This window comes from Coffea arabica, chromosome 5e, assembly GCF_036785885.1.
Source record: "Coffea arabica cultivar ET-39 chromosome 5e, Coffea Arabica ET-39 HiFi, whole genome shotgun sequence".
Lineage (NCBI taxonomy): Eukaryota > Viridiplantae > Streptophyta > Magnoliopsida > Gentianales > Rubiaceae > Coffea > Coffea arabica.
Window position 1 is genome coordinate 18,759,031 of NC_092318.1, and position 144,179 is coordinate 18,903,209.

Sequence of the window (144,179 nt, forward strand, 5' to 3'; positions counted from 1 at the left end):
GGTGCAAACATCATAAATCAACCTACCTAACTCCAAATTCAGAAATTCCAAAGCCATCCGAAAGATAAGAAACAGGGCTACATTTCATCAGAAGACCTCAATAACCAATTCGGAAGCATTCCCAACCAAAATAACCAATTACAGACGCAATTCTCACATTCGGGTAAAATCAGGGCAGCAAGGGTAATTCCGTCTTTTCACAAGATACGCTGCTCGGATTGACCTGAAAATTAGAAAATTTCTGGATTCTCACAGTCATTCTTTCGGGGTGTCACAAACTCCCCTCCTTAAAAGAACGTCGTCCTCGACATTCCATCTTATACCAATCAAGTCGAGACATCCCGCAAGAATCACTAATATTTCAGACCAAACCCACTGTCCGGCGTCCTAAACTTCAAGTCTAGGATACACTACAAGAATCTGAAGCCTAAGCTCTGATACCAACTGTGACGGCCCCACTTCCCCTTAAGGCGAACCAAAGGGTTCGGCGGGCCGCCTGCCCAGCTCTCGCCGGGACTCAGCCGTTCACTACAGTCCTCAAATGAATTACAATATAAATCTCAAATATTACAACAAGTTCTTCAATAATTACATGTCATAAGCGAAGCGGAAACTAAATTTTCAACTATACATCAAATGATTCCAAATTCAAACTGTACAAGATATATGCCATCCAGCCACATGAATATCTACTACTCGCCCTTCCTTCGCCTTGAGCCCTGTGGAGGGGAATAAAATCGTTTTGGGGTGAGCTAGAAGCTCAGCGAGTAACCAGTAAAAGCAGTCATCAAATATATTTCACAATAATGCATTTCAATGATGTCATGATTCCAAGATCAAATGTACATTTATTGCTCTCGTGAGCCAGTGAAATCATTGCACTTGAACACCCAACGCTCAAATAGATCATTTAACATTAACAGTGAGAGGGAGCCCCTTTTTGAGCTCCAGATAACATCAACATGAACCATAAACAGGGTGGAGACGTTGGTGTCCAGCACAAGACTTTCCCAGAACTCATTGAAGCCAAAATCATATCATGAATTCACATGCAAGCACGCATGAGATGCCGTCGAGTAAATAATGCAAGAAACATTTCAATAATAACTTTGGAAACAGTTTAGGGTCACTCACCTCCATGCTTCAGAAACCATCCATCAAATATCATCGCCTTACTCAAATCCAAGCCTTAGATCACAAACGCAAAGCAATCAAGCCCTTTAAAAGTTCGGACAACACTTCCCCTAAATTTGCTTACTTTTGCAGCCGTCATGGCTTCATTATATTTCTCATTCAAACCCAAATGGTACACACACAACAACAAGTTCATTCAATAGCCATTCAGCAAGCTCCCAGAAGTACAAATACAAGTCAAGCTAGGGAAAAGTCCGGAAATGAAAGTTAAGCTCAAACCCAGAAAAACAGTTTTTGACATCATTTTGCGGTAATGGCACCAAAGGCACTACGATTATCGGATGAAGGTCCAAGACCCACCGTTTCGAAGCTAAGAGATCAGGCTACAATGCTGAAGAAGCCAACTCTGTCCAGTATCGAGTGTAACCAGGTAAAAAATGCAAGATACTACACCAGAACCGTAAAAACAGGTTCGCCAATCGCATTCTGGTACAAACATCATAAATCAACCTACCTAAGTCCAAATTCAGAAATTCCAAAGCTATCCGAAAGATAAGAAACAGGGCTACATTTCATCAGAAGACCTCAACAACCAATTCGGAAGCATTCCCAACCAAAATAACCAATTACAGACGCAATTCTCACATTCGGGTAAAACCAGGGCAGCAAGGGTAATTCCGTCTTTTCACAAGATACGCTGCTCGGATTGACCTGAAAATTAGAAAATTTCCGGGTTCTCACACTCATTCTTTCGGGGCGTCACAAACTCCCCTCCTTAAAAGAACGTCGTCCTCGACATTCCATCTTATACCAATCAAGTCGAGACATCCCGCAAGAATCACTAATATTTCAGACCAAACCCACTGTCCGGCATCCTAAACTTCAAGTCTTGGATACACTACAAGAATCTGAAGCCTAAGCTCTGATACCAACTGTGACGGCCCCACTTCCCCCTAAGGCGAACCAAAGGGTTCGGCGGGCCGCCTGCCCAGCTCTCGCCGGGACTCAGCCGTTCACTACAGTCCTCAAATGAATTACAATATAAATCTCAAATATTACAACAAGTTCTTCAATAATTACATGTCATAAGCGAAGCGGAAACTAAATTTTCAACTATACATCAAATGATTCCAAATTCAAACTGTACAAGATATATGCCATCCAGCCACATGAATATCTACTACTCGCCCTTCCTTCGCCTTGAGCCCTGTGGAGAGGAATAAAATCGTTTTGGGGTGAGTTAGAAGCTCAGCGAGTAACCAGTAAAAGCAGTCATCAAATATATTTCACAATAATGCATTTCAATGATGTCATGATTCCAAGATCAAATGTACATTTATTGCTCTCGTGAGCCAGTGAAATCATTGCACTTGAACATCCAACGCCCAAATAGATCATTTAACATTAACAGTGAGAGGGAGCCCCTTTTTGAGCTCCAGATAACATCAACATGAACCATAAACAGGGTGGAGACGTTGGTGTCCATCACAAGACTTTCGCAGAACTCATTGAAGCCAAAATCATATCATGAATTCACATGCAAGCACGCATGAGATGCGGTCGAGTAAATAATGCAAGAAACATTTCAATAAAAACTTTGGAAACAGTTTAGGGTCACTCACCTCCATGGTTCAGAAACCATCCATCAAATATCATCGCCTTACTCAAATCCAAGCCTTAGATCACAAACGCAAAGCAATCAAACCGTTTAAAAGTTCGGACAACACTTCCCCTAAATTTGCTTACTTTTGCAGCCGTCATGGCTTCATTATATTTCTCATTCAAACCCAAAGGTACACACACAACAACAAGTTCATTCAATAGCCATTCAGCAAGCTCCCAGAAGTACAAATACAAGTCAAGCTAGGGAAAAGTCCGGAAATGAAAGTTAAGCTCAAACCCAGAAAAATAGATTTTGACATCATTTTACGGTAATGGCACCAAAGGCACTACGATTATGGGATGAAGGTCCAAGACCCACCGTTTCGAAGCTAAGAGATCAGGCTACAATGCTGAAGAAGCCAACTCTGTCCAGTATCGAGTGTAACCAGGTCAAAAATGCAAGATACTACACCAGAACCGCAAAAATAGGTTCGCCAATCGCATTCTGGTGCAAACATCATAAATCAACCTACCTAAGTCCAAATTCAGAAATTCCAAAGCCATCCGAAAGATAAGAAACAGGGCTACATTTCATCAGAAGACCTCAACAACCAATTCGGAAGCATTCCCAACCAAAATAACCAATTACAGACGCAATTCTCATATTCGGGTAAAACCAGGGCAGCAAGGGTAATTCCGTCTTTTCACAAGATACGCTGCTCGGATTGACCTGAAAATTAGAAAATTTCTGGGTTCTCACACTCATTCTTTCGGGGCGTCACAAACTCCCCTCCTTAAAAGAACGTCGTCCTCGACATTCCATCTTATACCAATCAAGTCGAGACATCCCGCAAGAATCACTAATATTTCAGACCAAACCCACTGTCCGGCATCCTAAACTTCAAGCCTAGGATACACTACAAGAATCTGAAGCCTAAGTTCTGATACCAACTGTGACGGCCCTACCTCCCCCTAAGGCGAACCAAAGGGTTCGGCGGGCCGCCTGCCCAGCTCTCGCCGGGACTCAGCCGTTCACTACAGTCCTCAAATGAATTACAATATAAATCTCAAATATTACAACAAGTTCTTCAATAATTACATGTCATAAGCGAATCGGAAACTAAATTTTCAACTATACATCAAATGATTCCAAATCCAAACTGTACAAGATATATGCCATCCAGCCACATGAATATGTGCCCTTCCTTCGCCTTGAGCCCTGTGGAGGGGAATAAAATCATTTTGGGGGGAGCTAGAAGCTGAGCGAGTAACCAGTAAAAGCAGTCATCAAATATATTTCACAATAATGCATTTCAATGATGTCATGATTCCAAGATCAAATGTACATTTATTGCTCTCGTGAGCCAGTGAAATCATTGCACTTGAACACCCAACGCTCAAATAGATCATTTAACATTAACAGTGAGAGGGAGCCCCTTTTTGAGCTCCAGATAACATCAACATGAACCATAAACAGGGTGGAGACGTTGGTGTCCATCACAAGACTTTCGCAGAACTCATTGAAGCCAAAATCATATCATGAATTCACATGCAAGCACGCATGAGATGCCGTCGAGTAAATAATGCAAGAAACATTTCAATAAAAACTTTGGAAACAGTTTAGGGTCACTCACCTCCATGGTTCAGAAACCATCCATCAAATATCATCGCCTTACTCAAATCCAAGCCTTAGATCACAAACGCAAAGCAATCAAGCCGTTTAAAAGTTCGGACAACACTTCCCCTAAATTTGCTTACTTTTGCAGCCGTCATGGCTTCATTATATTTCTCATTCAAACCCAAAGGTACACACACAACAACAAGTTCATTCAATAGCCATTCAGCAAGCTCCCAGAAGTACAAATACAAGTCAAGCTAGGGAAAAGTCCGGAAATGAAAGTTAAGCTCAAACCCAGAAAAATAGTTTTTGACATCATTTTACGGTAATGGCACCAAAGGCACTACGATTATCGGATGAAGGTCCAAGACCCACCGTTTCGAAGCTAAGAGATCAGGCTACAATGCTGAAGAAGCCAACTCTGTCCAGTATCGAGTGTAACCAGGTCAAAAATGCAAGATACTACACCAGAACCGCAAAAACAGGTTCACCAATCGCATTCTGGTGCAAACATCATAAATGAACCTACCTAAGTCCAAATTCAGAAATTCCAAAGCCATCCGAAAGATAAGAAACAGGGCTACATTTCATCAGAAGACCTCAACAACGAATTCGGAAGCATTCCCAACCAAAATAACCAATTACAGACGCAATTCTCACATTCGGGTAAAACCAGGGCAGCAAGGGTAATTCCGTCTTTTCACAAGATACGCTGCTCGGATTGACCTGAAAATTAGAAAATTTCTGGATTCTCACAGTCATTCTTTCGGGGTGTCACAAACTCCCCTCCTTAAAAGAACGTCGTCCTCGACATTCCATCTTATACCAATCAAGTCGAGACATCCCGCAAGAATCACTAATATTTCAGACCAAACCCACTGTCCGGCGTCCTAAACTTCAAGTCTAGGATACACTACAAGAATCTGAAGCCTAAGCTCTGATACCAACTGTGACGGCCCCACTTCCCCCTAAGGCGAACCAAAGGGTTCGGCGGGCCGCCTGCCCAACTCTCGCCGGGACTCAGCCGTTCACTACAGTCCTCAAATGAATTACAATATAAATCTCAAATATTACAACAAGTTCTTCAATAATTACATGTCATAAGCGAAGCGGAAACTAAATTTTCAACTATACATCAAATGATTCCAAATTCAAACTGTACAAGATATATGCCATCCAGCCACATGAATATCTACTACTCGCCCTTCCTTCGCCTTGAGCCCTGTGGAGAGGAATAAAATCGTTTTGGGGTGAGTTAGAAGCTCAGCGAGTAACCAGTAAAAGCAGTCATCAAATATATTTCACAATAATGCATTTCAATGATGTCATGATTCCAAGATCAAATGTACATTTATTGCTCTCGTGAGCCAGTGAAATCATTGCACTTGAACATCCAACGCCCAAATAGATCATTTAACATTAACAGTGAGAGGGAGCCCCTTTTTGAGCTCCAGATAACATGAACATGAACCATAAACAGGGTGGAGACGTTGGTGTCCAGCACAAGACTTTCTCAGAACTCATTGAAGCCAAAATCATATCATGAATTCACATGCAAGCACGCATGAGATGCCGTCGAGTAAATAATGCAAGAAACATTTCAATAAAAACTTTGGAAACAGTTTAGGGTCACTCACCTCCATGGTTCAGAAACCATCCATCAAATATCATCGCCTTACTCAAATCCAAGCCTTAGATCACAAACGCAAAGCAATCAAGCCCTTTAAAAGTTCGGACAACACTTCCCCTAAATTTACTTACTTTTGCAGCCGTCATGGCTTCATTATATTTCTCATTCAAACCCAAAGGTACACACACAACAAAAAGTTCATTCAATAGCCATTCAGCAAGCTCCCAGAAGTACAAATACAAGTCAAGCTAGGGAAAAGTCCGGAAATGAAAGTTAAGCTCAAACCCAGAAAAACAGTTTTTGACATCATTTTGCGGTAATGGCACCAAAGGCACTACGATTATCGGATGAAGGTCCAAGACCCACCGTTTTGAAGCTAAGAGATCAAGCTACAATGCTGAAGAAGCCAACTCTGTCCAGTATCGAGTGTAACCAGGTCAAAAATGCAAGATACTACACCAGAACCGCAAAAATAGGTTCCCCAATCGCATTCTGGTGCAAACATCATAAATGAACCTACCTAAGTCCAAATTCAGAAATTCCAAAGCTATCCGAAAGATAAGAAACAGGGCTACATTTCATCAGAAGACCTCAACAACCAATTCAGAAGCATTCCCAACCAAAATAACCAATTACAGACGCAATTCTCACATTCGGGTAAAACCAGGGCAGCAAGGGTAATTCCGTCTTTTCACAAGATACGCTGCTCGGATTGACCTGAAAATTAGAAAATTTCCGGGTTCTCACACTCATTCTTTCGGGGCGTCACAAACTCCCCTCCTTAAAAGAACGTCGTCTTCGACATTCCATCTTATACCAATCAAGTCGAGACATCCCGCAAGAATCACTAATATTTCAGACCAAACCCACTGTCCGGCATCCTAAACTTCAAGTCTAGGATACACTACAAGAATCTGAAGCCTAAGCTCTGATACCAACTGTGACGGCCCCACTTCCCCCTAAGGCGAACCAAAGGGTTCGGCGGGCCGCCTGCCCAGCTCTCGCCGGGACTCAGCCGTTCACTACAGTCCTCAAATGAATTACAATATAAATCTCAAATATTACAACAAGTTCTTCAATAATTACATGTCATAAGCGAAGCGGAAACTAAATTTTCAACTATACATCAAATGATTCCAAATTCAAACTGTACAAGATATATGCCATCCAGCCACATGAATATCTACTACTCGCCCTTCCTTCGCCTTGAGCCCTGTGGAGAGGAATAAAATCGTTTTGGGGTGAGTTAGAAGCTCAGCGAGTAACCAGTAAAAGCAGTCATCAAATATATTTCACAATAATGCATTTCAATGATGTCATGATTCCAAGATCAAATGTACATTTATTGCTCTCGTGAGCCAGTGAAATCATTGCACTTGAACATCCAACGCTCAAATAGATCATTTAACATTAACAGTGAGAGGGAGCCCCTTTTTGAGCTCCAGATAACATGAACATGAACCATAAACAGGGTGGAGACGTTGGTGTCCAGCACAAGACTTTCCCAGAACTCATTGAAGCCAAAATCATATCATGAATTCACATGCAAGCACGCATGAGATGCCGTCGAGTAAATAATGCAAGAAACATTTCAATAAAAACTTTGGAAACAGTTTAGGGTCACTCACCTCCATGGTTCAAAAACCATCCATCAAATATCATCGCCTTACTCAAATCCAAGCCTTAGATCACAAACGCAAAGCAATCAAGCCCTTTAAAAGTTCGGACAATACTTCCCCTAAATTGGCTTACTTTTGCAGCCGTCATGGCTTCATTATATTTCTCATTCAAACCCAAAGGTACACACACAACAAAAAGTTCATTCAATAGCCATTCAGCAAGCTCCCAGAAGTACAAATACAAGTCAAGCTAGGGAAAAGTCCGGAAATGAAAGTTAAGCTCAAACCCAGAAAAATAGTTTTTGACATCATTTTGCGGTAATGGCACCAAAGGCACTACGATTATCGGATGAAGGTCCAAGACCCACCGTTTCGAAGCTAAGAGATCAAGCTACAATGCAGAAGAAGGAAACTCTGTCCAGTATCGAGTGTAACCAGGTCAAAAATGCAAGATACTACACCAGAACCGCAAAAACAGGTTCGCCAATCGCATTCTGGTGCAAACATCATAAATCAACCTACCTAACTCCAAATTCAGAAATTCCAAAGCCATCCGAAAGATAAGAAACAGGGCTACATTTCATCAGAAGACCTCAATAACCAATTCGGAAGCATTCCCAACCAAAATAACCAATTACAGACGCAATTCTCACATTCGGGTAAAATCAGGGCAGCAAGGGTAATTCCGTCTTTTCACAAGATACGCTGCTCGGATTGACCTGAAAATTAGAAAATTTCTGGATTCTCACAGTCATTCTTTCGGGGTGTCACAAACTCCCCTCCTTAAAAGAACGTCGTCCTCGACATTCCATCTTATACCAATCAAGTCGAGACATCTCGCAAGAATCACTAATATTTCAGACCAAACCCACTGTCCGGCATCCTAAACTTCAAGCCTAGGATACACTACAAGAATCTGAAGCCTAAGCTCTGATACCAACTGTGACGGCCCCACCTCCCCCTAAGGCGAACCAAAGGGTTCGGCGGGCCGCCTGCCCATCTCTCGCCGGGACTCAGCCGTTCACTACAGTCCTCAAATGAATTACAATATAAATCTCAAATATTACAACAAGTTCTTCAATAATTACATGTCATAAGCGAAGCGGAAACTAAATTTTCAACTATACATCAAATGATTCCAAATCCAAACTGTACAAGATATATGCCATCCAGCCACATGAATATGTACTACTCGCCCTTCCTTCGCCTTGAGCCCTGTGGAGGGGAATAAAATCGTTTTGGGGGGAGCTAGAAGCTCAGCGAGTAACCAGTAAAAGCAGTCATCAAATATATTTCACAATAATGCATTTCAATGATGTCATGATTCCAAGATCAAATGTACATTTATTGCTCTCGTGAGCCAGTGAAATCATTGCACTTGAACACCCAACGCTCAAATAGATCATTTAACATTAACAGTGAGAGGGAGCCCCTTTTTGAGCTCCAGATAACATCAACATGAACCATAAACAGGGTGGAGACGTTGGTGTCCAGCACAAGACTTTCCCAGAACTCATTGAAGCCAAAATCATATCATGAATTCACATGCAAGCACGCATGAGATGCCGTCGAGTAAATAATGCAAGAAACATTTCAATAATAACTTTGGAAACAGTTTAGGGTCACTCACCTCCATGCTTCAGAAACCATCCATCAAATATCATCGCCTTACTCAAATCCAAGCCTTAGATCACAAACGCAAATCAATCAACCCCTTTAAAAGTTCGGACAACACTTCCCCTAAATTTGCTTACTTTTGCAGCCGTCATGGCTTCATTATATTTCTCATTCAAACCCAAATGGTACACACACAACAACAAGTTCATTCAATAGCCATTCAGCAAGCTCCCAGAAGTACAAATACAAGTCAAGCTAGGGAAAAGTCCGGAAATGAAAGTTAAGCTCAAACCCAGAAAAACAGTTTTTGACATCATTTTGCGGTAATGGCACCAAAGGCACTACGATTATCGGATGAAGGTCCAAGACCCACCGTTTCGAAGCTAAGAGATCAGGCTACAATACAGAAGAAGGCAACTCTGTCCAGTATCGAGTGTAACCAGGTCAAAAATGCAAGATACTACACCAGAACCGGAAAAACAGGTTCGCCAATCGCATTCTGGTGCAAACATCATAAATCAACCTATCTAACTCCAAATTCAGAAATTCCAAAGCCATCCGAAAGATAAGAAACAGGGCTACATTTCATCAGAAGACCTCAACAACCAATTCGGAAGCATTCCCAACCAAAATAACCAATTACAGACGCAATTCTCACATTCGGGTAAAACCAGGGCAGCAAGGGTAATTCCGTCTTTTCACAAGATACGCTGCTCGGATTGACCTGAAAATTAGAAAATTTCCGGGTTCTCACACTCATTCTTTCGGGGCGTCACGAACTCCCCTCCTTAAAAGAACGTCGTCCTCGACATTCCATCTTATACCAATCAAGTCGAGACATCCCGCAAGAATCACTAATATTTCAGACCAAACCCACTGTCCGGCATCCTAAACTTCAAGCCTAGGATACACTACAAGAATCTGAAGCCTAAGTTCTGATACCAACTGTGACGGCCCTACCTCCCCCTAAGGCGAACCAAAGGGTTCGGCGGGCCGCCTGCCCAGCTCTCGCCGGGACTCAGCCGTTCACTACAGTCCTCAAATGAATTACAATATAAATCTCAAATATTACAACAAGTTCTTCAATAATTACATGTCATAAGCGAATCGGAAACTAAATTTTCAACTATACATCAAATGATTCCAAATCCAAACTGTACAAGATATATGCCATCCAGCCACATGAATATGTACTACTCGCCCTTCCTTCGCCTTGAGCCCTGTGGAGGGGAATAAAATCATTTTGGGGGGAGCTGGAAGCTGAGCGAGTAACCAGTAAAAGCAGTCATCAAATATATTTCACAATAATGCATTTCAATGATGTCATGATTCCAAGATCAAATGTACATTTATTGCTCTCGTGAGCCAGTGAAATCATTGCACTTGAACACCCAACGCTCAAATAGATCATTTAACATTAACAGTGAGAGGGAGCCCCTTTTTGAGCTCCAGATAACATCAACATGAACCATAAACAGGGTGGAGACGTTGGTGTCCATCACAAGACTTTCGCAGAACTCATTGAAGCCAAAATCATATCATGAATTCACATGCAAGCACGCATGAGATGCCGTCGAGTAAATAATGCAAGAAACATTTCAATAAAAACTTTGGAAACAGTTTAGGGTCACTCACCTCCATGGTTCAGAAACCATCCATCAAATATCATCGCCTTACTCAAATCCAAGCCTTAGATCACAAACGCAAAGCAATCAAGCCGTTTAAAAGTTCGGACAACACTTCCCCTAAATTTGCTTACTTTTGCAGCCGTCATGGCTTCATTATATTTCTCATTCAAACCCAAAGGTACACACACAACAACAAGTTCATTCAATAGCCATTCAGCAAGCTCCCAGAAGTACAAATACAAGTCAAGCTAGGGAAAAGTCCGGAAATGAAAGTTAAGCTCAAACCCAGAAAAATAGATTTTGACATCATTTTACGGTAATGGCACCAAAGGCACTACGATTATCGGATGAAGGTCCAAGACCCACCGTTTCGAAGCTAAGAGATCAGGCTACAATGCTGAAGAAGCCAAATCTGTCCAGTATCGAGTGTAACCAGGTCAAAAATGCAAGATACTACACCAGAACCGCAAAAATAGGTTTGCCAATCGCATTCTGGTGCAAACATCATAAATCAACCTACCTAAGTCCAAATTCAGAAATTCCAAAGCCATCCGAAAGATAAGAAACAGGGCTACATTTCATCAGAAAACCTCAACAACCAATTCGGAAGCATTCCCAACCAAAATAACCAATTACAGACGCAATTCTCACATTCGGGTAAAACCAGGGCAGCAAGGGTAATTCCGTCTTTTCACAAGATACGCTGCTCGGATTGACCTGAAAATTAGAAAATTTCTGGGTTCTCACACTCATTCTTTCGGGGCGTCACAAACTCCCCTCCTTAAAAGAACGTCGTCCTCGACATTCCATCTTATACCAATCAAGTCGAGACATCCCGCAAGAATCACTAATATTTCAGACCAAACCCACTGTCCGGCATCCTAAACTTCAAGCCTAGGATACACTACAAGAATCTGAAGCCTAAGCTCTGATACCAACTGTGACGGCCCCACCTCCCCCTAAGGCGAACCAAAGGGTTCGGCGGGCCGCCTGCCCATCTCTCGCCGGGACTCAGCCGTTCACTACAGTCCTCAAATGAATTACAATATAAATCTCAAATATTACAACAAGTTCTTCAATAATTACATGTCATAAGCGAATCGGAAACTAAATTTTCAACTATACATCAAATGATTCCAAATCCAAACTGTACAAGATATATGCCATCCAGCCACATGAATATGTACTACTCGCCCTTCCTTCGCCTTGAGCCCTGTGGAGGGGAATAAAATCATTTTGGGGGGAGCTGGAAGCTGAGCGAGTAACCAGTAAAAGCAGTCATCAAATATATTTCACAATAATGCATTTCAATGATGTCATGATTCCAAGATCAAATGTACATTTATTGCTCTCGTGAGCCAGTGAAATCATTGCACTTGAACATCCAACGCCCAAATAGATCATTTAACATTAACAGTGAGAGGGAGCCCCTTTTTGAGCTCCAGATAACATGAACATGAACCATAAACAGGGTGGAGACGTTGGTGTCCAGCACAAGACTTTCTCAGAACTCATTGAAGCCAAAATCATATCATGAATTCACATGCAAGCACGCATGAGATGCCGTCGAGTAAATAATGCAAGAAACATTTCAATAAAAACTTTGGAAACAGTTTAGGGTCACTCACCTCCATGGTTCAGAAACCATCCATCAAATATCATCGCCTTACTCAAATCCAAGCCTTAGATCACAAACGCAAAGCAATCAAGCCCTTTAAAAGTTCGGACAACACTTCCCCTAAATTTACTTACTTTTGCAGCCGTCATGGCTTCATTATATTTCTCATTCAAACCCAAAGGTACACACACAACAAAAAGTTCATTCAATAGCCATTCAGCAAGCTCCCAGAAGTACAAATACAAGTCAAGCTAGGGAAAAGTCCGGAAATGAAAGTTAAGCTCAAACCCAGAAAAACAGTTTTTGACATCATTTTGCGGTAATGGCACCAAAGGCACTACGATTATCGGATGAAGGTCCAAGACCCACCGTTTTGAAGCTAAGAGATCAAGCTACAATGCTGAAGAAGCCAACTCTGTCCAGTATCGAGTGTAACCAGGTCAAAAATGCAAGATACTACACCAGAACCGCAAAAATAGGTTCCCCAATCGCATTCTGGTGCAAACATCATAAATGAACCTACCTAAGTCCAAATTCAGAAATTCCAAAGCTATCCGAAAGATAAGAAACAGGGCTACATTTCATCAGAAGACCTCAACAACCAATTCAGAAGCATTCCCAACCAAAATAACCAATTACAGACGCAATTCTCACATTCGGGTAAAACCAGGGCAGCAAGGGTAATTCCGTCTTTTCACAAGATACGCTGCTCGGATTGACCTGAAAATTAGAAAATTTCCGGGTTCTCACACTCATTCTTTCGGGGCGTCACAAACTCCCCTCCTTAAAAGAACGTCGTCTTCGACATTCCATCTTATACCAATCAAGTCGAGACATCCCGCAAGAATCACTAATATTTCAGACCAAACCCACTGTCCGGCATCCTAAACTTCAAGTCTAGGATACACTACAAGAATCTGAAGCCTAAGCTCTGATACCAACTGTGACGGCCCCACTTCCCCCTAAGGCGAACCAAAGGGTTCGGCGGGCCGCCTGCCCAGCTCTCGCCGGGACTCAGCCGTTCACTACAGTCCTCAAATGAATTACAATATAAATCTCAAATATTACAACAAGTTCTTCAATAATTACATGTCATAAGCGAAGCGGAAACTAAATTTTCAACTATACATCAAATGATTCCAAATTCAAACTGTACAAGATATATGCCATCCAGCCACATGAATATCTACTACTCGCCCTTCCTTCGCCTTGAGCCCTGTGGAGAGGAATAAAATCGTTTTGGGGTGAGTTAGAAGCTCAGCGAGTAACCAGTAAAAGCAGTCATCAAATATATTTCACAATAATGCATTTCAATGATGTCATGATTCCAAGATCAAATGTACATTTATTGCTCTCGTGAGCCAGTGAAATCATTGCACTTGAACATCCAACGCTCAAATAGATCATTTAACATTAACAGTGAGAGGGAGCCCCTTTTTGAGCTCCAGATAACATGAACATGAACCATAAACAGGGTGGAGACGTTGGTGTCCAGCACAAGACTTTCCCAGAACTCATTGAAGCCAAAATCATATCATGAATTCACATGCAAGCACGCATGAGATGCCGTCGAGTAAATAATGCAAGAAACATTTCAATAAAAACTTTGGAAACAGTTTAGGGTCACTCACCTCCATGGTTCAAAAACCATCCATCAAATATCATCGCCTTACTCAAATCCAAGCCTTAGATCACAAACGCAAAGCAATCAAGCCCTTTAAAAGTTCGGACAATACTTCCCCTAAATTGGCTTACTTTTGCAGCCGTCATGGCTTCATTATATTTCTCATTCAAACCCAAAGGTACACACACAACAAAAAGTTCATTCAATAGCCATTCAGCAAGCTCCCAGAAGTACAAATACAAGTCAAGCTAGGGAAAAGTCCGGAAATGAAAGTTAAGCTCAAACCCAGAAAAATAGTTTTTGACATCATTTTGCGGTAATGGCACCAAAGGCACTACGATTATCGGATGAAGGTCCAAGACCCACCGTTTCGAAGCTAAGAGATCAAGCTACAATGCAGAAGAAGGAAACTCTGTCCAGTATCGAGTGTAACCAGGTCAAAAATGCAAGATACTACACCAGAACCGCAAAAACAGGTTCGCCAATCGCATTCTGGTGCAAACATCATAAATCAACCTACCTAACTCCAAATTCAGAAATTCCAAAGCCATCCGAAAGATAAGAAACAGGGCTACATTTCATCAGAAGACCTCAATAACCAATTCGGAAGCATTCCCAACCAAAATAACCAATTACAGACGCAATTCTCACATTCGGGTAAAATCAGGGCAGCAAGGGTAATTCCGTCTTTTCACAAGATACGCTGCTCGGATTGACCTGAAAATTAGAAAATTTCTGGATTCTCACAGTCATTCTTTCGGGGTGTCACAAACTCCCCTCCTTAAAAGAACGTCGTCCTCGACATTCCATCTTATACCAATCAAGTCGAGACATCTCGCAAGAATCACTAATATTTCAGACCAAACCCACTGTCCGGCATCCTAAACTTCAAGCCTAGGATACACTACAAGAATCTGAAGCCTAAGCTCTGATACCAACTGTGACGGCCCCACCTCCCCCTAAGGCGAACCAAAGGGTTCGGCGGGCCGCCTGCCCATCTCTCGCCGGGACTCAGCCGTTCACTACAGTCCTCAAATGAATTACAATATAAATCTCAAATATTACAACAAGTTCTTCAATAATTACATGTCATAAGCGAAGCGGAAACTAAATTTTCAACTATACATCAAATGATTCCAAATCCAAACTGTACAAGATATATGCCATCCAGCCACATGAATATGTACTACTCGCCCTTCCTTCGCCTTGAGCCCTGTGGAGGGGAATAAAATCGTTTTGGGGGGAGCTAGAAGCTCAGCGAGTAACCAGTAAAAGCAGTCATCAAATATATTTCACAATAATGCATTTCAATGATGTCATGATTCCAAGATCAAATGTACATTTATTGCTCTCGTGAGCCAGTGAAATCATTGCACTTGAACACCCAACGCTCAAATAGATCATTTAACATTAACAGTGAGAGGGAGCCCCTTTTTGAGCTCCAGATAACATCAACATGAACCATAAACAGGGTGGAGACGTTGGTGTCCAGCACAAGACTTTCCCAGAACTCATTGAAGCCAAAATCATATCATGAATTCACATGCAAGCACGCATGAGATGCCGTCGAGTAAATAATGCAAGAAACATTTCAATAATAACTTTGGAAACAGTTTAGGGTCACTCACCTCCATGCTTCAGAAACCATCCATCAAATATCATCGCCTTACTCAAATCCAAGCCTTAGATCACAAACGCAAAGCAATCAACCCCTTTAAAAGTTCGGACAACACTTCCCCTAAATTTGCTTACTTTTGCAGCCGTCATGGCTTCATTATATTTCTCATTCAAACCCAAATGGTACACACACAACAACAAGTTCATTCAATAGCCATTCAGCAAGCTCCCAGAAGTACAAATACAAGTCAAGCTAGGGAAAAGTCCGGAAATGAAAGTTAAGCTCAAACCCAGAAAAACAGTTTTTGACATCATTTTGCGGTAATGGCACCAAAGGCACTACGATTATCGGATGAAGGTCCAAGACCCACCGTTTCGAAGCTAAGAGATCAGGCTACAATACAGAAGAAGGCAACTCTGTCCAGTATCGAGTGTAACCAGGTCAAAAATGCAAGATACTACACCAGAACCGGAAAAACAGGTTCGCCAATCGCATTCTGGTGCAAACATCATAAATCAACCTATCTAACTCCAAATTCAGAAATTCCAAAGCCATCCGAAAGATAAGAAACAGGGCTACATTTCATCAGAAGACCTCAACAACCAATTCGGAAGCATTCCCAACCAAAATAACCAATTACAGACGCAATTCTCACATTCGGGTAAAACCAGGGCAGCAAGGGTAATTCCGTCTTTTCACAAGATACGCTGCTCGGATTGACCTGAAAATTAGAAAATTTCCGGGTTCTCACACTCATTCTTTCGGGGCGTCACGAACTCCCCTCCTTAAAAGAACGTCGTCCTCGACATTCCATCTTATACCAATCAAGTCGAGACATCCCGCAAGAATCACTAATATTTCAGACCAAACCCACTGTCCGGCATCCTAAACTTCAAGCCTAGGATACACTACAAGAATCTGAAGCCTAAGTTCTGATACCAACTGTGACGGCCCTACCTCCCCCTAAGGCGAACCAAAGGGTTCGGCGGGCCGCCTGCCCAGCTCTCGCCGGGACTCAGCCGTTCACTACAGTCCTCAAATGAATTACAATATAAATCTCAAATATTACAACAAGTTCTTCAATAATTACATGTCATAAGCGAATCGGAAACTAAATTTTCAACTATACATCAAATGATTCCAAATCCAAACTGTACAAGATATATGCCATCCAGCCACATGAATATGTACTACTCGCCCTTCCTTCGCCTTGAGCCCTGTGGAGGGGAATAAAATCATTTTGGGGGGAGCTGGAAGCTGAGCGAGTAACCAGTAAAAGCAGTCATCAAATATATTTCACAATAATGCATTTCAATGATGTCATGATTCCAAGATCAAATGTACATTTATTGCTCTCGTGAGCCAGTGAAATCATTGCACTTGAACACCCAACGCTCAAATAGATCATTTAACATTAACAGTGAGAGGGAGCCCCTTTTTGAGCTCCAGATAACATCAACATGAACCATAAACAGGGTGGAGACGTTGGTGTCCATCACAAGACTTTCGCAGAACTCATTGAAGCCAAAATCATATCATGAATTCACATGCAAGCACGCATGAGATGCCGTCGAGTAAATAATGCAAGAAACATTTCAATAAAAACTTTGGAAACAGTTTAGGGTCACTCACCTCCATGGTTCAGAAACCATCCATCAAATATCATCGCCTTACTCAAATCCAAGCCTTAGATCACAAACGCAAAGCAATCAAGCCGTTTAAAAGTTCGGACAACACTTCCCCTAAATTTGCTTACTTTTGCAGCCGTCATGGCTTCATTATATTTCTCATTCAAACCCAAAGGTACACACACAACAACAAGTTCATTCAATAGCCATTAAGCAAGCTCCCAGAAGTACAAATACAAGTCAAGCTAGGGAAAAGTCCGGAAATGAAAGTTAAGCTCAAACCCAGAAAAATAGATTTTGACATCATTTTACGGTAATGGCACCAAAGGCACTACGATTATCGGATGAAGGTCCAAGACCCACCGTTTCGAAGCTAAGAGATCAGGCTACAATGCTGAAGAAGCCAACTCTGTCCAGTATCGAGTGTAACCAGGTCAAAAATGCAAGATACTACACCAGAACCGCAAAAATAGGTTTGCCAATCGCATTCTGGTGCAAACATCATAAATCAACCTACCTAAGTCCAAATTCAGAAATTCCAAAGCCATCCGAAAGATAAGAAACAGGGCTACATTTCATCAGAAAACCTCAACAACCAATTCGGAAGCATTCCCAACCAAAATAACCAATTACAGACGCAATTCTCACATTCGGGTAAAACCAGGGCAGCAAGGGTAATTCCGTCTTTTCACAAGATACGCTGCTCGGATTGACCTGAAAATTAGAAAATTTCTGGGTTCTCACACTCATTCTTTCGGGGCGTCACAAACTCCCCTCCTTAAAAGAACGTCGTCCTCGACATTCCATCTTATACCAATCAAGTCGAGACATCCCGCAAGAATCACTAATATTTCAGACCAAACCCACTGTCCGGCATCCTAAACTTCAAGCCTAGGATACACTACAAGAATCTGAAGCCTAAGCTCTGATACCAACTGTGACGGCCCCACCTCCCCCTAAGGCGAACCAAAGGGTTCGGCGGGCCGCCTGCCCATCTCTCGCCGGGACTCAGCCGTTCACTACAGTCCTCAAATGAATTACAATATAAATCTCAAATATTACAACAAGTTCTTCAATAATTACATGTCATAAGCGAAGCGGAAACTAAATTTTCAACTATACATCAAATGATTCCAAATCCAAACTGTACAAGATATATGCCATCCAGCCACATGAATATGTACTACTCGCCCTTCCTTCGCCTTGAGCCCTGTGGAGGGGAATAAAATCGTTTTGGGGGGAGCTAGAAGCTCAGCGAGTAACCAGTAAAAGCAGTCATCAAATATATTTCACAATAATGCATTTCAATGATGTCATGATTCCAAGATCAAATGTACATTTATTGCTCTCGTGAGCCAGTGAAATCATTGCACTTGAACACCCAACGCTCAAATAGATCATTTAACATTAACAGTGAGAGGGAGCCCCTTTTTGAGCTCCAGATAACATCAACATGAACCATAAACAGGGTGGAGACGTTGGTGTCCATCACAAGACTTTCGCAGAACTCATTGAAGCCAAAATCATATCATGAATTCACATGCAAGCACGCATGAGATGCGGTCGAGTAAATAATGCAAGAAACATTTCAATAAAAACTTTGGAAACAGTTTAGGGTCACTCACCTCCATGGTTCAGAAACCATCCATCAAATATCATCGCCTTACTCAAATCCAAGCCTTAGATCACAAACGCAAAGCAATCAAGCCGTTTAAAAGTTCGGACAACACTTCCCCTAAATTTGCTTACTTTTGCAGCCGTCATGGCTTCATTATATTTCTCATTCAAACCCAAAGGTACACACACAACAACAAGTTCATTCAATAGCCATTCAGCAAGCTCCCAGAAGTACAAATACAAGTCAAGCTAGGGAAAAGTCCGGAAATGAAAGTTAAGCTCAAACCCAGAAAAATAGTTTTTGACATCATTTTACGGTAATGGCACCAAAGGCACTACGATTATCGGATGAAGGTCCAAGACCCACCGTTTCGAAGCTAAGAGATCAGGCTACAATGCTGAAGAAGCCAACTCTGTCCAGTATCGAGTGTAACCAGGTCAAAAATGCAAGATACTACACCAGAACCGCAAAAATAGGTTCGCCAATCGCATTCTGGTGCAAACATCATAAATCAACCTACCTAAGTCCAAATTCAGAAATTCCAAAGCCATCCGAAAGATAAGAAACAGGGCTACATTTCATCAGAAGACCTCAACAACCAATTCGGAAGCATTCCCAACCAAAATAACCAATTACAGACGCAATTCTCACATTCGGGTAAAACCAGGGCAGCAAGGGTAATTCCGTCTTTTCACAAGATACGCTGCTCGGATTGACCTGAAAATTAGAAAATTTCTGGGTTCTCACACTCATTCTTTCGGGGCGTCACAAACTCCTCTCCTTAAAAGAACGTCGTCCTCGACATTCCATCTTATACCAATCAAGTCGAGACATCCCGCAAGAATCACTAATATTTCAGACCAAACCCACTGTCCGGCATCCTAAACTTCAAGCCTAGGATACACTACAAGAATCTGAAGCCTAAGTTCTGATACCAACTGTGACGGCCCTACCTCCCCCTAAGGCGAACCAAAGGGTTCGGCGGGCCGCCTGCCCAACTCTCGCCGGGACTCAGCCGTTCACTACAGTCCTCAAATGAATTACAATATAAATCTCAAATATTACAACAAGTTCTTCAATAATTACATGTCATAAGCGAATCGGAAACTAAATTTTCAACTATACATCAAATGATTCCAAATCCAAACTGTACAAGATATATGCCATCCAGCCACATGAATATGTACTACTCGCCCTTCCTTCGCCTTGAGCCCTGTGGAGGGGAATAAAATCATTTTGGGGGGAGCTAGAAGCTGAGCGAGTAACCAGTAAAAGCAGTCATCAAATATATTTCACAATAATGCATTTCAATGATGTCATGATTCCAAGATCAAATGTACATTTATTGCTCTCGTGAGCCAGTGAAATCATTGCACTTGAACACCCAACGCTCAAATAGATCATTTAACATTAACAGTGGGAGGGAGCCCCTTTTTGAGCTCCAGATAACATCAACATGAACCATAAACAGGGTGGAGACGTTGGTGTCCATCACAAGACTTTCGCAGAACTCATTGAAGCCAAAATCATATCATGAATTCACATGCAAGCACGCATGAGATGCCGTCGAGTAAATAATGCAAGAAACATTTCAATAAAAACTTTGGAAACAGTTTAGGGTCACTCACCTCCATGGTTCAGAAACCATCCATCAAATATCATCGCCTTACTCAAATCCAAGCCTTAGATCACAAACGCAAAGCAATCAAGCCGTTTAAAAGTTCGGACAACACTTCCCCTAAATTTGCTTACTTTTGCAGCCGTCATGGCTTCATTATATTTCTCATTCAAACCCAAAGGTACACACACAACAACAAGTTCATTCAATAGCCATTCAGCAAGCTCCCAGAAGTACAAATACAAGTCAAGCTAGGGAAAAGTCCGGAAATGAAAGTTAAGCTCAAACCCAGAAAAATAGATTTTGACATCATTTTACGGTAATGGCACCAAAGGCACTACGATTATCGGATGAAGGTCCAAGACCCACCGTTTCGAAGCTAAGAGATCAGGCTACAATGCTGAAGAAGCCAACTCTGTCCAGTATCGAGTGTAACCAGGTCAAAAATGCAAGATACTACACCAGAACCGCAAAAATAGGTTTGCCAATCGCATTCTGGTGCAAACATCATAAATCAACCTACCTAAGTCCAAATTCAGAAATTCCAAAGCCATCCGAAAGATAAGAAACAGGGCTACATTTCATCAGAAAACCTCAACAACCAATTCGGAAGCATTCCCAACCAAAATAACCAATTACAGACGCAATTCTCACATTCGGGTAAAACCAGGGCAGCAAGGGTAATTCCGTCTTTTCACAAGATACGCTGCTCGGATTGACCTGAAAATTAGAAAATTTCTGGGTTCTCACACTCATTCTTTCGGGGCGTCACAAACTCCCCTCCTTAAAAGAACGTCGTCCTCGACATTCCATCTTATACCAATCAAGTCGAGACATCCCGCAAGAATCACTAATATTTCAGACCAAACCCACTGTCCGGCATCCTAAACTTCAAGCCTAGGATACACTACAAGAATCTGAAGCCTAAGCTCTGATACCAACTGTGACGGCCCCACCTCCCCCTAAGGCGAACCAAAGGGTTCGGCGGGCCGCCTGCCCATCTCTCGCCGGGACTCAGCCGTTCACTACAGTCCTCAAATGAATTACAATATAAATCTCAAATATTACAACAAGTTCTTCAATAATTACATGTCATAAGCGAAGCGGAAACTAAATTTTCAACTATACATCAAATGATTCCAAATCCAAACTGTACAAGATATATGCCATCCAGCCACATGAATATGTACTACTCGCCCTTCCTTCGCCTTGAGCCCTGTGGAGGGGAATAAAATCGTTTTGGGGGGAGCTAGAAGCTCAGCGAGTAACCAGTAAAAGCAGTCATCAAATATATTTCACAATAATGCATTTCAATGATGTCATGATTCCAAGATCAAATGTACATTTATTGCTCTCGTGAGCCAGTGAAATCATTGCACTTGAACACCCAACGCTCAAATAGATCATTTAACATTAACAGTGAGAGGGAGCCCCTTTTTGAGCTCCAGATAACATCAACATGAACCATAAACAGGGTGGAGACGTTGGTGTCCATCACAAGACTTTCGCAGAACTCATTGAAGCCAAAATCATATCATGAATTCACATGCAAGCACGCATGAGATGCGGTCGAGTAAATAATGCAAGAAACATTTCAATAAAAACTTTGGAAACAGTTTAGGGTCACTCACCTCCATGGTTCAGAAACCATCCATCAAATATCATCGCCTTACTCAAATCCAAGCCTTAGATCACAAACGCAAAGCAATCAAGCCGTTTAAAAGTTCGGACAACACTTCCCCTAAATTTGCTTACTTTTGCAGCCGTCATGGCTTCATTATATTTCTCATTCAAACCCAAAGGTACACACACAACAACAAGTTCATTCAATAGCCATTCAGCAAGCTCCCAGAAGTACAAATACAAGTCAAGCTAGGGAAAAGTCCGGAAATGAAAGTTAAGCTCAAACCCAGAAAAATAGTTTTTGACATCATTTTACGGTAATGGCACCAAAGGCACTACGATTATCGGATGAAGGTCCAAGACCCACCGTTTCGAAGCTAAGAGATCAGGCTACAATGCTGAAGAAGCCAACTCTGTCCAGTATCGAGTGTAACCAGGTCAAAAATGCAAGATACTACACCAGAACCGCAAAAATAGGTTCGCCAATCGCATTCTGGTGCAAACATCATAAATCAACCTACCTAAGTCCAAATTCAGAAATTCCAAAGCCATCCGAAAGATAAGAAACAGGGCTACATTTCATCAGAAGACCTCAACAACCAATTCGGAAGCATTCCCAACCAAAATAACCAATTACAGACGCAATTCTCACATTCGGGTAAAACCAGGGCAGCAAGGGTAATTCCGTCTTTTCACAAGATACGCTGCTCGGATTGACCTGAAAATTAGAAAATTTCTGGGTTCTCACACTCATTCTTTCGGGGCGTCACAAACTCCCCTCCTTAAAAGAACGTCGTCCTCGACATTCCATCTTATACCAATCAAGTCGAGACATCCCGCAAGAATCACTAATATTTCAGACCAAACCCACTGTCCGGCATCCTAAACTTCAAGCCTAGGATACACTACAAGAATCTGAAGCCTAAGCTCTGATACCAACTGTGACGGCCCCACCTCCCCCTAAGGCGAACCAAAGGGTTCGGCGGGCCGCCTGCCCATCTCTCGCCGGGACTCAGCCGTTCACTACAGTCCTCAAATGAATTACAATATAAATCTCAAATATTACAACAAGTTCTTCAATAATTACATGTCATAAGCGAAGCGGAAACTAAATTTTCAACTATACATCAAATGATTCCAAATCCAAACTGTACAAGATATATGCCATCCAGCCACATGAATATGTACTACTCGCCCTTCCTTCGCCTTGAGCCCTGTGGAGGGGAATAAAATCGTTTTGGGGGGAGCTAGAAGCTCAGCGAGTAACCAGTAAAAGCAGTCATCAAATATATTTCACAATAATGCATTTCAATGATGTCATGATTCCAAGATCAAATGTACATTTATTGCTCTCGTGAGCCAGTGAAATCATTGCACTTGAACACCCAACGCTCAAATAGATCATTTAACATTAACAGTGAGAGGGAGCCCCTTTTTGAGCTCCAGATAACATCAACATGAACCATAAACAGGGTGGAGACGTTGGTGTCCATCACAAGACTTTCGCAGAACTCATTGAAGCCAAAATCATATCATGAATTCACATGCAAGCACGCATGAGATGCCGTCGAGTAAATAATGCAAGAAACATTTCAATAAAAACTTTGGAAACAGTTTAGGGTCACTCACCTCCATGGTTCAGAAACCATCCATCAAATATCATCGCCTTACTCAAATCCAAGCCTTAGATCACAAACGCAAAGCAATCAAGCCGTTTAAAAGTTCGGACAACACTTCCCCTAAATTTGCTTACTTTTGCAGCCGTCATGGCTTCATTATATTTCACATTCAAACCCAAAGGTACACACACAACAACAAGTTCATTCAATAGCCATTCAGCAAGCTCCCAGAAGTACAAATACAAGTCAAGCTAGGGAAAAGTCCGGAAATGAAAGTTAAGCTCAAACCCAGAAAAATAGTTTTTGACATCATTTTACGGTAATGGCACCAAAGGCACTACGATTATCGGATGAAGGTCCAAGACCCACCGTTTCGAAGCTAAGAGATCAGGCTACAATGCTGAAGAAGCCAACTCTGTCCAGTATCGAGTGTAACCAGGTCAAAAATGCAAGATACTACACCAGAACCGCAAAAATAGGTTCGCCAATCGCATTCTGGTGCAAACATCATAAATCAACCTACCTAAGTCCAAATTCAGAAATTCCAAAGCCATCCGAAAGATAAGAAACAGGGCTACATTTCATCAGAAGACCTCAACAACCAATTCGGAAGCATTCCCAACCAAAATAACCAATTACAGACGCAATTCTCACATTCGGGTAAAACCAGGGCAGCAAGGGTAATTCCGTCTTTTCACAAGATACGCTGCTCGGATTGACCTGAAAATTAGAAAATTTCTGGGTTCTCACACTCATTCTTTCGGGGCGTCACAAACTCCCCTCCTTAAAAGAACGTCGTCCTCGACATTCCATCTTATACCAATCAAGTCGAGACATCCCGCAAGAATCACTAATATTTCAGACCAAACCCACTGTCCGGCATCCTAAACTTCAAGCCTAGGATACACTACAAGAATCTGAAGCCTAAGTTCTGATACCAACTGTGACGGCCCTACCTCCCCCAAAGGCGAACCAAAGGGTTCGGCGGGCCGCCTGCCCAGCTCTCGCCGGGACTCAGCCGTTCACTACAGTCCTCAAATGAATTACAATATAAATCTCAAATATTACAACAAGTTCTTCAATAATTACATGTCATAAGCGAATCGGAAACTAAATTTTCAACTATACATCAAATGATTCCAAATCCAAACTGTACAAGATATATGCCATCCAGCCACATGAATATGTACTACTCGCCCTTCCTTCGCCTTGAGCCCTGTGGAGGGGAATAAAATCATTTTGGGGGGATCTAGAAGCTGAGCGAGTAACCAGTAAAAGCAGTCATCAAATATATTTTACAATAATGCATTTCAATGATGTCATGATTCCAAGATCAAATGTACATTTATTGCTCTCGTGAGCCAGTGAAATCATTGCACTTGAACACCCAACGCTCAAATAGATCATTTAACATTAACAGTGAGAGGGAGCCCCTTTTTGAGCTCCAGATAACATCAACATGAACCATAAACAGGGTGGAGACGTTGGTGTCCATCACAAGACTTTCGCAGAACTCATTGAAGCCAAAATCATATCATGAATTCACATGCAAGCACGCATGAGATGCGGTCGAGTAAATAATGCAAGAAACATTTCAATAAAAACTTTGGAAACAGTTTAGGGTCACTCACCTCCATGGTTCAGAAACCATCCATCAAATATCATCGCCTTACTCAAATCCAAGCCTTAGATCACAAACGCAAAGCAATCAAGCCGTTTAAAAGTTCGGACAACACTTCCCCTAAATTTGCTTACTTTTGCAGCCGTCATGGCTTCATTATATTTCTCATTCAAACCCAAAGGTACACACACAACAACAAGTTCATTCAATAGCCATTCAGGAAGCTCCCAGAAGTACAAATACAAGTCAAGCTAGGGAAAAGTCCGGAAATGAAAGTTAAGCTCAAACCCAGAAAAATAGTTTTTGACATCATTTTACGGTAATGGCACCAAAGGCACTACGATTATCGGATGAAGGTCCAAGACCCACCGTTTCGAAGCTAAGAGATCAGGCTACAATGCTGAAGAAGCCAACTCTGTCCAGTATCGAGTGTAACCAGGTCAAAAATGCAAGATACTACACCAGAACCGCAAAAATAGGTTCGCCAATCGCATTCTGGTGCAAACATCATAAATCAACCTACCTAAGTCCAAATTCAGAAATTCCAAAGCCATCCGAAAGATAAGAAACAGGGCTACATTTCATCAGAAGACCTCAACAACCAATTCGGAAGCATTCCCAACCAAAATAACCAATTACAGACGCAATTCTCACATTCGGGTAAAACCAGGGCAGCAAGGGTAATTCCGTCTTTTCACAAGATACGCTGCTCGGATTGACCTGAAAATTAGAAAATTTCTGGGTTCTCACACTCATTCTTTCGGGGCGTCACAAACTCCCCTCCTTAAAAGAACGTCGTCCTCGACATTCCATCTTATACCAATCAAGTCGAGACATCCCGCAAGAATCACTAATATTTCAGACCAAACCCACTGTCCGGCATCCTAAACTTCAAGCCTAGGATACACTACAAGAATCTGAAGCCTAAGCTCTGATACCAACTGTGACGGCCCCACCTCCCCCTAAGGCGAACCAAAGGGTTCGGCGGGCCGCCTGCCCATCTCTCGCCGGGACTCAGCCGTTCACTACAGTCCTCAAATGAATTACAATATAAATCTCAAATATTACAACAAGTTCTTCAATAATTACATGTCATAAGCGAAGCGGAAACTAAATTTTCAACTATACATCAAATGATTCCAAATCCAAACTGTACAAGATATATGCCATCCAGCCACATGAATATGTACTACTCGCCCTTCCTTCGCCTTGAGCCCTGTGGAGGGGAATAAAATCGTTTTGGGGGGAGCTAGAAGCTCAGCGAGTAACCAGTAAAAGCAGTCATCAAATATATTTCACAATAATGCATTTCAATGATGTCATGATTCCAAGATCAAATGTACATTTATTGCTCTCGTGAGCCAGTGAAATCATTGCACTTGAACACCCAACGCTCAAATAGATCATTTAACATTAACAGTGAGAGGGAGCCCCTTTTTGAGCTCCAGATAACATCAACATGAACCATAAACAGGGTGGAGACGTTGGTGTCCATCACAAGACTTTCGCAGAACTCATTGAAGCCAAAATCATATCATGAATTCACATGCAAGCACGCATGAGATGCCGTCGAGTAAATAATGCAAGAAACATTTCAATAAAAACTTTGGAAACAGTTTAGGGTCACTCACCTCCATGGTTCAGAAACCATCCATCAAATATCATCGCCTTACTCAAATCCAAGCCTTAGATCACAAACGCAAAGCAATCAAGCCGTTTAAAAGTTCGGACAACACTTCCCCTAAATTTGCTTACTTTTGCAGCCGTCATGGCTTCATTATATTTCTCATTCAAACCCAAAGGTACACACACAACAACAAGTTCATTCAATAGCCATTCAGCAAGCTCCCAGAAGTACAAATACAAGTCAAGCTAGGGAAAAGTCCGGAAATGAAAGTTAAGCTCAAACCCAGAAAAATAGTTTTTGACATCATTTTACGGTAATGGCACCAAAGGCACTACGATTATCGGATGAAGGTCCAAGACCCACCGTTTCGAAGCTAAGAGATCAGGCTACAATGCTGAAGAAGCCAACTCTGTCCAGTATCGAGTGTAACCAGGTCAAAAATGCAAGATACTACACCAGAACCGCAAAAATAGGTTCGCCAATCGCATTCTGGTGCAAACATCATAAATCAACCTACCTAAGTCCAAATTCAGAAATTCCAAAGCCATCCGAAAGATAAGAAACAGGGCTACATTTCATCAGAAGACCTCAACAACCAATTCGGAAGCATTCCCAACCAAAATAACCAATTACAGACGCAATTCTCACATTCGGGTAAAACCAGGGCAGCAAGGGTAATTCCGTCTTTTCACAAGATACGCTGCTCGGATTGACCTGAAAATTAGAAAATTTCTGGGTTCTCACACTCATTCTTTCGGGGCGTCACAAACTCCCCTCCTTAAAAGAACGTCGTCCTCGACATTCCATCTTATACCAATCAAGTCGAGACATCCCGCAAGAATCACTAATATTTCAGACCAAACCCACTGTCCGGCATCCTAAACTTCAAGCCTAGGATACACTACAAGAATCTGAAGCCTAAGTTCTGATACCAACTGTGACGGCCCTACCTCCCCCTAAGGCGAACCAAAGGGTTCGGCGGGCCGCCTGCCCAGCTCTCGCCGGGACTCAGCCGTTCACTACAGTCCTCAAATGAATTACAATATAAATCTCAAATATTACAACAAGTTCTTCAATAATTACATGTCATAAGCGAATCGGAAACTAAATTTTCAACTATACATCAAATGATTCCAAATCCAAACTGTACAAGATATATGCCATCCAGCCACATGAATATGTACTACTCGCCCTTCCTTCGCCTTGAGCCCTGTGGAGGGGAATAAAATCATTTTGGGGGGAGCTAGAAGCTGAGCGAGTAACCAGTAAAAGCAGTCATCAAATATATTTCACAATAATGCATTTCAATGATGTCATGATTCCAAGATCAAATGTACATTTATTGCTCTCGTGAGCCAGTGAAATCATTGCACTTGAACACCCAACGCTCAAATAGATCATTTAACATTAACAGTGAGAGGGAGCCCCTTTTTGAGCTCCAGATAACATCAACATGAACCATAAACAGGGTGGAGACGTTGGTGTCCATCACAAGACTTTCGCAGAACTCATTGAAGCCAAAATCATATCATGAATTCACATGCAAGCACGCATGAGATGCGGTCGAGTAAATAATGCAAGAAACATTTCAATAAAAACTTTGGAAACAGTTTAGGGTCACTCACCTCCATGGTTCAGAAACCATCCATCAAATATCATCGCCTTACTCAAATCCAAGCCTTAGATCACAAACGCAAAGCAATCAAGCCGTTTAAAAGTTCGGACAACACTTCCCCTAAATTTGCTTACTTTTGCAGCCGTCATGGCTTCATTATATTTCTCATTCAAACCCAAAGGTACACACACAACAACAAGTTCATTCAATAGCCATTCAGCAAGCTCCCAGAAGTACAAATACAAGTCAAGCTAGGGAAAAGTCCGGAAATGAAAGTTAAGCTCAAACCCAGAAAAATAGTTTTTGACATCATTTTACGGTAATGGCACCAAAGGCACTACGATTATCGGATGAAGGTCCAAGACCCACCGTTTCGAAGCTAAGAGATCAGGCTACAATGCTGAAGAAGCCAACTCTGTCCAGTATCGAGTGTAACCAGGTCAAAAATGCAAGATACTACACCAGAACCGCAAAAATAGGTTCGCCAATCGCATTCTGGTGCAAACATCATAAATCAACCTACCTAAGTCCAAATTCAGAAATTCCAAAGCCATCCGAAAGATAAGAAACAGGGCTACATTTCATCAGAAGACCTCAACAACCAATTCGGAAGCATTCCCAACCAAAATAACCAATTACAGACGCAATTCTCACATTCGGGTAAAACCAGGGCAGCAAGGGTAATTCCGTCTTTTCACAAGATACGCTGCTCGGATTGACCTGAAAATTAGAAAATTTCTGGGTTCTCACACTCATTCTTTCGGGGCGTCACAAACTCCCCTCCTTAAAAGAACGTCGTCCTCGACATTCCATCTTATACCAATCAAGTCGAGACATCCCGCAAGAATCACTAATATTTCAGACCAAACCCACTGTCCGGCATCCTAAACTTCAAGCCTAGGATACACTACAAGAATCTGAAGCCTAAGCTCTGATACCAACTGTGACGGCCCCACCTCCCCCTAAGGCGAACCAAAGGGTTCGGCGGGCCGCCTGCCCATCTCTCGCCGGGACTCAGCCGTTCACTACAGTCCTCAAATGAATTACAATATAAATCTCAAATATTACAACAAGTTCTTCAATAATTACATGTCATAAGCGAAGCGGAAACTAAATTTTCAACTATACATCAAATGATTCCAAATCCAAACTGTACAAGATATATGCCATCCAGCCACATGAATATGTACTACTCGCCCTTCCTTCGCCTTGAGCCCTGTGGAGGGGAATAAAATCGTTTTGGGGGGAGCTAGAAGCTCAGCGAGTAACCAGTAAAAGCAGTCATCAAATATATTTCACAATAATGCATTTCAATGATGTCATGATTCCAAGATCAAATGTACATTTATTGCTCTCGTGAGCCAGTGAAATCATTGCACTTGAACACCCAACGCTCAAATAGATCATTTAACATTAACAGTGAGAGGGAGCCCCTTTTTGAGCTCCAGATAACATCAACATGAACCATAAACAGGGTGGAGACGTTGGTGTCCATCACAAGACTTTCGCAGAACTCATTGAAGCCAAAATCATATCATGAATTCACATGCAAGCACGCATGAGATGCGGTCGAGTAAATAATGCAAGAAACATTTCAATAAAAACTTTGGAAACAGTTTAGGGTCACTCACCTCCATGGTTCAGAAACCATCCATCAAATATCATCGCCTTACTCAAATCCAAGCCTTAGATCACAAACGCAAAGCAATCAAGCCGTTTAAAAGTTCGGACAACACTTCCCCTAAATTTGCTTACTTTTGCAGCCGTCATGGCTTCATTATATTTCTCATTCAAACCCAAAGGTACACACACAACAACAAGTTCATTCAATAGCCATTCAGCAAGCTCCCAGAAGTACAAATACAAGTCAAGCTAGGGAAAAGTCCGGAAATGAAAGTTAAGCTCAAACCCAGAAAAATAGTTTTTGACATCATTTTACGGTAATGGCACCAAAGGCACTACGATTATCGGATGAAGGTCCAAGACCCACCGTTTCGAAGCTAAGAGATCAGGCTACAATGCTGAAGAAGCCAACTCTGTCCAGTATCGAGTGTAACCAGGTCAAAAATGCAAGATACTACACCAGAACCGCAAAAATAGGTTCGCCAATCGCATTCTGGTGCAAACATCATAAATCAACCTACCTAAGTCCAAATTCAGAAATTCCAAAGCCATCCGAAAGATAAGAAACAGGGCTACATTTCATCAGAAGACCTCAACAACCAATTCGGAAGCATTCCCAACCAAAATAACCAATTACAGACGCAATTCTCACATTCGGGTAAAACCAGGGCAGCAAGGGTAATTCCGTCTTTTCACAAGATACGCTGCTCGGATTGACCTGAAAATTAGAAAATTTCTGGGTTCTCACACTCATTCTTTCGGGGCGTCACAAACTCCCCTCCTTAAAAGAACGTCGTCCTCGACATTCCATCTTATACCAATCAAGTCGAGACATCCCGCAAGAATCACTAATATTTCAGACCAAACCCACTGTCCGGCATCCTAAACTTCAAGCCTAGGATACACTACAAGAATCTGAAGCCTAAGTTCTGATACCAACTGTGACGGCCCTACCTCCCCCTAAGGCGAACCAAAGGGTTCGGCGGGCCGCCTGCCCAGCTCTCGCCGGGACTCAGCCGTTCACTACAGTCCTCAAATGAATTACAATATAAATCTCAAATATTACAACAAGTTCTTCAATAATTACATGTCATAAGCGAATCGGAAACTAAATTTTCAACTATACATCAAATGATTCCAAATCCAAACTGTACAAGATATATGCCATCCAGCCACATGAATATGTACTACTCGCCCTTCCTTCGCCTTGAGCCCTGTGGAGGGGAATAAAATCATTTTGGGGGGAGCTAGAAGCTGAGCGAGTAACCAGTAAAAGCAGTCATCAAATATATTTCACAATAATGCATTTCAATGATGTCATGATTCCAAGATCAAATGTACATTTATTGCTCTCGTGAGCCAGTGAAATCATTGCACTTGAACACCCAACGCTCAAATAGATCATTTAACATTAACAGTGAGAGGGAGCCCCTTTTTGAGCTCCAGATAACATCAACATGAACCATAAACAGGGTGGAGACGTTGGTGTCCATCACAAGACTTTCGCAGAACTCATTGAAGCCAAAATCATATCATGAATTCACATGCAAGCACGCATGAGATGCCGTCGAGTAAATAATGCAAGAAACATTTCAATAAAAACTTTGGAAACAGTTTAGGGTCACTCACCTCCATGGTTCAGAAACCATCCATCAAATATCATCGCCTTACTCAAATCCAAGCCTTAGATCACAAACGCAAAGCAATCAAGCCGTTTAAAAGTTCGGACAACACTTCCCCTAAATTTGCTTACTTTTGCAGCCGTCATGGCTTCATTATATTTCTCATTCAAACCCAAAGGTACACACACAACAACAAGTTCATTCAATAGCCATTCAGCAAGCTCCCAGAAGTACAAATACAAGTCAAGCTAGGGAAAAGTCCGGAAATGAAAGTTAAGCTCAAACCCAGAAAAATAGTTTTTGACATCATTTTACGGTAATGGCACCAAAGGCACTACGATTATCGGATGAAGGTCCAAGACCCACCGTTTCGAAGCTAAGAGATCAGGCTACAATGCTGAAGAAGCCAACTCTGTCCAGTATCGAGTGTAACCAGGTCAAAAATGCAAGATACTACACCAGAACCGCAAAAATAGGTTCGCCAATCGCATTCTGGTGCAAACATCATAAATCAACCTACCTAAGTCCAAATTCAGAAATTCCAAAGCCATCCGAAAGATAAGAAACAGGGCTACATTTCATCAGAAGACCTCAACAACCAATTCGGAAGCATTCCCAACCAAAATAACCAATTACAGACGCAATTCTCACATTCGGGTAAAACCAGGGCAGCAAGGGTAATTCCGTCTTTTCACAAGATACGCTGCTCGGATTGACCTGAAAATTAGAAAATTTCTGGGTTCTCACACTCATTCTTTCGGGGCGTCACAAACTCCCCTCCTTAAAAGAACGTCGTCCTCGACATTCCATCTTATACCAATCAAGTCGAGACATCCCGCAAGAATCACTAATATTTCAGACCAAACCCACTGTCCGGCATCCTAAACTTCAAGCCTAGGATACACTACAAGAATCTGAAGCCTAAGTTCTGATACCAACTGTGACGGCCCTACCTCCCCCAAAGGCGAACCAAAGGGTTCGGCGGGCCGCCTGCCCAGCTCTCGCCGGGACTCAGCCGTTCACTACAGTCCTCAAATGAATTACAATATAAATCTCAAATATTACAACAAGTTCTTCAATAATTACATGTCATAAGCGAATCGGAAACTAAATTTTCAACTATACATCAAATGATTCCAAATCCAAACTGTACAAGATATATGCCATCCAGCCACATGAATATGTACTACTCGCCCTTCCTTCGCCTTGAGCCCTGTGGAGGGGAATAAAATCATTTTGGGGGGATCTAGAAGCTGAGCGAGTAACCAGTAAAAGCAGTCATCAAATATATTTTACAATAATGCATTTCAATGATGTCATGATTCCAAGATCAAATGTACATTTATTGCTCTCGTGAGCCAGTGAAATCATTGCACTTGAACACCCAACGCTCAAATAGATCATTTAACATTAACAGTGAGAGGGAGCCCCTTTTTGAGCTCCAGATAACATCAACATGAACCATAAACAGGGTGGAGACGTTGGTGTCCATCACAAGACTTTCGCAGAACTCATTGAAGCCAAAATCATATCATGAATTCACATGCAAGCACGCATGAGATGCGGTCGAGTAAATAATGCAAGAAACATTTCAATAAAAACTTTGGAAACAGTTTAGGGTCACTCACCTCCATGGTTCAGAAACCATCCATCAAATATCATCGCCTTACTCAAATCCAAGCCTTAGATCACAAACGCAAAGCAATCAAGCCGTTTAAAAGTTCGGACAACACTTCCCCTAAATTTGCTTACTTTTGCAGCCGTCATGGCTTCATTATATTTCTCATTCAAACCCAAAGGTACACACACAACAACAAGTTCATTCAATAGCCATTCAGGAAGCTCCCAGAAGTACAAATACAAGTCAAGCTAGGGAAAAGTCCGGAAATGAAAGTTAAGCTCAAACCCAGAAAAATAGTTTTTGACATCATTTTACGGTAATGGCACCAAAGGCACTACGATTATCGGATGAAGGTCCAAGACCCACCGTTTCGAAGCTAAGAGATCAGGCTACAATGCTGAAGAAGCCAACTCTGTCCAGTATCGAGTGTAACCAGGTCAAAAATGCAAGATACTACACCAGAACCGCAAAAATAGGTTCGCCAATCGCATTCTGGTGCAAACATCATAAATCAACCTACCTAAGTCCAAATTCAGAAATTCCAAAGCCATCCGAAAGATAAGAAACAGGGCTACATTTCATCAGAAGACCTCAACAACCAATTCGGAAGCATTCCCAACCAAAATAACCAATTACAGACGCAATTCTCACATTCGGGTAAAACCAGGGCAGCAAGGGTAATTCCGTCTTTTCACAAGATACGCTGCTCGGATTGACCTGAAAATTAGAAAATTTCTGGGTTCTCACACTCATTCTTTCGGGGCGTCACAAACTCCCCTCCTTAAAAGAACGTCGTCCTCGACATTCCATCTTATACCAATCAAGTCGAGACATCCCGCAAGAATCACTAATATTTCAGACCAAACTCACTGTCCGGCATCCTAAACTTCAAGCCTAGGATACACTACAAGAATCTGAAGCCTAAGTTCTGATACCAACTGTGACGGCCCTACCTCCCCCTAAGGCGAACCAAAGGGTTCGGCGGGCCGCCTGCCCAGCTCTCGCCGGGACTCAGCCGTTCACTACAGTCCTCAAATGAATTACAATATAAATCTCAAATATTACAACAAGTTCTTCAATAATTACATGTCATAAGCGAATCGGAAACTAAATTTTCAACTATACATCAAATGATTCCAAATCCAAACTGTACAAGATATATGCCATCCAGCCACATGAATATGTACTACTCGCCCTTCCTTCGCCTTGAGCCCTGTGGAGGGGAATAAAATCATTTTGGGGGGATCTAGAAGCTGAGCGAGTAACCAGTAAAAGCAGTCATCAAATATATTTCACAATAATGCATTTCAATGATGTCATGATTCCAAGATCAAATGTACATTTATTGCTCTCGTGAGCCAGTGAAATCATTGCACTTGAACACCCAACGCTCAAATAGATCATTTAACATTAACAGTGAGAGGGAGCCCCTTTTTGAGCTCCAGATAACATCAACATGAACCATAAACAGGGTGGAGACGTTGGTGTCCATCACAAGACTTTCCCAGAACTCATTGAAGCCAAAATCATATCATGAATTCATAAGCAAGCACGCATGAGATGCCGTCGAGTAAATAATGCAAGAAACATTTCAATAAAAACTTTGGAAACAGTTTAGGGTCACTCACCTCCATGGTTCAGAAACCATCCATCAAATATCATCGCCTTACTCAAATCCAAGCCTTAGATCACAAACGCAAAGCAATCAAGCCGTTTAAAAGTTCGGACAACACTTCCCCTAAATTTGCTTACTTTTGCAGCCGTCATGGCTTCATTATATTTCACATTCAAACCCAAAGGTACACACACAACAACAAGTTCATTCAATAGCCATTCAGCAAGCTCCCAGAAGTACAAATACAAGTCAAGCTAGGGAAAAGTCCGGAAATGAAAGTTAAGCTCAAACCCAGAAAAATAGTTTTTGACATCATTTTACGGTAATGGCACCAAAGGCACTACGATTATCGGATGAAGGTCCAAGACCCACCGTTTCGAAGCTAAGAGATCAGGCTACAATGCTGAAGAAGCCAACTCTGTCCAGTATCGAGTGTAACCAGGTAAAAAATGCAAGATACTACACCAGAACCGCAAAAATAGGTTCGCCAATCGCATTCTGGTGCAAACATCATAAATCAACCTACCTAAGTCCAAATTCAGAAATTCCAAAGCCATCCGAAAGATAAGAAACAGGGCTACATTTCATCAGAAGACCTCAACAACCAATTCGGAAGCATTCCCAACCAAAATAACCAATTACAGACGCAATTCTCACATTCGGGTAAAACCAGGGCAGCAAGGGTAATTCCGTCTTTTCACAAGATACGCTGCTCGGATTGACCTGAAAATTAGAAAATTTCTGGGTTCTCACACTCATTCTTTCGGGGCGTCACAAACTCCCCTCCTTAAAAGAACGTCGTCCTCGACATTCCATCTTATACCAATCAAGTCGAGACATCCCGCAAGAATCACTAATATTTCAGACCAAACCCACTGTCCGGCATCCTAAACTTCAAGCCTAGGATACACTACAAGAATCTGAAGCCTAAGTTCTGATACCAACTGTGACGGCCCTACCTCCCCCTAAGGCGAACCAAAGGGTTCGGCGGGCCGCCTGCCCAGCTCTCGCCGGGACTCAGCCGTTCACTACAGTCCTCAAATGAATTACAATATAAATCTCAAATATTACAACAAGTTCTTCAATAATTACATGTCATAAGCGAATCGGAAACTAAATTTTCAACTATACATCAAATGATTCCAAATCCAAACTGTACAAGATATATGCCATCCAGCCACATGAATATGTACTACTCGCCCTTCCTTCGCCTTGAGCCCTGTGGAGGGGAATAAAATCATTTTCGGGGGAGCTAGAAGCTGAGCGAGTAACCAGTAAAAGCAGTCATCAAATATATTTCACAATAATGCATTTCAATGATGTCATGATTCCAAGATCAAATGTACATTTATTGCTCTCGTGAGCCAGTGAAATCATTGCACTTGAACACCCAACGCTCAAATAGATCATTTAACATTAACAGTGAGAGGGAGCCCCTTTTTGAGCTCCAGATAACATCAACATGAACCATAAACAGGGTGGAGACGTTGGTGTCCATCACAAGACTTTCGCAGAACTCATTGAAGCCAAAATCATATCATGAATTCACATGCAAGCACGCATGAGATGCCGTCGAGTAAATAATGCAAGAAACATTTCAATAAAAACTTTGGAAACAGTTTAGGGTCACTCACCTCCATGGTTCAGAAACCATACATCAAATATCATCGCCTTACTCAAATCCAAGCCTTAGATCACAAACGCAAAGCAATCAAGCCGTTTAAAAGTTCGGACAACACTTCCCCTAAATTTGCTTACTTTTGCAGCCGTCATGGCTTCATTATATTTCTCATTGAAACCCAAAGGTACACACACAACAACAAGTTCATTCAATAGCCATTCAGCAAGCTCCCAGAAGTACAAATACAAGTCAAGCTAGGGAAAAGTCCGGAAATGAAAGTTAAGCTCAAACCCAGAAAAATAGTTTTTGACATCATTTTACGGTAATGGCACCAAAGGCACTACGATTATCGGATGAAGGTCCAAGACCCACCGTTTCGAAGCTAAGAGATCAGGCTACAATGCTGAAGAAGCCAACTCTGTCCAGTATCGAGTGTAACCAGGTCAAAAATGCAAGATATTACACCAGAACCGCAAAAATAGGTTCGCCAATCGCATTCTGGTGCAAACATCATAAATCAACCTACCTAAGTCCAAATTCAGAAATTCCAAAGCCATCCGAAAGATAAGAAACAGGGCTACATTTCATCAGAAGACCTCAACAACCAATTCGGAAGCATTCCCAACCAAAATAACCAATTACAGACGCAATTCTCACATTCGGGTAAAACCAGGGCAGCAAGGGTAATTCCGTCTTTTCACAAGATACGCTGCTCGGATTGACCTGAAAATTAGAAAATTTCTGGGTTCTCACATTCATTCTTTCGGGGCGTCACAAACTCCCCTCCTTAAAAGAACGTCGTCCTCGACATTCCATCTTATACCAATCAAGTCGAGACATCCCGCAAGAATCACTAATATTTCAGACCAAACCCACTGTCCGGCATCCTAAACTTCAAGCCTAGGATACACTACAAGAATCTGAATCCTAAGTTCTGATACCAACTGTGACGGCCCTACCTCCCCCAAAGGCGAACCAAAGGGTTCGGCGGGCCGCCTGCCCAGCTCTCGCCGGGACTCAACCGTTCACTACAGTCCTCAAATGAATTACAATATAAATCTCAAATATTACAACAAGTTCTTCAATAATTACATGTCATAAGCGAATCGGAAACTAAATTTTCAACTATACATCAAATGATTCCAAATCCAAACTGTACAAGATATATGCCATCCAGCCACATGAATATGTACTACTCGCCCTTCCTTCGCCTTGAGCCCTGTGGAGGGGAATAAAATCATTTTGGGGGGAGCTAGAAGCTGAGCGAGTAACCAGTAAAAGCAGTCATCAAATATATTTCACAATAATGCATTTCAATGATGTCATGATTCCAAGATCAAATGTACATTTATTGCTCTCGTGAGCCAGTGAAATCATTGCACTTGAACACCCAACGCTCAAATAGATCATTTAACATTAACAGTGAGAGGGAGCCCCTTTTTGAGCTCCAGATAACATCAACATGAACCATAAACAGGGTGGGGACGTTGGTGTCCATCACAAGACTTTCGCAGAACTCATTGAAGCCAAAATCATATCATGAATTCACATGCAAGCACGCATGAGATGCCGTCGAGTAAATAATGCAAGAAACATTTCAATAAAAACTTTGGAAACAGTTTAGGGTCACTCACCTCCATGGTTCAGAAACCATCCATCAAATATCATCGCCTTACTCAAATCCAAGCCTTAGATCACAAACGCAAAGCAATCAAGCCGTTTAAAAGTTCGGACAACACTTCCCCTAAATTTGCTTACTTTTGCAGCCGTCATGGCTTCATTATATTTCTCATTCAAACCCAAAGGTACACACACAGCAACAAGTTCATTCAATAGCCATTCAGCAAGCTCCCAGAAGTACAAATACAAGTCAAGCTAGGGAAAAGTCCGGAAATGAAAGTTAAGCTCAAACCCAGAAAAATAGTTTTTGACATCATTTTACGGTAATGGTACCAAAGGCACTACGATTATCGGATGAAGGTCCAAGACCCACCGTTTCGAAGCTAAGAGATCAGGCTACAATGCTGAAGAAGCCAACTCTGTCCAGTATCGAGTGTAACCAGGTCAAAAATGCAAGATACTACACCAGAACCGCAAAAATAGGTTCGCCAATCGCATTCTGGTGCAAACATCATAAATCAACCTACCTAAGTCCAAATTCAGAAATTCCAAAGCCATCCGAAAGATAAGAAACAGGGCTACATTTCATCAGAAGACCTCAACAACCAATTCGGAAGCATTCCCAACCAAAATAACCAATTACAGACGCAATTCTCACATTCGGGTAAAACCAGGGCAGCAAGGGTAATTCCGTCTTTTCACAAGATACGCTGCTCGGATTGACCTGAAAATTAGAAAATTTCTGGGTTCTCACACTCATTCTTTCGGGGCGTCACAAACTCCTCTCCTTAAAAGAACGTCGTCCTCGACATTCCATCTTATACCAATCAAGTCGAGACATCCCGCAAGAATCACTAATATTTCAGACCAAACCCACTGTCCGGCATCCTAAACTTCAAGCCTAGGATACACTACAAGAATCTGAAGCCTAAGTTCTGATACCAACTGTGACGGCCCTACCTCCCCCTAAGGCGAACCAAAGGGTTCGGCGGGCCGCCTGCCCAACTCTCGCCGGGACTCAGCCGTTCACTACAGTCCTCAAATGAATTACAATATAAATCTCAAATATTACAACAAGTTCTTCAATAATTACATGTCATAAGCGAATCGGAAACTAAATTTTCAACTATACATCAAATGATTCCAAATCCAAACTGTACAAGATATATGCCATCCAGCCACATGAATATGTACTACTCGCCCTTCCTTCGCCTTGAGCCCTGTGGAGGGGAATAAAATCATTTTGGGGGGAGCTAGAAGCTGAGCGAGTAACCAGTAAAAGCAGTCATCAAATATATTTCACAATAATGCATTTCAATGATGTCATGATTCCAAGATCAAATGTACATTTATTGCTCTCGTGAGCCAGTGAAATCATTGCACTTGAACACCCAACGCTCAAATAGATCATTTAACATTAACAGTGGGAGGGAGCCCCTTTTTGAGCTCCAGATAACATCAACATGAACCATAAACAGGGTGGAGACGTTGGTGTCCATCACAAGACTTTCGCAGAACTCATTGAAGCCAAAATCATATCATGAATTCACATGCAAGCACGCATGAGATGCCGTCGAGTAAATAATGCAAGAAACATTTCAATAAAAACTTTGGAAACAGTTTAGGGTCACTCACCTCCATGGTTCAGAAACCATACATCAAATATCATCGCCTTACTCAAATCCAAGCCTTAGATCACAAACGCAAAGCAATCAAGCCGTTTAAAAGTTCGGACAACACTTCCCCTAAATTTGCTTACTTTTGCAGCCGTCATGGCTTCATTATATTTCTCATTCAAACCCAAAGGTACACACACAACAACAAGTTCATTCAATAGCCATTCAGGAAGCTCCCAGAAGTACAAATACAAGTCAAGCTAGGGAAAAGTCCGGAAATGAAAGTTAAGCTCAAACCCAGAAAAATAGTTTTTGACATCATTTTACGGTAATGGCACCAAAGGCACTACGATTATCGGATGAAGGTCCAAGACCCACCGTTTCGAAGCTAAGAGATCAGGCTACAATGCTGAAGAAGCCAACTCTGTCCAGTATCGAGTGTAACCAGGTCAAAAATGCAAGATACTACACCAGAACCGCAAAAATAGGTTCGCCAATCGCATTCTGGTGCAAACATCATAAATCAACCTACCTAAGTCCAAATTCAGAAATTCCAAAGCCATCCGAAAGATAAGAAACAGGGCTACATTTCATCAGAAGACCTCAACAACCAATTCGGAAGCATTCCCAACCAAAATAACCAATTACAGACGCAATTCTCACATTCGGGTAAAACCAGGGCAGCAAGGGTAATTCCGTCTTTTCACAAGATACGCTGCTCGGATTGACCTGAAAATTAGAAAATTTCTGGGTTCTCACACTCATTCTTTCGGGGCGTCACAAACTCCCCTCCTTAAAAGAACGTCGTCCTCGACATTCCATCTTATACCAATCAAGTCGAGACATCCCGCAAGAATCACTAATATTTCAGACCAAACCCACTGTCCGGCATCCTAAACTTCAAGCCTAGGATACACTACAAGAATCTGAAGCCTAAGTTCTGATACCAACTGTGACGGCCCTACCTCCCCCTAAGGCGAACCAAAGGGTTCGGCGGGCCGCCTGCCCAGCTCTCGCCGGGACTCAGCCGTTCACTACAGTCCTCAAATGAATTACAATATAAATCTCAAATATTACAACAAGTTCTTCAATAATTACATGTCATAAGCGAATCGGAAACTAAATTTTCAACTATACATCAAATGATTCCAAATCCAAACTGTACAAGATATATGCCATCCAGCCACATGAATATGTACTACTCGCCCTTCCTTCGCCTTGAGCCCTGTGGAGGGGAATAAAATCATTTTGGGGGGAGCTAGAAGCTGAGCGAGTAACCAGTAAAAGCAGTCATCAAATATATTTCACAATAATGCATTTCAATGATGTCATGATTCCAAGATCAAATGTACATTTATTGCTCTCGTGAGCCAGTGAAATCATTGCACTTGAACACCCAACGCTCAAATAGATCATTTAACATTAACAGTGAGAGGGAGCCCCTTTTTGAGCTCCAGATAACATCAACATGAACCATAAACAGGGTGGAGACGTTGGTGTCCATCACAAGACTTTCCCAGAACTCATTGAAGCCAAAATCATATCATGAATTCACATGCAAGCACACATGAGATGCCGTCGAGTAAATAATGCAAGAAACATTTCAATAAAAACTTTGGAAACAGTTTAGGGTCACTCACCTCCATGGTTCAGAAACCATCCATCAAATATCATCGCCTTACTCAAATCCAAGCCTTAGATCACAAACGCAAAGCAATCAAGCCGTTTAAAAGTTCGGACAACACTTCCCCTAAATTTGCTTACTTTTGCAGCCGTCATGGCTTCATTATATTTCTCATTCAAACCCAAAGGTACACACACAACAACAAGTTCATTCAATAGCCATTCAGGAAGCTCCCAGAAGTACAAATACAAGTCAAGCTAGGGAAAAGTCCGGAAATGAAAGTTAAGCTCAAACCCAGAAAAATAGTTTTTGACATCATTTTACGGTAATGGCACCAAAGGCACTACGATTATCGGATGAAGGTCCAAGACCCACCGTTTCGAAGCTAAGAGATCAGGCTACAATGCTGAAGAAGCCAACTCTGTCCAGTATCGAGTGTAACCAGGTCAAAAATGCAAGATACTACACCAGAACCGCAAAAATAGGTTCGCCAATCGCATTCTGGTGCAAACATCATAAATCAACCTACCTAAGTCCAAATTCAGAAATTCCAAAGCCATCCGAAAGATAAGAAACAGGGCTACATTTCATCAGAAGACCTCAACAACCAATTCGGAAGCATTCCCAACCAAAATAACCAATTACAGACGCAATTCTCACATTCGGGTAAAACCAGGGCAGCAAGGGTAATTCCGTCTTTTCACAAGATACGCTGCTCGGATTGACCTGAAAATTAGAAAATTTCTGGGTTCTCACACTCATTCTTTCGGGGCGTCACAAACTCCCCTCCTTAAAAGAACGTCGTCCTCGACATTCCATCTTATACCAATCAAGTCGAGACATCCCGCAAGAATCACTAATATTTCAGACCAAACCCACTGTCCGGCATCCTAAACTTCAAGCCTAGGATACACTACAAGAATCTGAAGCCTAAGTTCTGATACCAACTGTGACGGCCCTACCTCCCCCTAAGGCGAACCAAAGGGTTCGGCGGGCCGCCTGCCCAGCTCTCGCCGGGACTCAGCCGTTCACTACAGTCCTCAAATGAATTACAATATAAATCTCAAATATTACAACAAGTTCTTCAATAATTACATGTCATAAGCGAATCGGAAACTAAATTTTCAACTATACATCAAATGATTCCAAATCCAAACTGTACAAGATATATGCCATCCAGCCACATGAATATGTACTACTCGCCCTTCCTTCGCCTTGAGCCCTGTGGAGGGGAATAAAATCATTTTGGGGGGAGCTAGAAGCTGAGCGAGTAACCAGTAAAAGCAGTCATCAAATATATTTCACAATAATGCATTTCAATGATGTCATGATTCCAAGATCAAATGTACATTTATTGCTCTCGTGAGCCAGTGAAATCATTGCACTTGAACACCCAACGCTCAAATAGATCATTTAACATTAACAGTGAGAGGGAGCCCCTTTTTGAGCTCCAGATAACATCAACATGAACCATAAACAGGGTGGAGACGTTGGTGTCCATCACAAGACTTTCGCAGAACTCATTGAAGCCAAAATCATATCATGAATTCACATGCAAGCACGCATGAGATGCCGTCGAGTAAATAATGCAAGAAACATTTCAATAAAAACTTTGGAAACAGTTTAGGGTCACTCACCTCCATGGTTCAGAAACCATCCATCAAATATCATCGCCTTACTCAAATCCAAGCCTTAGATCACAAACGCAAAGCAATCAAGCCGTTTAAAAGTTCGGACAACACTTCCCCTAAATTTGCTTACTTTTGCAGCCGTCATGGCTTCATTATATTTCTCATTCAAACCCAAAGGTACACACACAACAACAAGTTCATTCAATAGCCATTCAGCAAGCTCCCAGAAGTACAAATACAAGTCAAGCTAGGGAAAAGTCCGGAAATGAAAGTTAAGCTCAAACCCAGAAAAATAGTTTTTGACATCATTTTACGGTAATGGCACCAAAGGCACTACGATTATCGGATGAAGGTCCAAGACCCACCGTTTCGAAGCTAAGAGATCAGGGGTGCAAACATCATAAATCAACCTACCTAAGTCCAAATTCAGAAATTCCAAAGCCATCCGAAAGATAAGAAACAGGGCTACATTTCATCAGAAGACCTCAACAACCAATTCGGAAGCATTCCCAACCAAAATAACCAATTACAGACGCAATTCTCACATTCGGGTAAAACCAGGGCAGCAAGGGTAATTCCGTCTTTTCACAAGATACGCTGCTCGGATTGACCTGAAAATTAGAAAATTTCTGGGTTCTCACACTCATTCTTTCGGGGCGTCACAAACTCCCCTCCTTAAAAGAACGTCGTCCTCGACATTCCATCTTATACCAATCAAGTCGAGACATCCCGCAAGAATCACTAATATTTCAGACCAAACCCACTGTCCGGCATCCTAAACTTCAAGCCTAGGATACACTACAAGAATCTGAAGCCTAAGTTCTGATACCAACTGTGACGGCCCTACCTCCCCCTAAGGCGAACCAAAGGGTTCGGCGGGCCGCCTGCCCAGCTCTCGCCGGGACTCAGCCGTTCACTACAGTCCTCAAATGAATTACAATATAAATCTCAAATATTACAACAAGTTCTTCAATAATTACATGTCATAAGCGAATCGGAAACTAAATTTTCAACTATACATCAAATGATTCCAAATCCAAACTGTACAAGATATATGCCATCCAGCCACATGAATATGTACTACTCGCCCTTCCTTCGCCTTGAGCCCTGTGGAGGGGAATAAAATCATTTTGGGGGGAGCTAGAAGCTGAGCGAGTAACCAGTAAAAGCAGTCATCAAATATATTTCACAATAATGCATTTCAATGATGTCATGATTCCAAGATCAAATGTACATTTATTGCTCTCGTGAGCCAGTGAAATCATTGCACTTGAACACCCAACGCTCAAATAGATCATTTAACATTAACAGTGAGAGGGAGCCCCTTTTTGAGCTCCAGATAACATCAACATGAACCATAAACAGGGTGGAGACGTTGGTGTCCATCACAAGACTTTCGCAGAACTCATTGAAGCCAAAATCATATCATGAATTCACATGCAAGCACGCATGAGATGCCGTCGAGTAAATAATGCAAGAAACATTTCAATAAAAACTTTGGAAACAGTTTAGGGTCACTCACCTCCATGGTTCAGAAACCATACATCAAATATCATCGCCTTACTCAAATCCAAGCCTTAGATCACAAACGCAAAGCAATCAAGCCGTTTAAAAGTTCGGACAACACTTCCCCTAAATTTGCTTACTTTTGCAGCCGTCATGGCTTCATTATATTTCTCATTCAAACCCAAAGGTACACACACAACAACAAGTTCATTCAATAGCCATTCAGGAAGCTCCCAGAAGTACAAATACAAGTCAAGCTAGGGAAAAGTCCGGAAATGAAAGTTAAGCTCAAACCCAGAAAAATAGTTTTTGACATCATTTTACGGTAATGGCACCAAAGGCACTACGATTATCGGATGAAGGTCCAAGACCCACCGTTTCGAAGCTAAGAGATCAGGCTACAATGCTGAAGAAGCCAACTCTGTCCAGTATCGAGTGTAACCAGGTCAAAAATGCAAGATACTACACCAGAACCGCAAAAATAGGTTCGCCAATCGCATTCTGGTGCAAACATCATAAATCAACCTACCTAAGTCCAAATTCAGAAATTCCAAAGCCATCCGAAAGATAAGAAACAGGGCTACATTTCATCAGAAGACCTCAACAACCAATTCGGAAGCATTCCCAACCAAAATAACCAATTACAGACGCAATTCTCACATTCGGGTAAAACCAGGGCAGCAAGGGTAATTCCGTCTTTTCACAAGATACGCTGCTCGGATTGACCTGAAAATTAGAAAATTTCTGGGTTCTCACACTCATTCTTTCGGGGCGTCACAAACTCCCCTCCTTAAAAGAACGTCGTCCTCGACATTCCATCTTATACCAATCAAGTCGAGACATCCCGCAAGAATCACTAATATTTCAGACCAAACCCACTGTCCGGCATCCTAAACTTCAAGCCTAGGATACACTACAAGAATCTGAAGCCTAAGTTCTGATACCAACTGTGACGGCCCTACCTCCCCCTAAGGCGAACCAAAGGGTTCGGCGGGCCGCCTGCCCAGCTCTCGCCGGGACTCAGCCGTTCACTACAGTCCTCAAATGAATTACAATATAAATCTCAAATATTACAACAAGTTCTTCAATAATTACATGTCATAAGCGAATCGGAAACTAAATTTTCAACTATACATCAAATGATTCCAAATCCAAACTGTACAAGATATATGCCATCCAGCCACATGAATATGTACTACTCGCCCTTCCTTCGCCTTGAGCCCTGTGGAGGGGAATAAAATCATTTTGGGGGGAGCTAGAAGCTGAGCGAGTAACCAGTAAAAGCAGTCATCAAATATATTTCACAATAATGCATTTCAATGATGTCATGATTCCAAGATCAAATGTACATTTATTGCTCTCGTGAGCCAGTGAAATCATTGCACTTGAACACCCAACGCTCAAATAGATCATTTAACATTAACAGTGAGAGGGAGCCCCTTTTTGAGCTCCAGATAACATCAACATGAACCATAAACAGGGTGGAGACGTTGGTGTCCATCACAAGACTTTCGCAGAACTCATTGAAGCCAAAATCATATCATGAATTCACATGCAAGCACGCATGAGATGCCGTCGAGTAAATAATGCAAGAAACATTTCAATAAAAACTTTGGAAACAGTTTAGGGTCACTCACCTCCATGGTTCAGAAACCATACATCAAATATCATCGCCTTACTCAAATCCAAGCCTTAGATCACAAACGCAAAGCAATCAAGCCGTTTAAAAGTTCGGACAACACTTCCCCTAAATTTGCTTACTTTTGCAGCCGTCATGGCTTCATTATATTTCTCATTCAAACCCAAAGGTACACACACAACAACAAGTTCATTCAATAGCCATTCAGGAAGCTCCCAGAAGTACAAATACAAGTCAAGCTAGGGAAAAGTCCGGAAATGAAAGTTAAGCTCAAACCCAGAAAAATAGTTTTTGACATCATTTTACGGTAATGGCACCAAAGGCACTACGATTATCGGATGAAGGTCCAAGACCCACCGTTTCGAAGCTAAGAGATCAGGCTACAATGCTGAAGAAGCCAACTCTGTCCAGTATCGAGTGTAACCAGGTCAAAAATGCAAGATACTACACCAGAACCGCAAAAATAGGTTCGCCAATCGCATTCTGGTGCAAACATCATAAATCAACCTACCTAAGTCCAAATTCAGAAATTCCAAAGCCATCCGAAAGATAAGAAACAGGGCTACATTTCATCAGAAGACCTCAACAACCAATTCGGAAGCATTCCCAACCAAAATAACCAATTACAGACGCAATTCTCACATTCGGGTAAAACCAGGGCAGCAAGGGTAATTCCGTCTTTTCACAAGATACGCTGCTCGGATTGACCTGAAAATTAGAAAATTTCTGGGTTCTCACACTCATTCTTTCGGGGCGTCACAAACTCCCCTCCTTAAAAGAACGTCGTCCTCGACATTCCATCTTATACCAATCAAGTCGAGACATCCCGCAAGAATCACTAATATTTCAGACCAAACCCACTGTCCGGCATCCTAAACTTCAAGCCTAGGATACACTACAAGAATCTGAAGCCTAAGTTCTGATACCAACTGTGACGGCCCTACCTCCCCCTAAGGCGAACCAAAGGGTTCGGCGGGCCGCCTGCCCAGCTCTCGCCGGGACTCAGCCGTTCACTACAGTCCTCAAATGAATTACAATATAAATCTCAAATATTACAACAAGTTCTTCAATAATTACATGTCATAAGCGAATCGGAAACTAAATTTTCAACTATACATCAAATGATTCCAAATCCAAACTGTACAAGATATATGCCATCCAGCCACATGAATATGTACTACTCGCCCTTCCTTCGCCTTGAGCCCTGTGGAGGGGAATAAAATCATTTTGGGGGGAGCTAGAAGCTGAGCGAGTAACCAGTAAAAGCAGTCATCAAATATATTTCACAATAATGCATTTCAATGATGTCATGATTCCAAGATCAAATGTACATTTATTGCTCTCGTGAGCCAGTGAAATCATTGCACTTGAACACCCAACGCTCAAATAGATCATTTAACATTAACAGTGAGAGGGAGCCCCTTTTTGAGCTCCAGATAACATCAACATGAACCATAAACAGGGTGGAGACGTTGGTGTCCATCACAAGACTTTCGCAGAACTCATTGAAGCCAAAATCATATCATGAATTCACATGCAAGCACGCATGAGATGCCGTCGAGTAAATAATGCAAGAAACATTTCAATAAAAACTTTGGAAACAGTTTAGGGTCACTCACCTCCATGGTTCAGAAACCATACATCAAATATCATCGCCTTACTCAAATCCAAGCCTTAGATCACAAACGCAAAGCAATCAAGCCGTTTAAAAGTTCGGACAACACTTCCCCTAAATTTGCTTACTTTTGCAGCCGTCATGGCTTCATTATATTTCTCATTCAAACCCAAAGGTACACACACAACAACAAGTTCATTCAATAGCCATTCAGGAAGCTCCCAGAAGTACAAATACAAGTCAAGCTAGGGAAAAGTCCGGAAATGAAAGTTAAGCTCAAACCCAGAAAAATAGTTTTTGACATCATTTTACGGTAATGGCACCAAAGGCACTACGATTATCGGATGAAGGTCCAAGACCCACCGTTTCGAAGCTAAGAGATCAGGCTACAATGCTGAAGAAGCCAACTCTGTCCAGTATCGAGTGTAACCAGGTCAAAAATGCAAGATACTACACCAGAACCGCAAAAATAGGTTCGCCAATCGCATTCTGGTGCAAACATCATAAATCAACCTACCTAAGTCCAAATTCAGAAATTCCAAAGCCATCCGAAAGATAAGAAACAGGGCTACATTTCATCAGAAGACCTCAACAACCAATTCGGAAGCATTCCCAACCAAAATAACCAATTACAGACGCAATTCTCACATTCGGGTAAAACCAGGGCAGCAAGGGTAATTCCGTCTTTTCACAAGATACGCTGCTCGGATTGACCTGAAAATTAGAAAATTTCTGGGTTCTCACACTCATTCTTTCGGGGCGTCACAAACTCCCCTCCTTAAAAGAACGTCGTCCTCGACATTCCATCTTATACCAATCAAGTCGAGACATCCCGCAAGAATCACTAATATTTCAGACCAAACCCACTGTCCGGCATCCTAAACTTCAAGCCTAGGATACACTACAAGAATCTGAAGCCTAAGTTCTGATACCAACTGTGACGGCCCTACCTCCCCCTAAGGCGAACCAAAGGGTTCGGCGGGCCGCCTGCCCAGCTCTCGCCGGGACTCAGCCGTTCACTACAGTCCTCAAATGAATTACAATATAAATCTCAAATATTACAACAAGTTCTTCAATAATTACATGTCATAAGCGAATCGGAAACTAAATTTTCAACTATACATCAAATGATTCCAAATCCAAACTGTACAAGATATATGCCATCCAGCCACATGAATATGTACTACTCGCCCTTCCTTCGCCTTGAGCCCTGTGGAGGGGAATAAAATCATTTTGGGGGGAGCTAGAAGCTGAGCGAGTAACCAGTAAAAGCAGTCATCAAATATATTTCACAATAATGCATTTCAATGATGTCATGATTCCAAGATCAAATGTACATTTATTGCTCTCGTGAGCCAGTGAAATCATTGCACTTGAACACCCAACGCTCAAATAGATCATTTAACATTAACAGTGAGAGGGAGCCCCTTTTTGAGCTCCAGATAACATCAACATGAACCATAAACAGGGTGGAGACGTTGGTGTCCATCACAAGACTTTCGCAGAACTCATTGAAGCCAAAATCATATCATGAATTCACATGCAAGCACGCATGAGATGCCGTCGAGTAAATAATGCAAGAAACATTTCAATAAAAACTTTGGAAACAGTTTAGGGTCACTCACCTCCATGGTTCAGAAACCATCCATCAAATATCATCGCCTTACTCAAATCCAAGCCTTAGATCACAAACGCAAAGCAATCAAGCCGTTTAAAAGTTCGGACAACACTTCCCCTAAATTTGCTTACTTTTGCAGCCGTCATGGCTTCATTATATTTCTCATTCAAACCCAAAGGTACACACACAACAACAAGTTCATTCAATAGCCATTCAGGAAGCTCCCAGAAGTACAAATACAAGTCAAGCTAGGGAAAAGTCCGGAAATGAAAGTTAAGCTCAAACCCAGAAAAATAGTTTTTGACATCATTTTACGGTAATGGCACCAAAGGCACTACGATTATCGGATGAAGGTCCAAGACCCACCGTTTCGAAGCTAAGAGATCAGGCTACAATGCTGAAGAAGCCAACTCTGTCCAGTATCGAGTGTAACCAGGTCAAAAATGCAAGATACTACACCAGAACCGCAAAAATAGGTTCGCCAATCGCATTCTGGTGCAAACATCATAAATCAACCTACCTAAGTCCAAATTCAGAAATTCCAAAGCCATCCGAAAGATAAGAAACAGGGCTACATTTCATCAGAAGACCTCAACAACCAATTCGGAAGCATTCCCAACCAAAATAACCAATTACAGACGCAATTCTCACATTCGGGTAAAACCAGGGCAGCAAGGGTAATTCCGTCTTTTCACAAGATACGCTGCTCGGATTGACCTGAAAATTAGAAAATTTCTGGGTTCTCACACTCATTCTTTCGGGGCGTCACAAACTCCCCTCCTTAAAAGAACGTCGTCCTCGACATTCCATCTTATACCAATCAAGTCGAGACATCCCGCAAGAATCACTAATATTTCAGACCAAACCCACTGTCCGGCATCCTAAACTTCAAGCCTAGGATACACTACAAGAATCTGAAGCCTAAGTTCTGATACCAACTGTGACGGCCCTACCTCCCCCTAAGGCGAACCAAAGGGTTCGGCGGGCCGCCTGCCCAGCTCTCGCCGGGACTCAGCCGTTCACTACAGTCCTCAAATGAATTACAATATAAATCTCAAATATTACAACAAGTTCTTCAATAATTACATGTCATAAGCGAATCGGAAACTAAATTTTCAACTATACATCAAATGATTCCAAATCCAAACTGTACAAGATATATGCCATCCAGCCACATGAATATGTACTACTCGCCCTTCCTTCGCCTTGAGCCCTGTGGAGGGGAATAAAATCATTTTGGGGGGAGCTAGAAGCTGAGCGAGTAACCAGTAAAAGCAGTCATCAAATATATTTCACAATAATGCATTTCAATGATGTCATGATTCCAAGATCAAATGTACATTTATTGCTCTCGTGAGCCAGTGAAATCATTGCACTTGAACACCCAACGCTCAAATAGATCATTTAACATTAACAGTGAGAGGGAGCCCCTTTTTGAGCTCCAGATAACATCAACATGAACCATAAACAGGGTGGAGACGTTGGTGTCCATCACAAGACTTTCGCAGAACTCATTGAAGCCAAAATCATATCATGAATTCACATGCAAGCACGCATGAGATGCCGTCGAGTAAATAATGCAAGAAACATTTCAATAAAAACTTTGGAAACAGTTTAGGGTCACTCACCTCCATGGTTCAGAAACCATACATCAAATATCATCGCCTTACTCAAATCCAAGCCTTAGATCACAAACGCAAAGCAATCAAGCCGTTTAAAAGTTCGGACAACACTTCCCCTAAATTTGCTTACTTTTGCAGCCGTCATGGCTTCATTATATTTCTCATTCAAACCCAAAGGTACACACACAACAACAAGTTCATTCAATAGCCATTCAGGAAGCTCCCAGAAGTACAAATACAAGTCAAGCTAGGGAAAAGTCCGGAAATGAAAGTTAAGCTCAAACCCAGAAAAATAGTTTTTGACATCATTTTACGGTAATGGCACCAAAGGCACTACGATTATCGGATGAAGGTCCAAGACCCACCGTTTCGAAGCTAAGAGATCAGGCTACAATGCTGAAGAAGCCAACTCTGTCCAGTATCGAGTGTAACCAGGTCAAAAATGCAAGATACTACACCAGAACCGCAAAAATAGGTTCGCCAATCGCATTCTGGTGCAAACATCATAAATCAACCTACCTAAGTCCAAATTCAGAAATTCCAAAGCCATCCGAAAGATAAGAAACAGGGCTACATTTCATCAGAAGACCTCAACAACCAATTCGGAAGCATTCCCAACCAAAATAACCAATTACAGACGCAATTCTCACATTCGGGTAAAACCAGGGCAGCAAGGGTAATTCCGTCTTTTCACAAGATACGCTGCTCGGATTGACCTGAAAATTAGAAAATTTCTGGGTTCTCACACTCATTCTTTCGGGGCGTCACAAACTCCCCTCCTTAAAAGAACGTCGTCCTCGACATTCCATCTTATACCAATCAAGTCGAGACATCCCGCAAGAATCACTAATATTTCAGACCAAACCCACTGTCCGGCATCCTAAACTTCAAGCCTAGGATACACTACAAGAATCTGAAGCCTAAGTTCTGATACCAACTGTGACGGCCCTACCTCCCCCTAAGGCGAACCAAAGGGTTCGGCGGGCCGCCTGCCCAGCTCTCGCCGGGACTCAGCCGTTCACTACAGTCCTCAAATGAATTACAATATAAATCTCAAATATTACAACAAGTTCTTCAATAATTACATGTCATAAGCGAATCGGAAACTAAATTTTCAACTATACATCAAATGATTCCAAATCCAAACTGTACAAGATATATGCCATCCAGCCACATGAATATGTACTACTCGCCCTTCCTTCGCCTTGAGCCCTGTGGAGGGGAATAAAATCATTTTGGGGGGAGCTAGAAGCTGAGCGAGTAACCAGTAAAAGCAGTCATCAAATATATTTCACAATAATGCATTTCAATGATGTCATGATTCCAAGATCAAATGTACATTTATTGCTCTCGTGAGCCAGTGAAATCATTGCACTTGAACACCCAACGCTCAAATAGATCATTTAACATTAACAGTGAGAGGGAGCCCCTTTTTGAGCTCCAGATAACATCAACATGAACCATAAACAGGGTGGAGACGTTGGTGTCCATCACAAGACTTTCGCAGAACTCATTGAAGCCAAAATCATATCATGAATTCACATGCAAGCACGCATGAGATGCCGTCGAGTAAATAATGCAAGAAACATTTCAATAAAAACTTTGGAAACAGTTTAGGGTCACTCACCTCCATGGTTCAGAAACCATCCATCAAATATCATCGCCTTACTCAAATCCAAGCCTTAGATCACAAACGCAAAGCAATCAAGCCGTTTAAAAGTTCGGACAACACTTCCCCTAAATTTGCTTACTTTTGCAGCCGTCATGGCTTCATTATATTTCTCATTCAAACCCAAAGGTACACACACAACAACAAGTTCATTCAATAGCCATTCAGGAAGCTCCCAGAAGTACAAATACAAGTCAAGCTAGGGAAAAGTCCGGAAATGAAAGTTAAGCTCAAACCCAGAAAAATAGTTTTTGACATCATTTTACGGTAATGGCACCAAAGGCACTACGATTATCGGATGAAGGTCCAAGACCCACCGTTTCGAAGCTAAGAGATCAGGCTACAATGCTGAAGAAGCCAACTCTGTCCAGTATCGAGTGTAACCAGGTCAAAAATGCAAGATACTACACCAGAACCGCAAAAATAGGTTCGCCAATCGCATTCTGGTGCAAACATCATAAATCAACCTACCTAAGTCCAAATTCAGAAATTCCAAAGCCATCCGAAAGATAAGAAACAGGGCTACATTTCATCAGAAGACCTCAACAACCAATTCGGAAGCATTCCCAACCAAAATAACCAATTACAGACGCAATTCTCACATTCGGGTAAAACCAGGGCAGCAAGGGTAATTCCGTCTTTTCACAAGATACGCTGCTCGGATTGACCTGAAAATTAGAAAATTTCTGGGTTCTCACACTCATTCTTTCGGGGCGTCACAAACTCCCCTCCTTAAAAGAACGTCGTCCTCGACATTCCATCTTATACCAATCAAGTCGAGACATCCCGCAAGAATCACTAATATTTCAGACCAAACCCACTGTCCGGCATCCTAAACTTCAAGCCTAGGATACACTACAAGAATCTGAAGCCTAAGTTCTGATACCAACTGTGACGGCCCTACCTCCCCCTAAGGCGAACCAAAGGGTTCGGCGGGCCGCCTGCCCAGCTCTCGCCGGGACTCAGCCGTTCACTACAGTCCTCAAATGAATTACAATATAAATCTCAAATATTACAACAAGTTCTTCAATAATTACATGTCATAAGCGAATCGGAAACTAAATTTTCAACTATACATCAAATGATTCCAAATCCAAACTGTACAAGATATATGCCATCCAGCCACATGAATATGTACTACTCGCCCTTCCTTCGCCTTGAGCCCTGTGGAGGGGAATAAAATCATTTTGGGGGGAGCTAGAAGCTGAGCGAGTAACCAGTAAAAGCAGTCATCAAATATATTTCACAATAATGCATTTCAATGATGTCATGATTCCAAGATCAAATGTACATTTATTGCTCTCGTGAGCCAGTGAAATCATTGCACTTGAACACCCAACGCTCAAATAGATCATTTAACATTAACAGTGAGAGGGAGCCCCTTTTTGAGCTCCAGATAACATCAACATGAACCATAAACAGGGTGGAGACGTTGGTGTCCATCACAAGACTTTCGCAGAACTCATTGAAGCCAAAATCATATCATGAATTCACATGCAAGCACGCATGAGATGCCGTCGAGTAAATAATGCAAGAAACATTTCAATAAAAACTTTGGAAACAGTTTAGGGTCACTCACCTCCATGGTTCAGAAACCATCCATCAAATATCATCGCCTTACTCAAATCCAAGCCTTAGATCACAAACGCAAAGCAATCAAGCCGTTTAAAAGTTCGGACAACACTTCCCCTAAATTTGCTTACTTTTGCAGCCGTCATGGCTTCATTATATTTCTCATTCAAACCCAAAGGTACACACACAACAACAAGTTCATTCAATAGCCATTCAGCAAGCTCCCAGAAGTACAAATACAAGTCAAGCTAGGGAAAAGTCCGGAAATGAAAGTTAAGCTCAAACCCAGAAAAATAGTTTTTGACATCATTTTACGGTAATGGCACCAAAGGCACTACGATTATCGGATGAAGGTCCAAGACCCACCGTTTCGAAGCTAAGAGATCAGGCTACAATGCTGAAGAAGCCAACTCTGTCCAGTATCGAGTGTAACCAGGTCAAAAATGCAAGATACTACACCAGAACCGCAAAAATAGGTTCGCCAATCGCATTCTGGTGCAAACATCATAAATCAACCTACCTAAGTCCAAATTCAGAAATTCCAAAGCCATCCGAAAGATAAGAAACAGGGCTACATTTCATCAGAAGACCTCAACAACCAATTCGGAAGCATTCCCAACCAAAATAACCAATTACAGACGCAATTCTCACATTCGGGTAAAACCAGGGCAGCAAGGGTAATTCCGTCTTTTCACAAGATACGCTGCTCGGATTGACCTGAAAATTAGAAAATTTCTGGGTTCTCACACTCATTCTTTCGGGGCGTCACAAACTCCCCTCCTTAAAAGAACGTCGTCCTCGACATTCCATCTTATACCAATCAAGTCGAGACATCCCGCAAGAATCACTAATATTTCAGACCAAACCCACTGTCCGGCATCCTAAACTTCAAGCCTAGGATACACTACAAGAATCTGAAGCCTAAGTTCTGATACCAACTGTGACGGCCCTACCTCCCCCTAAGGCGAACCAAAGGGTTCGGCGGGCCGCCTGCCCAGCTCTCGCCGGGACTCAGCCGTTCACTACAGTCCTCAAATGAATTACAATATAAATCTCAAATATTACAACAAGTTCTTCAATAATTACATGTCATAAGCGAATCGGAAACTAAATTTTCAACTATACATCAAATGATTCCAAATCCAAACTGTACAAGATATATGCCATCCAGCCACATGAATATGTACTACTCGCCCTTCCTTCGCCTTGAGCCCTGTGGAGGGGAATAAAATCATTTTGGGGGGAGCTAGAAGCTGAGCGAGTAACCAGTAAAAGCAGTCATCAAATATATTTCACAATAATGCATTTCAATGATGTCATGATTCCAAGATCAAATGTACATTTATTGCTCTCGTGAGCCAGTGAAATCATTGCACTTGAACACCCAACGCTCAAATAGATCATTTAACATTAACAGTGAGAGGGAGCCCCTTTTTGAGCTCCAGATAACATCAACATGAACCATAAACAGGGTGGAGACGTTGGTGTCCATCACAAGACTTTCGCAGAACTCATTGAAGCCAAAATCATATCATGAATTCACATGCAAGCACGCATGAGATGCCGTCGAGTAAATAATGCAAGAAACATTTCAATAAAAACTTTGGAAACAGTTTAGGGTCACTCACCTCCATGGTTCAGAAACCATCCATCAAATATCATCGCCTTACTCAAATCCAAGCCTTAGATCACAAACGCAAAGCAATCAAGCCGTTTAAAAGTTCGGACAACACTTCCCCTAAATTTGCTTACTTTTGCAGCCGTCATGGCTTCATTATATTTCTCATTCAAACCCAAAGGTACACACACAACAACAAGTTCATTCAATAGCCATTCAGCAAGCTCCCAGAAGTACAAATACAAGTCAAGCTAGGGAAAAGTCCGGAAATGAAAGTTAAGCTCAAACCCAGAAAAATAGTTTTTGACATCATTTTACGGTAATGGCACCAAAGGCACTACGATTATCGGATGAAGGTCCAAGACCCACCGTTTCGAAGCTAAGAGATCAGGCTACAATGCTGAAGAAGCCAACTCTGTCCAGTATCGAGTGTAACCAGGTCAAAAATGCAAGATACTACACCAGAACCGCAAAAATAGGTTCGCCAATCGCATTCTGGTGCAAACATCATAAATCAACCTACCTAAGTCCAAATTCAGAAATTCCAAAGCCATCCGAAAGATAAGAAACAGGGCTACATTTCATCAGAAGACCTCAACAACCAATTCGGAAGCATTCCCAACCAAAATAACCAATTACAGACGCAATTCTCACATTCGGGTAAAACCAGGGCAGCAAGGGTAATTCCGTCTTTTCACAAGATACGCTGCTCGGATTGACCTGAAAATTAGAAAATTTCTGGGTTCTCACACTCATTCTTTCGGGGCGTCACAAACTCCCCTCCTTAAAAGAACGTCGTCCTCGACATTCCATCTTATACCAATCAAGTCGAGACATCCCGCAAGAATCACTAATATTTCAGACCAAACCCACTGTCCGGCATCCTAAACTTCAAGCCTAGGATACACTACAAGAATCTGAAGCCTAAGTTCTGATACCAACTGTGACGGCCCTACCTCCCCCTAAGGCGAACCAAAGGGTTCGGCGGGCCGCCTGCCCAGCTCTCGCCGGGACTCAGCCGTTCACTACAGTCCTCAAATGAATTACAATATAAATCTCAAATATTACAACAAGTTCTTCAATAATTACATGTCATAAGCGAATCGGAAACTAAATTTTCAACTATACATCAAATGATTCCAAATCCAAACTGTACAAGATATATGCCATCCAGCCACATGAATATGTACTACTCGCCCTTCCTTCGCCTTGAGCCCTGTGGAGGGGAATAAAATCATTTTGGGGGGAGCTAGAAGCTGAGCGAGTAACCAGTAAAAGCAGTCATCAAATATATTTCACAATAATGCATTTCAATGATGTCATGATTCCAAGATCAAATGTACATTTATTGCTCTCGTGAGCCAGTGAAATCATTGCACTTGAACACCCAACGCTCAAATAGATCATTTAACATTAACAGTGAGAGGGAGCCCCTTTTTGAGCTCCAGATAACATCAACATGAACCATAAACAGGGTGGAGACGTTGGTGTCCATCACAAGACTTTCGCAGAACTCATTGAAGCCAAAATCATATCATGAATTCACATGCAAGCACGCATGAGATGCCGTCGAGTAAATAATGCAAGAAACATTTCAATAAAAACTTTGGAAACAGTTTAGGGTCACTCACCTCCATGGTTCAGAAACCATCCATCAAATATCATCGCCTTACTCAAATCCAAGCCTTAGATCACAAACGCAAAGCAATCAAGCCGTTTAAAAGTTCGGACAACACTTCCCCTAAATTTGCTTACTTTTGCAGCCGTCATGGCTTCATTATATTTCTCATTCAAACCCAAAGGTACACACACAACAACAAGTTCATTCAATAGCCATTCAGCAAGCTCCCAGAAGTACAAATACAAGTCAAGCTAGGGAAAAGTCCGGAAATGAAAGTTAAGCTCAAACCCAGAAAAATAGTTTTTGACATCATTTTACGGTAATGGCACCAAAGGCACTACGATTATCGGATGAAGGTCCAAGACCCACCGTTTCGAAGCTAAGAGATCAGGCTACAATGCTGAAGAAGCCAACTCTGTCCAGTATCGAGTGTAACCAGGTCAAAAATGCAAGATACTACACCAGAACCGCAAAAATAGGTTCGCCAATCGCATTCTGGTGCAAACATCATAAATCAACCTACCTAAGTCCAAATTCAGAAATTCCAAAGCCATCCGAAAGATAAGAAACAGGGCTACATTTCATCAGAAGACCTCAACAACCAATTCGGAAGCATTCCCAACCAAAATAACCAATTACAGACGCAATTCTCACATTCGGGTAAAACCAGGGCAGCAAGGGTAATTCCGTCTTTTCACAAGATACGCTGCTCGGATTGACCTGAAAATTAGAAAATTTCTGGGTTCTCACACTCATTCTTTCGGGGCGTCACAAACTCCCCTCCTTAAAAGAACGTCGTCCTCGACATTCCATCTTATACCAATCAAGTCGAGACATCCCGCAAGAATCACTAATATTTCAGACCAAACCCACTGTCCGGCATCCTAAACTTCAAGCCTAGGATACACTACAAGAATCTGAAGCCTAAGTTCTGATACCAACTGTGACGGCCCTACCTCCCCCTAAGGCGAACCAAAGGGTTCGGCGGGCCGCCTGCCCAGCTCTCGCCGGGACTCAGCCGTTCACTACAGTCCTCAAATGAATTACAATATAAATCTCAAATATTACAACAAGTTCTTCAATAATTACATGTCATAAGCGAATCGGAAACTAAATTTTCAACTATACATCAAATGATTCCAAATCCAAACTGTACAAGATATATGCCATCCAGCCACATGAATATGTACTACTCGCCCTTCCTTCGCCTTGAGCCCTGTGGAGGGGAATAAAATCATTTTGGGGGGAGCTAGAAGCTGAGCGAGTAACCAGTAAAAGCAGTCATCAAATATATTTCACAATAATGCATTTCAATGATGTCATGATTCCAAGATCAAATGTACATTTATTGCTCTCGTGAGCCAGTGAAATCATTGCACTTGAACACCCAACGCTCAAATAGATCATTTAACATTAACAGTGAGAGGGAGCCCCTTTTTGAGCTCCAGATAACATCAACATGAACCATAAACAGGGTGGAGACGTTGGTGTCCATCACAAGACTTTCGCAGAACTCATTGAAGCCAAAATCATATCATGAATTCACATGCAAGCACGCATGAGATGCCGTCGAGTAAATAATGCAAGAAACATTTCAATAAAAACTTTGGAAACAGTTTAGGGTCACTCACCTCCATGGTTCAGAAACCATCCATCAAATATCATCGCCTTACTCAAATCCAAGCCTTAGATCACAAACGCAAAGCAATCAAGCCGTTTAAAAGTTCGGACAACACTTCCCCTAAATTTGCTTACTTTTGCAGCCGTCATGGCTTCATTATATTTCTCATTCAAACCCAAAGGTACACACACAACAACAAGTTCATTCAATAGCCATTCAGCAAGCTCCCAGAAGTACAAATACAAGTCAAGCTAGGGAAAAGTCCGGAAATGAAAGTTAAGCTCAAACCCAGAAAAATAGTTTTTGACATCATTTTACGGTAATGGCACCAAAGGCACTACGATTATCGGATGAAGGTCCAAGACCCACCGTTTCGAAGCTAAGAGATCAGGCTACAATGCTGAAGAAGCCAACTCTGTCCAGTATCGAGTGTAACCAGGTCAAAAATGCAAGATACTACACCAGAACCGCAAAAATAGGTTCGCCAATCGCATTCTGGTGCAAACATCATAAATCAACCTACCTAAGTCCAAATTCAGAAATTCCAAAGCCATCCGAAAGATAAGAAACAGGGCTACATTTCATCAGAAGACCTCAACAACCAATTCGGAAGCATTCCCAACCAAAATAACCAATTACAGACGCAATTCTCACATTCGGGTAAAACCAGGGCAGCAAGGGTAATTCCGTCTTTTCACAAGATACGCTGCTCGGATTGACCTGAAAATTAGAAAATTTCTGGGTTCTCACACTCATTCTTTCGGGGCGTCACAAACTCCCCTCCTTAAAAGAACGTCGTCCTCGACATTCCATCTTATACCAATCAAGTCGAGACATCCCGCAAGAATCACTAATATTTCAGACCAAACCCACTGTCCGGCATCCTAAACTTCAAGCCTAGGATACACTACAAGAATCTGAAGCCTAAGTTCTGATACCAACTGTGACGGCCCTACCTCCCCCTAAGGCGAACCAAAGGGTTCGGCGGGCCGCCTGCCCAGCTCTCGCCGGGACTCAGCCGTTCACTACAGTCCTCAAATGAATTACAATATAAATCTCAAATATTACAACAAGTTCTTCAATAATTACATGTCATAAGCGAATCGGAAACTAAATTTTCAACTATACATCAAATGATTCCAAATCCAAACTGTACAAGATATATGCCATCCAGCCACATGAATATGTACTACTCGCCCTTCCTTCGCCTTGAGCCCTGTGGAGGGGAATAAAATCATTTTGGGGGGAGCTAGAAGCTGAGCGAGTAACCAGTAAAAGCAGTCATCAAATATATTTCACAATAATGCATTTCAATGATGTCATGATTCCAAGATCAAATGTACATTTATTGCTCTCGTGAGCCAGTGAAATCATTGCACTTGAACACCCAACGCTCAAATAGATCATTTAACATTAACAGTGAGAGGGAGCCCCTTTTTGAGCTCCAGATAACATCAACATGAACCATAAACAGGGTGGAGACGTTGGTGTCCATCACAAGACTTTCGCAGAACTCATTGAAGCCAAAATCATATCATGAATTCACATGCAAGCACGCATGAGATGCCGTCGAGTAAATAATGCAAGAAACATTTCAATAAAAACTTTGGAAACAGTTTAGGGTCACTCACCTCCATGGTTCAGAAACCATCCATCAAATATCATCGCCTTACTCAAATCCAAGCCTTAGATCACAAACGCAAAGCAATCAAGCCGTTTAAAAGTTCGGACAACACTTCCCCTAAATTTGCTTACTTTTGCAGCCGTCATGGCTTCATTATATTTCTCATTCAAACCCAAAGGTACACACACAACAACAAGTTCATTCAATAGCCATTCAGCAAGCTCCCAGAAGTACAAATACAAGTCAAGCTAGGGAAAAGTCCGGAAATGAAAGTTAAGCTCAAACCCAGAAAAATAGTTTTTGACATCATTTTACGGTAATGGCACCAAAGGCACTACGATTATCGGATGAAGGTCCAAGACCCACCGTTTCGAAGCTAAGAGATCAGGCTACAATGCTGAAGAAGCCAACTCTGTCCAGTATCGAGTGTAACCAGGTCAAAAATGCAAGATACTACACCAGAACCGCAAAAATAGGTTCGCCAATCGCATTCTGGTGCAAACATCATAAATCAACCTACCTAAGTCCAAATTCAGAAATTCCAAAGCCATCCGAAAGATAAGAAACAGGGCTACATTTCATCAGAAGACCTCAACAACCAATTCGGAAGCATTCCCAACCAAAATAACCAATTACAGACGCAATTCTCACATTCGGGTAAAACCAGGGCAGCAAGGGTAATTCCGTCTTTTCACAAGATACGCTGCTCGGATTGACCTGAAAATTAGAAAATTTCTGGGTTCTCACACTCATTCTTTCGGGGCGTCACAAACTCCCCTCCTTAAAAGAACGTCGTCCTCGACATTCCATCTTATACCAATCAAGTCGAGACATCCCGCAAGAATCACTAATATTTCAGACCAAACCCACTGTCCGGCATCCTAAACTTCAAGCCTAGGATACACTACAAGAATCTGAAGCCTAAGTTCTGATACCAACTGTGACGGCCCTACCTCCCCCTAAGGCGAACCAAAGGGTTCGGCGGGCCGCCTGCCCAGCTCTCGCCGGGACTCAGCCGTTCACTACAGTCCTCAAATGAATTACAATATAAATCTCAAATATTACAACAAGTTCTTCAATAATTACATGTCATAAGCGAATCGGAAACTAAATTTTCAACTATACATCAAATGATTCCAAATCCAAACTGTACAAGATATATGCCATCCAGCCACATGAATATGTACTACTCGCCCTTCCTTCGCCTTGAGCCCTGTGGAGGGGAATAAAATCATTTTGGGGGGAGCTAGAAGCTGAGCGAGTAACCAGTAAAAGCAGTCATCAAATATATTTCACAATAATGCATTTCAATGATGTCATGATTCCAAGATCAAATGTACATTTATTGCTCTCGTGAGCCAGTGAAATCATTGCACTTGAACACCCAACGCTCAAATAGATCATTTAACATTAACAGTGAGAGGGAGCCCCTTTTTGAGCTCCAGATAACATCAACATGAACCATAAACAGGGTGGAGACGTTGGTGTCCATCACAAGACTTTCGCAGAACTCATTGAAGCCAAAATCATATCATGAATTCACATGCAAGCACGCATGAGATGCCGTCGAGTAAATAATGCAAGAAACATTTCAATAAAAACTTTGGAAACAGTTTAGGGTCACTCACCTCCATGGTTCAGAAACCATCCATCAAATATCATCGCCTTACTCAAATCCAAGCCTTAGATCACAAACGCAAAGCAATCAAGCCGTTTAAAAGTTCGGACAACACTTCCCCTAAATTTGCTTACTTTTGCAGCCGTCATGGCTTCATTATATTTCTCATTCAAACCCAAAGGTACACACACAACAACAAGTTCATTCAATAGCCATTCAGCAAGCTCCCAGAAGTACAAATACAAGTCAAGCTAGGGAAAAGTCCGGAAATGAAAGTTAAGCTCAAACCCAGAAAAATAGTTTTTGACATCATTTTACGGTAATGGCACCAAAGGCACTACGATTATCGGATGAAGGTCCAAGACCCACCGTTTCGAAGCTAAGAGATCAGGCTACAATGCTGAAGAAGCCAACTCTGTCCAGTATCGAGTGTAACCAGGTCAAAAATGCAAGATACTACACCAGAACCGCAAAAATAGGTTCGCCAATCGCATTCTGGTGCAAACATCATAAATCAACCTACCTAAGTCCAAATTCAGAAATTCCAAAGCCATCCGAAAGATAAGAAACAGGGCTACATTTCATCAGAAGACCTCAACAACCAATTCGGAAGCATTCCCAACCAAAATAACCAATTACAGACGCAATTCTCACATTCGGGTAAAACCAGGGCAGCAAGGGTAATTCCGTCTTTTCACAAGATACGCTGCTCGGATTGACCTGAAAATTAGAAAATTTCTGGGTTCTCACACTCATTCTTTCGGGGCGTCACAAACTCCCCTCCTTAAAAGAACGTCGTCCTCGACATTCCATCTTATACCAATCAAGTCGAGACATCCCGCAAGAATCACTAATATTTCAGACCAAACCCACTGTCCGGCATCCTAAACTTCAAGCCTAGGATACACTACAAGAATCTGAAGCCTAAGTTCTGATACCAACTGTGACGGCCCTACCTCCCCCTAAGGCGAACCAAAGGGTTCGGCGGGCCGCCTGCCCAGCTCTCGCCGGGACTCAGCCGTTCACTACAGTCCTCAAATGAATTACAATATAAATCTCAAATATTACAACAAGTTCTTCAATAATTACATGTCATAAGCGAATCGGAAACTAAATTTTCAACTATACATCAAATGATTCCAAATCCAAACTGTACAAGATATATGCCATCCAGCCACATGAATATGTACTACTCGCCCTTCCTTCGCCTTGAGCCCTGTGGAGGGGAATAAAATCATTTTGGGGGGAGCTAGAAGCTGAGCGAGTAACCAGTAAAAGCAGTCATCAAATATATTTCACAATAATGCATTTCAATGATGTCATGATTCCAAGATCAAATGTACATTTATTGCTCTCGTGAGCCAGTGAAATCATTGCACTTGAACACCCAACGCTCAAATAGATCATTTAACATTAACAGTGAGAGGGAGCCCCTTTTTGAGCTCCAGATAACATCAACATGAACCATAAACAGGGTGGAGACGTTGGTGTCCATCACAAGACTTTCGCAGAACTCATTGAAGCCAAAATCATATCATGAATTCACATGCAAGCACGCATGAGATGCCGTCGAGTAAATAATGCAAGAAACATTTCAATAAAAACTTTGGAAACAGTTTAGGGTCACTCACCTCCATGGTTCAGAAACCATCCATCAAATATCATCGCCTTACTCAAATCCAAGCCTTAGATCACAAACGCAAAGCAATCAAGCCGTTTAAAAGTTCGGACAACACTTCCCCTAAATTTGCTTACTTTTGCAGCCGTCATGGCTTCATTATATTTCTCATTCAAACCCAAAGGTACACACACAACAACAAGTTCATTCAATAGCCATTCAGCAAGCTCCCAGAAGTACAAATACAAGTCAAGCTAGGGAAAAGTCCGGAAATGAAAGTTAAGCTCAAACCCAGAAAAATAGTTTTTGACATCATTTTACGGTAATGGCACCAAAGGCACTACGATTATCGGATGAAGGTCCAAGACCCACCGTTTCGAAGCTAAGAGATCAGGCTACAATGCTGAAGAAGCCAACTCTGTCCAGTATCGAGTGTAACCAGGTCAAAAATGCAAGATACTACACCAGAACCGCAAAAATAGGTTCGCCAATCGCATTCTGGTGCAAACATCATAAATCAACCTACCTAAGTCCAAATTCAGAAATTCCAAAGCCATCCGAAAGATAAGAAACAGGGCTACATTTCATCAGAAGACCTCAACAACCAATTCGGAAGCATTCCCAACCAAAATAACCAATTACAGACGCAATTCTCACATTCGGGTAAAACCAGGGCAGCAAGGGTAATTCCGTCTTTTCACAAGATACGCTGCTCGGATTGACCTGAAAATTAGAAAATTTCTGGGTTCTCACACTCATTCTTTCGGGGCGTCACAAACTCCCCTCCTTAAAAGAACGTCGTCCTCGACATTCCATCTTATACCAATCAAGTCGAGACATCCCGCAAGAATCACTAATATTTCAGACCAAACCCACTGTCCGGCATCCTAAACTTCAAGCCTAGGATACACTACAAGAATCTGAAGCCTAAGTTCTGATACCAACTGTGACGGCCCTACCTCCCCCTAAGGCGAACCAAAGGGTTCGGCGGGCCGCCTGCCCAGCTCTCGCCGGGACTCAGCCGTTCACTACAGTCCTCAAATGAATTACAATATAAATCTCAAATATTACAACAAGTTCTTCAATAATTACATGTCATAAGCGAATCGGAAACTAAATTTTCAACTATACATCAAATGATTCCAAATCCAAACTGTACAAGATATATGCCATCCAGCCACATGAATATGTACTACTCGCCCTTCCTTCGCCTTGAGCCCTGTGGAGGGGAATAAAATCATTTTGGGGGGAGCTAGAAGCTGAGCGAGTAACCAGTAAAAGCAGTCATCAAATATATTTCACAATAATGCATTTCAATGATGTCATGATTCCAAGATCAAATGTACATTTATTGCTCTCGTGAGCCAGTGAAATCATTGCACTTGAACACCCAACGCTCAAATAGATCATTTAACATTAACAGTGAGAGGGAGCCCCTTTTTGAGCTCCAGATAACATCAACATGAACCATAAACAGGGTGGAGACGTTGGTGTCCATCACAAGACTTTCGCAGAACTCATTGAAGCCAAAATCATATCATGAATTCACATGCAAGCACGCATGAGATGCCGTCGAGTAAATAATGCAAGAAACATTTCAATAAAAACTTTGGAAACAGTTTAGGGTCACTCACCTCCATGGTTCAGAAACCATCCATCAAATATCATCGCCTTACTCAAATCCAAGCCTTAGATCACAAACGCAAAGCAATCAAGCCGTTTAAAAGTTCGGACAACACTTCCCCTAAATTTGCTTACTTTTGCAGCCGTCATGGCTTCATTATATTTCTCATTCAAACCCAAAGGTACACACACAACAACAAGTTCATTCAATAGCCATTCAGCAAGCTCCCAGAAGTACAAATACAAGTCAAGCTAGGGAAAAGTCCGGAAATGAAAGTTAAGCTCAAACCCAGAAAAATAGTTTTTGACATCATTTTACGGTAATGGCACCAAAGGCACTACGATTATCGGATGAAGGTCCAAGACCCACCGTTTCGAAGCTAAGAGATCAGGCTACAATGCTGAAGAAGCCAACTCTGTCCAGTATCGAGTGTAACCAGGTCAAAAATGCAAGATACTACACCAGAACCGCAAAAATAGGTTCGCCAATCGCATTCTGGTGCAAACATCATAAATCAACCTACCTAAGTCCAAATTCAGAAATTCCAAAGCCATCCGAAAGATAAGAAACAGGGCTACATTTCATCAGAAGACCTCAACAACCAATTCGGAAGCATTCCCAACCAAAATAACCAATTACAGACGCAATTCTCACATTCGGGTAAAACCAGGGCAGCAAGGGTAATTCCGTCTTTTCACAAGATACGCTGCTCGGATTGACCTGAAAATTAGAAAATTTCTGGGTTCTCACACTCATTCTTTCGGGGCGTCACAAACTCCCCTCCTTAAAAGAACGTCGTCCTCGACATTCCATCTTATACCAATCAAGTCGAGACATCCCGCAAGAATCACTAATATTTCAGACCAAACCCACTGTCCGGCATCCTAAACTTCAAGCCTAGGATACACTACAAGAATCTGAAGCCTAAGTTCTGATACCAACTGTGACGGCCCTACCTCCCCCTAAGGCGAACCAAAGGGTTCGGCGGGCCGCCTGCCCAGCTCTCGCCGGGACTCAGCCGTTCACTACAGTCCTCAAATGAATTACAATATAAATCTCAAATATTACAACAAGTTCTTCAATAATTACATGTCATAAGCGAATCGGAAACTAAATTTTCAACTATACATCAAATGATTCCAAATCCAAACTGTACAAGATATATGCCATCCAGCCACATGAATATGTACTACTCGCCCTTCCTTCGCCTTGAGCCCTGTGGAGGGGAATAAAATCATTTTGGGGGGAGCTAGAAGCTGAGCGAGTAACCAGTAAAAGCAGTCATCAAATATATTTCACAATAATGCATTTCAATGATGTCATGATTCCAAGATCAAATGTACATTTATTGCTCTCGTGAGCCAGTGAAATCATTGCACTTGAACACCCAACGCTCAAATAGATCATTTAACATTAACAGTGAGAGGGAGCCCCTTTTTGAGCTCCAGATAACATCAACATGAACCATAAACAGGGTGGAGACGTTGGTGTCCATCACAAGACTTTCGCAGAACTCATTGAAGCCAAAATCATATCATGAATTCACATGCAAGCACGCATGAGATGCCGTCGAGTAAATAATGCAAGAAACATTTCAATAAAAACTTTGGAAACAGTTTAGGGTCACTCACCTCCATGGTTCAGAAACCATCCATCAAATATCATCGCCTTACTCAAATCCAAGCCTTAGATCACAAACGCAAAGCAATCAAGCCGTTTAAAAGTTCGGACAACACTTCCCCTAAATTTGCTTACTTTTGCAGCCGTCATGGCTTCATTATATTTCTCATTCAAACCCAAAGGTACACACACAACAACAAGTTCATTCAATAGCCATTCAGCAAGCTCCCAGAAGTACAAATACAAGTCAAGCTAGGGAAAAGTCCGGAAATGAAAGTTAAGCTCAAACCCAGAAAAATAGTTTTTGACATCATTTTACGGTAATGGCACCAAAGGCACTACGATTATCGGATGAAGGTCCAAGACCCACCGTTTCGAAGCTAAGAGATCAGGCTACAATGCTGAAGAAGCCAACTCTGTCCAGTATCGAGTGTAACCAGGTCAAAAATGCAAGATACTACACCAGAACCGCAAAAATAGGTTCGCCAATCGCATTCTGGTGCAAACATCATAAATCAACCTACCTAAGTCCAAATTCAGAAATTCCAAAGCCATCCGAAAGATAAGAAACAGGGCTACATTTCATCAGAAGACCTCAACAACCAATTCGGAAGCATTCCCAACCAAAATAACCAATTACAGACGCAATTCTCACATTCGGGTAAAACCAGGGCAGCAAGGGTAATTCCGTCTTTTCACAAGATACGCTGCTCGGATTGACCTGAAAATTAGAAAATTTCTGGGTTCTCACACTCATTCTTTCGGGGCGTCACAAACTCCCCTCCTTAAAAGAACGTCGTCCTCGACATTCCATCTTATACCAATCAAGTCGAGACATCCCGCAAGAATCACTAATATTTCAGACCAAACCCACTGTCCGGCATCCTAAACTTCAAGCCTAGGATACACTACAAGAATCTGAAGCCTAAGTTCTGATACCAACTGTGACGGCCCTACCTCCCCCTAAGGCGAACCAAAGGGTTCGGCGGGCCGCCTGCCCAGCTCTCGCCGGGACTCAGCCGTTCACTACAGTCCTCAAATGAATTACAATATAAATCTCAAATATTACAACAAGTTCTTCAATAATTACATGTCATAAGCGAATCGGAAACTAAATTTTCAACTATACATCAAATGATTCCAAATCCAAACTGTACAAGATATATGCCATCCAGCCACATGAATATGTACTACTCGCCCTTCCTTCGCCTTGAGCCCTGTGGAGGGGAATAAAATCATTTTGGGGGGAGCTAGAAGCTGAGCGAGTAACCAGTAAAAGCAGTCATCAAATATATTTCACAATAATGCATTTCAATGATGTCATGATTCCAAGATCAAATGTACATTTATTGCTCTCGTGAGCCAGTGAAATCATTGCACTTGAACACCCAACGCTCAAATAGATCATTTAACATTAACAGTGAGAGGGAGCCCCTTTTTGAGCTCCAGATAACATCAACATGAACCATAAACAGGGTGGAGACGTTGGTGTCCATCACAAGACTTTCGCAGAACTCATTGAAGCCAAAATCATATCATGAATTCACATGCAAGCACGCATGAGATGCCGTCGAGTAAATAATGCAAGAAACATTTCAATAAAAACTTTGGAAACAGTTTAGGGTCACTCACCTCCATGGTTCAGAAACCATCCATCAAATATCATCGCCTTACTCAAATCCAAGCCTTAGATCACAAACGCAAAGCAATCAAGCCGTTTAAAAGTTCGGACAACACTTCCCCTAAATTTGCTTACTTTTGCAGCCGTCATGGCTTCATTATATTTCTCATTCAAACCCAAAGGTACACACACAACAACAAGTTCATTCAATAGCCATTCAGCAAGCTCCCAGAAGTACAAATACAAGTCAAGCTAGGGAAAAGTCCGGAAATGAAAGTTAAGCTCAAACCCAGAAAAATAGTTTTTGACATCATTTTACGGTAATGGCACCAAAGGCACTACGATTATCGGATGAAGGTCCAAGACCCACCGTTTCGAAGCTAAGAGATCAGGCTACAATGCTGAAGAAGCCAACTCTGTCCAGTATCGAGTGTAACCAGGTCAAAAATGCAAGATACTACACCAGAACCGCAAAAATAGGTTCGCCAATCGCATTCTGGTGCAAACATCATAAATCAACCTACCTAAGTCCAAATTCAGAAATTCCAAAGCCATCCGAAAGATAAGAAACAGGGCTACATTTCATCAGAAGACCTCAACAACCAATTCGGAAGCATTCCCAACCAAAATAACCAATTACAGACGCAATTCTCACATTCGGGTAAAACCAGGGCAGCAAGGGTAATTCCGTCTTTTCACAAGATACGCTGCTCGGATTGACCTGAAAATTAGAAAATTTCTGGGTTCTCACACTCATTCTTTCGGGGCGTCACAAACTCCCCTCCTTAAAAGAACGTCGTCCTCGACATTCCATCTTATACCAATCAAGTCGAGACATCCCGCAAGAATCACTAATATTTCAGACCAAACCCACTGTCCGGCATCCTAAACTTCAAGCCTAGGATACACTACAAGAATCTGAAGCCTAAGTTCTGATACCAACTGTGACGGCCCTACCTCCCCCTAAGGCGAACCAAAGGGTTCGGCGGGCCGCCTGCCCAGCTCTCGCCGGGACTCAGCCGTTCACTACAGTCCTCAAATGAATTACAATATAAATCTCAAATATTACAACAAGTTCTTCAATAATTACATGTCATAAGCGAATCGGAAACTAAATTTTCAACTATACATCAAATGATTCCAAATCCAAACTGTACAAGATATATGCCATCCAGCCACATGAATATGTACTACTCGCCCTTCCTTCGCCTTGAGCCCTGTGGAGGGGAATAAAATCATTTTGGGGGGAGCTAGAAGCTGAGCGAGTAACCAGTAAAAGCAGTCATCAAATATATTTCACAATAATGCATTTCAATGATGTCATGATTCCAAGATCAAATGTACATTTATTGCTCTCGTGAGCCAGTGAAATCATTGCACTTGAACACCCAACGCTCAAATAGATCATTTAACATTAACAGTGAGAGGGAGCCCCTTTTTGAGCTCCAGATAACATCAACATGAACCATAAACAGGGTGGAGACGTTGGTGTCCATCACAAGACTTTCGCAGAACTCATTGAAGCCAAAATCATATCATGAATTCACATGCAAGCACGCATGAGATGCCGTCGAGTAAATAATGCAAGAAACATTTCAATAAAAACTTTGGAAACAGTTTAGGGTCACTCACCTCCATGGTTCAGAAACCATCCATCAAATATCATCGCCTTACTCAAATCCAAGCCTTAGATCACAAACGCAAAGCAATCAAGCCGTTTAAAAGTTCGGACAACACTTCCCCTAAATTTGCTTACTTTTGCAGCCGTCATGGCTTCATTATATTTCTCATTCAAACCCAAAGGTACACACACAACAACAAGTTCATTCAATAGCCATTCAGCAAGCTCCCAGAAGTACAAATACAAGTCAAGCTAGGGAAAAGTCCGGAAATGAAAGTTAAGCTCAAACCCAGAAAAATAGTTTTTGACATCATTTTACGGTAATGGCACCAAAGGCACTACGATTATCGGATGAAGGTCCAAGACCCACCGTTTCGAAGCTAAGAGATCAGGCTACAATGCTGAAGAAGCCAACTCTGTCCAGTATCGAGTGTAACCAGGTCAAAAATGCAAGATACTACACCAGAACCGCAAAAATAGGTTCGCCAATCGCATTCTGGTGCAAACATCATAAATCAACCTACCTAAGTCCAAATTCAGAAATTCCAAAGCCATCCGAAAGATAAGAAACAGGGCTACATTTCATCAGAAGACCTCAACAACCAATTCGGAAGCATTCCCAACCAAAATAACCAATTACAGACGCAATTCTCACATTCGGGTAAAACCAGGGCAGCAAGGGTAATTCCGTCTTTTCACAAGATACGCTGCTCGGATTGACCTGAAAATTAGAAAATTTCTGGGTTCTCACACTCATTCTTTCGGGGCGTCACAAACTCCCCTCCTTAAAAGAACGTCGTCCTCGACATTCCATCTTATACCAATCAAGTCGAGACATCCCGCAAGAATCACTAATATTTCAGACCAAACCCACTGTCCGGCATCCTAAACTTCAAGCCTAGGATACACTACAAGAATCTGAAGCCTAAGTTCTGATACCAACTGTGACGGCCCTACCTCCCCCTAAGGCGAACCAAAGGGTTCGGCGGGCCGCCTGCCCAGCTCTCGCCGGGACTCAGCCGTTCACTACAGTCCTCAAATGAATTACAATATAAATCTCAAATATTACAACAAGTTCTTCAATAATTACATGTCATAAGCGAATCGGAAACTAAATTTTCAACTATACATCAAATGATTCCAAATCCAAACTGTACAAGATATATGCCATCCAGCCACATGAATATGTACTACTCGCCCTTCCTTCGCCTTGAGCCCTGTGGAGGGGAATAAAATCATTTTGGGGGGAGCTAGAAGCTGAGCGAGTAACCAGTAAAAGCAGTCATCAAATATATTTCACAATAATGCATTTCAATGATGTCATGATTCCAAGATCAAATGTACATTTATTGCTCTCGTGAGCCAGTGAAATCATTGCACTTGAACACCCAACGCTCAAATAGATCATTTAACATTAACAGTGAGAGGGAGCCCCTTTTTGAGCTCCAGATAACATCAACATGAACCATAAACAGGGTGGAGACGTTGGTGTCCATCACAAGACTTTCGCAGAACTCATTGAAGCCAAAATCATATCATGAATTCACATGCAAGCACGCATGAGATGCCGTCGAGTAAATAATGCAAGAAACATTTCAATAAAAACTTTGGAAACAGTTTAGGGTCACTCACCTCCATGGTTCAGAAACCATCCATCAAATATCATCGCCTTACTCAAATCCAAGCCTTAGATCACAAACGCAAAGCAATCAAGCCGTTTAAAAGTTCGGACAACACTTCCCCTAAATTTGCTTACTTTTGCAGCCGTCATGGCTTCATTATATTTCTCATTCAAACCCAAAGGTACACACACAACAACAAGTTCATTCAATAGCCATTCAGCAAGCTCCCAGAAGTACAAATACAAGTCAAGCTAGGGAAAAGTCCGGAAATGAAAGTTAAGCTCAAACCCAGAAAAATAGTTTTTGACATCATTTTACGGTAATGGCACCAAAGGCACTACGATTATCGGATGAAGGTCCAAGACCCACCGTTTCGAAGCTAAGAGATCAGGCTACAATGCTGAAGAAGCCAACTCTGTCCAGTATCGAGTGTAACCAGGACAAAAATGCAAGATACTACACCAGAACCGCAAAAATAGGTTCGCCAATCGCATTCTGGTGCAAACATCATAAATCAACCTACCTAATCCAAATTCAGAAATTCCAAAGCCATCCGAAAGATAAGAAACAGGGCTACATTTCATCAGAAGACCTCAACAACCAATTCGGAAGCATTCCCAACCAAAATAACCAATTACAGACGCAATTCTCACATTCGGGTAAAACCAGGGCAGCAAGAGTAATTCCGTCTTTTCACAAGATACGCTGCTCGGATTGACCTGAAAATTAGAAAATTTCTGGGTTCTCACACTCATTCTTTCGGGGCGTCACAAACTCCCCTCCTTAAAAGAACGTCGTCCTCGACATTCCATCTTATACCAATCAAGTCGAGACATCCCGCAAGAATCACTAATATTTCAGACCAAACCCACTGTCCGGCATCCTAAATTTCAAGCCTAGGATACACTACAAGAATCTGAAGCCTAAGTTCTGATACCAACTGTGACGGCCCTACCTCCCCCTAAGGCGAACCAAAGGGTTCGGCGGGCCGCCTGCCCAGCTCTCGCCGGGACTCAGCCGTTCACTACAGTCCTCAAATGAATTACAATATAAATCTCAAATATTACAACAAGTTCTTCAATAATTACATGTCATAAGCGAATCGGAAACTAAATTTTCAACTATACATCAAATGATTCCAAATCCAAACTGTACAAGATATATGCCATCCAGCCACATGAATATGTACTACTCGCCCTTCCTTCGCCTTGAGCCCTGTGGAGGGGAATAAAATCATTTTGGGGGGAGCTAGAAGCTGAGCGAGTAACCAGTAAAAGCAGTCATCAAATATATTTCACAATAATGCATTTCAATGATGTCATGATTCCAAGATCAAATGTACATTTATTGCTCTCGTGAGCCAGTGAAATCATTGCACTTGAACACCCAACGCTCAAATAGATCATTTAACATTAACAGTGAGAGGGAGCCCCTTTTTGAGCTCCAGATAACATCAACATGAACCATAAACAGGGTGGAGACGTTGGTGTCCATCACAAGACTTTCGCAGAACTCATTGAAGCCAAAATCATATCATGAATTCACATGCAAGCACGCATGAGATGCCGTCGAGTAAATAATGCAAGAAACATTTCAATAAAAACTTTGGAAACAGTTTAGGGTCACTCACCTCCATGGTTCAGAAACCATCCATCAAATATCATCGCCTTACTCAAATCCAAGCCTTAGATCACAAACGCAAAGCAATCAAGCCGTTTAAAAGTTCGGACAACACTTCCCCTAAATTTGCTTACTTTTGCAGCCGTCATGGCTTCATTATATTTCTCATTCAAACCCAAAGGTACACACACAACAACAAGTTCATTCAATAGCCATTCAGCAAGCTCCCAGAAGTACAAATACAAGTCAAGCTAGGGAAAAGTCCGGAAATGAAAGTTAAGCTCAAACCCAGAAAAATAGTTTTTGACATCATTTTACGGTAATGGCACCAAAGGCACTACGATTATCGGATGAAGGTCCAAGACCCACCGTTTCGAAGCTAAGAGATCAGGCTACAATGCTGAAGAAGCCAACTCTGTCCAGTATCGAGTGTAACCAGGTCAAAAATGCAAGATACTACACCAGAACCGCAAAAATAGGTTCGCCAATCGCATTCTGGTGCAAACATCATAAATCAACCTACCTAAGTCCAAATTCAGAAATTCCAAAGCCATCCGAAAGATAAGAAACAGGGCTACATTTCATCAGAAGACCTCAACAACCAATTCGGAAGCATTCCCAACCAAAATAACCAATTACAGACGCAATTCTCACATTCGGGTAAAACCAGGGCAGCAAGGGTAATTCCGTCTTTTCACAAGATACGCTGCTCGGATTGACCTGAAAATTAGAAAATTTCTGGGTTCTCACACTCATTCTTTCGGGGCGTCACAAACTCCCCTACTTAAAAGAACGTCGTCCTCGACATTCCATCTTATACCAATCAAGTCGAGACATCCCGCAAGAATCACTAATATTTCAGACCAAACCCACTGTCCGGCATCCTAAACTTCAAGCCTAGGATACACTACAAGAATCTGAAGCCTAAGTTCTGATACCAACTGTGACGGCCCTACCTCCCCCTAAGGCGAACCAAAGGGTTCGGCGGGCCGCCTGCCCAGCTCTCGCCGGGACTCAGCCGTTCACTACAGTCCTCAAATGAATTACAATATAAATCTCAAATATTACAACAAGTTCTTCAATAATTACATGTCATAAGCGAATCGGAAACTAAATTTTCAACTATACATCAAATGATTCCAAATCCAAACTGTACAAGATATATGCCATCCAACCACATGAATATGTACTACTCGCCCTTCCTTCGCCTTGAGCCCTGTGGAGGGGAATAAAATCATTTTGGGGGGAGCTAGAAGCTGAGCGAGTAACCAGTAAAAGCAGTCATCAAATATATTTCACAATAATGCATTTCAATGATGTCATGATTCCAAGATCAAATGTACATTTATTGCTCTCGTGAGCCAGTGAAATCATTGCACTTGAACACCCAACGCTCAAATAGATCATTTAACATTAACAGTGAGAGGGAGCCCCTTTTTGAGCTCCAGATAACATCAACATGAACCATAAACAGGGTGGAGACGTTGGTGTCCATCACAAGACTTTCGCAGAACTCATTGAAGCCAAAATCATATCATGAATTCACATGCAAGCACGCATGAGATGCCGTCGAGTAAATAATGCAAGAAACATTTCAATAAAAACTTTGGAAACAGTTTAGGGTCACTCACCTCCATGGTTCAGAAACCATCCATCAAATATCATCGCCTTACTCAAATCCAAGCCTTAGATCACAAACGCAAAGCAATCAAGCCGTTTAAAAGTTCGGACAACACTTCCCCTAAATTTGCTTACTTTTGCAGCCGTCATGGCTTCATTATATTTCTCATTCAAACCCAAAGGTACACACACAACAACAAGTTCATTCAATAGCCATTCAGCAAGCTCCCAGAAGTACAAATACAAGTCAAGCTAGGGAAAAGTCCGGAAATGAAAGTTAAGCTCAAACCCAGAAAAATAGTTTTTGACATCATTTTACGGTAATGGCACCAAAGGCACTACGATTATCGGATGAAGGTCCAAGACCCACCGTTTCGAAGCTAAGAGATCAGGATACAATGCTGAAGAAGCCAACTCTGTCCAGTATCGAGTGTAACCAGGTCAAAAATGCAAGATACTACACCAGAACCGCAAAAATAGGTTCGCCAATCGCATTCTGGTGCAAACATCATAAATCAACCTACCTAAGTCCAAATTCAGAAATTCCAAAGCCATCCGAAAGATAAGAAACAGGGCTACATTTCATCAGAAGACCTCAACAACCAATTCGGAAGCATTCCCAACCAAAATAACCAATTACAGACGCAATTCTCACATTCGGGTAAAACCAGGGCAGCAAGGGTAATTCCGTCTTTTCACAAGATACGCTGCTCGGATTGACCTGAAAATTAGAAAATTTCTGGGTTCTCACACTCATTCTTTCGGGGCGTCACAAACTCCCCTCCTTAAAAGAACGTCGTCCTCGACATTCCATCTTATACCAATCAAGTCGAGACATCCCGCAAGAATCACTAATATTTCAGACCAAACCCACTGTCCGGCATCCTAAACTTCAAGCCTAGGATACACTACAAGAATCTGAAGCCTAAGCTCTGATACCAACTGTGACGGCCCCACCTCCCCCTAAGGCGAACCAAAGGGTTCGGCGGGCCGCCTGCCCAGCTCTCGCCGGGACTCAGCCGTTCACTACAGTCCTCAAATGAATTACAATATAAATCTCAAATATTACAACAAGTTCTTCAATAATTACATGTCATAAGCGAAGCGGAAACTAAATTTTCAACTATACATCAAATGATTCCAAATCCAAACTGTACAAGATATATGCCATCCAGCCACATGAATATGTACTACTCGCCCTTCCTTCGCCTTGAGCCCTGTGGAGGGGAATAAAATCATTTTGGGGGGAGCTAGAAGCTGAGCGAGTAACCAGTAAAAGCAGTCATCAAATATATTTCACAATAATGCATTTCAATGATGTCATGATTCCAAGATCAAATGTACATTTATTGCTCTCGTGAGCCAGTGAAATCATTGCACTTGAACACCCAACGCTCAAATAGATCATTTAACATTAACAGTGAGAGGGAGCCCCTTTTTGAGCTCCAGATAACATCAACATGAACCATAAACAGGGTGGAGACGTTGGTGTCCATCACAAGACTTTCGCAGAACTCATTGAAGCCAAAATCATATCATGAATTCACATGCAAGCACGCATGAGATGCCGTCGAGTAAATAATGCAAGAAACATTTCAATAAAAACTTTGGAAACAGTTTAGGGTCACTCACCTCCATGGTTCAGAAACCATCCATCAAATATCATCGCCTTACTCAAATCCAAGCCTTAGATCACAAACGCAAAGCAATCAAGCCGTTTAAAAGTTCGGACAACACTTCCCCTAAATTTGCTTACTTTTGCAGCCGTCATGGCTTCATTATATTTCTCATTCAAACCCAAAGGTACACACACAACAACAAGTTCATTCAATAGCCATTCAGCAAGCTCCCAGAAGTACAAATACAAGTCAAGCTAGGGAAAAGTCCGGAAATGAAAGTTAAGCTCAAACCCAGAAAAATAGTTTTTGACATCATTTTACGGTAATGGCACCAAAGGCACTACGATTATCGGATGAAGGTCCAAGACCCACCGTTTCGAAGCTAAGAGATCAGGATACAATGCTGAAGAAGCCAACTCTGTCCAGTATCGAGTGTAACCAGGTCAAAAATGCAAGATACTACACCAGAACCGCAAAAATAGGTTCGCCAATCGCATTCTGGTGCAAACATCATAAATCAACCTACCTAAGTCCAAATTCAGAAATTCCAAAGCCATCCGAAAGATAAGAAACAGGGCTACATTTCATCAGAAGACCTCAACAACCAATTCGGAAGCATTCCCAACCAAAATAACCAATTACAGACGCAATTCTCACATTCGGGTAAAACCAGGGCAGCAAGGGTAATTCCGTCTTTTCACAAGATACGCTGCTCGGATTGACCTGAAAATTAGAAAATTTCTGGGTTCTCACACTCATTCTTTCGGGGCGTCACAAACTCCCCTCCTTAAAAGAACGTCGTCCTCGACATTCCATCTTATACCAATCAAGTCGAGACATCCCGCAAGAATCACTAATATTTCAGACCAAACCCACTGTCCGGCATCCTAAACTTCAAGCCTAGGATACACTACAAGAATCTGAAGCCTAAGCTCTGATACCAACTGTGACGGCCCCACCTCCCCCTAAGGCGAACCAAAGGGTTCGGCGGGCCGCCTGCCCAGCTCTCGCCGGGACTCAGCCGTTCACTACAGTCCTCAAATGAATTACAATATAAATCTCAAATATTACAACAAGTTCTTCAATAATTACATGTCATAAGCGAAGCGGAAACTAAATTTTCAACTATACATCAAATGATTCCAAATCCAAACTGTACAAGATATATGCCATCCAGCCACATGAATATGTACTACTCGCCCTTCCTTCGCCTTGAGCCCTGTGGAGGGGAATAAAATCATTTTGGGGGGAGATAGAAGCTGAGCGAGTAACCAGTAAAAGCAGTCATCAAATATATTTCACAATAATGCATTTCAATGATGTCATGATTCCAAGATCAAATGTACATTTATTGCTCTCGTGAGCCAGTGAAATCATTGCACTTGAACACCCAACGCTCAAATAGATCATTTAACATTAACAGTGAGAGGGAGCCCCTTTTTGAGCTCCAGATAACATCAACATGAACCATAAACAGGGTGGAGACGTTGGTGTCCAGCACAAGACTTTCCCAGAACTCATTGAAGCCAAAATCATATCATGAATTCACATGCAAGCACGCATGAGATGCCGTCGAGTAAATAATGCAAGAAACATTTCAATAAAAACTTTGGAAACAGTTTAGGGTCACTCACCTCCATGGTTCAGAAACCATCCATCAAATATCATCGCCTTACTCAAATCCAAGCCTTAGATCACAAACGCAAAGCAATCAAGCCCTTTAAAAGTTCGGACAACACTTCCCCTAAATTTGCTTACTTTTGCAGCCGTCATGGCTTCATTATATTTCTCATTCAAACCCAAAGGTACACACACAACAACAAGTTCATTCAATAGCCATTCAGCAAGCTCCCAGAAGTACAAATACAAGTCAAGCTAGGGAAAAGTCCGGAAATGAAAGTTAAGCTCAAACCCAGAAAAACAGTTTTTGACATCATTTTGCGGTAATGGCACCAAAGGCACTACGATTATCGGATGAAGGTCCAAGACCCACCGTTTCGAAGCTAAGAGATCAGGCTACAATGCTGAAGAAGCCAACTCTGTCCAGTATCGAGTGTAACCAGGTCAAAAATGCAAGATACTACACCAGAACCGCAAAAACAGGTTCACCAATCGCATTCTGGTGCAAACATCATAAATGAACCTACCTAAGTCCAAATTCAGAAATTCCAAAGCCATCCGAAAGATAAGAAACAGGGCTACATTTCATCAGAAGACCTCAACAACCAATTCGGAAGCATTCCCAACCAAAATAACCAATTACAGACGCAATTCTCACATTCGGGTAAAACCAGGGCAGCAAGGGTAATTCCGTCTTTTCACAAGATACGCTGCTCGGATTGACCTGAAAATTAGAAAATTTCTGGGTTCTCACACTCATTCTTTCGGGGCGTCACAAACTCCCCTCCTTAAAAGAACGTCGTCCTCGACATTCCATCTTATACCAATCAAGTCGAGACATCCCGCAAGAATCACTAATATTTCAGACCAAACCCACTGTCCGGCATCCTAAACTTCAAGCCTAGGATACACTACAAGAATCTGAAGCCTAAGTTCTGATACCAACTGTGACGGCCCTACCTCCCCCTAAGGCGAACCAAAGGGTTCGGCGGGCCGCCTGCCCAGCTCTCGCCGGGACTCAGCCGTTCACTACAGTCCTCAAATGAATTACAATATAAATCTCAAATATTACAACAAGTTCTTCAATAATTACATGTCATAAGCGAATCGGAAACTAAATTTTCAACTATACATCAAATGATTCCAAATCCAAACTGTACAAGATATATGCCATCCAGCCACATGAATATGTACTACTCGCCCTTCCTTCGCCTTGAGCCCTGTGGAGGGGAATAAAATCATTTTGGGGGGAGCTAGAAGCTGAGCGAGTAACCAGTAAAAGCAGTCATCAAATATATTTCACAATAATGCATTTCAATGATGTCATGATTCCAAGATCAAATGTACATTTATTGCTCTCGTGAGCCAGTGAAATCATTGCACTTGAACACCCAACGCTCAAATAGATCATTTAACATTAACAGTGAGAGGGAGCCCCTTTTTGAGCTCCAGATAACATCAACATGAACCATAAACAGGGTGGAGACGTTGGTGTCCAGCACAAGACTTTCCCAGAACTCATTGAAGCCAAAATCATATCATGAATTCACATGCAAGCACGCATGAGATGCCGTCGAGTAAATAATGCAAGAAACATTTCAATAAAAACTTTGGAAACAGTTTAGGGTCACTCACCTCCATGGTTCAGAAACCATCCATCAAATATCATCGCCTTACTCAAATCCAAGCCTTAGATCACAAACGCAAAGCAATCAAGCCCTTTAAAAGTTCGGACAACACTTCCCCTAAATTTGCTTACTTTTGCAGCCGTCATGGCTTCATTATATTTCTCATTCAAACCCAAAGGTACACACACAACAACAAGTTCATTCAATAGCCATTCAGCAAGCTCCCAGAAGTACAAATACAAGTCAAGCTAGGGAAAAGTCCGGAAATGAAAGTTAAGCTCAAACCCAGAAAAACAGTTTTTGACATCATTTTGCGGTAATGGCACCAAAGGCACTACGATTATCGGATGAAGGTCCAAGACCCACCGTTTCGAAGCTAAGAGATCAGGCTACAATGCTGAAGAAGCCAACTCTGTCCAGTATCGAGTGTAACCAGGTCAAAAATGCAAGATACTACACCAGAACCGCAAAAACAGGTTCACCAATCGCATTCTGGTGCAAACATCATAAATGAACCTACCTAAGTCCAAATTCAGAAATTCCAAAGCCATCCGAAAGATAAGAAACAGGGCTACATTTCATCAGAAGACCTCAACAACCAATTCGGAAGCATTCCCAACCAAAATAACCAATTACAGACGCAATTCTCACATTCGGGTAAAACCAGGGCAGCAAGGGTAATTCCGTCTTTTCACAAGATACGCTGCTCGGATTGACCTGAAAATTAGAAAATTTCTGGGTTCTCACACTCATTCTTTCGGGGCGTCACAAACTCCCCTCCTTAAAAGAACGTCGTCCTCGACATTCCATCTTATACCAATCAAGTCGAGACATCCCGCAAGAATCACTAATATTTCAGACCAAACCCACTGTCCGGCATCCTAAACTTCAAGCCTAGGATACACTACAAGAATCTGAAGCCTAAGTTCTGATACCAACTGTGACGGCCCTACCTCCCCCTAAGGCGAACCAAAGGGTTCGGCGGGCCGCCTGCCCAGCTCTCGCCGGGACTCAGCCGTTCACTACAGTCCTCAAATGAATTACAATATAAATCTCAAATATTACAACAAGTTCTTCAATAATTACATGTCATAAGCGAATCGGAAACTAAATTTTCAACTATACATCAAATGATTCCAAATCCAAACTGTACAAGATATATGCCATCCAGCCACATGAATATGTACTACTCGCCCTTCCTTCGCCTTGAGCCCTGTGGAGGGGAATAAAATCATTTTGGGGGGAGCTAGAAGCTGAGCGAGTAACCAGTAAAAGCAGTCATCAAATATATTTCACAATAATGCATTTCAATGATGTCATGATTCCAAGATCAAATGTACATTTATTGCTCTCGTGAGCCAGTGAAATCATTGAACTTGAACACCCAACGCTCAAATAGATCATTTAACATTAACAGTGAGAGGGAGCCCCTTTTTGAGCTCCAGATAACATCAACATGAACCATAAACAGGGTGGAGACGTTGGTGTCCATCACAAGACTTTCCCAGAACTCATTGAAGCCAAAATCATATCATGAATTCACATGCAAGCACGCATGAGATGCCGTCTAGTAAATAATGCAAGAAACATTTCAATAAAAACTTTGGAAACAGTTTAGGGTCACTCACCTCCATGGTTCAGAAACCATCCATCAAATATCATCGCCTTACTCAAATCCAAGCCTTAGATCACAAACGCAAAGCAATCAAGCCTTAGATCACAAACGCAAAGCAATCAAGCCCTTTAAAAGTTCGGACAACACTTCCCCTAAATTTGCTTACTTTTGCAGCCGTCATGGCTTCATTATATTTCTCATTCAAACCCAAAGGTACACACACAACAACAAGTTCATTCAATAGCCATTCAGCAAGCTCCCAGAAGTACAAATACAAGTCAAGCTAGGGAAAAGTCCGGAAATGAAAGTTAAGCTCAAACCCAGAAAAATAGTTTTTGACATCATTTTACGGTAATGGCACCAAAGGCACTACGATTATCGGATGAAGGTCCAAGACCCACCGTTTCGAAGCTAAGAGATCAGGCTACAATGCTGAAGAAGCCAACTCTGTCCAGTATCGAGTGTAACCAGGTCAAAAATGCAAGATACTACACCAGAACCGCAAAAATAGGTTCGCCAATCGCATTCTGGTGCAAACATCATAAATCAACCTACCTAAGTCCAAATTTAGAAATTCCAAAGCCATCCGAAAGATAAGAAACAGGGCTACATTTCATCAGAAGACCTCAACAACCAATTCGGAAGCATTCCCAACCAAAATAACCAATTACAGACGCAATTCTCACATTCGGGTAAAACCAGGGCAGCAAGGGTAATTCCGTCTTTTCACAAGATACGCTGCTCGGATTGACCTGAAAATTAGAAAATTTCTGGGTTCTCACACTCATTCTTTCGGGGCGTCACAAACTCCCCTCCTTAAAAGAACGTCGTCCTCGACATTCCATCTTATACCAATCAAGTCGAGACATCCCGCAAGAATCACTAATATTTCAGACCAAACCCACTGTCCGGCATCCTAAACTTCAAGCCTAGGATACACTACAAGAATCTGAAGCCTAAGTTCTGATACCAACTGTGACGGCCCTACCTCCCCCTAAGGCGAACCAAAGGGTTCGGCGGGCCGCCTGCCCAGCTCTCGCCGGGACTCAGCCGTTCACTACAGTCCTCAAATGAATTACAATATAAATCTCAAATATTACAACAAGTTCTTCAATAATTACATGTCATAAGCGAATCGGAAACTAAATTTTCAACTATACATCAAATGATTCCAAATCCAAACTGTACAAGATATATGCCATCCAGCCACATGAATATGTACTACTCGCCCTTCCTTCGCCTTGAGCCCTGTGGAGGGGAATAAAATCATTTTGGGGGGAGCTAGAAGCTGAGCGAGTAACCAGTAAAAGCAGTCATCAAATATATTTCACAATAATGCATTTCAATGATGTCATGATTCCAAGATCAAATGTACATTTATTGCTCTCGTGAGCCAGTGAAATCATTGCACTTGAACACCCAACGCTCAAATAGATCATTTAACATTAACAGTGAGAGGGAGCCCCTTTTTGAGCTCCAGATAACATCAACATGAACCATAAACAGGGTGGAGACGTTGGTGTCCATCACAAGACTTTCGCAGAACTCATTGAAGCCAAAATCATATCATGAATTCACATGCAAGCACGCATGAGATGCCGTCGAGTAAATAATGCAAGAAACATTTCAATAAAAACTTTGGAAACAGTTTAGGGTCACTCACCTCCATGGTTCAGAAACCATCCATCAAATATCATCGCCTTACTCAAATCCAAGCCTTAGATCACAAACGCAAAGCAATCAAGCCGTTTAAAAGTTCGGACAACACTTCCCCTAAATTTGCTTACTTTTGCAGCCGTCATGGCTTCATTATATTTCTCATTCAAACCCAAAGGTACACACACAACAACAAGTTCATTCAATAGCCATTCAGCAAGCTCCCAGAAGTACAAATACAAGTCAAGCTAGGGAAAAGTCCGGAAATGAAAGTTAAGCTCAAACCCAGAAAAATAGTTTTTGACATCATTTTACGGTAATGGCACCAAAGGCACTACGATTATCGGATGAAGGTCCAAGACCCACCGTTTCGAAGCTAAGAGATCAGGCTACAATGCTGAAGAAGCCAACTCTGTCCAGTATCGAGTGTAACCAGGTCAAAAATGCAAGATACTACACCAGAACCGTAAAAATAGGTTCGCCAATCGCATTCTGGTGCAAACATCATAAATCAACCTACCTAAGTCCAAATTCAGAAATTCCAAAGCCATCCGAAAGATAAGAAACAGGGCTACATTTCATCAGAAGACCTCAACAACCAATTCGGAAGCATTCCCAACCAAAATAACCAATTACAGACGCAATTCTCACATTCGGGTAAAACCAGGGCAGCAAGGGTAATTCCGTCTTTTCACAAGATACGCTGCTCGGATTGACCTGAAAATTAGAAAATTTCTGGGTTCTCACACTCATTCTTTCGGGGCGTCACAAACTCCCCTCCTTAAAAGAACGTCGTCCTCGACATTCCATCTTATACCAATCAAGTCGAGACATCCCGCAAGAATCACTAATATTTCAGACCAAACCCACTGTCCGGCATCCTAAACTTCAAGCCTAGGATACACTACAAGAATCTGAAGCCTAAGTTCTGATACCAACTGTGACGGCCCTACCTCCCCCTAAGGCGAACCAAAGGTTTCGGCGGGCCGCCTGCCCAGCTCTCGTCGGGACTCAGCCGTTCACTACAGTCCTCAAATGAATTACAATATAAATCTCAAATATTACAACAAGTTCTTCAATAATTACATGTCATAAGCGAATCGGAAACTAAATTTTCAACTATACATCAAATGATTCCAAATCCAAACTGTACAAGATATATGCCATCCAGCCACATGAATATGTACTACTCGCCCTTCCTTCGCCTTGAGCCCTGTGGAGGGGAATAAAATCATTTTGGGGGGAGCTAGAAGCTGAGCGAGTAACCAGTAAAAGCAGTCATCAAATATATTTCACAATAATGCATTTCAATGATGTCATGATTCCAAGATCAAATGTACATTTATTGCTCTCGTGAGCCAGTGAAATCATTGCACTTGAACACCCAACGCTCAAATAGATCATTTAACATTAACAGTGAGAGGGAGCCCCTTTTTGAGCTCCAGATAACATCAACATGAACCATAAACAGGGTGGAGACGTTGGTGTCCATCACAAGACTTTCGCAGAACTCATTGAAGCCAAAATCATATCATGAATTCACATGCAAGCACGCATGAGATGCCGTCGAGTAAATAATGCAAGAAACATTTCAATAAAAACTTTGGAAACAGTTTAGGGTCACTCACCTCCATGGTTCAGAAACCATCCATCAAATATCATCGCCTTACTCAAATCCAAGCCTTAGATCACAAACGCAAAGCAATCAAGCCGTTTAAAAGTTCGGACAACACTTCCCCTAAATTTGCTTACTTTTGCAGCCGTCATGGCTTCATTATATTTCTCATTCAAACCCAAAGGTACACACACAACAACAAGTTCATTCAATAGCCATTCAGCAAGCTCCCAGAAGTACAAATACAAGTCAAGCTAGGGAAAAGTCCGGAAATGAAAGTTAAGCTCAAACCCAGAAAAATAGTTTTTGACATCATTTTACGGTAATGGCACCAAAGGCACTACGATTATCGGATGAAGGTCCAAGACCCACCGTTTCGAAGCTAAGAGATCAGGCTACAATGCTGAAGAAGCCAACTCTGTCCAGTATCGAGTGTAACCAGGTCAAAAATGCAAGATACTACACCAGAACCGCAAAAATAGGTTCGCCAATCGCATTCTGGTGCAAACATCATAAATCAACCTACCTAAGTCCAAATTCAGAAATTCCAAAGCCATCCGAAAGATAAGAAACAGAGCTACATTTCATCAGAAGACCTCAACAACCAATTCGGAAGCATTCCCAACCAAAATAACCAATTACAGACGCAATTCTCACATTCGGGTAAAACCAGGGCAGCAAGGGTAATTCCGTCTTTTCACAAGATACGCTGCTCGGATTGACCTGAAAATTAGAAAATTTCTGGGTTCTCACACTCATTCTTTCGGGGCGTCACAAACTCCCCTCCTTAAAAGAACGTCGTCCTCGACATTCCATCTTATACCAATCAAGTCGAGACATCCCGCAAGAATCACTAATATTTCAGACCAAACCCACTGTCCGGCATCCTAAACTTCAATCCTAGGATACACTACAAGAATCTGAAGCCTAAGTTCTGATACCAACTGTGACGGCCCTACCTCCCCCTAAGGCGAACCAAAGGGTTCGGCGGGCCGCCTGCCCAGCTCTCGCCGGGACTCAGCCGTTCACAACAGTCCTCAAATGAATTACAATGTAAATCTCAAATATTACAACAAGTTCTTCAATAATTACATGTCATAAGCGAATCGGAAACTAAATTTTCAACTATACATCAAATGATTCCAAATCCAAACTGTACAAGATATATGCCATCCAGCCACATGAATATGTACTACTCGCCCTTCCTTCGCCTTGAGCCCTGTGGAGGGGAATAAAATCATTTTGGGGGGAGCTAGAAGCTGAGCGAGTAACCAGTAAAAGCAGTCATCAAATATATTTCACAATAATGCATTTCAATGATGTCATGATTCCAAGATCAAATGTACATTTATTGCTCTCGTGAGCCAGTGAAATCATTGCACTTGAACACCCAACGCTCAAATAGATCATTTAACATTAACAGTGAGAGGGAGCCCCTTTTTGAGCTCCAGATAACATCAACATGAACCATAAACAGGGTGGAGACGTTGGTGTCCATCACAAGACTTTCGCAGAACTCATTGAAGCCAAAATCATATCATGAATTCACATGCAAGCACGCATGAGATGCCGTCGAGTAAATAATGCAAGAAACATTTCAATAAAAACTTTGGAAACAGTTTAGGGTCACTCACCTCCATGGTTCAGAAGCCATCCATCAAATATCATCGCCTTACTCAAATCCAAGCCTTAGATCACAAACGCAAAGCAATCAAGCCGTTTAAAAGTTCGGACAACACTTCCCCTAAATTTGCTTACTTTTGCAGCCGTCATGGCTTCATTATATTTCTCATTCAAACCCAAAGGTACACACACAACAACAAGTTCATTCAATAGCCATTCAGCAAGCTCCCAGAAGTACAAATACAAGTCAAGCTAGGGAAAAGTCCGGAAATGAAAGTTAAGCTCAAACCCAGAAAAATAGTTTTTGACATCATTTTACGGTAATGGCACCAAAGGCACTACGATTATCGGATGAAGGTCCAAGACCCACCGTTTCGAAGCTAAGAGATCAGGCTACAATGCTGAAGAAGCCAACTCTGTCCAGTATCGAGTGTAACCAGGTCAAAAATGCAAGATACTACACCAGAACCGCAAAAATAGGTTCGCCAATCGCATTCTGGTGCAAACATCATAAATCAACCTACCTAAGTCCAAATTCAGAAATTCCAAAGCCATCCGAAAGATAAGAAACAGGGCTACATTTCATCAGAAGACCTCAACAACCAATTCGGAAGCATTCCCAACCAAAATAACCAATTACAGACGCAATTCTCACATTCGGGTAAAACCAGGGCAGCAAGGGTAATTCCGTCTTTTCACAAGATACGCTGCTCGGATTGACCTGAAAATTAGAAAATTTCTGGGTTCTCACACTCATTCTTTCGGGGCGTCACAAACTCCCCTCCTTAAAAGAACGTCGTCCTCGACATTCCATCTTATACCAATCAAGTCGAGACATCCCGCAAGAATTACTAATATTTCAGACCAAACCCACTGTCCGGCATCCTAAACTTCAAGCCTAGGATACACTACAAGAATCTGAAGCCTAAGCTCTGATACCAACTGTGACGGCCCCACCTCCCCCTAAGGCGAACCAAAGGGTTCGGCGGGCCGCCTGCCCAGCTCTCGCCGGGACTCAGCCGTTCACTACAGTCCTCAAATGAATTACAATATAAATCTCAAATATTACAACAAGTTCTTCAATAATTACATGTCATAAGCGAAGCGGAAACTAAATTTTCAACTATACATCAAATGATTCCAAATCCAAACTGTACAAGATATATGCCATCCAGCCACATGAATATGTACTACTCGCCCTTCCTTCGCCTTGAGCCCTGTGGAGGGGAATAAAATCATTTTGGGGGGAGCTAGAACTTTGGAAACAGTTTAGGGTCACTCACCTCCATGGTTCAGAAACCATCCATCAAATATCATCGCCTTACTCAAATCCAAGCCTTAGATCACAAACACAAAGCAATCAAGCCCTTTAAAAGTTCGGACAACACTTCCCCTAAATTTGCTTACTTTTGCAGCCGTCATGGCTTCATTATATTTCTCATTCAAACCCAAAGGTACACACACAACAACAAGTTCATTCAATAGCCATTCAGCAAGCTCCCAGAAGTACAAATACAAGTCAAGCTAGGGAAAAGTCCGGAAATGAAAGTTAAGCTCAAACCCAGAAAAATAGTTTTTGACATCATTTTACGGTAATGGCACCAAAGGCACTACGATTATCGGATGAAGGTCCAAGACCCACCGTTTCGAAGCTAAGAGATCAGGCTACAATGCTGAAGAAGCCAACTCTGTCCAGTATCGAGTGTAACCAGGTCAAAAATGCAAGATACTACACCAGAACCGCAAAAATAGGTTCGCCAATCGCATTCTGGTGCAAACATCATAAATCAACCTACCTAAGTCCAAATTCAGAAATTCCAAAGCCATCCGAAAGATAAGAAACAGGGCTACATTTCATCAGAAGACCTCAACAACCAATTCGGAAGCATTCCCAACCAAAATAACCAATTACAGACGCAATTCTCACATTCGGGTAAAACCAGGGCAGCAAGGGTAATTCCGTCTTTTCACAAGATACGCTGCTCGGATTGACTTGAAAATTAGAAAATTTCCGGGTTCTCACACTCATTCTTTCGGGGCGTCACGAACTCCCCTCCTTAAAAGAACGTCGTCCTCGACATTCCATCTTATACCAATCAAGTCGAGACATCCCGCAAGAATCACTAATATTTCAGACCAAACCCACTGTCCGGCATCCTAAACTTCAAGCCTAGGATACACTACAAGAATCTGAAGCCTAAGCTCTGATACCAACTGTGACGGCCCCACCTCCCCCTAAGGCGAACCAAAGGGTTCGGCGGGCCGCCTGCCCAGCTCTCGCCGGGACTCAGCCGTTCACTACAGTCCTCAAATGAATTACAATATAAATCTCAAATATTACAACAAGTTCTTCAATAATTACATGTCATAAGCGAAGCGGAAACTAAATTTTCAACTATACATCAAATGATTCCAAATCCAAACTGTACAAGATATATGCCATCCAGCCACATGAATATGTACTACTCGCCCTTCCTTCGCCTTGAGCCCTGTGGAGGGGATTAAAATCATTTTGGGGGGAGCTAGAAGCTGAGCGAGTAACCAGTAAAAGCAGTCATCAAATATATTTCACAATAATGCATTTCAATGATGTCATGATTCCAAGATCAAATGTACATTTATTGCTCTCGTGAGCCAGTGAAATCATTGCACTTGAACACCCAACGCTCAAATAGATCATTTAACATTAACAGTGAGAGGGAGCCCCTTTTTGAGCTCCAGATAACATCAACATGAACCATAAACAGGGTGGAGACGTTGGTGTCCAGCACAAGACTTTCCCAGAACTCATTGAAGCCAAAATCATATCATGAATTCACATGCAAGCACGCATGAGATGCCGTCGAGTAAATAATGCAAGAAACATTTCAATAAAAACTTTGGAAACAGTTTAGGGTCACTCACCTCCATGGTTCAGAAACCATCCATCAAATATCATCGCCTTACTCAAATCCAAGCCTTAGATCACAAACACAAAGCAATCAAGCCCTTTAAAAGTTCGGACAACACTTCCCCTAAATTTGCTTACTTTTGCAGCCGTCATGGCTTCATTATATTTCTCATTCAAACCCAAAGGTACACACACAACAACAAGTTCATTCAATAGCCATTCAGCAAGCTCCCAGAAGTACAAATACAAGTCAAGCTAGGGAAAAGTCCGGAAATGAAAGTTAAGCTCAAACCCAGAAAAACAGTTTTTGACATCATTTTGCGGTAATGGCACCAAAGGCACTACGATTATCGGATGAAGGTCCAAGACGCACCGTTTCGAAGCTAAGAGATCAGGCTACAATGCTGAAGAAGCCAACTCTGTCCAGTATCGAGTGTAACCAGGTCAAAAATGCAAGATACTACACCAGAACCGCAAAAATAGGTTCACCAATCGCATTCTGGTGCAAACATCATAAATGAACCTACCTAAGTCCAAATTCAGAAATTCCAAAGCTATCCGAAAGATAAGAAACAGGGCTACATTTCATCAGAAGACCTCAACAACCAATTCGGAAGCATTCCCAACCAAAATAACCAATTACAGACGCAATTCTCACATTCGGGTAAAACCAGGGCAGCAAGGGTAATTCCGTCTTTTCACAAGATACGCTGCTCGGATTGACTTGAAAATTAGAAAATTTCCGGGTTCTCACACTCATTCTTTCGGGGCGTCACGAACTCCCCTCCTTAAAAGAACGTCGTCCTCGACATTCCATCTTATACCAATCAAGTCGAGACATCCCGCAAGAATCACTAATATTTCAGACCAAACCCACTGTCCGGCATCCTAAACTTCAAGCCTAGGATACACTACAAGAATCTGAAGCCTAAGCTCTGATACCAACTGTGACGGCCCCACCTCCCCCTAAGGCGAACCAAAGGGTTCGGCGGGCCGCCTGCCCAGCTCTCGCCGGGACTCAGCCGTTCACTACAGTCCTCAAATGAATTACAATATAAATCTCAAATATTACAACAAGTTCTTCAATAATTACATGTCATAAGCGAAGCGGAAACTAAATTTTCAACTATACATCAAATGATTCCAAATCCAAACTGTACAAGATATATGCCATCCAGCCACATGAATATGTACTACTCGCCCTTCCTTCGCCTTGAGCCCTGTGGAGGGGAATAAAATCATTTTGGGGGGAGCTAGAAGCTCAGCGAGTAACCAGTAAAAGCAGTCATCAAATATATTTCACAATAATGCATTTCAATGATGTCATGATTCCAAGATCAAATGTACATTTATTGCTCTCGTGAGCCAGTGAAATCATTGAACTTGAACACCCAACGCTCAAATAGATCATTTAACATTAACAGTGAGAGGGAGCCCCTTTTTGAGCTCCAGATAACATCAACATGAACCATAAACAGGGTGGAGACGTTGGTGTCCATCACAAGACTTTCCCAGAACTCATTGAAGCCAAAATCATATCATGAATTCACATGCAAGCACGCATGAGATGCCGTCGAGTAAATAATGCAAGAAACATTTCAATAAAAACTTTGGAAACAGTTTAGGGTCACTCACCTCCATGGTTCAGAAACCATCCATCAAATATCATCGCCTTACTCAAATCCAAGCCTTAGATCACAAACGCAAAGCAATCAAGCCCTTTAAAAGTTCGGACAACACTTCCCCTAAATTTGCTTACTTTTGCAGCCGTCGTGGCTTCATTATATTTCTCATTCAAACCCAAAGGTACACACACAACAACAAGTTCATTCAATAGCCATTCAGCAAGCTCCCAGAAGTACAAATACAAGTCAAGCTAGGGAAAAGTTCGGAAATGAAAGTTAAGCTCAAACCCAGAAAAACAGTTTTTGACATCATTTTGCGGTAATGGCACCAAAGGCACTACGATTATCGGATGAAGGTCGAAGACGCACCGTTTCGAAGCTAAGAGATCAGGCTACAATGCTGAAGAAGCCAACTCTGTCCAGTATCGAGTGTAACCAGGTCAAAAATGCAAGATACTACACCAGAACCGCAAAAACAGGTTCACCAATCGCATTCTGGTGCAAACATCATAAATGAACCTACCTAAGTCCAAATTCAGAAATTCCAAAGCTATCCGAAAGATAAGAAACAGGGCTACATTTCATCAGAAGACCTCAACAACCAATTCGGAAGCATTCCCAACCAAAATAACCAATTACAGACGCAATTCTCACATTCGGGTAAAACCAGGGCAGCAAGGGTAATTCCGTCTTTTCACAAGATACGCTGCTCGGATTGACTTGAAAATTAGAAAATTTCCGGGTTCTCACACTCATTCTTTCGGGGCGTCACGAACTCCCCTCCTTAAAAGAACGTCGTCCTCGACATTCCATCTTATACCAATCAAGTCGAGACATCCCGCAAGAATCACTAATATTTCAGACCAAACCCACTGTCCGGCATCCTAAACTTCAAGCCTAGGATACACTACAAGAATCTGAAGCCTAAGCTCTGATACCAACTGTGACGGCCCCACCTCCCCCTAAGGCGAACCAAAGGGTTCGGCGGGCCGCCTGCCCAGCTCTCGCCGGGACTCAGCCGTTCACTACAGTCCTCAAATGAATTACAATATAAATCTCAAATATTACAACAAGTTCTTCAATAATTACATGTCATAAGCGAAGCGGAAACTAAATTTTCAACTATACATCAAATGATTCCAAATCCAAACTGTACAAGATATATGCCATCCAGCCACATGAATATGTACTACTCGCCCTTCCTTCGCCTTGAGCCCTGTGGAGGGGAATAAAATCATTTTGGGGGGAGCTAGAAGCTCAGCGAGTAACCAGTAAAAGCAGTCATCAAATATATTTCACAATAATGCATTTCAATGATGTCATGATTCCAAGATCAAATGTACATTTATTGCTCTCGTGAGCCAGTGAAATCATTGAACTTGAACACCCAACGCTCAAATAGATCATTTAACATTAACAGTGAGAGGGAGCCCCTTTTTGAGCTCCAGATAACATCAACATGAACCATAAACAGGGTGGAGACGTTGGTGTCCATCACAAGACTTTCCCAGAACTCATTGAAGCCAAAATCATATCATGAATTCACATGCAAGCACGCATGAGATGCCGTCGAGTAAATAATGCAAGAAACATTTCAATAAAAACTTTGGAAACAGTTTAGGGTCACTCACCTCCATGGTTCAGAAACCATCCATCAAATATCATCGCCTTACTCAAATCCAAGCCTTAGATCACAAACGCAAAGCAATCAAGCCCTTTAAAAGTTCGGACAACACTTCCCCTAAATTTGCTTACTTTTGCAGCCGTCGTGGCTTCATTATATTTCTCATTCAAACCCAAAGGTACACACACAACAACAAGTTCATTCAATAGCCATTCAGCAAGCTCCCAGAAGTACAAATACAAGTCAAGCTAGGGAAAAGTCCGGAAATGAAAGTTAAGCTCAAACCCAGAAAAACAGTTTTTGACATCATTTTGCGGTAATGGCACCAAAGGCACTACGATTATCGGATGAAGGTCGAAGACGCACCGTTTCGAAGCTAAGAGATCAGGCTACAATGCTGAAGAAGCCAACTCTGTCCAGTATCGAGTGTAACCAGGTCAAAAATGCAAGATACTACACCAGAACCGCAAAAACAGGTTCACCAATCGCATTCTGGTGCAAACATCATAAATGAACCTACCTAAGTCCAAATTCAGAAATTCCAAAGCTATCCGAAAGATAAGAAACAGGGCTACATTTCATCAGAAGACCTCAACAACCAATTCGGAAGCATTCCCAACCAAAATAACCAATTACAGACGCAATTCTCACATTCGGGTAAAACCAGGGCAGCAAGGGTAATTCCGTCTTTTCAAAAGATACGCTGCTCGGATTGACTTGAAAATTAGAAAATTTCCGGGTTCTCACACTCATTCTTTCGGGGCGTCACGAACTCCCCTCCTTAAAAGAACGTCGTCCTCGACATTCCATCTTATACCAATCAAGTCGAGACATCCCGCAAGAATCACTAATATTTCAGACCAAACCCACTGTCCGGCATCCTAAACTTCAAGCCTAGGATACACTACAAGAATCTGAAGCCTAAGCTCTGATACCAACTGTGACGGCCCCACCTCCCCCTAAGGCGAACCAAAGGGTTCGGCGGGCCGCCTGCCCAGCTCTCGCCGGGACTCAGCCGTTCACTACAGTCCTCAAATGAATTACAATATAAATCTCAAATATTACAACAAGTTCTTCAATAATTACATGTCATAAGCGAAGCGGAAACTAAATTTTCAACTATACATCAAATGATTCCAAATCCAAACTGTACAAGATATATGCCATCCAGCCACATGAATATGTACTACTCGCCCTTCCTTCGCCTTGAGCCCTGTGGAGGGGAATAAAATCATTTTGGGGGGAGCTAGAAGCTCAGCGAGTAACCAGTAAAAGCAGTCATCAAATATATTTCACAATAATGCATTTCAATGATGTCATGATTCCAAGATCAAATGTACATTTATTGCTCTCGTGAGCCAGTGAAATCATTGAACTTGAACACCCAACGCTCAAATAGATCATTTAACATTAACAGTGAGAGGGAGCCCCTTTTTGAGCTCCAGATAACATCAACATGAACCATAAACATGGTGGAGACGTTGGTGTCCATCACAAGACTTTCCCAGAACTCATTGAAGCCAAAATCATATCATGAATTCACATGCAAGCACGCATGAGATGCCGTCGAGTAAATAATGCAAGAAACATTTCAATAAAAACTTTGGAAACAGTTTAGGGTCACTCACCTCCATGGTTCAGAAACCATCCATCAAATATCATCGCCTTACTCAAATCCAAGCCTTAGATCACAAACGCAAAGCAATCAAGCCCTTTAAAAGTTCGGACAACACTTCCCCTAAATTTGCTTACTTTTGCAGCCGTCATGGCTTCATTATATTTCTCATTCAAACCCAAAGGTACACACACAACAACAAGTTCATTCAATAGCCATTCAGCAAGCTCCCAGAAGTACAAATACAAGTCAAGCTAGGGAAAAGTCCGGAAATGAAAGTTAAGCTCAAACCCAGAAAAATAGTTTTTGACATCATTTTGCGGTAATGGCACCAAAGGCACTACGATTATCGGATGAAGGTCCAAGACGCACCGTTTCGAAGCTAAGAGATCAGGCTACAATGCTGAAGAAGCCAACTCTGTCCAGTATCGAGTGTAACCAGGTCAAAAATGCAAGATACTACACCAGAACCGCAAAAACAGGTTCACCAATCGCATTCTGGTGCAAACATCATAAATGAACCTACCTAAGTCCAAATTCAGAAATTCCAAAGCTATCCGAAAGATAAGAAACAGGGCTACATTTCATCAGAAGACCTCAACAACCAATTCGGAAGCATTCCCAACCAAAATAACCAATTACAGACGCAATTCTCACATTCGGGTAAAACCAGGGCAGCAAGGGTAATTCCGTCTTTTCACAAGATACGCTGCTCGGATTGACTTGAAAATTAGAAAATTTCCGGGTTCTCACACTCATTCTTTCGGGGCGTCACGAACTCCCCTCCTTAAAAGAACGTCGTCCTCGACATTCCATCTTATACCAATCAAGTCGAGACATCCCGCAAGAATCACTAATATTTCAGACCAAACCCACTGTCCGGCATCCTAAACTTCAAGCCTAGGATACACTACAAGAATCTGAAGCCTAAGCTCTGATACCAACTGTGACGGCCCCACCTCCCCCTAAGGCGAACCAAAGGGTTCGGCGGGCCGCCTGCCCAGCTCTCGCCGGGACTCAGCCGTTCACTACAGTCCTCAAATGAATTACAATATAAATCTCAAATATTACAACAAGTTCTTCAATAATTACATGTCATAAGCGAAGCGGAAACTAAATTTTCAACTATACATCAAATGATTCCAAATCCAAACTGTACAAGATATATGCCATCCAGCCACATGAATATGTACTACTCGCCCTTCCTTCGCCTTGAGCCCTGTGGAGGGGAATAAAATCATTTTGGGGGGAGCTAGAAGCTCAGCGAGTAACCAGTAAAAGCAGTCATCAAATATATTTCACAATAATGCATTTCAATGATGTCATGATTCCAAGATCAAATGTACATTTATTGCTCTCGTGAGCCAGTGAAATCATTGAACTTGAACACCCAACGCTCAAATAGATCATTTAACATTAACAGTGAGAGAGAGCCCCTTTTTGAGCTCCAGATAACATCAACATGAACCATAAATAGGGTGGAGACGTTGGTGTCCATCACAAGACTTTCCCAGAACTCATTGAAGCCAAAATCATATCATGAATTCACATGCAAGCACGCATGAGATGCCGTCGAGTAAATAATGCAAGAAACATTTCAATAAAAACTTTGGAAACAGTTTAGGGTCACTCACCTCCATGGTTCAGAAACCATCCATCAAATATCATCGCCTTACTCAAATCCAAGCCTTAGATCACAAACGCAAAGCAATCAAGCCCTTTAAAAGTTCGGACAACACTTCCCCTAAATTTGCTTACTTTTGCAGCCGTCATGGCTTCATTATATTTCTCATTCAAACCCAAAGGTACACACACAACAACAAGTTCATTCAATAGCCATTTAGCAAGCTCCCAGAAGTACAAATACAAGTCAAGCTAGGGAAAAGTCCGGAAATGAAAATTAAGCTCAAACCCAGAAAAATAGTTTTTGACATCATTTTACTGTAATGGCACCAAAGGCACTACGATTATCGGATGAAGGTCCAAGACCCACCGTTTCGAAGCTAAGAGATCAGGCTACAATGCTGAAGAAGCCAACTCTGTCCAGTATCGAGTGTAACCAGGTCAAAAATGCAAGATACTACACCAGAACCGCAAAAATAGGTTCGCCAATCGCATTCTGGTGCAAACATCATAAATCAACCTACCTAAGTCCAAATTCAGAAATTCCAAAGCCATCCGAAAGATAAGAAACAGGGCTACATTTCATCAGAAGACCTCAACAACCAATTCGGAAGCATTCCCAACCAAAATAACCAATTACAGAAGCAATTCTCACATTCGGGTAAAACCAGGGCAGCAAGGGTAATTCCGTCTTTTCACAAGATACGCTGCTCGGATTGACCTGAAAATTAGAAAATTTCCGGGTTCTCACACTCATTCTTTCGGGGTGTCACAAACTCCCCTCCTTAAAAGAACGTCGTCCTCGACATTCCATCTTATACCAATCAAGTCGAGACATCCCGCAAGAATCACTAATATTTCAGACCAAACCCACTGTCCGGCATCCTAAACTTCAAGCCTAGGATACACTACAAGAATCTGAAACCTAAGCTCTGATACCAACTGTGACGGCCCCACCTCCCCCTAAGGCGAACCAAAGGGTTCGGCGGGCCGCCTGCCCAGCTCTCGCCGGGACTCAGCCGTTCACTACAGTCCTCAAATGAATTACAATATAAATCTCAAATATTACAACAAGTTCTTCAATAATTACATGTCATAAGCGAAGCGGAAACTAAATTTTCAACTATACATCAAATGATTCCAAATCCAAACTGTACAAGATATATGCCATCCAGCCACATGAATATGTACTACTCGCCCTTCCTTCGCCTTGAGCCCTGTGGAGGGGAATAAAATCATTTTGGGGGGAGCTAGAAGCTCAGCGAGTAACCAGTAAAAGCAGTCATCAAATATATTTCACAATAATGCATTTCAATGATGTCATGATTCCAAGATCAAATGTACATTTATTGCTCTCGTGAGCCAGTGAAATCATTGAACTTGAACACCCAACGCTCAAATAGATCATTTAACATTAACAGTGAGAGGGAGCCCCTTTTTGAGCTCCAGATAACATCAACATGAACCATAAACAGGGTGGAGACGTTGGTGTCCATCACAAGACTTTCCCAGAACTCATTGAAGCCAAAATCATATCATGAATTCACATGCAAGCACGCATGAGATGCCGTCGAGTAAATAATGCAAGAAACATTTCAATAAAAACTTTGGAAACAGTTTAGGGTCACTCACCTCCATGGTTCAGAAACCATCCATCAAATATCATCGCCTTACTCAAATCCAAGCCTTAGATCACAAACGCAAAGCAATCAAGCCCTTTAAAAGTTCGGACAACACTTCCCCTAAATTTGCTTACTTTTGCAGCCGTCATGGCTTCATTATATTTCTCATTCAAACCCAAAGGTACACACACAACAACAAGTTCATTCAATAGCCATTTAGCAAGCTCCCAGAAGTACAAATACAAGTCAAGCTAGGGAAAAGTCCGGAAATGAAAGTTAAGCTCAAACCCAGAAAAATAGTTTTTGACATCATTTTACGGTAATGGCACCAAAGGCACTACGATTATCGGATGAAGGTCCAAGACCCACCGTTTCGAAGCTAAGAGATCAGGCTACAATGCTGAAGAAGCCAACTCTGTCCAGTATCGAGTGTAACCAGGTCAAAAATGCAAGATACTACACCAGAACCGCAAAAATAGGTTCGCCAATCGCATTCTGGTGCAAACATCATAAATCAACCTACCTAAGTCCAAATTCAGAAATTCCAAAGCCATCCGAAAGATAAGAAACAGGGCTACATTTCATCAGAAGACCTCAACAACCAATTCGGAAGCATTCCCAACCAAAATAACCAATTACAGAAGCAATTCTCACATTCGGGTAAAACCAGGGCAGCAAGGGTAATTCCGTCTTTTCACAAGATACGCTGCTCGGATTGACCTGAAAATTAGAAAATTTCCGGGTTCTCACACTCATTCTTTCGGGGTGTCACAAACTCCCCTCCTTAAAAGAACGTCGTCCTCGACATTCCATCTTATACCAATCAAGTCGAGACATCCCGCAAGAATCACTAATATTTCAGACCAAACCCACTGTCCGGCATCCTAAACTTCAAGCCTAGGATACACTACAAGAATCTGAAGCCTAAGCTCTGATACCAACTGTGACGGCCCCACCTCCCCCTAAGGCGAACCAAAGGGTTCGGCGGGCCGCCTGCCCAGCTCTCGCCGGGACTTAGCCGTTCACTACAGTCCTCAAATGAATTACAATATAAATCTCAAATATTACAACAAGTTCTTCAATAATTACATGTCATAAGCGAAGCGGAAACTAAATTTTCAACTATACATCAAATGATTCCAAATCCAAACTGTACAAGATATATGCCATCCAGCCACATGAATATGTACTACTCGCCCTTCCTTCGCCTTGAGCCCTGTGGAGGGGAATAAAATCATTTTGGGGGGAGCTAGAAGCTGAGCGAGTAACCAGTAAAAGCAGTCATCAAATATATTTCACAATAATGCATTTCAATGATGTCATGATTCCAAGATCAAATGTACATTTATTGCTCTCGTGAGCCAGTGAAATCATTGCACTTGAACACCCAACGCTCAAATAGATCATTTAACATTAACAGTGAGAGGGAGCCCCTTTTTGAGCTCCAGATAACATCAACATGAACCATAAACAGGGTGGAGACGTTGGTGTCCAGCACAAGACTTTCCCAGAACTCATTGAAGCCAAAATCATATCATGAATTCACATGCAAGCTCGCATGAGATGCCGTCGAGTAAATAATGCAAGAAACATTTCAATAAAAACTTTGGAAACAGTTTAGGGTCACTCACCTCCATGGTTCAGAAACCATCCATCAAATATCATCGCCTTACTCAAATAAAAGCCTTAGATCACAAACGCAAAGCAATCAAGCCCTTTAAAAGTTCGGACAATACTTCCCCTAAATTTGCTTACTTTTGCAGCCGTCGTGGCTTCATTATATTTCTCATTCAAACCCAAAGGTACACACACAACAACAAGTTCATTCAATAGCCATTCAGCAAGCTCCCAGAAGTACAAATACAAGTCAAGCTAGGGAAAAGTCCGGAAATGAAAGTTAAGCTCAAACCCAGAAAAACAGTTTTTGACATCATTTTGCGGTAATGGCACCAAAGGCACTACGATTATCGGATGAAGGTCGAAGACGCACCGTTTCGAAGCTAAGAGATCAGGCTACAATGCTGAAGAAGCCAACTCTGTCCAGTATCGAGTGTAACCAGGTCAAAAATGCAAGATACTACACCAGAACCGCAAAAACAGGTTCACCAATCGCATTCTGGTGCAAACATCATAAATGAACCTACCTAAGTCCAAATTCAGAAATTCCAAAGCTATCCGAAAGATAAGAAACAGGGCTACATTTCATCAGAAGACCTCAACAACCAATTCGGAAGCATTCCCAACCAAAATAACCAATTACAGACGCAATTCTCACATTCGGGTAAAACCAGGGCAGCAAGGGTAATTCCGTCTTTTCACAAGATACGCTGCTCGGATTGACTTGAAAATTAGAAAATTTCCGGGTTCTCACACTCATTCTTTCGGGGCGTCACGAACTCCCCTCCTTAAAAGAACGTCGTCCTCGACATTCCATCTTATACCAATCAAGTCGAGACATCCCGCAAGAATCACTAATATTTCAGACCAAACCCACTGTCCGGCATCCTAAACTTCAAGCCTAGGATACACTACAAGAATCTGAAGCCTAAGCTCTGATACCAACTGTGACGGCCCCACCTCCCCCTAAGGCGAACCAAAGGGTTCGGCGGGCCGCCTGCCCAGCTCTCGCCGGGACTCAGCCGTTCACTACAGTCCTCAAATGAATTACAATATAAATCTCAAATATTACAACAAGTTCTTCAATAATTACATGTCATAAGCGAAGCGGAAACTAAATTTTCAACTATACATCAAATGATTCCAAATCCAAACTGTACAAGATATATGCCATCCAGCCACATGAATATGTACTACTCGCCCTTCCTTCGCCTTGAGCCCTGTGGAGGGGAATAAAATCATTTTGGGGGGAGCTAGAAGCTCAGCGAGTAACCAGTAAAAGCAGTCATCAAATATATTTCACAATAATGCATTTCAATGATGTCATGATTCCAAGATCAAATGTACATTTATTGCTCTCGTGAGCCAGTGAAATCATTGAACTTGAACACCCAACGCTCAAATAGATCATTTAACATTAACAGTGAGAGGGAGCCCCTTTTTGAACTCCAGATAACATCAACATGAACCATAAACAGGGTGGAGACGTTGGTGTCCATCACAAGACTTTCCCAGAACTCATTGAAGCCAAAATCATATCATGAATTCACATGCAAGCACGCATGAGATGCCGTCGAGTAAATAATGCAAGAAACATTTCAATAAAAACTTTGGAAACAGTTTAGGGTCACTCACCTCCATGGTTCAGAAACCATCCATCAAATATCATCGCCTTACTCAAATCCAAGCCTTAGATCACAAACGCAAAGCAATCAAGCCCTTTAAAAGTTCGGACAACACTTCCCCTAAATTTGCTTACTTTTGCAGCCGTCATGGCTTCATTATATTTCTCATTCAAACCCAAAGGTACACACACAACAACAAGTTCATTCAATAGCCATTCAGCAAGCTCCCAGAAGTACAAATACAAGTCAAGCTAGGGAAAAGTCCGGAAATGAAAGTTAAGCTCAAACCCAGAAAAATAGTTTTTGACATCATTTTGCGGTAATGGCACCAAAGGCACTACGATTATCGGATGAAGGTCCAAGACGCACCGTTTCGAAGCTAAGAGATCAGGCTACAATGCTGAAGAAGCCAACTCTGTCCAGTATCGAGTGTAACCAGGTCAAAAATGCAAGATACTACACCAGAACCGCAAAAACAGGTTCACCAATCGCATTCTGGTGCAAACATCATAAATGAACCTACCTAAGTCCAAATTCAGAAATTCCAAAGCTATCCGAAAGATAAGAAACAGGGCTACATTTCATCAGAAGACCTCAACAACCAATTCGGAAGCATTCCCAACCAAAATAACCAATTACAGACGCAATTCTCACATTCGGGTAAAACCAGGGCAGCAAGGGTAATTCCGTCTTTTCACAAGATACGCTGCTCGGATTGACTTGAAAATTAGAAAATTTCCGGGTTCTCACACTCATTCTTTCGGGGCGTCACGAACTCCCCTCCTTAAAAGAACGTCGTCCTCGACATTCCATCTTATACCAATCAAGTCGAGACATCCCGCAAGAATCACTAATATTTCAGACCAAACCCACTGTCCGGCATCCTAAACTTCAAGCCTAGGATACACTACAAGAATCTGAAGCCTAAGCTCTGATACCAACTGTGACGGCCCCACCTCCCCCTAAGGCGAACCAAAGGGTTCGGCGGGCCGCCTGCCCAGCTCTCGCCGGGACTCAGCCGTTCACTACAGTCCTCAAATGAATTACAATATAAATCTCAAATATTACAACAAGTTCTTCAATAATTACATGTCATAAGCGAAGCGGAAACTAAATTTTCAACTATACATCAAATGATTCCAAATCCAAACTGTACAAGATATATGCCATCCAGCCACATGAATATGTACTACTCGCCCTTCCTTCGCCTTGAGCCCTGTGGAGGGGAATAAAATCATTTTGGGGGGAGCTAGAAGCTCAGCGAGTAACCAGTAAAAGCAGTCATCAAATATATTTCACAATAATGCATTTCAATGATGTCATGATTCCAAGATCAAATGTACATTTATTGCTCTCGTGAGCCAGTGAAATCATTGAACTTGAACACCCAACGCTCAAATAGATCATTTAACATTAACAGTGAGAGAGAGCCCCTTTTTGAGCTCCAGATAACATCAACATGAACCATAAATAGGGTGGAGACGTTGGTGTCCATCACAAGACTTTCCCAGAACTCATTGAAGCCAAAATCATATCATGAATTCACATGCAAGCACGCATGAGATGCCGTCGAGTAAATAATGCAAGAAACATTTCAATAAAAACTTTGGAAACAGTTTAGGGTCACTCACCTCCATGGTTCAGAAACCATCCATCAAATATCATCGCCTTACTCAAATCCAAGCCTTAGATCACAAACGCAAAGCAATCAAGCCCTTTAAAAGTTCGGACAACACTTCCCCTAAATTTGCTTACTTTTGCAGCCGTCATGGCTTCATTATATTTCTCATTCAAACCCAAAGGTACACACACAACAACAAGTTCATTCAATAGCCATTTAGCAAGCTCCCAGAAGTACAAATACAAGTCAAGCTAGGGAAAAGTCCGGAAATGAAAATTAAGCTCAAACCCAGAAAAATAGTTTTTGACATCATTTTACGGTAATGGCACCAAAGGCACTACGATTATCGGATGAAGGTCCAAGACCCACCGTTTCGAAGCTAAGAGATCAGGCTACAATGCTGAAGAAGCCAACTCTGTCCAGTATCGAGTGTAACCAGGTCAAAAATGCAAGATACTACACCAGAACCGCAAAAATAGGTTCGCCAATCGCATTCTGGTGCAAACATCATAAATCAACCTACCTAAGTCCAAATTCAGAAATTCCAAAGCCATCCGAAAGATAAGAAACAGGGCTACATTTCATCAGAAGACCTCAACAACCAATTCGGAAGCATTCCCAACCAAAATAACCAATTACAGAAGCAATTCTCACATTCGGGTAAAACCAGGGCAGCAAGGGTAATTCCGTCTTTTCACAAGATACGCTGCTCGGATTGACCTGAAAATTAGAAAATTTCCGGGTTCTCACACTCATTCTTTCGGGGTGTCACAAACTCCCCTCCTTAAAAGAACGTCGTCCTCGACATTCCATCTTATACCAATCAAGTCGAGACATCCCGCAAGAATCACTAATATTTCAGACCAAACCCACTGTCCGGCATCCTAAACTTCAAGCCTAGGATACACTACAAGAATCTGAAGCCTAAGCTCTGATACCAACTGTGACGGCCCCACCTCCCCCTAAGGCGAACCAAAGGGTTCGGCGGGCCGCCTGCCCAGCTCTCGCCGGGACTTAGCCGTTCACTACAGTCCTCAAATGAATTACAATATAAATCTCAAATATTACAACAAGTTCTTCAATAATTACATGTCATAAGCGAAGCGGAAACTAAATTTTCAACTATACATCAAATGATTCCAAATCCAAACTGTACAAGATATATGCCATCCAGCCACATGAATATGTACTACTCGCCCTTCCTTCGCCTTGAGCCCTGTGGAGGGGAATAAAATCATTTTGGGGGGAGCTAGAAGCTCAGCGAGTAACCAGTAAAAGCAGTCATCAAATATATTTCACAATAATGCATTTCAATGATGTCATGATTCCAAGATCAAATGTACATTTATTGCTCTCGTGAGCCAGTGAAATCATTGAACTTGAACACCCAACGCTCAAATAGATCATTTAACATTAACAGTGAGAGGGAGCCCCTTTTTGAGCTCCAGATAACATCAACATGAACCATAAACAGGGTGGAGACGTTGGTGTCCATCACAAGACTTTCCCAGAACTCATTGAAGCCAAAATCATATCATGAATTCACATGCAAGCACGCATGAGATGCCGTCGAGTAAATAATGCAAGAAACATTTCAATAAAAACTTTGGAAACAGTTTAGGGTCACTCACCTCCATGGTTCAGAAACCATCCATCAAATATCATCGCCTTACTCAAATCCAAGCCTTAGATCACAAACGCAAAGCAATCAAGCCCTTTAAAAGTTCGGACAACACTTCCCCTAAATTTGCTTACTTTTGCAGCCGTCATGGCTTCATTATATTTCTCATTCAAACCCAAAGGTACACACACAACAACAAGTTCATTCAATAGCCATTTAGCAAGCTCCCAGAAGTACAAATACAAGTCAAGCTAGGGAAAAGTCCGGAAATGAAAGTTAAGCTCAAACCCAGAAAAATAGTTTTTGACATCATTTTACGGTAATGGCACCAAAGGCACTACGATTATCGGATGAAGGTCCAAGACCCACCGTTTCGAAGCTAAGAGATCAGGCTACAATGCTGAAGAAGCCAACTCTGTCCAGTATCGAGTGTAACCAGGTCAAAAATGCAAGATACTACACCAGAACCGCAAAAATAGGTTCGCCAATCGCATTCTGGTGCAAACATCATAAATCAACCTACCTAAGTCCAAATTCAGAAATTCCAAAGCCATCCGAAAGATAAGAAACAGGGCTACATTTCATCAGAAGACCTCAACAACCAATTCGGAAGCATTCCCAACCAAAATAACCAATTACAGAAGCAATTCTCACATTCGGGTAAAACCAGGGCAGCAAGGGTAATTCCGTCTTTTCACAAGATACGCTGCTCGGATTGACCTGAAAATTAGAAAATTTCCGGGTTCTCACACTCATTCTTTCGGGGTGTCACAAACTCCCCTCCTTAAAAGAACGTCGTCCTCGACATTCCATCTTATACCAATCAAGTCGAGACATCCCGCAAGAATCACTAATATTTCAGACCAAACCCACTGTCCGGCATCCTAAACTTCAAGCCTAGGATACACTACAAGAATCTGAAGCCTAAGCTCTGATACCAACTGTGACGGCCCCACCTCCCCCTAAGGCGAACCAAAGGGTTCGGCGGGCCGCCTGCCCAGCTCTCGCCGGGACTTAGCCGTTCACTACAGTCCTCAAATGAATTACAATATAAATCTCAAATATTACAACAAGTTCTTCAATAATTACATGTCATAAGCGAAGCGGAAACTAAATTTTCAACTATACATCAAATGATTCCAAATCCAAACTGTACAAGATATATGCCATCCAGCCACATGAATATGTACTACTCGCCCTTCCTTCGCCTTGAGCCCTGTGGAGGGGAATAAAATCATTTTGGGGGGAGCTAGAAGCTGAGCGAGTAACCAGTAAAAGCAGTCATCAAATATATTTCACAATAATGCATTTCAATGATGTCATGATTCCAAGATCAAATGTACATTTATTGCTCTCGTGAGCCAGTGAAATCATTGCACTTGAACACCCAACGCTCAAATAGATCATTTAACATTAACAGTGAGAGGGAGCCCCTTTTTGAGCTCCAGATAACATCAACATGAACCATAAACAGGGTGGAGACGTTGGTGTCCAGCACAAGACTTTCCCAGAACTCATTGAAGCCAAAATCATATCATGAATTCACATGCAAGCACGCATGAGATGCCGTCGAGTAAATAATGCAAGAAACATTTCAATAAAAACTTTGGAAACAGTTTAGGGTCACTCACCTCCATGGTTCAGAAACCATCCATCAAATATCATCGCCTTACTCAAATAAAAGCCTTAGATCACAAACGCAAAGCAATCAAGCCCTTTAAAAGTTCGGACAATACTTCCCCTAAATTTGCTTACTTTTGCAGCCGTCGTGGCTTCATTATATTTCTCATTCAAACCCAAAGGTACACACACAACAACAAGTTCATTCAATAGCCATTCAGCAAGCTCCCAGAAGTACAAATACAAGTCAAGCTAGGGAAAAGTCCGGAAATGAAAGTTAAGCTCAAACCCAGAAAAACAGTTTTTGACATCATTTTGCGGTAATGGCACCAAAGGCACTACGATTATCGGATGAAGGTCGAAGACGCACCGTTTCGAAGCTAAGAGATCAGGCTACAATGCTGAAGAAGCCAACTCTGTCCAGTATCGAGTGTAACCAGGTCAAAAATGCAAGATACTACACCAGAACCGCAAAAACAGGTTCACCAATCGCATTCTGGTGCAAACATCATAAATGAACCTACCTAAGTCCAAATTCAGAAATTCCAAAGCTATCCGAAAGATAAGAAACAGGGCTACATTTCATCAGAAGACCTCAACAACCAATTCGGAAGCATTCCCAACCAAAATAACCAATTACAGACGCAATTCTCACATTCGGGTAAAACCAGGGCAGCAAGGGTAATTCCGTCTTTTCACAAGATACGCTGCTCGGATTGACTTGAAAATTAGAAAATTTCCGGGTTCTCACACTCATTCTTTCGGGGCGTCACGAACTCCCCTCCTTAAAAGAACGTCGTCCTCGACATTCCATCTTATACCAATCAAGTCGAGACATCCCGCAAGAATCACTAATATTTCAGACCAAACCCACTGTCCGGCATCCTAAACTTCAAGCCTAGGATACACTACAAGAATCTGAAGCCTAAGCTCTGATACCAACTGTGACGGCCCCACCTCCCCCTAAGGCGAACCAAAGGGTTCGGCGGGCCGCCTGCCCAGCTCTCGCCGGGACTCAGCCGTTCACTACAGTCCTCAAATGAATTACAATATAAATCTCAAATATTACAACAAGTTCTTCAATAATTACATGTCATAAGCGAAGCGGAAACTAAATTTTCAACTATACATCAAATGATTCCAAATCCAAACTGTACAAGATATATGCCATCCAGCCACATGAATATGTACTACTCGCCCTTCCTTCGCCTTGAGCCCTGTGGAGGGGAATAAAATCATTTTGGGGGGAGCTAGAAGCTCAGCGAGTAACCAGTAAAAGCAGTCATCAAATATATTTCACAATAATGCATTTCAATGATGTCATGATTCCAAGATCAAATGTACATTTATTGCTCTCGTGAGCCAGTGAAATCATTGAACTTGAACACCCAACGCTCAAATAGATCATTTAACATTAACAGTGAGAGGGAGCCCCTTTTTGAGCTCCAGATAACATCAACATGAACCATAAACAGGGTGGAGACGTTGGTGTCCATCACAAGACTTTCCCAGAACTCATTGAAGCCAAAATCATATCATGAATTCACATGCAAGCACGCATGAGATGCCGTCGAGTAAATAATGCAAGAAACATTTCAATAAAAACTTTGGAAACAGTTTAGGGTCACTCACCTCCATGGTTCAGAAACCATCCATCAAATATCATCGCCTTACTCAAATCCAAGCCTTAGATCACAAACGCAAAGCAATCAAGCCCTTTAAAAGTTCGGACAACACTTCCCCTAAATTTGCTTACTTTTGCAGCCGTCATGGCTTCATTATATTTCTCATTCAAACCCAAAGGTACACACACAACAACAAGTTCATTCAATAGCCATTTAGCAAGCTCCCAGAAGTACAAATACAAGTCAAGCTAGGGAAAAGTCCGGAAATGAAAGTTAAGCTCAAACCCAGAAAAATAGTTTTTGACATCATTTTACGGTAATGGCACCAAAGGCACTACGATTATCGGATGAAGGTCCAAGACCCACCGTTTCGAAGCTAAGAGATCAGGCTACAATGCTGAAGAAGCCAACTCTGTCCAGTATCGAGTGTAACCAGGTCAAAAATGCAAGATACTACACCAGAACCGCAAAAATAGGTTCGCCAATCGCATTCTGGTGCAAACATCATAAATCAACCTACCTAAGTCCAAATTCAGAAATTCCAAAGCCATCCGAAAGATAAGAAACAGGGCTACATTTCATCAGAAGACCTCAACAACCAATTCGGAAGCATTCCCAACCAAAATAACCAATTACAGAAGCAATTCTCACATTCGGGTAAAACCAGGGCAGCAAGGGTAATTCCGTCTTTTCACAAGATACGCTGCTCGGATTGACCTGAAAATTAGAAAATTTCCGGGTTCTCACACTCATTCTTTCGGGGTGTCACAAACTCCCCTCCTTAAAAGAACGTCGTCCTCGACATTCCATCTTATACCAATCAAGTCGAGACATCCCGCAAGAATCACTAATATTTCAGACCAAACCCACTGTCCGGCATCCTAAACTTCAAGCCTAGGATACACTACAAGAATCTGAAGCCTAAGCTCTGATACCAACTGTGACGGCCCCACCTCCCCCTAAGGCGAACCAAAGGGTTCGGCGGGCCGCCTGCCCAGCTCTCGCCGGGACTTAGCCGTTCACTACAGTCCTCAAATGAATTACAATATAAATCTCAAATATTACAACAAGTTCTTCAATAATTACATGTCATAAGCGAAGCGGAAACTAAATTTTCAACTATACATCAAATGATTCCAAATCCAAACTGTACAAGATATATGCCATCCAGCCACATGAATATGTACTACTCGCCCTTCCTTCGCCTTGAGCCCTGTGGAGGGGAATAAAATCATTTTGGGGGGAGCTAGAAGCTGAGCGAGTAACCAGTAAAAGCAGTCATCAAATATATTTCACAATAATGCATTTCAATGATGTCATGATTCCAAGATCAAATGTACATTTATTGCTCTCGTGAGCCAGTGAAATCATTGCACTTGAACACCCAACGCTCAAATAGATCATTTAACATTAACAGTGAGAGGGAGCCCCTTTTTGAGCTCCAGATAACATCAACATGAACCATAAACAGGGTGGAGACGTTGGTGTCCAGCACAAGACTTTCCCAGAACTCATTGAAGCCAAAATCATATCATGAATTCACATGCAAGCACGCATGAGATGCCGTCGAGTAAATAATGCAAGAAACATTTCAATAAAAACTTTGGAAACAGTTTAGGGTCACTCACCTCCATGGTTCAGAAACCATCCATCAAATATCATCGCCTTACTCAAATAAAAGCCTTAGATCACAAACGCAAAGCAATCAAGCCCTTTAAAAGTTCGGACAATACTTCCCCTAAATTTGCTTACTTTTGCAGCCGTCGTGGCTTCATTATATTTCTCATTCAAACCCAAAGGTACACACACAACAACAAGTTCATTCAATAGCCATTCAGCAAGCTCCCAGAAGTACAAATACAAGTCAAGCTAGGGAAAAGTCCGGAAATGAAAGTTAAGCTCAAACCCAGAAAAACAGTTTTTGACATCATTTTGCGGTAATGGCACCAAAGGCACTACGATTATCGGATGAAGGTCGAAGATGCACCGTTTCGAAGCTAAGAGATCAGGCTACAATGCTGAAGAAGCCAACTCTGTCCAGTATCGAGTGTAACCAGGTCAAAAATGCAAGATACTACACCAGAACCGCAAAAACAGGTTCACCAATCGCATTCTGGTGCAAACATCATAAATGAACCTACCTAAGTCCAAATTCAGAAATTCCAAAGCTATCCGAAAGATAAGAAACAGGGCTACATTTCATCAGAAGACCTCAACAACCAATTCGGAAGCATTCCCAACCAAAATAACCAATTACAGACGCAATTCTCACATTCGGGTAAAACCAGGGCAGCAAGGGTAATTCCGTCTTTTCACAAGATACGCTGCTCGGATTGACTTGAAAATTAGAAAATTTCCGGGTTCTCACACTCATTCTTTCGGGGCGTCACGAACTCCCCTCCTTAAAAGAACGTCGTCCTCGACATTCCATCTTATACCAATCAAGTCGAGACATCCCGCAAGAATCACTAATATTTCAGACCAAACCCACTGTCCGGCATCCTAAACTTCAAGCCTAGGATACACTACAAGAATCTGAAGCCTAAGCTCTGATACCAACTGTGACGGCCCCACCTCCCCCTAAGGCGAACCAAAGGGTTCGGCGGGCCGCCTGCCCAGCTCTCGCCGGGACTCAGCCGTTCACTACAGTCCTCAAATGAATTACAATATAAATCTCAAATATTACAACAAGTTCTTCAATAATTACATGTCATAAGCGAAGCGGAAACTAAATTTTCAACTATACATCAAATGATTCCAAATCCAAACTGTACAAGATATATGCCATCCAGCCACATGAATATGTACTACTCGCCCTTCCTTCGCCTTGAGCCCTGTGGAGGGGAATAAAATCATTTTGGGGGGAGCTAGAAGCTCAGCGAGTAACCAGTAAAAGCAGTCATCAAATATATTTCACAATAATGCATTTCAATGATGTCATGATTCCAAGATCAAATGTACATTTATTGCTCTCGTGAGCCAGTGAAATCATTGAACTTGAACACCCAACGCTCAAATAGATCATTTAACATTAACAGTGAGAGGGAGCCCCTTTTTGAACTCCAGATAACATCAACATGAACCATAAACAGGGTGGAGACGTTGGTGTCCATCACAAGACTTTCCCAGAACTCATTGAAGCCAAAATCATATCATGAATTCACATGCAAGCACGCATGAGATGCCGTCGAGTAAATAATGCAAGAAACATTTCAATAAAAACTTTGGAAACAGTTTAGGGTCACTCACCTCCATGGTTCAGAAACCATCCATCAAATATCATCGCCTTACTCAAATCCAAGCCTTAGATCACAAACGCAAAGCAATCAAGCCCTTTAAAAGTTCGGACAACACTTCCCCTAAATTTGCTTACTTTTGCAGCCGTCATGGCTTCATTATATTTCTCATTCAAACCCAAAGGTACACACACAACAACAAGTTCATTCAATAGCCATTTAGCAAGCTCCCAGAAGTACAAATACAAGTCAAGCTAGGGAAAAGTCCGGAAATGAAAGTTAAGCTCAAACCCAGAAAAATAGTTTTTGACATCATTTTACGGTAATGGCACCAAAGGCACTACGATTATCGGATGAAGGTCCAAGACCCACCGTTTCGAAGCTAAGAGATCAGGCTACAATGCTGAAGAAGCCAACTCTGTCCAGTATCGAGTGTAACCAGGTCAAAAATGCAAGATACTACACCAGAACCGCAAAAATAGGTTCGCCAATCGCATTCTGGTGCAAACATCATAAATCAACCTACCTAAGTCCAAATTCAGAAATTCCAAAGCCATCCGAAAGATAAGAAACAGGGCTACATTTCATCAGAAGACCTCAACAACCAATTCGGAAGTATTCCCAACCAAAATAACCAATTACAGACGCAATTCTCACATTCGGGTAAAACCAGGGCAGCAAGGGTAATTCCGTCTTTTCACAAGATACGCTGCTCGGATTGACCTGAAAATTAGAAAATTTCTGGGTTCTCACACTCATTCTTTCGGGGTGTCACAAACTCCCCTCCTTAAAAGAACGTCGTCCTCGACATTCCATCTTATACCAATCAAGTCGAGACATCCCGCAAGAATCACTAATATTTCAGACCAAACCCACTGTCCGGCATCCTAAACTTCAAGCCTAGGATACACTACAAGAATCTGAAGCCTAAGCTCTGATACCAACTGTGACGGCCCCACCTCCCCCTAAGGCGAACCAAAGGGTTCGGCGGGCCGCCTGCCCAGCTCTCGCCGGGACTTAGCCGTTCACTACAGTCCTCAAATGAATTACAATATAAATCTCAAATATTACAACAAGTTCTTCAATAATTACATGTCATAAGCGAAGCGGAAACTAAATTTTCAACTATACATCAAATGATTCCAAATCCAAACTGTACAAGATATATGCCATCCAGCCACATGAATATGTACTACTCGCCCTTCCTTCGCCTTGAGCCCTGTGGAGGGGAATAAAATCATTTTGGGGGGAGCTAGAAGCTGAGCGAGTAACCAGCAAAAGCAGTCATCAAATATATTTCACAATAATGCATTTCAATGATGTCATGATTCCAAGATCAAATGTACATTTATTGCTCTCGTGAGCCAGTGAAATCATTGCACTTGAACACCCAACGCTCAAATAGATCATTTAACATTAACAGTGAGAGGGAGCCCCTTTTTGAGCTCCAGATAACATCAACATGAACCATAAACAGGGTGGAGACGTTGGTGTCCAGCACAAGAATTTCCCAGAACTCATTGAAGCCAAAATCATATCATGAATTCACATGCAAGCACGCATGAGATGCCGTCGAGTAAATAATGCAAGAAACATTTCAATAAAAACTTTGGAAACAGTTTAGGGTCACTCACCTCCATGGTTCAGAAACCATCCATCAAATATCATCGCCTTACTCAAATCCAAGCCTTAGATCACAAACGCAAAGCAATCAAGCCCTTTAAAAGTTCGGACAACACTTCCCCTAAATTTGCTTACTTTTGCAGCCGTCGTGGCTTCATTATATTTCTCATTCAAACCCAAAGGTACACACACAACAACAAGTTCATTCAATAGCCATTCAGCAAGCTCCCAGAAGTACAAATACAAGTCAAGCTAGGGAAAAGTCCGGAAATGAAAGTTAAGCTCAAACCCAGAAAAACAGTTTTTGACATCATTTTGCGGTAATGGCACCAAAGGCACTACGATTATCGGATGAAGGTCGAAGACGCACCGTTTCGAAGCTAAGAGATCAGGCTACAATGCTGAAGAAGCCAACTCTGTCCAGTATCGAGTGTAACCAGGTCAAAAATGCAAGATACTACACCAGAACCGCAAAAACAGGTTCACCAATCGCATTCTGGTGCAAACATCATAAATGAACCTACCTAAGTCCAAATTCAGAAATTCCAAAGCCATCCGAAAGATAAGAAACAGGGCTACATTTCATCAGAAGACCTCAACAACCAATTCGGAAGCATTCCCAACCAAAATAACCAATTACAGACGCAATTCTCACATTCGGGTAAAACCAGGGCAGCAAGGGTAATTCCGTCTTTTCACAAGATACGCTGCTCGGATTGACCTGAAAATTAGAAAATTTCCGGGTTCTCACACTCATTCTTTCGGGGCGTCACGAACTCCCCTCCTTAAAAGAACGTCGTCCTCGACATTCCATCTTATACCAATCAAGTCGAGACATCCCGCAAGAATCACTAATATTTCAGACCAAACCCACTGTCCGGCATCCTAAACTTCAAGCCTAGGATACACTACAAGAATCTGAAGCCTAAGCTCTGATACCAACTGTGACGGCCCCACCTCCCCCTAAGGCGAACCAAAGGGTTCGGCGGGCCGCCTGCCCAGCTCTCGCCGGGACTCAGCCGTTCACTACAGTCCTCAAATTAATTACAATATAAATCTCAAATATTACAACAAGTTCTTCAATAATTACATGTCATAAGCGAAGCGGAAACTAAATTTTCAACTATACATCAAATGATTCCAAATCCAAACTGTACAAGATATATGCCATCCAGCCACATGAATATGTACTACTCGCCATTCCTTCGCCTTGAGCCCTGTGGAGGGGAATAAAATCGTTTTGGGGGGAGCTAGAAGCTCAGCGAGTAACCAGTAAAAGCAGTCATCAAATATATTTCACAATAATGCATTTCAATGATGTCATGATTCCAAGATCAAATGTACATTTATTGCTCTCGTGAGCCAGTGAAATCATTGCACTTGAACACCCAACGCTCAAATAGATCATTTTACATTAACAGTGAGAGGGAGCCCCTTTTTGAGCTCCAGATAGCATCAACATGAACCATAAACAGGGTGGAGACGTTGGTGTCCAGCACAAGACTTTTCCAGAACTCATTGAAGCCAAAATCATATCATGAATTCACATGCAAGCACGCATGAGATGCCGTCGAGTAAATAATGCAAGAAACATTTCAATAATAACTTTGGAAACAGTTTAGGGTCACTCACCTCCATGGTTCAGAAACCATCCATCAAATATCATCGCCTTACTCAAATCCAAGCCTTAGATCACAAACGCAAAGCAATCAAGCCCTTTAAAAGTTCGGACAACACTTCCCCTAAATTTGCTTACTTTTGCAGCCGTCATGGCTTCATTATATTTCTCATTCAAACCCAAAGGTACACACACAACAACAAGTTCATTCAATAGCCATTCAGCAAGCTCCCAGAAGTACAAATACAAGTCAAGCTAGGGAAAAGTCCAGAAATGAAAGTTAAGCTCAAACCCAGAAAAATAGTTTTTGACATCATTTTAGGGTAATGGCACCAAAGGCACTACGATTATCGGATGAAGGTCCAAGACCCACCGTTTCGAAGCTAAGAGATCAGGCTACAATACTGAAGAAGCCAACTCTGTCCAGTATCGAGTGTAACCAGGTAAAAAATGCAAGATACTACACCAGAACCGCAAAAATAGGTTCGCCAATCGCATTCTGGTGCAAACATCATAAATCAACCTACCTAAGTCCAAATTCAGAAATTCCAAAGCCATCCGAAAGATAAGAAACAGGGCTACATTTCATCAGAAGACCTCAACAACCAATTCGGAAGCATTCCCAACCAAAATAACCAATTACAGACGCAATTCTCACATTCGGGTAAAACCAGGGCAGCAAGGGTAATTCCGTCTTTTCACAAGATACGCTGCTCGGATTGACCTGAAAATTAGAAAATTTCTGGGTTCTCACACTCATTCTTTCGGGGCGTCACAAACTCCCCTCCTTAAAAGAACGTCGTCCTCGACATTCCATCTTATACCAATCAAGTCGAGACATCCCGCAAGAATCACTAATATTTCAGACCAAACCCACTGTCCGGCATCCTAATCTTCAAGCCTAGGATACACTACAAGAATCTGAAGCCTAAATTCTGATACCAACTGTGACGGCCCTACCTCCCCCTAAGGCGAACCAAAGGGTTCGGCGGGCCGCCTGCCCAGCTCTCGCCGGGACTCAGCCGTTCACTACAGTCCTCAAATGAATTACAATATAAATCTCAAATATTACAACAAGTTCTTCAATAATTACATGTCATAAGCGAATCGGAAACTAAATTTTCAACTATACATCAAATGATTCCAAATCCAAACTGTACAAGATATATGCCATCCAGCCACATGAATATGTACTACTCGCCCTTCCTTCGCCTTGAGCCCTGTGGAGGGGAATAAAATCATTTTGGGGGGAGCTAGAAGCTCAGCGAGTAACCAGTAAAAGCAGTCATCAAATATATTTCACAATAATGCATTTCAATGATGTCATGATTCCAAGATCAAATGTACATTTATTGCTCTCGTGAGCCAGTGAAATCATTGCACTTGAACACCCAACGCTCAAATAGATCATTTAACATTAACAGTGAGAGGGAGCCCCTTTTTGAGCTCCAGATAACATCAACATGAACCATAAACAGGGTGGAGATGTTGGTGTCCATCACAAGACTTTTCCAGAACTCATTGAAGCCAAAATCATATCATGAATTCACATGCAAGCACGCATGAGATGCCGTCGAGTAAATAATGCAAGAAACATTTCAATAAAAACTTTGGAAACAGTTTAGGGTCACTCACCTCCATGGTTCAGAAACCATCCATCAAATATCATCGCCTTACTCAAATCCAAGCCTTAGATCACAAACGCAAAGCAATCAAGCCCTTTAAAAGTTCGGACAACACTTCCCCTAAATTTGCTTACTTTTGCAGCCGTCATGGCTTCATTATATTTCTCATTCAAACCCAAAGGTACACACACAACAACAAGTTCATTCAATAGCCATTTAGCAAGCTCCCAGAAGTACAAATACAAGTCAAGCTAGGGAAAAGTCCGGAAATGAAAGTTAAGCTCAAACCCAGAAAAATAGTTTTTGACATCATTTTACGGTAATGGCACCAAAGGCACTACGATTATCGGATGAAGGTCCAAGACCCACCGTTTCGAAGCTAAGAGATCAGGCTACAATACTGAAGAAGCCAACTCTGTCCAGTATCGAGTGTAACCAGGTAAAAAATGCAAGATACTACACCAGAACCGCAAAAATAGGTTCGCCAATCGCATTCTGGTGCAAACATCATAAATCAACCTACCTAAGTCCAAATTCAGAAATTCCAAAGCCATCCGAAAGATAAGAAACAGGGCTACATTTCATCAGAAGACCTCAACAACCAATTCGGAAGCATTCCCAACCAAAATAACCAATTACAGACGCAATTCTCACATTCGGGTAAAACCAGGGCAGCAAGGGTAATTCCGTCTTTTCACAAGATACGCTGCTCGGATTGACCTGAAAATTAGAAAATTTCTGGGTTCTCACACTCATTCTTTCGGGGCGTCACAAACTCCCCTCCTTAAAAGAACGTCGTCCTCGACATTCCATCTTATACCAATCAAGTCGAGACATCCCGCAAGAATCACTAATATTTCAGACCAAACCCACTGTCCGGCATCCTAATCTTCAAGCCTAGGATACACTACAAGAATCTGAAGCCTAAATTCTGATACCAACTGTGACGGCCCTACCTCCCCCTAAGGCGAACCAAAGGGTTCGGCGGGCCGCCTGCCCAGCTCTCGCCGGGACTCAGCCGTTCACTACAGTCCTCAAATGAATTACAATATAAATCTCAAATATTACAACAAGTTCTTCAATAATTACATGTCATAAGCGAATCGGAAACTAAATTTTCAACTATACATCAAATGATTCCAAATCCAAACTGTACAAGATATATGCCATCCAGCCACATGAATATGTACTACTCGCCCTTCCTTCGCCTTGAGCCCTGTGGAGGGGAATAAAATCATTTTGGGGGGAGCTAGAAGCTCAGCGAGTAACCAGTAAAAGCAGTCATCAAATATATTTCACAATAATGCATTTCAATGATGTCATGATTCCAAGATCAAATGTACATTTATTGCTCTCGTGAGCCAGTGAAATCATTGCACTTGAACACCCAACGCTCAAATAGATCATTTAACATTAACAGTGAGAGGGAGCCCCTTTTTGAGCTCCAGATAACATCAACATGAACCATAAACAGGGTGGAGATGTTGGTGTCCATCACAAGACTTTTCCAGAACTCATTGAAGCCAAAATCATATCATGAATTCACATGCAAGCACGCATGAGATGCCGTCGAGTAAATAATGCAAGAAACATTTCAATAAAAACTTTGGAAACAGTTTAGGGTCACTCACCTCCATGGTTCAGAAACCATCCATCAAATATCATCGCCTTACTCAAATCCAAGCCTTAGATCACAAACGCAAAGCAATCAAGCCCTTTAAAAGTTCGGACAACACTTCCCCTAAATTTGCTTACTTTTGCAGCCGTCATGGCTTCATTATATTTCTCATTCAAACCCAAAGGTACACACACAACAACAAGTTCATTCAATAGCCATTCAGCAAGCTCCCAGAAGTACAAATACAAGTCAAGCTAGGGAAAAGTCCAGAAATGAAAGTTAAGCTCAAACCCAGAAAAATAGTTTTTGACATCATTTTAGGGTAATGGCACCAAAGGCACTACGATTATCGGATGAAGGTCCAAGACCCACCGTTTCGAAGCTAAGAGATCAGGCTACAATACTGAAGAAGCCAACTCTGTCCAGTATCGAGTGTAACCAGGTAAAAAATGCAAGATACTACACCAGAACCGCAAAAATAGGTTCGCCAATCGCATTCTGGTGCAAACATCATAAATCAACCTACCTAAGTCCAAATTCAGAAATTCCAAAGCCATCCGAAAGATAAGAAACAGGGCTACATTTCATCAGAAGACCTCAACAACCAATTCGGAAGCATTCCCAACCAAAATAACCAATTACAGACGCAATTCTCACATTCGGGTAAAACCAGGGCAGCAAGGGTAATTCCGTCTTTTCACAAGATACGCTGCTCGGATTGACCTGAAAATTAGAAAATTTCTGGGTTCTCACACTCATTCTTTCGGGGCGTCACAAACTCCCCTCCTTAAAAGAACGTCGTCCTCGACATTCCATCTTATACCAATCAAGTCGAGACATCCCGCAAGAATCACTAATATTTCAGACCAAACCCACTGTCCGGCATCCTAATCTTCAAGCCTAGGATACACTACAAGAATCTGAAGCCTAAATTCTGATACCAACTGTGACGGCCCTACCTCCCCCTAAGGCGAACCAAAGGGTTCGGCGGGCCGCCTGCCCAGCTCTCGCCGGGACTCAGCCGTTCACTACAGTCCTCAAATGAATTACAATATAAATCTCAAATATTACAACAAGTTCTTCAATAATTACATGTCATAAGCGAATCGGAAACTAAATTTTCAACTATACATCAAATGATTCCAAATCCAAACTGTACAAGATATATGCCATCCAGCCACATGAATATGTACTACTCGCCCTTCCTTCGCCTTGAGCCCTGTGGAGGGGAATAAAATCATTTTGGGGGGAGCTAGAAGCTCAGCGAGTAACCAGTAAAAGCAGTCATCAAATATATTTCACAATAATGCATTTCAATGATGTCATGATTCCAAGATCAAATGTACATTTATTGCTCTCGTGAGCCAGTGAAATCATTGCACTTGAACACCCAACGCTCAAATAGATCATTTAACATTAACAGTGAGAGGGAGCCCCTTTTTGAGCTCCAGATAACATCAACATGAACCATAAACAGGGTGGAGATGTTGGTGTCCATCACAAGACTTTTCCAGAACTCATTGAAGCCAAAATCATATCATGAATTCACATGCAAGCACGCATGAGATGCCGTCGAGTAAATAATGCAAGAAACATTTCAATAAAAACTTTGGAAACAGTTTAGGGTCACTCACCTCCATGGTTCAGAAACCATCCATCAAATATCATCGCCTTACTCAAATCCAAGCCTTAGATCACAAACGCAAAGCAATCAAGCCCTTTAAAAGTTCGGACAACACTTCCCCTAAATTTGCTTACTTTTGCAGCCGTCATGGCTTCATTATATTTCTCATTCAAACCCAAAGGTACACACACAACAACAAGTTCATTCAATAGCCATTTAGCAAGCTCCCAGAAGTACAAATACAAGTCAAGCTAGGGAAAAGTCCGGAAATGAAAGTTAAGCTCAAACCCAGAAAAATAGTTTTTGACATCATTTTACGGTAATGGCACCAAAGGCACTACGATTATCGGATGAAGGTCCAAGACCCACCGTTTCGAAGCTAAGAGATCAGGCTACAATGCTGAAGAAGCCAACTCTGTCCAGTATCGAGTGTAACCAGGTCAAAAATGCAAGATACTACACCAGAACCGCAAAAATAGGTTCGCCAATCGCATTCTGGTGCAAACATCATAAATCAACCTACCTAAGTCCAAATTCAGAAATTCCAAAGCCATCCGAAAGATAAGAAACAGGGCTACATTTCATCAGAAGACCTCAACAACCAATTCGGAAGTATTCCCAACCAAAATAACCAATTACAGACGCAATTCTCACATTCGGGTAAAACCAGGGCAGCAAGGGTAATTCCGTCTTTTCACAAGATACGCTGCTCGGATTGACCTGAAAATTAGAAAATTTCTGGGTTCTCACACTCATTCTTTCGGGGTGTCACAAACTCCCCTCCTTAAAAGAACGTCGTCCTCGACATTCCATCTTATACCAATCAAGTCGAGACATCCCGCAAGAATCACTAATATTTCAGACCAAACCCACTGTCCGGCATCCTAAACTTCAAGCCTAGGATACACTACAAGAATCTGAAGCCTAAGCTCTGATACCAACTGTGACGGCCCCACCTCCCCCTAAGGCGAACCAAAGGGTTCGGCGGGCCGCCTGCCCAGCTCTCGCCGGGACTTAGCCGTTCACTACAGTCCTCAAATGAATTACAATATAAATCTCAAATATTACAACAAGTTCTTCAATAATTACATGTCATAAGCGAAGCGGAAACTAAATTTTCAACTATACATCAAATGATTCCAAATCCAAACTGTACAAGATATATGCCATCCAGCCACATGAATATGTACTACTCGCCCTTCCTTCGCCTTGAGCCCTGTGGAGGGGAATAAAATCATTTTGGGGGGAGCTAGAAGCTGAGCGAGTAACCAGCAAAAGCAGTCATCAAATATATTTCACAATAATGCATTTCAATGATGTCATGATTCCAAGATCAAATGTACATTTATTGCTCTCGTGAGCCAGTGAAATCATTGCACTTGAACACCCAACGCTCAAATAGATCATTTAACATTAACAGTGAGAGGGAGCCCCTTTTTGAGCTCCAGATAACATCAACATGAACCATAAACAGGGTGGAGACGTTGGTGTCCAGCACAAGACTTTCCCAGAACTCATTGAAGCCAAAATCATATCATGAATTCACATGCAAGCACGCATGAGATGCCGTCGAGTAAATAATGCAAGAAACATTTCAATAAAAACTTTGGAAACAGTTTAGGGTCACTCACCTCCATGGTTCAGAAACCATCCATCAAATATCATCGCCTTACTCAAATCCAAGCCTTAGATCACAAACGCAAAGCAATCAAGCCCTTTAAAAGTTCGGACAACACTTCCCCTAAATTTGCTTACTTTTGCAGCCGTCGTGGCTTCATTATATTTCTCATTCAAACCCAAAGGTACACACACAACAACAAGTTCATTCAATAGCCATTCAGCAAGCTCCCAGAAGTACAAATACAAGTCAAGCTAGGGAAAAGTCCGGAAATGAAAGTTAAGCTCAAACCCAGAAAAACAGTTTTTGACATCATTTTGCGGTAATGGCACCAAAGGCACTACGATTATCGGATGAAGGTCGAAGACGCACCGTTTCGAAGCTAAGAGATCAGGCTACAATGCTGAAGAAGCCAACTCTGTCCAGTATCGAGTGTAACCAGGTCAAAAATGCAAGATACTACACCAGAACCGCAAAAACAGGTTCACCAATCGCATTCTGGTGCAAACATCATAAATGAACCTACCTAAGTCCAAATTCAGAAATTCCAAAGCCATCCGAAAGATAAGAAACAGGGCTACATTTCATCAGAAGACCTCAACAACCAATTCGGAAGCATTCCCAACCAAAATAACCAATTACAGACGCAATTCTCACATTCGGGTAAAACCAGGGCAGCAAGGGTAATTCCGTCTTTTCACAAGATACGCTGCTCGGATTGACCTGAAAATTAGAAAATTTCCGGGTTCTCACACTCATTCTTTCGGGGCGTCACGAACTCCCCTCCTTAAAAGAACGTCGTCCTCGACATTCCATCTTATACCAATCAAGTCGAGACATCCCGCAAGAATCACTAATATTTCAGACCAAACCCACTGTCCGGCATCCTAAACTTCAAGCCTAGGATACACTACAAGAATCTGAAGCCTAAGCTCTGATACCAACTGTGACGGCCCCACCTCCCCCTAAGGCGAACCAAAGGGTTCGGCGGGCCGCCTGCCCAGCTCTCGCCGGGACTCAGCCGTTCACTACAGTCCTCAAATGAATTACAATATAAATCTCAAATATTACAACAAGTTCTTCAATAATTACATGTCATAAGCGAAGCGGAAACTAAATTTTCAACTATACATCAAATGATTCCAAATCCAAACTGTACAAGATATATGCCATCCAGCCACATGAATATGTACTACTCGCCATTCCTTCGCCTTGAGCCCTGTGGAGGGGAATAAAATCGTTTTGGGGGGAGCTAGAAGCTCAGCGAGTAACCAGTAAAAGCAGTCATCAAATATATTTCACAATAATGCATTTCAATGATGTCATGATTCCAAGATCAAATGTACATTTATTGCTCTCGTGAGCCAGTGAAATCATTGCACTTGAACACCCAACGCTCAAATAGATCATTTTACATTAACAGTGAGAGGGAGCCCCTTTTTGAGCTCCAGATAGCATCAACATGAACCATAAACAGGGTGGAGACGTTGGTGTCCAGCACAAGACTTTTCCAGAACTCATTGAAGCCAAAATCATATCATGAATTCACATGCAAGCACGCATGAGATGCCGTCGAGTAAATAATGCAAGAAACATTTCAATAATAACTTTGGAAACAGTTTAGGGTCACTCACCTCCATGGTTCAGAAACCATCCATCAAATATCATCGCCTTACTCAAATCCAAGCCTTAGATCACAAACGCAAAGCAATCAAGCCCTTTAAAAGTTCGGACAACACTTCCCCTAAATTTGCTTACTTTTGCAGCCGTCATGGCTTCATTATATTTCTCATTCAAACCCAAAGGTACACACACAACAACAAGTTCATTCAATAGCCATTCAGCAAGCTCCCAGAAGTACAAATACAAGTCAAGCTAGGGAAAAGTCCAGAAATGAAAGTTAAGCTCAAACCCAGAAAAATAGTTTTTGACATCATTTTAGGGTAATGGCACCAAAGGCACTACGATTATCGGATGAAGGTCCAAGACCCACCGTTTCGAAGCTAAGAGATCAGGCTACAATACTGAAGAAGCCAACTCTGTCCAGTATCGAGTGTAACCAGGTAAAAAATGCAAGATACTACACCAGAACCGCAAAAATAGGTTCGCCAATCGCATTCTGGTGCAAACATCATAAATCAACCTACCTAAGTCCAAATTCAGAAATTCCAAAGCCATCCGAAAGATAAGAAACAGGGCTACATTTCATCAGAAGACCTCAACAACCAATTCGGAAGCATTCCCAACCAAAATAACCAATTACAGACGCAATTCTCACATTCGGGTAAAACCAGGGCAGCAAGGGTAATTCCGTCTTTTCACAAGATACGCTGCTCGGATTGACCTGAAAATTAGAAAATTTCTGGGTTCTCACACTCATTCTTTCGGGGCGTCACAAACTCCCCTCCTTAAAAGAACGTCGTCCTCGACATTCCATCTTATACCAATCAAGTCGAGACATCCCGCAAGAATCACTAATATTTCAGACCAAACCCACTGTCCGGCATCCTAATCTTCAAGCCTAGGATACACTACAAGAATCTGAAGCCTAAATTCTGATACCAACTGTGACGGCCCTACCTCCCCCTAAGGCGAACCAAAGGGTTCGGCGGGCCGCCTGCCCAGCTCTCGCCGGGACTCAGCCGTTCACTACAGTCCTCAAATGAATTACAATATAAATCTCAAATATTACAACAAGTTCTTCAATAATTACATGTCATAAGCGAATCGGAAACTAAATTTTCAACTATACATCAAATGATTCCAAATCCAAACTGTACAAGATATATGCCATCCAGCCACATGAATATGTACTACTCGCCCTTCCTTCGCCTTGAGCCCTGTGGAGGGGAATAAAATCATTTTGGGGGGAGCTAGAAGCTCAGCGAGTAACCAGTAAAAGCAGTCATCAAATATATTTCACAATAATGCATTTCAATGATGTCATGATTCCAAGATCAAATGTACATTTATTGCTCTCGTGAGCCAGTGAAATCATTGCACTTGAACACCCAACGCTCAAATAGATCATTTAACATTAACAGTGAGAGGGAGCCCCTTTTTGAGCTCCAGATAACATCAACATGAACCATAAACAGGGTGGAGACGTTGGTGTCCATCACAAGACTTTCCCAGAACTCATTGAAGCCAAAATCATATCATGAATTCACATGCAAGCACGCATGAGATGCCGTCGAGTAAATAATGCAAGAAACATTTCAATAAAAACTTTGGAAACAGTTTAGGGTCACTCACCTCCATGGTTCAGAAACCATCCATCAAATATCATCGCCTTACTCAAATCCAACCCTTAGATCACAAACGCAAAGCAATCAAGCCCTTTAAAATTTCGGACAACACTTCCCCAAAATTTGCTTACTTTTGCAGCCGTCATGGCTTCATTATATTTCTCATTCAAACCCAAAGGTACACACACAACAACAAGTTCATTCAATAGCCATTCAGCAAGCTCCCAGAAGTACAAATACAAGTCAAGCTAGGGAAAAGTTCGGAAATGAAAGTTAAGCTCAAACCCAGAAAAACAGTTTTTGACATCATTTTGCGGTAATGGTACCAAAGGCACTACGATTATCGGATGAAGGTCCAAGACCCACCGTTTCGAAGCTAAGAGATCAGGCTACAATGCTGAAGAAGCCAACTCTGTCCAGTATCGAGTGTAACCAGGTCAAAAATGCAAGATACTACACCAGAACCGCAAAAACAGGTTCACCAATCGCATTCTGGTGCAAACATCATAAATGAACCTACCTAAGTCCAAATTCAGAAATTCCAAAGCCATCCGAAAGATAAGAAATAGGGCTACATTTCATCAGAAGACCTCAACAACGAATTCGGAAGCATTCCCAACCAAAATAACCAATTACAGACGCAATTCTCACATTCGGGTAAAACCAGGGCAGCAAGGGTAATTCCGTCTTTTCACAAGATACGCTGCTCGGATTGACCTGAAAATTAGAAAATTTCTGGGTTCTCACACTCATTCTTTCGGGGTGTCACAAACTCCCCTCCTTAAAAGAACGTCGTCCTCGACATTCCATCTTATACCAATCAAGTCGAGACATCCCGCAAGAATCACTAATATTTCAGACCAAACCCACTGTCCGGCATCCTAAACTTCAAGCCTAGGATACACTACAAGAATCTGAAGCCTAAGCTCTGATACCAACTGTGACGGCCCCACCTCCCCCTAAGGCGAACCAAAGGGTTCGGCGGGCCGCCTGCCCAGCTCTCGCCGGGACTTAGCCGTTCACTACAGTCCTCAAATGAATTACAATATAAATCTCAAATATTACAACAAGTTCTTCAATAATTACATGTCATAAGCGAAGCGGAAACTAAATTTTCAACTATACATCAAATGATTCCAAATCCAAACTGTACAAGATATATGCCATCCAGCCACATGAATATGTACTACTCGCCCTTCCTTCGCCTTGAGCCCTGTGGAGGGGAATAAAATCATTTTGGGGGGAGCTAGAAGCTGAGCGAGTAACCAGCAAAAGCAGTCATCAAATATATTTCACAATAATGCATTTCAATGATGTCATGATTCCAAGATCAAATGTACATTTATTGCTCTCGTGAGCCAGTGAAATCATTGCACTTGAACACCCAACGCTCAAATAGATCATTTAACATTAACAGTGAGAGGGAGCCCCTTTTTGAGCTCCAGATAACATCAACATGAACCATAAACAGGGTGGAGACGTTGGTGTCCAGCACAAGACTTTCCCAGAACTCATTGAAGCCAAAATCATATCATGAATTCACATGCAAGCACGCATGAGATGCCGTCGAGTAAATAATGCAAGAAACATTTCAATAAAAACTTTGGAAACAGTTTAGGGTCACTCACCTCCATGGTTCAGAAACCATCCATCAAATATCATCGCCTTACTCAAATCCAAGCCTTAGATCACAAACGCAAAGCAATCAAGCCCTTTAAAAGTTCGGACAACACTTCCCCTAAATTTGCTTACTTTTGCAGCCGTCGTGGCTTCATTATATTTCTCATTCAAACCCAAAGGTACACACACAACAACAAGTTCATTCAATAGCCATTCAGCAAGCTCCCAGAAGTACAAATACAAGTCAAGCTAGGGAAAAGTCCGGAAATGAAAGTTAAGCTCAAACCCAGAAAAACAGTTTTTGCCATCATTTTGCGGTAATGGCACCAAAGGCACTACGATTATCGGATGAAGGTCCAAGACCCACCGTTTCGAAGCTAAGAGATCAGGCTACAATGCTGAAGAGCCAACTCTGTCCAATATCGAGTGTAACCAGGTCAAAAATGCAAGATACTACACCAGAACCGCAAAAACAGGTTCACCAATCGCATTCTGGTGCAAACATCATAAATGAACCTACCTAAGTCCAAATTCAGAAATTCCAAAGCTATCCGAAAGATAAGAAACAGGGCTACATTTCATCAGAAGACCTCAACAACGAATTCGGAAGCATTCCCAACCAAAATAACCAATTACAGACGCAATTCTCACATTCGGGTAAAACCAGGGCAGCAAGGGTAATTCCGTCTTTTCACAAGATACGCTGCTCGGATTGACCTGAAAATTAGAAAATTTCCGGGTTCTCATACTCATTCTTTCGGGGCATCACAAACTCCCCTCCTTAAAAGAACGTCGTCCTCGACATTCCATCTTATACCAATCAAGTCGAGACATCCCGCAAGAATCACTAATATTTCAGACCAAACCCACTGTCCGGCATCCTAAACTTCAAGCCTAGGATACACTACAAGAATCTGAAGCCTAAGCTCTGATACCAACTGTGACGGCCCCACCTCCCCCTAAGGCGAACCAAAGGGTTCGGCGGGCCGCCTGCCCAGCTCTCGCCGGGACTTAGCCGTTCACTACAGTCCTCAAATGAATTACAATATAAATCTCAAATATTACAACAAGTTCTTCAATAATTACATGTCATAAGCGAAGCGGAAACTAAATTTTCAACTATACATCAAATGATTCCAAATCCAAACTGTACAAGATATATGCCATCCAACCACATGAATATGTACTACTCGCCCTTCCTTCGCCTTGAGCCCTGTGGAGGGGAATAAAATCATTTTGGGGGGAGCTAGAAGCTGAGCGAGTAACCAGTAAAAGCAGTCATCAAATATATTTCACAATAATGCATTTCAATGATGTCATGATTCCAAGATCAAATGTACATTTATTGCTCTCGTGAGCCAGTGAAATCATTGCACTTGAACACCCAACGCTCAAATAGATCATTTAACATTAACAGTGAGAGGGAGCCCCTTTTTGAGCTCCAGATAACATCAACATGAACCATAAACAGGGTGGAGACGTTGGTGTCCAGCACAAGACTTTCCCAGAACTCATTGAAGCCAAAATCATATCATGAATTCACATGCAAGCACGCATGAGATGCCGTCGAGTAAATAATGCAAGAAACATTTCAATAAAAACTTTGGAAACAGTTTAGGGTCACTCACCTCCATGGTTCAGAAACCATCCATCAAATATCATCGCCTTACTCAAATAAAAGCCTTAGATCACAAACGCAAAGCAATCAAGCCCTTTAAAAGTTCGGACAATACTTCCCCTAAATTTGCTTACTTTTGCAGCCGTCGTGGCTTCATTATTTTTCTCATTCAAACCCAAAGGTACACACACAACAACAAGTTCATTCAATAGCCATTCAGCAAGCTCCCAGAAGTACAAATACAAGTCAAGCTAGGGAAAAGTCCGGAAATGAAAGTTAAGCTCAAACCCAGAAAAATAGTTTTTGACATCATTTTGCGGTAATGGCACCAAAGGCACTACGATTATCGGATGAAGGTCCAAGACGCACCGTTTCGAAGCTAAGAGATCAGGCTACAATGCTGAAGAAGCCAACTCTGTCCAGTATCGAGTGTAACCAGGTCAAAAATGCAAGATACTACACCAGAACCGCAAAAACAGGTTCACCAATCGCATTCTGGTGCAAACATCATAAATGAACCTACCTAAGTCCAAATTCAGAAATTCCAAAGCTATCCGAAAGATAAGAAACAGGGCTACATTTCATCAGAAGACCTCAACAACCAATTCGGAAGCATTCCCAACCAAAATAACCAATTACAGACGCAATTCTCACATTCGGGTAAAACCAGGGCAGCAAGGGTAATTCCGTCTTTTCACAAGATACGCTGCTCGGATTGACCTGAAAATTAGAAAATTTCCGGGTTCTCACACTCATTCTTTCGGGGCGTCACGAACTCCCCTCCTTAAAAGAACGTCGTCCTCGACATTCCATCTTATACCAATCAAGTCGAGACATCCCGCAAGAATCACTAATATTTCAGACCAAACCCACTGTCCGCCATCCTAAACTTCAAGCCTAGGATACACTACAAGAATCTGAAGCCTAAGCTCTGATACCAACTGTGACGGCCCCACCTCCCCCTAAGGCGAACCAAAGGGTTCGGCGGGCCGCCTGCCCATCTCTCGCCGGGACTCAGCCGTTCACTACAGTCCTCAAATGAATTACAATATAAATCTCAAATATTACAACAAGTTCTTCAATAATTACATGTCATAAGCGAAGCGGAAACTAAATTTTCAACTATACATCAAATGATTCCAAATCCAAACTGTACAAGATATATGCCATCCAGCCACATGAATATGTACTACTCGCCCTTCCTACGCCTTGAGCCCTGTGGAGGGGAATAAAATCGTTTTGGGGGGAGCTAGAAGCTCAGCGAGTAACCAGTAAAAGCAGTCATCAAATATATTTCACAATAATGCATTTCAATGATGTCATGATTCCAAGATCAAATGTACATTTATTGCTCTCGTGAGCCAGTGAAATCATTGCACTTGAACACCCAACGCTCAAATAGATCATTTAACATTAACAGTGAGAGGGAGCCCCTTTTTGAGCTCCAGATAACATCAACATGAACCATAAACAGGGTGGAGACATTGGTGTCCAGCACAAGACTTTCCCAGAACTCATTGAAGCCAAAATCATATCATGAATTCACATGCAAGCACGCATGAGATGCCGTCGAGTAAATAATGCAAGAAACATTTCAATAAAAACTTTGGAAACAATTTAGGGTCACTCACCTCCATGGTTCAGAAACCATCCATCAAATATCATCGCCTTACTCAAATCCAAGCCTTAGATCACAAACGCAAAGCAATCAAGCCCTTTAAAATTTCGGACAACACTTCCCCTAAATTTACTTACTTTTGCAGCCGTCATGGCTTCATTATATTTCTCATTCAAACCCAAAGGTACACACACAACAACAAGTTCATTCAATAGCCATTCAGCAAGCTCCCAGAAGTACAAATACAAGTCAAGCTAGGGAAAAGTCCGGAAATGAAAGTTAAGCTCAAACCCAGAAAAACAGTTTTTGACATCATTTTGCGGTAATGGCACCAAAGGCACTACGATTATCGGATGAAGGTCCAAGACCCACCGTTTCGAAGCTAAGAGATCAGGCTACAATGCTGAAGAAGCCAACTCTGTCCAGTATCGAGTGTAACCAGGTCAAAAATGCAAGATACTACACCAGAACCGCAAAAATAGGTTCGCCAATCGCATTCTGGTGCAAACATCATAAATGAACCTACCTAAGTCCAAATTCAGAAATTCCAAAGCCATCCGAAAGATAAGAAACAGGGCTACATTTCATCAGAAGACCTCAACAACCAATTCGGAAGCATTCCCAACCAAAATAACCAATTACAGACGCAATTCTCACATTCGGGTAAAACCAGGGCAGCAAGGGTAATTCCGTCTTTTCACAAGATACGCTGCTCGGATTGACCTGAAAATTAGAAAATTTCCGGGTTCTCAAACTCATTCTTTCGGGGCGTCACGAACTCCCCTCCTTAAAAGAACGTCGTCCTCGACATTCCATCTTATACCAATCAAGTCGAGACATCCCGCAAGAATCACTAATATTTCAGACCAAACCCACTGTCCGGCATCCTAAACTTTAAGCCTAGGATACACTACAAGACTCTGAAGCCTAAGCTCTGATACCAACTGTGACGGCCCCACCTCCCTCTAAGGCGAACCAAAGGGTTCGGCGGGCCGCCTGCCCAGCTCTCGCCGGGACTCAGCCGTTCACTACAGTCCTCAAATGAATTACAATATAAATCTCAAATATTACAACAAGTTCTTCAATAATTACATGTCATAAGCGAAGCGGAAACTAAATTTTCAACTATACATCAAATGATTCCAAATCCAAACTGTACAAGATATATGCCATCCAGCCACATGAATATCTACTACTCGCCATTCCTTCGCCTTGAGCCCTGTGGAGGGGAATAAAATCATTTTGGGGTGAGCTAGAAGCTCAGCGAGTAACCAGTAAAAGCAGTCATCAAATATATTTCACAATAATGCATTTCAATGATGTCATGATTCCAAGATCAAATGTACATTTATTGCTCTCGTGAGCCAGTGAAATCATTGCACTTGAACACCCAACGCTCAAATAGATCATTTTACATTAACAGTGAGAGGGAGCCCCTTTTTGAGCTCCAGATAGCATCAACATGAACCATAAACAGGGTGGAGACGTTGGTGTCCAGCACAAGACTTTCCCAGAACTCATTGAAGCCAAAATCATATCATGAATTCACATGCAAGCACGCATGAGATGCCGTCGAGTAAATAATGCAAGAAACATTTCAATAAAAACTTTGGAAACAGTTTAGGGTCACTCACCTCCATGGTTCAGAAACCATCCATCAAATATCATCGCCTTACTCAAATCCAAGCCTTAGATCACAAACGCAAAGCAATCAAGCCCTTTAAAAGTTCGGACAACACTTCCCCTAAATTTGCTTACTTTTGCAGCCGTCATGGCTTCATTATATTTCTCATTCAAACCCAAAGGTACACACACAACAAGAAGTTCATTCAATAGCCATTCAGCAAGCTCCCAGAAGTACAAATACAAGTCAAGCTAGGGAAAAGTCCGGAAATGAAAGTTAAGCTCAAACCCAGAAAAACAGTTTTTGACATCATTTTACGGTAATGGTACCAAAGGCACTACGATTATCGGATGAAGGTCCAAGACCCACCGTTTCGAAGCTAAGAGATCAGGCTACAATGCTGAAGAAGCCAACTCTGTCCAGTATCGAGTGTAACCAGGTCAAAAATGCAAGATACTACACCAGAACCGCAAAAACAGGTTCACCAATCGCATTCTGGTGCAAACATCATAAATGAACCTACCTAAGTCCAAATTCAGAAATTCCAAAGCCATCCGAAAGATAAGAAATAGGGCTACATTTCATCAGAAGACCTCAACAACGAATTCGGAAGCATTCCCAACCAAAATAACCAATTACAGACGCAATTCTCACATTCGGGTAAAACCAGGGCAGCAAGGGTAATTCCGTCTTTTCACAAGATACGCTGCTCGGATTGACCTGAAAATTAGAAAATTTCCGGGTTCTCACACTCATTCTTTCGGGGCATCACAAACTCCCCTCCTTAAAAGAACGTCGTCCTCGACATTCCATCTTATACCAATCAAGTCGAGACATCCCGCAAGAATCACTAATATTTCAGACCAAACCCACTGTTCGGCATCCTAAACTTCAAGCCTAGGATACACTACAAGAATCTGAAGCCTAAGCTCTGATACCAACTGTGACGGCCCCACCTCCCCCTAAGGCGAACCAAAGGGTTCGGCGGGCCGCCTGCCCAGCTCTCGCCGGGACTCAGCCGTTCACTACAGTCCTCAAATGAATTACAATATAAATCTCAAATATTACAACAAGTTCTTCAATAATTACATGTCATAAGCGAAGCGGAAACTAAATTTTCAACTATACATCAAATGATTCCAAATCCAAACTGTACAAGATATATGCCATCCAGCCACATGAATATGTACTACTCGCCCTTCCTACGCCTTGAGCCCTGTGGAGGGGAATAAAATCGTTTTGGGGGGAGCTAGAAGCTCAGCGAGTAACCAGTAAAAGCAGTCATCAAATATATTTCACAATAATGCATTTCAATGATGTCATGATTCCAAGATCAAATGTACATTTATTGCTCTCGTGAGCCAGTGAAATCATTGCACTTGAACACCCAACGCTCAAATAGATCATTTTACATTAACAGTGAGAGGGAGCCCCTTTTTGAGCTCCAGATAGCATCAACATGAACCATAAACAGGGTGGAGACGTTGGTGTCCAGCACAAGACTTTCCCAGAACTCATTGAAGCCAAAATCATATCATGAATTCACATGCAAGCACGCATGAGATGCCGTCGAGTAAATAATGCAAGAAACATTTCAATAATAACTTTGGAAACAGTTTAGGGTCACTCACCTCCATGGTTCAGAAACCATCCATCAAATATCATCGCCTTACTCAAATCCAACCCTTAGATCACAAACGCAAAGCAATCAAGCCCTTTAAAAGTTCGGACAACACTTCCCCTAAATTTGCTTACTTTTGCAGCCGTCATGGCTTCATTATATTTATCATTCAAACCCAAAGGTACACACACAACAACAAGTTCATTCAATAGCCATTCAGCAAGCTCCCAGAAGTACAAATACAAGTCAAGCTAGGGAAAAGTCCGGAAATGAAAGTTAAGCTCAAACCCAGAAAAACAGTTTTTGACATCATTTTGCGGTAATGGTACCAAAGGCACTACGATTATCGGATGAAGGTCCAAGACCCACCGTTTCGAAGCTAAGAGATCAGGCTACAATGCTGAAGAAGCCAACTCTGTCCAGTATCGAGTGTAACCAGGTCAAAAATGCAAGATACTACACCAGAACCGCAAAAACAGGTTCACCAATCGCATTCTGGTGCAAACATCATAAATGAACCTACCTAAGTCCAAATTCAGAAATTCCAAAGCCATCCGAAAGATAAGAAATAGGGCTACATTTCATCAGAAGACCTCAACAACGAATTCGGAAGCATTCCCAACCAAAATAACCAATTACAGACGCAATTCTCACATTCGGGTAAAACCAGGGCAGCAAGGGTAATTCCGTCTTTTCACAAGATACGCTGCTCGGATTGACCTGAAAATTAGAAAATTTCCGGGTTCTCACACTCATTCTTTCGGGGCGTCACGAACTCCCCTCCTTAAAAGAACGTCGTCCTCGACATTCCATCTTATACCAATCAAGTCGAGACATCCCGCAAGAATCACTAATATTTCAGACCAAACCCACTGTCCGGCATCCTAAACTTCAAGCCTAGGATACACTACAAGAATCTGAAGCCTAAGCTCTGATACCAACTGTGACGGCCCCACCTCCCCCTAAGGCGAACCAAAGGGTTCGGCGGGCCGCCTGCCCAGCTCTCGCCGGGACTCAGCCGTTCACTACAGTCCTCAAATGAATTACAATATAAATCTCAAATATTACAACAAGTTCTTCAATAATTACATGTCATAAGCGAAGCGGAAACTAAATTTTCAACTATACATCAAATGATTCCAAATCCAAACTGTACAAGATATATGCCATCCACCCACATGAATATGTACTACTCGCCCTTCCTACGCCTTGAGCCCTGTGGAGGGGAATAAAATCGTTTTGGGGGGAGCTTGAAGCTCAGCGAGTAACCAGTAAAAGCAGTCATCAAATATATTTCACAATAATGCATTTCAATGATGTCATGATTCCAAGATCAAATGTACATTTATTGCTCTCGTGAGCCAGTGAAATCATTGCACTTGAACACCCAACGCTCAAATAGATCATTTTACATTAACAGTGAGAGGGAGCCCCTTTTTGAGCTCCAGATAGCATCAACATGAACCATAAACAGGGTGGAGACGTTGGTGTCCAGCACAAGACTTTCCCAGAACTCATTGAAGCCAAAATCATATCATGAATTCACATGCAAGCACGCATGAGATGCCGTCGAGTAAATAATGCAAGAAACATTTCAATAATAACTTTGGAAACAGTTTAGGGTCACTCACCTCCATGGTTCAGAAACCATCCATCAAATATCATCGCCTTACTCAAATCCAACCCTTAGATCACAAACGCAAAGCAATCAAGCCCTTTAAAAGTTCGGACAACACTTCCCCTAAATTTGCTTACTTTTGCAGCCGTCATGGCTTCATTATATTTATCATTCAAACCCAAAGGTACACACACAACAACAAGTTCATTCAATAGCCATTCAGCAAGCTCCCAGAAGTACAAATACAAGTCAAGCTAGGGAAAAGTCCGGAAATGAAAGTTAAGCTCAAACCCAGAAAAACAGTTTTTGACATCATTTTGCGGTAATGGTACCAAAGGCACTACGATTATCGGATGAAGGTCCAAGACCCACCGTTTCGAAGCTAAGAGATCAGGCTACAATGCTGAAGAAGCCAACTCTGTCCAGTATCGAGTGTAACCAGGTCAAAAATGCAAGATACTACACCAGAACCGCAAAAACAGGTTCACCAATCGCATTCTGGTGCAAACATCATAAATGAACCTACCTAAGTCCAAATTCAGAAATTCCAAAGCCATCCGAAAGATAAGAAATAGGGCTACATTTCATCAGAAGACCTCAACAACGAATTCGGAAGCATTCCCAACCAAAATAACCAATTACAGACGCAATTCTCACATTCGGGTAAAACCAGGGCAGCAAGGGTAATTCCGTCTTTTCACAAGATACGCTGCTCGGATTGACCTGAAAATTAGAAAATTTCCGGGTTCTCACACTCATTCTTTCGGGGCGTCACGAACTCCCCTCCTTAAAAGAACGTCGTCCTCGACATTCCATCTTATACCAATCAAGTCGAGACATCCCGCAAGAATCACTAATATTTCAGACCAAACCCACTGTCCGGCATCCTAAACTTCAAGCCTAGGATACACTACAAGAATCTGAAGCCTAAGCTCTGATACCAACTGTGACGGCCCCACCTCCCCCTAAGGCGAACCAAAGGGTTCGGCGGGCCGCCTGCCCAGCTCTCGCCGGGACTCAGCCGTTCACTACAGTCTTCAAATGAATTACAATATAAATCTCAAATATTACAACAAGTTCTTCAATAATTACATGTCATAAGCGAAGCGGAAACTAAATTTTCAACTATACATCAAATGATTCCAAATCCAAACTGTACAAGATATATGCCATCCACCCACATGAATATGTACTACTCGCCCTTCCTACGCCTTGAGCCCTGTGGAGGGGAATAAAATCGTTTTGGGGGGAGCTAGAAGCTCAGCGAGTAACCAGTAAAAGCAGTCATCAAATATATTTCACAATAATGCATTTCAATGATGTCATGATTCCAAGATCAAATGTACATTTATTGCTCTCGTGAGCCAGTGAAATCATTGCACTTGAACACCCAACGCTCAAATAGATCATTTTACATTAACAGTGAGAGGGAGCCCCTTTTTGAGCTCCAGATAGCATCAACATGAACCATAAACAGGGTGGAGACGTTGGTGTCCAGCACAAGACTTTCCCAGAACTCATTGAAGCCAAAATCATATCATGAATTCACATGCAAGCACGCATGAGATGCCGTCGAGTAAATAATGCAAGAAACATTTCAATAATAACTTTGGAAACAGTTTAGGGTCACTCACCTCCATGGTTCAGAAACCATCCATCAAATATCATCGCCTTACTCAAATCCAACCCTTAGATCACAAACGCAAAGCAATCAAGCCCTTTAAAAGTTCGGACAACACTTCCCCTAAATTTGCTTACTTTTGCAGCCGTCATGGCTTCATTATATTTATCATTCAAACCCAAAGGTACACACACAACAACAAGTTCATTCAATAGCCATTCAGCAAGCTCCCAGAAGTACAAATACAAGTCAAGCTAGGGAAAAGTCCGGAAATGAAAGTTAAGCTCAAACCCAGAAAAACAGTTTTTGACATCATTTTGCGGTAATGGTACCAAAGGCACTACGATTATCGGATGAAGGTCCAAGACCCACCGTTTCGAAGCTAAGAGATCAGGCTACAATGCTGAAGAAGCCAACTCTGTCCAGTATCGAGTGTAACCAGGTCAAAAATGCAAGATACTACACCAGAACCGCAAAAACAGGTTCACCAATCGCATTCTGGTGCAAACATCATAAATGAACCTACCTAAGTCCAAATTCAGAAATTCCAAAGCCATCCGAAAGATAAGAAATAGGGCTACATTTCATCAGAAGACCTCAACAACGAATTCGGAAGCATTCCCAACCAAAATAACCAATTACAGACGCAATTCTCACATTCGGGTAAAACCAGGGCAGCAAGGGTAATTCCGTCTTTTCACAAGATACGCTGCTCGGATTGACCTGAAAATTAGAAAATTTCCGGGTTCTCACACTCATTCTTTCGGGGCGTCACGAACTCCCCTCCTTAAAAGAACGTCGTCCTCGACATTCCATCTTATACCAATCAAGTCGAGACATCCCGCAAGAATCACTAATATTTCAGACCAAACCCACTGTCCGGCATCCTAAACTTCAAGCCTAGGATACACTACAAGAATCTGAAGCCTAAGCTCTGATACCAACTGTGACGGCCCCACCTCCCCCTAAGGCGAACCAAAGGGTTCGGCGGGCCGCCTGCCCAGCTCTCGCCGGGACTCAGCCGTTCACTACAGTCCTCAAATGAATTACAATATAAATCTCAAATATTACAACAAGTTCTTCAACAATTACATGTCATAAGCGAAGCGGAAACTAAATTTTCAACTATACATCAAATGATTCCAAATCCAAACTGTACAAGATATATGCCATCCAGCCACATGAATATGTACTACTCGCCCTTCCTACGCCTTGAGCCCTGTGGAGGGGAATAAAATCGTTTTGGGGGGAGCTAGAAGCTCAGCGAGTAACCAGTAAAAGCAGTCATCAAATATATTTCACAATAATGCATTTCAATGATGTCATGATTCCAAGATCAAATGTACATTTATTGCTCTCGTGAGCCAGTGAAATCATTGCACTTGAACACCCAACGCTCAAATAGATCATTTTACATTAACAGTGAGAGGGAGCCCCTTTTTGAGCTCCAGATAGCATCAACATGAACCATAAACAGGGTGGAGACGTTGGTGTCCAGCACAAGACTTTCCCAGAACTCATTGAAGCCAAAATCATATCATGAATTCACATGCAAGCACGCATGAGATGCCGTCGAGTAAATAATGCAAGAAACATTTCAATAATAACTTTGTAAACAGTTTAGGGTCACTCACCTCCATGGTTCAGAAACCATCCATCAAATATCATCGCCTTACTCAAATCCAAGCCTTAGATCACAAACGCAAAGCAATCAAGCCCTTTAAAAGTTCGGACAACACTTCCCCTAAATTTGCTTACTTTTGCAGCCGTCATGGCTTCATTATATTTCTCATTCAAACCCAAAGGTACACACACAACAACAAGTTCATTCAATAGCCATTCAGCAAGCTCCCAGAAGTACAAATACAAGTCAAGCTAGGGAAAAGTCCGGAAATGAAAGTTAAGCTCAAACCCAGAAAAACAGTTTTTGACATCATTTTGCGGTAATGGTACCAAAGGCACTACGATTATCGGATGAAGGTCCAAGACCCACCGTTTCGAAGCTAAGAGATGAGGCTACAATGCTGAAGAAGCCAACTCTGTCCAGTATCGAGTGTAACCAGGTCAAAAATGCAAGATACTACACCAGAACCGCAAAAACAGGTTCACCAATCGCATTTTGGTGCAAACATCATAAATGAACCTACCTAAGTCCAAATTCAGAAATTCCAAAGCCATCCGAAAGATAAGAAATAGGGCTACATTTCATCAGAAGACCTCAACAACGAATTCGGAAGCATTCCCAACCAAAATAACCAATTACAGACGCAATTCTCACATTCGGGTAAAACCAGGGCAGCAAGGGTAATTCCGTCTTTTCACAAGATACGCTGCTCGGATTGACCTGAAAATTAGAAAATTTCCGGGTTCTCGCACTCATTCTTTCGGGGCATCACAAACTCCCCTCCTTAAAAGAACGTCGTCCTCGACATTCCATCTTATACCAATCAAGTCGAGACATCCCGCAAGAATCACTAATATTTCAGACCAAACCCACTGTCCGGCATCCTAAACTTCAAGCCTAGGATACACTACAAGAATCTGAAGCCTAAGCTCTGATACCAACTGTGACGGCCCCACCTCCCCCTAAGGCGAACCAAAGGGTTCGGCGGGCCGCCTGCCCAGCTCTCGCCGGGACTCAGCCGTTCACTACAATCCTCAAATGAATTACAATATAAATCTCAAATATTACAACAAGTTCTTCAATAATTACATGTCATAAGCGAAGCGGAAACTAAATTTTCAACTATACATCAAATGATTCCAAATCCAAACTGTACAAGATATATGCCATCCAGCCACATGAATATCTACTACTCGCCATTCCTTCGCCTTGAGCCCTGTGGAGGGGAATAAAATCATTTTGGGGTGAGCTAGAAGCTCAGCGAGTAACCAGTAAAAGCAGTCATCAAATATATTTCACAATAATGCATTTCAATGATGTCATGATTCCAAGATCAAATGTACATTTATTGCTCTCGTGAGCCAGTGAAATCATTGCACTTGAACACCCAACGCTCAAATAGATCATTTTACATTAACAGTGAGAGGGAGCCCCTTTTTGAGCTCCAGATAGCATCAACATGAACCATAAACAGGGTGGAGACGTTGGTGTCCAGCACAAGACTTTCCCAGAACTCATTGAAGCCAAAATCATATCATGAATTCACATGCAAGCACGCATGAGATGCCGTCGAGTAAATAATGCAAGAAACATTTCAATAAAAACTTTGGAAACAGTTTAGGGTCACTCACCTCCATGGTTCAGAAACCATCCATCAAATATCATCGCCTTACTCAAATCCAAGCCTTAGATCACAAACGCAAAGCAATCAAGCCCTTTAAAAGTTCGGACAACACTTCCCCTAAATTTGCTTACTTTTGCAGCCGTCATGGCTTCATTATATTTCTCATTCAAACCCAAAGGTACACACACAACAACAAGTTCATTCAATAGCCATTCAGCAAGCTCCCAGAAGTACAAATACAAGTCAAGCTAGGGAAAAGTCCGGAAATGAAAGTTAAGCTCAAACCCAGAAAAACAGTTTTTGACATCATTTTGCGGTAATGGCACCAAAGGCACTACGATTATCGGATGAAGGTCCAAGATGCACCGTTTCGAAGCTAAGAGATCAGGCTACAATGCTGAAGAAGCCAACTCTGTCCAGTATCGAGTGTAACCAGGTCAAAAATGCAAGATACTACACCAGAACCGTAAAAACAGGTTCACCAATCGCATTCTGGTGCAAACATCATAAATGAACCTACCTAAGTCCAAATTCAGAAATTCCAAAGCTATCCGAAAGATAAGAAACAGGGCTACATTTCATCAGAAGACCTCAACAACCAATTCGGAAGCATTCCCAACCAAAATAACCAATTACAGACGCAATTCTCACATTCGGGTAAAACCAGGGCAGCAAGGGTAATTCCGTCTTTTCACAAGATACGCTGCTCGGATTGACCTGAAAATTAGAAAATTTCCGGGTTCTCACACTCATTCTTTCAGGGCGTCACGAACTCCCCTCCTTAAAAGAACGTCGTCCTCGACATTCCATCTTATACCAATCAAGTCGAGACATCCCGCAAGAATCACTAATATTTCAGACCAAACCCACTGTCCGGCATCCTAAACTTCAAGCCTAGGATACACTACAAGAATCTGAAGCCTAAGCTCTGATACCAACTGTGACGGCCCCACCTCCCCCTAAGGCGAACCAAAGGGTTCGGCGGGCCGCCTGCCCAACTCTCGCCGGGACTCAGCCGTTCACTACAGTCCTCAAATGAATTACAATATAAATCTCAAATATTACAACAAGTTCTTCAATAATTACATGTCATAAGCGAAGCGGAAACTAAATTTTCAACTATACATCAAATGATTCCAAATCCAAACTGTACAAGATATATGCCATCCAGCCACATGAATATGTACTACTCGCCCTTCCTACGCCTTGAGCCCTGTGGAGGGGAATAAAATCGTTTTGGGGGGAGCTAGAAGCTCAGCGAGTAACCAGTAAAAGCAGTCATCAAATATATTTCACAATAATGCATTTCAATGATGTCATGATTCCAAGATCAAATGTACATTTATTGCTCTCGTGAGCCAGTGAAATCATTGCACTTGAACACCCAACGCTCAAATAGATCATTTAACATTAACAGTGAGAGGGAGCCCCTTTTTGAGCTCCAGATAACATCAACATGAACCATAAACAGGGTGGAGACATTGGTGTCCAGCACAAGACTTTCCCAGAACTCATTGAAGCCAAAATCATATCATGAATTCACATGCAAGCACGCATGAGATGCCGTCGAGTAAATAATGCAAGAAACATTTCAATAAAAACTTTGGAAACAGTTTAGGGTCACTCACCTCCATGGTTCAGAAACCATCCATCAAATATCATCGCCTTACTCAAATCCAAGCCTTAGATCACAAACGCAAAGCAATCAAGCCCTTTAAAATTTCGGACAACACTTCCCCTAAATTTACTTACTTTTGCAGCCGTCATGGCTTCATTATATTTCTCATTCAAACCCAAAGGTACACACACAACAACAAGTTCATTCAATAGCCATTCAGCAAGCTCCCAGAAGTACAAATACAAGTCAAGCTAGGGAAAAGTCCGGAAATGAAAGTTAAGCTCAAACCCAGAAAAACAGTATTTGACATCATTTTGCGGTAATGGCACCAAAGGCACTACGATTATCGGATGAAGGTCCAAGACCCACCGTTTCGAAGCTAAGAGATCAGGCTACAATGCTGAAGAAGCCAACTCTGTCCAGTATCGAGTGTAACCAGGTCAAAAATGCAAGATACTACACCAGAACCGCAAAAACAGGTTCGCCAATCGCATTCTGGTACAAACATCATAAATGAACCTACCTAAGTCCAAATTCAGAAATTCCAAAGCCATCCGAAAGATAAGAAACAGGGCTACATTTCATCAGAAGACCTCAACAACCAATTCGGAAGCATTCCCAACCAAAATAACCAATTACAGACGCAATTCTCACATTCGGGTAAAACCAGGGCAGCAAGGGTAATTCCGTCTTTTCACAAGATACGCTGCTCGGATTGACCTGAAAATTAGAAAATTTCCGGGTTCTCACACTCATTCTTTCGGGGCGTCACGAACTCCCCTCCTTAAAAGAACGTCGTCCTCGACATTCCATCTTATACCAATCAAGTCGAGACATCCCGCAAGAATCACTAATATTTCAGACCAAACCCACTGTCCGGCATCCTAAACTTCAAGCCTAGGATACACTACAAGACTCTGAAGCCTAAGCTCTGATACCAACTGTGACGGCCCCACCTCCCTCTAAGGCGAACCAAAGGGTTCGGCGGGCCGCCTGCCCAGCTCTCGCCGGGACTCAGCCGTTCACTACAGTCCTCAAATGAATTACAATATAAATCTCAAATATTACAACAAGTTCTTCAATAATTACATGTCATAAGCGAAGCGGAAACTAAATTTTCAACTATACATCAAATGATTCCAAATCCAAACTGTACAAGATATATGCCGTCCAGCCACATGAATATGTACTACTCGCCATTCCTTCGCCTTGAGCCCTGTGGAGGGGAATAAAATCGTTTTGGGGGGAGCTAGAAGTTCAGCGAGTAACCAGTAAAAGCAGTCATCAAATATATTTCACAATAATGCATTTCAATGATGTCATGATTCCAAGATCAAATGTACATTTATTGCTCTCGTGAGCCAGTGAAATCATTGCACTTGAACACCCAACGCTCAAATAGATCATTTTACATTAACAGTGAGAGGGAGCCCCTTTTTGAGCTCCAGATAGCATCAACATGAACCATAAACAGGGTGGAGACGTTGGTGTCCAGCACAAGACTTTCCCAGAACTCATTGAAGCCAAAATCATATCATGAATTCACATGCAAGCACGCATGAGATGCCGTCGAGTAAATAATGCAAAAAACATTTCAATAATAACTTTGGAAACAGCTTAGGGTCACTCACCTCCATGGTTCAGAAACCATCCATCAAATATCATCGCCTTACTCAAATCCAAGCCTTAGATCACAAACGCAAAGCAATCAAGCCCTTTAAAAGTTCGGACAACACTTCCCCTAAATTTGCTTACTTTTGCAGCCGTCATGGCTTCATTATATTTCTCATTCAAACCCAAAGGTACACACACAACAACATGTTCATTCAATAGCCATTCAGCAAGCTCCCAGAAGTACAAATACAAGTCAAGCTAGGGAAAAGTCCGGAAATGAAAGTTAAGCTCAAACCCAGAAAAACAGTTTTTGCCATCATTTTGCGGTAATGGCACCAAAGGCACTACGATTATCGGATGAAGGTCCAAGACCCACCGTTTCGAAGCTAAGAGATCAGGCTACAATGCTGAAGAGCCAACTCTGTCCAGTATCGAGTGTAACCAGGTCAAAAATGCAAGATACTACACCAGAACCGCAAAAACAGGTTCACCAATCGCATTCTGGTGCAAACATCATAAATGAACCTACCTAAGTCCAAATTCAGAAATTCCAAAGCCATCCGAAAGATAAGAAACAGGGCTACATTTCATCAGAAGACCTCAACAACGAATTCGGAAGCATTCCCAACCAAAATAACCAATTACAGACGCAATTCTCACATTCGGGTAAAACCAGGGCAGCAAGGGTAATTCCGTCTTTTCACAAGATACGCTGCTCGGATTGACCTGAAAATTAGAAAATTTTCGGGTTCTCACACTTATTCTTTCGGGGCATCACAAACTCCCCTCCTTAAAAGAACGTCGTCCTCGACATTCCATCTGATACCAATCAAGTCGAGACATCCCGCAAGAATCACTAATATTTCAGACCAAACCCACTGTCCGGCATCCTAAACTTCAAGCCTAGGATACACTACAAGAATCTGAAGCCTAAGCTCTGATACCAACTGTGACGGCCCCACCTCCCCCTAAGGCGAACCAAAGGGTTCGGCGGGCCGCCTGCCCAGCTCTCGCCGGGACTCAGCCGTTCACTACAATCCTCAAATGAATTACAATATAAATCTCAAATATTACAACAAGTTCTTCAATAATTACATGTCATAAGCGAAGCGGAAACTAAATTTTCAACTATACATCAAATGATTCCAAATCCAAACTGTACAAGATATATGCCATCCAGCCACATGAATATCTACTACTCGCCATTCCTTCGCCTTGAGCCCTGTGGAGGGGAATAAAATCATTTTTGGGTGAGCTAGAAGCTCAGCGAGTAACCAGTAAAAGCAGTCATCAAATATATTTCACAATAATGCATTTCAATGATGTCATGATTCCAAGATCAAATGTACATTTATTGCTCTCGTGAGCCAGTGAAATCATTGCACTTGAACACCCAACGCTCAAATAGATCATTTAACATTAACAGTGAGAGGGAGCCCCTTTTTGAGCTCCAGATAACATCAACATGAACCATAAACAGGGTGGAGACGTTGGTGTCCATCACAAGACTTTCCCAGAACTCATTGAAGCCAAAATCATATCATGAATTCACATGCAAGCACGCATGAGATGCCGTCGAGTAAATAATGCAAGAAACATTTCAATAAAAACTTTGGAAACAGTTTAGGGTCACTCACCTCCACGGTTCAGAAACCATCCATCAAATATCATCGCCTTACTCAAATCCAAGCCTTAGATCACAAACGCAAAGCAATCAAGCCCTTTAAAAGTTCGGACAACACTTCCCCTAAATTTGCTTACTTTTGCAGCCGTCATGGCTTCATTATATTTCTCATTCAAACCCAAAGGTACACACACAACAACAAGTTCATTCAATAGCCATTCAGCAAGCTCCCAGAAGTACAAATACAAGTCAAGCTAGGGAAAAGTCCGGAAATGAAAGTTAAGCTCAAACCCAGAAAAATAGTTTTTGACATCATTTTGCGGTAATGGCACCAAAGGCACTACGATTATCGGATGAAGGTCCAAGACGCACCGTTTCGAAGCTAAGAGATCAGGCTACAATGCTGAAGAAGCCAACTCTGTCCAGTATCGAGTGTAACCAGGTCAAAAATGCAAGATACTACACCAGAACCGCAAAAACAGGTTCACCAATCGCATTCTGGTGCAAACATCATAAATGAACCTACCTAAGTCCAAATTCAGAAATTCCAAAGCTATCCGAAAGATAAGAAACAGGGCTACATTTCATCAGAAGACCTCAACAACCAATTCGGAAGCATTCCCAACCAAAATAACCAATTACAGACGCAATTCTCACATTCGGGTAAAACCAGGGCAGCAAGGGTAATTCCGTCTTTTCACAAGATACGCTGCTCGGATTGACCTGAAAATTAGAAAATTTCCGGGTTCTCACACTCATTCTTTCGGGGCGTCACGAACTCCCCTCCTTAAAAGAACGTCGTCCTCGACATTCCATCTTATACCAATCAAGTCGAGACATCC